The sequence below is a fragment of the Eulemur rufifrons genome, unplaced genomic scaffold (assembly GCF_041146395.1).
Source record: "Eulemur rufifrons isolate Redbay unplaced genomic scaffold, OSU_ERuf_1 scaffold_97, whole genome shotgun sequence".
NCBI classification, from domain to species: Eukaryota; Metazoa; Chordata; class Mammalia; order Primates; family Lemuridae; genus Eulemur; species Eulemur rufifrons.
Window position 1 is genome coordinate 435,762 of NW_027182879.1, and position 144,179 is coordinate 579,940.

A 144,179-nucleotide genomic window follows, 5' to 3' on the forward strand; every position below is an offset into this window, starting at 1 on the left:
CAAACTGCCTGTTAGTATCAAAATCCCGTTGCCCTTGGCAACCGGAGCCTGTATGTACCCTATATAATACCTGTGTGGAGTTTCAGTCGGGGAAATATTTGATGCGGGTAAAATATTTCCATCCGGATACCCTTCTTTATCTATTTTCATAAACTTTCACTTTATAAACTATATCTTTGGCTCTGTGTATTATTATTGCCATTACTTTATATTTTTATTTCTGTTTCCTACTATATTTTTCATCCTTTGTGATGACCCCTGCCTGAGAGACCTGATCGGAAGAAAAAACCTCTTTGCAGGGAGCGTAGCTAACTCCCTGCAAACTGGCGTAGTCAACTTAGAGATCTGATCAGAACAAAGAGAAAAGGACCTCTTTGCGGGGAGCGTAGCTAACTCCCCGCATTCAGGACCTCTGTCAGATCGCTGGTTTGTTTTTATTATCCCCAGAGAAGAGTAGTGGGCATGTGTTTGGCAGGTGAAAAGTGCGGATTCTGTTTCAGAGAATTAAACAGGATCCGCATGGTCATCTCATTCCTTTAAGAATCCTTTGCTTCATCAGCTGGGATTCCACCATGTTTCTATATACTCCTCTATGCGTGGGCACAGGTACCTGGCTTGTACCAAGAAGTATGCTGGAGAGTTTTCAAATTAACCAGTACGTTGAAAATTATTTGCTGGTTATCAGCGTTTCACCATAATTGTGATAACGTTTGTTTGTGCCTCCTGAAACCCAAGAATGCTGCGACGGACATAACTATGCTGAGGAGTAGCTGACTTGGTGTTGCCTATTTTTGTTAGTGGAGACAGACAAGAAGCCATTCTTCTAAGTATCATCCCACCACCATTTTTCCATTGTTTTAAAAGGCAGGGAAAATTTGCAAGTTAGCATTATAATTAGTAGCTGGAGGGTACGGTTTTTTTTTTGTGTGGTCGATGTGATGGGGGGGTCAGACCCTCTGTCAGTTCGCTGGTTAGTTTTTATTATAACCAGAGAGGAGAAGTGGGCATATGTTTGGCAGGAGAAAAGGGCGGATTCTGTTTCAGAGAATTAACGATGATCCCCATGGTCATCCCGTTCCTTTAATAATCCTTTACTTCATCAGCTGGAAATCCACCATGGTTCTATATACTCCTCTTTGCGTGGGAACAGGTAACTGGCTTGTTCCAAGAAGTATGTCGCAGAGCTTTACAATTAACCACTACGATGAAAATTATTTGCAGGTGTTCAGCATTTCACCATAATTGTGATAAGGTTTGTTTGTGCCTCCTGAAACCCAAGAAGGCTGCGACGGACATAACTTTGCTGAGGAGTAGCTGACTTGGTGTTGCCTATTTTTGTTAGTGGAGACTGACAAGAAGCCATTCTTCTAAGTATCATCCCACCGCCATTTTTCCATTGTTTTAAAATGCAGGGAAATTTTGCAAGTTAGCATTATAATTACTAGCTGGAGGGTACGGTTTTTTTTTGTGTGTGTGGTCGATGTGGAAGTGTTGGTCAGGCCCTCTGTCAGTTCGCTGGTTAGTTTTTATTATCCCCAGAGAGGAGAAGTGGGCATGTGTTTGGCAGGTGAAAAGGGCGGATTCTGTTTCAGAGAATTAACGATGATCCCCATGGTCATCCCATTCCTTTAATAATCCTTTATTACACCAGCTGGAAATCCACCATGGTTCTATATACTCCTCTTTGCGTGGGAACAGGTAAGTGGCTTGTTCCAAGAAGTATGCCGCAGAGATTTTCAATTAACCAGTACGTTGAAAATTATTTGCAGGTGTTCAGCGTTTCACCATAATTGTGATAACGTTTGTTTGTGCCTCCTGAAACCCAAGAAGGCTGCGACGGACATAACTATGCTGAGGAGTAGCTGACTTGGTGTTGCCTATTTTTGTTAGTGGAGACTGACAAGAAGCCATTCTTCTAAGTAGCATCCCACCACCATTTCTCCATTGTTTTAAAATGCAGGGAAATTTTGCAAGTTAGCATTATAATTAGTAGCTGGAGGGTATGGTTTTTTTTGTGTGTGGTCGATGTGGATGGGGGGGTCAGGCCCTCTGTCAGTTCGCTGGTTAGTTTTTATTATAACCAGAGAGGAGAAGTGGGCATGTGTTTGGCAGGAGAAAAGGGCGGATTCTGTTTCAGAGAATTAACGATGATCCCCATGGTCATCCCGTTCCTTTAATAATCCTTTACTTCATCAGCTGGAAATCCACCATGGTTCTATATACTCCTCTTTGCGTGGGAACAGGTAACTGGCTTGTTCCAAGAAGTATGCCGCAGTGCTTTTCAATTAACCAGTACGTTGAAAATTATTTGCAGGTGTTCAGCGTTTCACCATAATTGTGATAACGTTTGTTTGTGCCTCCTGAAACCCAAGATGGCTGCCACGAACATAACTATGCTGAGGCGTAGCTGACTTGGTTTTGCCTATTTTTGTTAGTGGAGAGTGACAAGAATCCATTGTTCTAAGTATCATCTCACCATCATTTTTCCATTGTTTAAAAATGCAGGATAATTTTGCAAGTTAGCATTATAATTAGTAGCTAGAGGCTACGGTGTTTTTTTTTTTTTTTCCTGTGGGGTCGGTGTGGATGTGTTGGTGAGGCCCTCTGTCAGTTCGCTGGTTTGTTTTTATTATCCCCAGAGAGGAGAAGTGGGTATTAGTATGGCAGGTGAAAACTGCGGATCTGTTTCAGAGAGTTAAACAGGATCCGCATGGTAATCCCGTTCCATTAAGAATCCTTTGCTTTATGAGCTGGGAATCCACCATGGTTCTATATACTTCTCTATGCGTGGGCACAGGAAACTGGCTTGCTCCAAGAAGTATGCCTCAGAGGTTTTCATTTAACCAGTATGTTGAAAATCCTTTGCAGGTTTTCAGTGTTTCACCATAATTGTGATAACGTGTGTATGTGTCTCCTGAAACCCAATATGGCTGCTAAGGACATAAGTATGTTGAGGAGTAGCTGACTTCGTGTTGCTTATTTTTGTTAGTGGAGACTGACAAGAAGCCATTCTTCTAAGTATCATCCCACCATCATTTCTCCATTGTTTAAAAATGCTGGGAAATTTTGCAAGTTAGCATTATAATTAGTAGCTGGAGGGTACTTTTTTTTTTTTTTGTGGGGTCAGTGTGGATGGGTTGGTAAGGCCATCTGTCAATTCACTGGTTTGTTTTTATTATCCCCAGAGAGGAGAAGTGGGCATGTGTTTGGCAGGTGAAAAGTGCGGATTCTGTTTCAGAGAATTAAACAGGATCCGCATGGTCATCTCATTCCTTTAACAATCCTTTGCTTCATCAGCTGGGATTCCACCATGTTTCTATATACTCCTCTATGCGTGGGGACAGGTACCTGGCTTGTTGCAAGAGGTATGCCGCAGAGCTTTTCAATTAACCAGTACGTTGAAAATTATTTGCAGGTGTTCAGCGTTTCACCATAATTGTGATAACGTTTGTTTGTGCCTCCTGAAACCCAAGAATGCTGCGACGGACATAACTATGCTGAGGAGTAGCTGACTTGGTGTTGCCTATTTTTGTTAGTGGAGACTGACAAGAAGCCATTCTTCTAAGTATCATCCCACCAACATTTTTCCATTGTTTTAAAATGCAGGGAAATTTTGCAAGTTAGCATTATAATTAGTAGCTGGAGGCTACGGTGTATTTTTTTTTTTTTTCTTGTGGGGTCGGTGTGGATGTGTTGGTCAGGCCCTCTGTCAGTTCGCTGGTTTGTTTTTATTATCCCCAGAGAGGAGAAGTGGGTATTAGTATGGCAGGTGAAAACTGCGGATCTGTTTCAGAGAATTAAACAGGATCCGCATGGTAATCCCGTTCCTTTAAGAATCCTTTGCTTCATCAGCTGGGAATCCACCATGGTTCTATATACTTCTCTATGCGTGGGCACAGGAAACTGGCTTGTTCCAAGAAGTATGCCTCAGAGCTTTTCAATTAACCAGTATGTTGAAAATCCTTTGCAGGTTTTCAGCGTTTCACCATAATTGTGATAACGTGTGTATGTGCCTACTGAAACCAAATATGGCTGCTACGGACATAACTATGCTGAGGCGTAGCTGACTTGGTTTTGCCTATTTTTGTTAGTGGAGACTGACAAGAAGCCATTCTTCTAAGTATCATCCAACCATCATTTCTCCATTGTTTAAAAATGCAGGGAAATTTTGCAAATTGGCATTATAATTAGTAGCTGGATGGTACTTTTTTTTTGTGGGGTCGGTCAGGATGGGTGTTCAGGCCCTCTGTCAGATCGCTGGTTTGTTTTTATTATCCCCAGAGAAGAGTAGTGGGCATGTGTTTGGCAGGTCAAAAGTGCGGATTCTGTTTCAGAGAATTAAACAGGATCCGCATGGTCATCTCATTCCTTTAAGAATCCTTTGCTTCATCAACTGGGATTCCACCATGTCTCTATATACTCCTCTATGCGTGGGCACAGGTGCCTGGCTTGTTCCAAGAAGTATGCTGGAGAGTTTTCAAATTAACCAGTACGTTGAAAATTATTTGCAGGTTTTCAGCGTTTCACCATAATTTTGATAACGTTTGTATGTGCCTCCTGAAACCCAAGAAGGCTGCGACGGACATAACTATGCTGAGGAGTAGCTGACTTGGTGTTGCCTATTTTTGTTAGTGGAGACAGACAAGAAGCCATTCTTCTAAGTATCATCCCACCACCATTTTTCCATTGTTTTAAAATGCAGGGAAATTTTGCAAGTTAGCATTATAATTAGTAGCTGGAGGGTACGGTTTTTTTTTGTGTGTGGGCGATGTGGATGGGGGGGTCAGGCCCTCTGTTAGTTGGCTGGTTAGTTTTTATTATAACCAGAGAGGAGAAGTGGGCATGTGTTTGGCAGGAGAAAAGGGCGGAGTCTGTTTCAGAGAATTAACGATGATCCCCATGGTCATCCCGTTCCTTTAATAATCCTTTACTTCATCAGCTGGAAATCCACCATGGTTCTATATACTCCTCTTTCCATGGGAACAGGTAACTGGCTTGTTCCAAGAAGTATGCCTCAGAGCTTTTCAATTAACCAGTACGATGAAAATCATTTGCAGGTGTTCAGCGTTTCACCATAATTGTGATAAGGTTTGTTTGTGCCTCCTGAAACCCAAGAAGGCTGCGACGGACATAACTATGCTGAGGAGTGGCTGACTTGGTGTTGCCTATTTTTGTTAGTGGAGACTGACAAGAAGCCATTCTTCTAAGTATCATCCCACCACCATTTTTCCATTGTTTTAAAATGCAGCGAAATTTTGCAAGTTAGCATTATAATTAGTAGCTGGAGGGTACGGTTTTTTTTGTGTGTGTGTGGTCGATGTGGATGGGGGGGTCAGGCCCTCTGTCAGTTCGCTGGTTAGTTTTTATTTTCCCCAGAGAGGAGAAGTGGGCATGTGTTTGGCAGGTGAAAAGGGCGGATTCTGTTTCAGAGAATTAACGAAGATCCCCATGGTCATCCCGTTCCTTTAATAATCCTTTACTTCATCAGCTGGAAATCCACCATGTTTCTATATACTCCTCTTTGCGTGGGAACAGGTAACTGGCTTGTTCCAAGAAGTATGCCGCAGAGCTTTTCAATTAACCACTACGTTGAAAATTATTTGCAGGTGTTCAGCGTTTAACCCTAACCAGAACCCCTAAAGCTAACCCTGAACCCTATCCCTAACCCCAGCAGTAAACTTTAACCCTAAACCTAAGCCCAACCCGTAACCCTAATCCTATCCTTTTACCCTAAAACTAACCCCTAAACCTAACCCCTATACCTCACCCTAACTCTAACCCCAATCCTAATTCTAACCATACCCCTTCGTAAAACACTAACTCCTAACCGCTAACCCTAATACTAACCAAAATCCCTAATCACTAATCCCTAACCCTAACGCTTAACATTTACCCTAACCTTTAAACCTTACCCTAAATCTTAACACTGACCCTAACCTTAACCTTTAACTCTAAGCTTAACCCTTAACCCTACAGTAAGGAAGACCCTTAATGCTAATGGGATCCCTTATCCCTAACCCTAACACTACAGCTAAAAATAACCCTAACCTTGGATCCTTAAACCTAACCCCTAACACTTACTTTAACCCCAAACCCTAACCCTAATCCTAAGCATTAAACCTAACCCTATCTCTTAACCCTAACGCTAGCCCTTACCCTAACGCCTAGATCTAACCCTAAATCTAACCTACCGCCTAATCCTAACCTTAAGCCCTAATGCTAACACTAACCCTGAACCCTAAACCTACCCGTAACCCTTAACACTAACCCTATCCGTGAACCTTAACCCTGACCCTAACCATTACCCGCACCCAAGCATTTAACCCTGACCCTAACCCTAATCCTTAATGCTAACCCTAACACTAAACCCTAACCCTAAGCCCAACACTTAACCCTAATCCTATCCCTTATCCCTAACCCTAACCCTAACCCTAATGCTAACCCCTAAACGTAACCCTAACCGTGACCAGTAAACCTAACCCTAACCTCTACACAAACCATAACACATAACTCTAACCCTAAAACTAACCCTAACCTTAACCCTAAACCCTAACTCTTAACCTTAACCCTAAGCGTTAACTCTCACGCTAACCTTTAATCCTAACCCTAATCCTAATCTTCAACCCTAAACCTAACACTTAACCCTAACCCTGTACCAAACCCTAACCCCTCATCTTAACCCTAACCGTAAACCTCAACCCGAAACCAAAGTGTAACCATTAAACCTAAGAGTAACCTTTAACCCTAACCCTAATCCCTAACCCTAAGCCCTCACCCTAACACTAAACTTCATCCTTAACCCTAACCATAATCCTGACCCTAAATCTCATTCTCAGACTTCTTGCTTTCTTAGAGTTTAGAAAGCCTGCAATCCTCCCATGCCATGCGTGAAAGGAGGCTCTACCACTGTGTCCTGCATGAAACCCACGGGCCCATACCCAGAGTATGATAGAGTGGGTTCCCGGGTACAATCCCAGCCCCCTAAACTCCCCCCGCCCGCCTAATGCAGACAGGGCCCGTGCGCTAAGCATAAACAATACCTTTAACAGATAACCCTAACCCTGAACATAACACCCAACCCTGTTCCTATTTCTCCCCTTAACACGTAAACCTCACCGTGCGCCTAACTTTAAACTCTTATCCTAACGTTAATGCATATCCCGTTTCCTGTGAACAACCCCTGTCCCATAATTCTAACCCTATCTCCTAGTCATCACTGTGACACCTAATCCCTAACCCTAATTCTAAACGGCTAACCATAACCGAAACCCTACCTACAACCCTAACACTGACAGTAACCCTTACTTCTAACCCCAACGCTATGCCTAACAAAAACCCTAACCCTTGACCCTAACCCTTCACCCTAACCCCTAAGCCTTACCCTAACCCTTAACCCTAATCCTAATCCTAACCATTAAACCTAACCCTAGCTCTTAAAGCTAACCCTAAACCTTACCCTCACGACTAGACCTAACCCTGCCACTAACCTAACACCTAACCCTAACCAGAACCCCTAAAGCTAACCCTGAACCCTATCCCTAACCCTAGCAGTAAACTTTAACCCTAAAGCTAAGCCCAACCCGTAGCCCTAATCCTATCCTTTTACCCTAAAACTAACCCCTAAACCTAACCCCTATACCTCACCCTAACTCTAACCCCAATCCTAATTCTAACCATACCCCTTCATAAAACACTAACTCCTAACCGCTAACCCTAACACTAACCAAAAACCCTAATCACTAATCCCTAACCCTAACGCTTAACCTTTACCCTAACCGTTAACCCTCACCCTAAATCTTAACACTGAGCCTAACCTTAACCTTTAACTCTAAGCCTAACCCTTAACCCTACAGTAAGGAAGACCCTTAATGCTAATGGGATCCCTTATCCCTAACCCTAACACTACAGCTAAAAATAACCCTAACCTTGGATCCTTAAACCTAACCCCTAACACTTACTTTAACCCCAAACCCTAATCCTAATCCTAAGCATTCAACCTAACCTATCTCTTAACCCTAACGCTAGCCCTTACCCTAATGCCCAGATCTAACCCTAAATCTAACCTACCGCCTAATCCTAACCTTAAGCCCTAATGCTAACTCTAACCCTGAACCCTAAACCTACCCGTAACCCTTAACACTAACCCTATCCCTAACCCCCTTACCCTGACTCTGTTAACCCTCACCCTAACCCTCAACCCTGACCCTAACCTTAAACCTTAATCCTAACCATGCGTGAGATGAGCCTCTGCCTTTGTCCTGCGTGACAGTTGATGCCCAATACCCAGGGTACGATGAAGTGGGGACACAGCCTTGCTCCACACCCACCGTGCCCCGTACGTTAGACAGGACCCGTGCCCTAACACACACCGTTAAACGTAAGCCCGAACCCTATCACTAAACCAAACCCTTCGTAAGCCCTGAATCTAACTCCTAATAGTAACCCTAATCCCTGACCCTTACACTTGCCTCTCATCCTAAACCTAAACCCAACCACTAAACATAATCCTAATCTCTAACCCTAACAGTAATCCTAACCCTAATTCTAACCTAAAACCCTAACCCCTAAACCTAATCCTAGTCCCTAACACCTAACCTTAACCTAAACCGAATTCCAATTCTCAGACTTTTGCAATTCAAAAACTTAAAAAAGCCTACAATCCACCAATGCAGTGTCTGAGATGAGCGTCCGCCCCTATGTCCTGCATGACAGGCAGGCGCCAATGCCCAGGGTACTATGGAGTGGAGTCCTGGGGTCTGTAGGCTTGCTAAACTCCAGTTTGGAAGAATTACTATAGTCATATATAGGGATGCTTACATTTACTTATAGAAAGCAACTATTGGTGTGTGATTTGTAGGCTTGCCTTACTCTAGTTTGGATGAAGAAGCTGAATCATATATAGGAATATTAGCTTTGAGTTAGAGGAAGCATCTATGGGGGGTGCTTTTTTGGCTTGTTAAACTCTGGTTTGGAAGAAGTTTGAGAGTCTTATATAGGAACGATATCATTCTTTCAGAGAAAGCAATTATAGGGAGTTGGTTTGTAGGCTTGCTAAGCTCTAGTTTGGAGGAAGGCGAGAGTCATATATAGGAATGCTTACGTTCACATAAAGTGTCTACGGGGGGACGGTTTCTAGGCTTCCTAAACTCTAGCTTGGAAAAAGAGGACAGTTATGTATAGGAACTCTCGGCGGGGGATTTGTAGCATTGCTAAAATCTTAGATTGGAAAAGTTGCGAGAGTCATACATAGGAATGTTAACATTCACTCAATGAAAGCAACTATAAGGGGTGCTTTCCAGGCTGGCTACACTCTAATTTGGAAAAAGTGCGACAGTCATGTATAGGAAGGCTTATATTCACTCAGACAAAGCAATTATGTGTAGGTGTATAGTAGGCATGCTAACTCTAGTTTGGAAAATTTCGAGAGCCATGTATAGGAAAGCTTACAGTAACTTAGAGAAAGCAACGAACAGGGGTGGAGTGTAGGCTTGCTAAACTCTAGTTTGGAGGAAGTGCCATAGTCATATATAAGGAACGCTTAAATTCGTTCAGAGAAAACAGCTGTCGGGGATTGGTTTGTAGACTTATTCAACTCTAGTTTGGAAGAAGTGCGAGAGACATATATAGGAATGTTTACATTGACTCAAAGAAAGCAACTATGGGGGAGTGTTATTTTGGCATGCCAGATGCTAGTTAGGAAGAAGTACAAGACTCATATATAGGAACGCTTAAATTCACACAGCAAGAGCAACTACGGAGTAGTGTCAGGTAGACATGTTAAAGTCTAGCTTGGGAGAAGTTCCAGAGTCCTATATAGGAAAGGTAACAGCCACTTTGAAAAAGCAAGTCTTGGCGGGTTGTTTGTAGGCCTGCAAAACCCTGTTTTAGTTGAAGTGTGAGAATCATATATGAGAACGCTTACATTCACTCAGAGAAAGCAACGATGGGGTTGTTTGTAGGCTTACTAAACTGCAGTTTGGAAGAAGCACGAGAATCACATATAGGAACACATACATTTTGACGCACTGAAAGTAACTATGGGGTGGTGTCTTATAGGCATGCTAAACTCTAGTTTGGACGAAGTTTGAGAATCACATATAAGAAAGCTTAGAGTCACTTAGAGAAAGCAAATCTCTGGGTGTGGAATGTAGGCCTGCTAAACTCTATTTTGGTTTAAGACGGCGTGGTGGTTTGTAGGCATACTAAACTCTAGTTTGGAAGAAGTAGGAGATTGATATATGGGAACGCTTACATTCACATAGAGAAAGCAATTATGGGGTGGCGTTTTTGTAGCCATGCTAATCTCTAGTTTGGAAGAAGTTAAGGAGTAATATATAGGAAAGGGTATAGTCATAGAAACTAACTCTCGGGGGATGTTTTGTACACCTGCAAAACTCCAGTTTGGAAGTGGGGGAGAGTCATATTGGGGACCGCGTGCATTCACTCAGAGAAATCAACGATGGGATTGTGATTTGTAGGCATAGTCAACTCTAGTTTGGAAGAAGTACGAGAATCGTATATAGGAACGCTTACCTTCACGCAGAGAAAGCAACTATGGAGTGATGTTTGTATGCCTACTAAAATATAGTTTGGAGGAAGTTCGAGAGCCATATCTGGGAAGCTTACAGTCACTTAGAGAAAGCAACTCTCGGGGGTGTTTCGTAGGCCTGCTAAACTCTATTTTCAATGAAGTGTTAGAATAATATATGGGAACTCAGTGAAAGCAACGTTGTGGTTGTGGTTCCTAGGCATACTAACCTGTAATTTGGAAGAAGCAAGAGAATCACATGTAGAACCGCTTACATTCCGGCACCGAATGCAACTATGGGGTGGTGTTTTGTAGGCTTGCAAAACTCTAGTTTGGACGAAGTTTGAGAGTCATATATAGGAAAGTTTACAGTCACGTAGAGAAAGCAACTCTCTGGGTGTGGAATGTAGAGTTATTTTGGTTGAAATAGAGTTATTTTGGTTGAAGTGTGAGAGTCATATATGGGAACGCTTACATTCACTCAGAGAAAACAACGTTTGGGTGGTGGTTTGTAGGGCATACTAAACTGTAGTTTGGAAGAAGTACGAGAGTCCTATATAGGAACATTTACATTCACGCAGAGAAAGCACTTATGGCGTCAGGTTTTGTAGGCATGCTAAACTGCAGTTTGGAAGAAGTTGGAGAACCTTATACAGGAAAGATTACCGTCACCTAGGGAAAGCAACTCTCGGGAGATTTTTTTGTACACATGCTAAACTCTAATTTGGATGAAGTGTGAGAGTCAAACATGGGACCGCTTACATTCCCTCAGAGAAACAACACTGGGGTGGTTTTTGTAGGCATACTAAATAGTTTGGAAGAAGTACGAGAATGATATTTGGGAACGCTTACATTCACACAGAGAAAGCAACTACGGGGTGGTGTTTTGTAAGCATGCTATAGTTTGGAAGAAGTTCTAAACCTGAACAGTCACTTAGAGAAAGCAACTCTTGGTGGGTGATTTTTAGGTCTGCTAAATTGTATTTTGAAAGAAGTACCAGAGTCATATATACTAATGCTTACATTCATGCAAAGAAAAAACCATGGGGTGATGTTTTGTGGGCATGTTAACCTGTAGTTTGGAAGAAGTTGGAGAGTCTTATTTAGGAAAGCTTACAGTCACCTAGAGAAAGCAACTCTCGGGAGAGCCTTTCTTGGCCTGCTAAACTCTACTTTGCATCAATTGTGAGAGTCAAACATGGGAATGCTTTCATTCATTCAGAGAACGCAACGTTTGGGTGGTGGTTTGTAGGCATTCTAAACTGTATTTTGGAGGAAGTACGAGAGTCATGTATATGAACGCTTACATTCAGGCAGAGAAAGCAACTCTGGGGTCGTATTTTGTTGGCATGCTAAACTGTGGTTTGGAAGAAGTTCGAGAGTCTTATATAGGAAAGATTACAGTGACACAGAGAAAACAACTCTCGGAAGTTTATTGGTAGGCCTGCTAAACTCTAACTTGGATGAAATGTGAGAACGCTTGCATTCATTCACTCAGAGAAGGAAACATCGTGATGGTTTGAAGGCATAATAACTGTAGTTGGGAAGAAGTAGGAGAGTCATATATATGAACCGTTACATTCACGCAGAGAACGCAACTGTGGGGTGGCGATGTATGCATGTTAATCTGTAGTTTGGAGGAAGTGCGAGAGTCATATCTGGGGAAAATTACAGTCACTTAGAGAAAGGAACCATCTTGGGCTGGTTTGTAGATCTGCTAAATTCTATTTGGGAAACAGAGTGTGAGTCATATATGGGAACGCTTATGTTCACTCAGAGAAAGCAACCACGGTGTGGTGTTTTGTTGGCATGGTGTAGTTTGAAAGAAGTTGGAGATTCTTATATAGGAAAGTTTACAGTCACCTAGAGAAAGCAACTCACGGGGTGTTGTTTGTAGGCCTGCTAAACTCTAATTTAGATGAAGTGAGAGAGGCATATATATGAACGCTTATATTGATGCAGAGAAAGCAACTATGGGGTGGTGTTTTGTAGGCATGCTAAAATATAATTTGGAAGAAGTTCGAAAACAGACAGTCACTTAGAGAAAGCAACTCTCGGCGGTTGATTTTTCGGTGTGCTAAATTGTATTTTGAAAGAAGTACCAGAGTCATATATACAAACGCTTACATTCATGCAGAGAAAGCAACTGTGGGGTGGTGTTTTCTAGGCAAGGTAAACTCTAGTTTGGACGAAGTTTGAGAATCACATATAAGAAAGCTTAGAGTCGCTAAAGCAAATCTCTGGGTGTGGAATGTAGGCGTGCCAAACTCTATTTTGGTTTCAGAGTGAGAGTCATATATGGGAAGGCTTACATTCACTCAGAGAAAGCAACGATGGTGTGGTGGTTTGTAGGCGTACTGAACTCTAGTTTGGAAGAAGTAGGAGAATGATATATGGGAACGCTTACATTCATGCAGAGAAAGCAATTATGGGGTGGCTTTTGTGTAGCCATGCAAATCTCTATTTTGCAAGAAGTTAAAGAGTAATATATAGGAAAGCGTACCGTCATTTATAGAAACCAACTTTTGGGGGATGGTTTGTAGGCCTGCAAAACTCTACTTTGGAAGAAGGGGGAGAGTCATATGGGGGACTGGGTACATTCACTCAGAGAAATCAACGATGGGGTTGTGGTTTGTAGGCATACTAAACTCTAGTTTGGAAGAAGGACGAGAATCATATATAGGAACGCTTACATTCATGCAGAGAAAGCAACTATGGAGTGATGTTTGTATGCCTACTAAACGATAGTTTGGAGGATGTTCGAGAGTCATATCTGGAAAGCTTACAGTCATTTAGAGAAAGCAACTCTCTGGGGATGGTTCGTAGGCCTGCTAAACTCTATTTTCAATGAAGTGTTAGAATCTTATGCAGGAACGCTTACATTCACTCAGAGAAAGCAACGTTGGGGTGGCCGTTTTTGAGCATACTAAACTCTACTTTGGAAGAGGTACGAGAGACATAAATACGAACGCTTACATTAACACAGAGAAAGCAAATACGGGGTGCTGTAGTGCAGGCATGCTAAACTATAGATTGGAAGAAGTTAGAAAGCTGACAGTCACTTAGAGAAAGCAACTCTTGGCGGGTGATTTTTAGGTCTGCTAAATTGTATTTTGAAAGACGTACCAGAGTCATATATACAAACGCTTACATTCATGCAGAGAAAGAAACTATGGGGTGACGTGTTGTTGGCATGCTAAACTGCAGTTTGAAAGGAGTTCCAGAGCATTATATAGGATAGCTTACAGTCACCTAGAGAAAACAACACTCGGGACAGCTTTTCAAGCCTCTAAACACTAATTAGCAACAATTGTGAGAGTCAAATATGGGAACGCTTACATTCACGGAGAGAACACAACGTTTGGGTGGTGGTTTGTAGGCATAATAACTGTAGGTCGGAAGAAGTAGGAGAGTCATATATATGAACAGTTACATTCACGCAGAGAAAGAAAGTGTTGGGTGGTGTATGTACGCATGTTAATCTATACTTTGGAGGAAGTTTGAGAGTCATATCTGGGGAAAATTACAGTCACATAGCTAAATCAACCATCGGGGACTGGTTTGTAGGTCTGCTAAATTCTATTTTGGAAAAAGTGATTCATATAAGGGAATTCTTATGTTCACTCAGAGAAAGCAACGATGCGGTGGTGTATTGTTGGCATGCTAAACTTTAGTTTGGAAGAAGTTCGAGAGTTTTACATAGGAAAGCTTACAATCACCTAGAGAAAGCAACTCTCAGGATGTGGTTTATAGGCCTGGTGAACTCTAATTTGGATCAAGTGTAGAGAGTCATACATACGAGTTCCAAAATACAGTTTAGTATGCCTACAAACCACCAGCCTAACATTGCTTTCTCTGAGTGGATATAGGCCTTCCCTTATATGAATCTCGGACTGCTTTCAAAATGCAATTTGCCTGACCTACAAAACACCACCCGAGAGTTGCTTTCTCTCACTATAAGCTTTCCTATATATGACTTTGGAACATAATTTAGCATGCCAACAAAAGGCCACCCCATAGTTTGCGTGAATGTAAGCGTTCCTATGCATCACGCTCGTACTTCTTCCAAAGTATAGTACACCTACCAACCACCTCCCCAACGTTGCTTTTTCTGAGTGAATGTAAGCATTCTTTTATTCTCGTACTTCCTCCAAACTCCAGTTTAGTGTGACTAAAAATCACCACCCCAACCCTGCTTTCTCTGAGTGAATGTTAGCGTTCCCGTTTATGATTCACACTTCATCCAAAATAGAATTTAGCAGAACTACAAACCGGCCCCCAAGGGTTGCTTTCTCTGTGAGACTGTAAGCTTTCCTATTACTCTTAACTTCTTCGCAACTAGAGATTTGCATGCCTACAAAACACCACCCCATAGTTGCCCTCTGCGTGAATGTAAGCACTCACATGTATGACTCTGCTACTTCTTCCAAAATACAGTTTAGTATGCTTACAAACAACCACCCAAAAGTTAAGTTCTCTGAGAGAATGTTAGCGTTCCCATGTATGACAGTCACAAATGGTGCAAGGTAGAGTTTAGCAGGCTTACAAACAATCTCTCGAAAGTTGCTTCCTCTAGCGGACAGTAAGCTTTCCTATAAAAGACTGTCGAACTTTTTCGAAACTACATTTCAGAACGCCAACAAAACATCACCACATAGTTTTTCTCAGCATAAATGTAACAGATTTTATATATGACTCTGGTACTTCTTTCAAAATACAATTTAGCACACCTCAAAATCAACCGCCGAGAGTTGCATTCTCTGTCACTGTCAGCTTTCGAACTTCTTCCAAATTATATTTTATCATGCCTACAAAACACCACCCCATAGTTGCTTTCTCTGCGTCCATATAAGCATTCATGTATATGACTCTCGTACTTCTTCCAAACTGGAGTTAGTATACCTACAAACCGGCACCCAAATTTACCTTTCTCTGAGTGAATGAAGCGTATCCATGTATGCCTCTTTCACTTCATCCAAATTAGAGTTTAGCGGCCCACAAACCAACTCCTGTGAGTTGCTTTCTCTAGGTGACTATAAACTTTCCTATATAAGACTCTCGAACTTCTTCCAAACTACAGTTTAGCATGCCAACAATACAGCGCCCCATCGTTGATTTCTCTGAGTGAACATAAGCGTTCCCATATATGACTCTCACTCTTCTTCCAAAATAGAATTTAGCAGACCTACACAACACCGATGGTTCCAATTCTCTAGGTGACTCTAATTTTTCCCACATATGACTCTCGAGCTTCCTCCAAACTAGATTATGATGATTACATAGGCCACCCCACAGTTGCTTTCTCTTCGTAAATGTAACCGTTCATATATGACTCTCCTACTTCTTTTGAACTACAGCATTTATTCCTACAAACCATCACGACAACGTTCTTTCTCTGAGTGAATGCAAGCGTTCCTGCATATGATTCTAACACTTCATTGAAAATAGAGTTTAGCAGGCCTACGAACCACCCCCAGAGAGTTGCTTTCTCTAAATGACTGTAAGCTTTCCAGATATGACTCTCGAGCATCCTCCAAACTATCGTTTAGTAGGCATACAAACATCACTCCATAGTTGCTTTCTCTGCATGAGTGTAAGCGTTCCTATATATGATTCTCGTCCTTCTTCCAAACTAGAGTTTAGTATGCCTACAAACCACAACCCCATCATTGATTTCTCCGAGTGAATGTACCCAGTCCCCCATATGATTCTCCCCCTTCTTCCAAAGTAGAGTTTTGCAGGCCTACAAACCATCCCCCAAAAGTTGGTTTCTATAAATGACGGTACGCTTTCCTATATATTTCTCTTTAACTTCTTGCAAAATAGAGATTTGCATGGTTACACAAAAGCCACCCCATAATTGCTTTCTCTGCATGAATGTAAGCGTTCCCATATATCATTCTCCTACTTCTTCCAAACTAGAGTTCAGTATGCCTGCAAACCACCACACCATCGTTGCTTTCTCTGAGTGAATGTAAGCCTTCCCATATATGGCTCTCACTCCGAAACCAAAATAGAGTTTAGCACGCCTACATTCCACACCCAGAGATTTGCTTTAAGCGACTCTAAGCTTTCTTATATGTGATTCTCAAACTTCGTCCAAACTAGAGTTTAGCACGCCTAGAAAACACCACCCCACAGTTCCTTTCTCTGCATGAATGTAAGCGTTTGAATATATGACACTGGTACTTCTTTCAAAATACAATTTAGCAGACCTAAAAATCCACCGCCAAGAGTTGCTTTCTCTAAGTGACTGTCTGCTTTCGAACTTCTTCCAAACTATATTTTAGCAGGCCTACAAAACACCACCCCATAGTTGCTTTCTCTGCGTCCATATAAGCGTTCATATATATCACTCTAGTACTTCTTCCAAACTGGAGTTAGTATACCTACAAACCGGCACCCCAATTTACCTTTCTCTGAGTGAATGAAGCGTATCCATGTATGCCTGTTTCACTTCATCCAAATTAGAGTTTAGCGGCCTACAAACCACCTCCTGTGAGTTGCTTTCTCTAGGTGACTGTAAACTTTCCTATATAAGACTCTCGAACTTCTTCCAAACTACAGTTTAGCATGCCAACAATACAGCGCCCCATCGTTGATTTCTGTGAGTCAACATAAGCGTTCCCATCTATGACTCTCACTCTTTTTCCAAAATAGAATTTAGCAGACCTACACACCAGCCCCCGATGGTTCCTTTCTCTAAATGACTCTAATTTTCCCCAGATATGACTCTCGAACTTCCTCCAAACTACAGATTATGATGATTACATACGCCACCCCACAGTTGCTTTCTCTGCGTGAGTGTAACCGTTCATATATGACTCTCCTACTTCTTCGAACTACAGTTGTTATTCCTACAAACCACCACGACAAAGTTCTTTCTCTGAGTGAATGCAAGCGTTCTCACACTTCATCCAAATTACAGTTTAGCAGACCTACCAACAAACTACAGAGAGTTGTTTTCTCTGTGTCACTGTAACTTTCCTATATAAGGCTCTCGAACTTCTTCCAAACCACAGTTTAGCATGCCAACAAAATACGAGCACAGAGTTGCTTTCTCTGCGTGGATGTAAGCATTCGTATATATGACTCTCCTACTTCCTCCAAAATACAGTTTAGAATGCTTACAAACCACCACCCAAACGTTGCGTTCTCTGAGTGAATGTAAGCATTCCCATGTTTGACTCTCACAATTGATGCAAATTAGAGTTTAGCACGCTTAGAAACAATCTGCCGAGAGTTACTTTCTCTAGGTGACTGTAAGCTTTCTTATATAAGACTCGCGAACTTCTTCCAAACTACAGTTTAGCATGCCAACGAAACACTGCCCCATCGTTGATTTCTCTGAGTGAACATAAGCGTTCCCACATATGACTTTCTCTCTTCTTCCAAAATAGAATTTAGCAGATCTACAAAACGGCCCCCGATGGTTGCTTTCTCTAAGTGACTGCAATTTTCCCCAGATATGACTCTCGAACTTCCTCCAAAGTATAGATTAACATGCGTACATACACCACCCAACAGTTTCTTTCTCTGCGTGAATGTAACCGTTCATATATATGACTCTCCTACTTCTTCCGAACTACAGTTATGATGCCTACAAACCACCACCCAAACGTTGTGTTCTCTCCGTGAATGTAAGCGTTCCCATGTTTGACTCTCACAATTGCTGCTAATTAGTGTTTAGAGGCTTGCAAAGCTGTCCCGAGTGTTGCTTTCTCTAGGTGACTGTAAGCTATCCTATATAACACTCTGGAACTCCTTTCAAACTGCAGTTTGGCATGCCAAAAACACATCACCCCATAGTTTCTTTCTCTGCATGAATGTAAGCCTTTGTATATGACTCTGGTACGTCTTTCAAAATACAATTTAGCAGACCTAAAAATCACCCGCCAAGAGTTGCTTTCTCTAAGTGACTGTCAGCTTTCTAACTTCTTCCAATCTATAGTTTAGCATGCCTGCACTACAGCACCCCGTATTTGCTTTCTCTGTGTTAATGTAAGCGTTTGTATTTATGTCTCTCGTACCTCTTCCAAAGTAGAGTTTAGTATGCTCAAAAACGGCCACCCCAACGTTGCTTTCTCTGAGTGAATGTAAGCGTTCCTGTATATGATTCTAACACTTCATTGAAAATAGAGTTTAGCAGGCCTACGAACCACCCCCAGAGAGTTGCTTTCTCTAAATGACTGTAAGCTTTCCAGATATGACTCTCGAGCATCCTCCAAACTATCGTTTAGTAGGCATACAAACATCACTCCATAGTTGCTTTCTCTGCATGAGTGTAAGCGTTCCTATATATGATTCTCGTCCTTCTTCCAAACTAGAGTTTAGTATGCCTACAAACCACAACCCCATCGTTGATTTCTCCGAGTGAATGTACCCAGTCCCCCATATGATTCTCCCCCTTCTTCCAAAGTAGAGTTTTGCAGGCCTACAAACCATCCCCCAAAAGTTGGTTTCTATAAATGACGGTACGCTTTCCTATATATTTCTCTTTAACTTCTTGCAAAATAGAGATTTGCATGGCTACACAAAAGCCACCCCATAATTGCTTTCTCTGCATGAATGTAAGCGTTCCCATATATCATTCTCCTACTTCTTCCAAACTAGAGTTCAGTATGCCTGCAAACCACCACACCATCGTTGCTTTCTCTGAGTGAATGTAAGCCTTCCCATATATGACTCTCACTCCGAAACCAAAATAGAGTTTAGCACGCCTACATTCCACACCCAGAGATTTGCTTTAAGCGACTCTAAGCTTTCTTATATGTGATTCTCAAACTTCGTCCAAACTAGAGTTTAGCACGCCTAGAAAACACCACCCCACAGTTCCTTTCTCTGCATGAATGTAAGCGTTTGAATATATGACACTGGTACTTCTTTCAAAATACAATTTAGCAGACCTAAAAATCCACCGCCAAGAGTTGCTTTCTCTAAGTGACTGTCTGCTTTCGAACTTCTTCCAAACTATATTTTAGCAGGCCTACAAAACACCACCCCATAGTTGCTTTCTCTGCGTCCATATAAGCGTTCATATATATCACTCTAGTACTTCTTCCAAACTGGAGTTAGTATACCTACAAACCGGCACCCCAATTTACCTTTCTCTGAGTGAATGAAGCGTATCCATGTATGCCTGTTTCACTTCATCCAAATTAGAGTTTAGCGGCCTACAAACCACCTCCTGTGAGTTGCTTTCTCTAGGTGACTGTAAACTTTCCTATATAAGACTCTCGAACTTCTTCCAAACTACAGTTTAGCATGCCAACAATACAGCGCCCCATCGTTGATTTCTGTGAGTCAACATAAGCGTTCCCATCTATGACTCTCACTCTTTTTCCAAAATAGAATTTAGCAGACCTACACACCAGCCCCCGATGGTTCCTTTCTCTAAATGACTCTAATTTTCCCCAGATATGACTCTCGAACTTCCTCCAAACTACAGATTATGATGATTACATACGCCACCCCACAGTTGCTTTCTCTGCGTGAATGTAACCGTTCATATATGACTCTCCTACTTCTTCGAACTACAGTTGTTATTCCTACAAACCACCACGACAAAGTTCTTTCTCTGAGTGAATGCAAGCCTTCTCACACTTCATCCAAATTACAGTTTAGCAGACCTACCAACAAACTACAGAGAGTTGTTTTCTCTGTGTCACTGTAATCTTTCCTATATAAGGCTCTCGAACTTCTTCCAAACCACAGTTTAGCATGCCAACAAAATACGATCACAGAGTTGCTTTCTCTGCGTGGATGTAAGCATTCGTATATATGACTCTCCTACTTCCTCCAAAATACAGTTTAGAATGCTTACAAACCACCACCCAAACGTTGCGTTCTCTGAGTGAATGTAAGCGTTCCCATGTTTGACTCTCACAATTGATGCAAATTAGAGTTTAGCACGCTTAGAAACAATCTGCCGAGAGTTAGTTTCTCTAGGTGACTGTAAGCTTTCTTATATAAGACTCGCGAACTTCTTCCAAACTACAGTTTAGCATGACAACGAAACACTGCCCCATCGTTGATTTCTCTGAGTGAACATAAGCGTTCCCACATATGACTTTCTCTCTTCTTCCAAAATAGAATTTAGCAGATCTACAAAACGGCCCCCGATGGTTGCTTTCTCTAAGTGACTGCAATTTTCCCCAGATATGACTCTCGAACTTCCTCCAAAGTATAGATTAACATGCGTACATACACCACCCAACAGTTTCTTTCTCTGCGTGAATGTAACCGTTCATATATATGACTCTCCTACTTCTTCCGAACTACAGTTATGATGCCTACAAACCACCACCCAAACGTTGTGTTCTCTCCGTGAATGTAAGCGTTCCCAAGTTTGACTCTCACAATTGCTGCTAATTAGTGTTTAGAGGCTTGCAAAGCTGTCCCGAGTGTTGCTTTCTCTAGGTGACTGTAAGCTATCCTATATAACACTCTGGAACTCCTTTCAAACTGCAGTTTAGCATGCCAAAAACACATCACCCCATAGTTTCTTTCTCTGCATGAATGTAAGCCTTTGTATATGACTCTGGTACGTCTTTCAAAATACAATTTAGCCGACCTAAAAATCACCCGCCAAGAGTTGCTTTCTCTAAGTGACTGTCAGCTTTCTAACTTCTTCCAATCTATAGTTTAGCATGCCTGCACTACAGCACCCCGTATTTGCTTTCTCTGTGTTAATGTAAGCGTTTGTATTTATGTCTCTCGTACCTCTTCCAAAGTAGAGTTTAGTATGCTCAAAAACGGCCACCCCAACGTTGCTTTCTCTGAGTGAATGTAAGCGTTCCTGTATATGATTCTAACACTTCATTGAAAATAGAGTTTAGCAGGCCTACAAACCATCCCCAGAGAGTTGCTTTCTCTAAATGACTGTAAGCTTTCCAGATATGACTCTCGAACATCCTCCAAACTATCGTTTAGTAGGCATACAAACATCACTCCATAGTTGCTTTCTCTGCATGAATGTAAGCGTTCCTATATATGATTCTCGTACTTCTTCCAAACTAGAGTTTAGTATGCCTACAAACCAGAACCCCATCGTTGATTTCTCCGAGTGAATGTACCCAGTCCCCCATATGACTCTCCCCCTTCTTCCAAAGTAGAGTTTTGCAGGCCTACAAACCATCCTCCGAAAGTTGGTTTCTATAAATGACGGTACGCCTTCCTATATATTACTCTTTAACTTCTTGCAAAATAGAGATTTGCATGGCTACAAAAAAGCCACCCCATAATTGCTTTCTCTGCATGAATGTAAGCGTTCCCATATATCATTCTCCTACTTCTTCCAAACTAGAGTTCAGTACGCCTACAAACCACCACACCATCGTTGCTTTCTCTGAGTGAATGTAAGCCTTCCCATATATGACTCTCACTCTGAAACCAAAATAGAGTTTGGCACGCCTACATTCCACACCCAGAGATTTGCTTTAGCGACTCTAAGCTTTCTTATATGTGATTCTCAAACTTCGTCCAAACTAGAGTTTACCTTGCCTAGAAAACACCACCCCACAGTTGCTTTCTCTGCATGAATGTAAGCGTTTGTATATATGACTCTGGTACTTCTTTCAAAATACAATTTAGCACACCGAAAAATCAACCGCCGAGAGTTGCTTTCTCTAAGTGACTGTCTGTTTTCGAACTTCTTCCAAATTATATTTTAGCATGCCTACAAAACACCACCCCATAGTTGCTTTCTCTGCATCAATATAAGCGTTCATATATATGCCTCTCTCACTTCATCTAAATTAGAGTTTAGCAGGCCTACAAACAACACCCCGTGAGTTGCTTTCTCTAGGTGACTGTAAACTTTCCTATATAAGAATCTCCAACTTCTTTCAAACTACACCATGCCAACAAAACACCACACCGTGGTTGCTTTCTCTGAGTGAACATAAGCGTTCCCATATATGACTCACACTCTGTTTCCCAAATAGAATTTAGCAGATCTACAAACCAGCCCAAGATGGTTCCTTTCTCTAAGTGACTGTAATTTTCCCCAGATATGACTCTCGCACTTCCTCCAAACTACAGATTAACATGCATACATCGCCACCCCACAGTTGCGTTCTCTGCGTGAATGTAACGGTTCATATATATGACTCTCCTACTTCTTCCCAACTACAGTTATTATGCCTTCAAACCATCACGATGTTTCCTTCTCTGAGTGAATGAATGCAAGCGTTCTCACATTTCATCCAAGTTAGAGTTTAGCAGGCCTACCAATAAACTTCCGAGAGTTGTTTTCTCTGTGTCACTGTAATCTTTCCTATATAAGACTCTCGAACTTCTTCCAAACCACAGTTTAGCATGCCAACAAAATACGACCCCAGAGTTGCTTTCTCTGCCTGAATGTAAGCGTTCATATACATGACTCTCGTACTTCCTCCAAAATACAGTTTAGAATGCCTACAAACCACCACCCAAACGTTGCGTTCTCTGAATGAATGAAAGCATTCCCATGTTTGACTCTCACAATTGATGCAAAGTAGAGTTTAGCAGGCCAAGAAAGGCTCTCCCGAGAGTTGCTTTCTCTAGGTGACTGTAAGCTTTCCTAAATAAGACTCTCCAACTTCTTCCAAACTACAGGTTAACATGCCCACAAAACATCACCCCATGGTTTTTTCTTTGCATGAATGTAAGCATTAGTATATATGACTCTGGTACTTCTTTCAAAATACAATTTAGCAGACCTAAAAATCACCCACCAAGAGTTGCTTTCTCTAAGTGACTGTTCAGGTTTAGAACTTCTTCCAAACTATAGCATGCTTACAAAACACCACCCCGTAGTTGCTTTCTCTGTGTGAATGTAAGCGTTCCCAAATATCATTCTCGTACTTCTTCCAAACTATTTAGTATGCCTACAAAAACCACCCCAGTGTTGTTTCTCTGAGGGAATGTAAGCGGTCCCATGTTTGACTCTCACACTTCATCCAAATTAGAGTTTAGCATGTGTACAAAAAAATCTCCCGAGAGTTGCTTTCCCTAGGTGACGGTAATCTTTCCTGTATAAGGTTCTCCAACTTCTTCCAAACTGCAGTTTAGCATGCCTACAAAACCTGACGCCATAAGTGCTTTCTCTGCGTGAATGTAAATGTTCCTATATAGGACTCTCGTACTTCTTCCAAACTACAGTTTAGTATGCCCTACAAACCACCACCCAAACGCTGTTTTCTCTGAGTGAATGTAAGCGTTCCCATATATGACTCTCACACTTCAACCAAAATAACTCTATTTCAACCAAAATAACTCTACATTCCACACCCAGAGAGTTGCTTTCTCTACGTGACTGTAAACTTTCCTATATATGACTCTCAAACTTCGTCCAAACTAGAGTTTTGCAAGCCTACAAAACACCACCCCATAGTTGCATTCGGTGCCGGAATGTAAGCGGTTCTACATGTGATTCTCTTGCTTCTTCCAAATTACAGGTTAGTATGCCTAGGAACCACAACCACAACGTTGCTTTCACTGAGTTCCCATATATTATTCTAACACTTCATTGAAAATAGAGTTTAGCAGGCCTACGAAACACCCCCGAGAGTTGCTTTCTCTAAGTGACTGTAAGCTTCCCAGATATGGCTCTCGAACTTCCTCCAAACTATATTTTAGTAGGCATACAAACATCACTCCATAGTTGCTTTCTCTGCGTGAAGGTAAGCGTTCCTATATACGATTCTCGTACTTCTTCCAAACTAGAGTTGACTATGCCTACAAATCACAATCCCATCGTTGATTTCTCTGAGTGAATGCACGCGGTCCCCAATATGACTCTCCCCCACTTCCAAACTGGAGTTTTGCAGGTGTACAAAACATCCCCCGAGAGTTGGTTTCTATGACTATACCCTTTCCTATATATTACTCCTTAACTTCTTCCAAACTAGAGATTAGCATGGCTACAAAAACGCCACCCCATAATTGCTTTCTCTACGTGAATGTAAGCGTTCCCATATATCATTCTCCCACTTCTTCCAAACTAGAGTTTAGTATGCCTACAAACCACCACGCCGTCTTAAACCAAAATAGAGTTTAGCAGGCCTACATTCCACACCCAGAGATTTGCTTTCTCTAAGTGACTCTAAGCTTTCTTATATGTGATTCTCAAACTTCGTCCAAACTAGAGTTTAGCATGCCTATAAAACACCACCCCATAGTTACTTTCAGTGCGTCAAAATGTATGTGCTCCTATATGTGATTCTCGTGCTTCTTCCAAACTGCAGTTTAGTAAGCCTACAAACAACCCCATCATTGCTTTCTCTGAGTGAATGTAAGCGTTCTCATATATGACTCTCACACTTCAACCAAAACAGGGTTTTGCAGGCCTACAAACCACCCGCCAAGACTTGCTTTTTCAAAGTGGCTGTTACCTTTCCTATATAGGACTCTGGAACTTCTCCCAAGCTAGACTTTAACATGTCTACCTGACACTACTCCGTAGTTGCTCTCGCTGTGTGAATGTAAGCGTTCCTATATATGAGTCTTGTACCTCTTCTTAACTAGCATCTGGCATGCCAAAATAACACTCCTAGATAGTTGCTTTCTTTGAGTCAATGTAAACATTCCTATATATGTCTCTCGCACTTCTTCCAAACTAGAGTTAAGTCTACAAACCAATCCCCGACAGCTGTTTTCTCTGAATGAATTTAAGCGTTCCTATATATGACTATGGCACTTCCTCCAAACTAGAGTTTAGCAAGCCTACACTCCACCCCTGTTCATTGCTTTCTCTAAGTTACTGTAAGCTTTCCTATACATGGCTCTCGAAATTTTCCAAACTAGAGTTAGCATGCCTACTATACACCTACACATAATTGCTTTGTCTGAGTGAATATAAGCCTTCCTATATATGACTGTCGCACTTTTTCCAAATTAGAGTGTAGCCAGCCTGGAAAGCACCCCTTATAGTTGCTTTCATTGAGTGAATGTTAACATTCCTATGTAAGACTCTCGCAACTTTTCCAATCTAAGATTTTAGCAATGCTACAAATCCCCCGCCGAGAGTTCCTATACATAACTGTCCTCTTTTTCCAAGCTAGAGTTTAGGAAGCCTAGAATCCGTCCCCCCGTAGACGCTTTATGTGAACGTAAACTTTCCTATATATGACTCTCGCCTTCCTCCAAACTAGAGCTTAGCAAGCCTACAAAACAACTCCCTATAATTGCTTTCTCTGAATGAATGATATCGTTCCTATATAAGACTCTCAAACTTCTTCCAAACCAGAGTTTAACAAGCCAAAAAAGCACCCCCCATAGATGCTTCCTCTAGCTCAAAGCTAATATTCCTACATATGATTCAGCTTCTTCATCCAAACTAGAGTAAGGCAAGCCTACAAATCACACACCAATAGTTGCTTTCTATAAGTAAATGTAAGCGTCCTTATATATGACTATAGCAATTCTTCCAAACTGGAGTTTAGCCAGCCTACAGACCCCAGGACTCCACTCCATAGTACCCTGGGCATTGGCGCCTGCCTGTCATGCAGGACATAGGGGCGGACCCTCATCTCAGACACGGCATTGGTGGATTGAAGGCCTTTTTTTAGTTTTTGAATTGAAGAACTCTGAGAATTGGAATTCGGTTTAGGTTAAGGTTAGGTGTTAGGGACTAGGATTAGGTTTATGGGTTAGGGTTTTAGGTTAGAATTAAGATTAGGATTACTGTTAGGGTTAGAGAATAGGATTATGTTTAGTGGTTGGGTTTAGGTTTACGGTGAGAGGCAAGAGTAAGGGTCAGGGATTAGGGTTACTGTTAGGAGTTAGATTCAGGGCTTACTAAGGGTTTGGTTTAGTGATAGGGTTAGGGCTTACGTTTAACAGTGTGTGTTAGGGCACGGGCCCCGTCTAATGTACGGGGCACTGTGGGTGTGGAGCAAGGCTGCAACCCCACTTCATCTTACCCTGGGTGTTGGGCTTCAACTGTCACGCAGGACAAAGGCAGAGGCTCATCAAACGCATGGTTAGGATTAAGGTTTAAGGTTAGGGTCAGGGTTGAGGGTTAGGGTGAGGGTTAACAGTTAGAGTTAGGGTAAGGGGGTTAGGGATAGGGTTAGGGTTAAGGGTCAGGTGTATAGTTCAGGTTTAAGGTTAGCATTAGAGGGTAGGGTTAGTGTAACTGTAGGTCAGTGTTGGGGTTAGATCTCTAGGCATTAGGGTAAAGGTTAGGGTTAAGGTTAAGAGTTAGGGTTAAGTTTAATGGTTAAGGATTGGGATTAGGGTTGAGGGTTAGGGTTAAGGTTATGGGTAATGACTAAGGATCAAAGGTTAGGGTTATTTTTAGGCGTAGGGTTAGGGTAAGGGGTTAGGGTTAGTGTTAGTGTTGTTGGTAGGGTTAAGGTTAGGGTTGGCGTTTCAGAATTAGGGATTAGGTGTTATGGTTATAGCTAGGAGTTAGGGTTAGAATTACACTATAGGGCTTGTTCTCAGGGTGTGATGCATTAACGTTAGGATAAGGGGTTAAAGTTAAGGTTACGGTGAGGTTTACGTGTTAAGGTGAGCAGTAGGATCAGGGTTAGGTGTTATGTTCTGGGTTAGGGTTATGGGTGAGGGGTAGGGTTTATCCTTAGGGCACGGGCCCTGTATGCACTAGGAGGTGAAGTTAGGGGTCTGTGATGGTCGCTGGGAACCCACTCTATCATACGCAGTGTATGGGCCTCTGGGTTTCATGCAGGACACTGTGGCAGAGCCGGCTTTCATGCATGGCTTAGTAGGATTGTAGGCTTTCAAAACTCTGAGAAAGCAAGAAGTCTGAGAATTAGATTTCGGGTTAGGATTACGGTATGGTTTAGGGATGAAGATTAGTGGTTAGGGTGAGGGCTTAGGGTTAGGGGTTAGGGTTAGGTTTAGGTTTGCTGGTAGGACGAAGGTTAGGGTTGACGTTTTAGAATTAGGGATGAGGTGTTACGGTTATGACTATGGTTTAGGATTAGAATTATGGGATAGGGCTTCTTCTCAAGGTTTTATGCATTCACATTAAGTTAAGGGGCTAAGTTAGGGTTACGGGGAGGTTTATGTTTTAAGGTGAGTAATAGGATCAGGGTTAGGTGTTATGTTCAGGGTGAGAGTTATCTGTTAGGGGTAGTGTTTATACTTAGCGTACAGACCCTGTCTGCACTGGGCGGGGGGCGGGGGTTAGGGGGATGGGATTGTCCCCGGGAACCCACTCTATCGTACGCTGGGTATGGGCTCCTGGGTTTCATGCAGGACACAGTGGCAGAGCCCCCTTTTACTCATGGCATGGGAGGATTGTAGGCTTTCTAAACTCTGAGAAAGCAAGAACTCTGAGAATTAGATTTAGGGGTAGGATTCTGGTAATGTTTAGGGATGATGATTAGTGTCAGGGTGGGGTCTTGGGTTAGGGGTTGGGGTTAAAAGTTAGTGTTACGTTTAACAGTTACAGTTAGGTTTACGGTTAAGTCTCAGGGATAGGGTTAAGGTTTGGGTTTAGCGTTTGGCACAGGGGTAGGCTTCAGTGTTAGCTTCATGGTTAAAGATTAGGAGTAGGGTTAGTGTGAGGGTTAAGGGTAAGGGTCAAGATTAAGGGTTCAGGTTGGGGTTAGGCTTAGGTTTCGGGTTAGGGGTGAGGGTTAGGCTTAGGGTCAAGGGTTAGGATTAGGGTTAAGTGTTGGGCTTAGGGTTGGGGTTTAGTGTTAAGTTTATCGTTAAGGATAAGGGTTAGGGTCAGGGTTAAATGTTTGGGTGCGGGTAATGGTTAGGGTCAGGGTTAAGGTTTATGGATAGGGTTAGTGTTAAGGGTTTACGGGTAGGTTTAGGGTTCAGGGTTAGAGTTAGCATTAGGGCTTAAGGTTAGGATTAGGTGGTAGGTTAGATTTAGGGTTAGATCTAGGCGTTAGAGTAAGGGTTAAGAGATAGGGTTAGGTTTAATGCTTAGGATTAGGGTTAGGGTTTGGGGTTAAAGCAAGTGTTAGGGGTTAGGTTTAAGGATCAAAGGTTAGTGTTATTTTTAGCTGTAGTGTTAGGGTTAGGGATAAGGGATAAGGATGGCGTGAAGGTTTTCCTTACGGTTAGGGTTAAGGGTCATGCTTAGATTAAAGGTTAAGGTTAGGGTCAGTGTTAAGGGTTAGGGTGAGGGTTAACGGTTACGGTAAAGGTTAAGCGTTAGTGTTAGGGATTAGTGATTAAGGTTTTTCATAAGTGTTAGGGTTAGGAGTTAGTGTTTTATGAAGGGGTATGGTTAGAATTAGGATTGGGGTTAGTGTTAGGGTTAGGTTTCGGGGTTAGGTTTAGGGTAAAAGGATAGGATTAGGGTTAAGGGTTGGGCTCAGGTTTAGGGTTAAAGTTTAGTGTTAGGGTTAATGTTTAGTGTTATGGTCCAGTTTAAGTGTTAGGGTGAGGGTTAACGGTTAGGATTAGGCTTACAGGTTGGGGATATAGTGAGGGTTCAGTGTTAGGGTTAGGTTTAGGGTTCAGGGTTAGGGTTAGCTGTAGGGGTTATGGTTAGGGTTAGGTGTTAGGTTAGTGTCAGGGTTAGGTCTAGTCGTGAGGGTAAGGTTTAGGGTTAGCTTTAAGAGCTAGGGTTATGTTGAATGGATAGGATTAGGATTAGGGTTAAGGGTTAGGGTAAGGCTTAGGGGTTAGGGTGAAGGGTTAAGGGTTTTTGTTAGGCATAGCATTGGGGTTAGAAGTAACTGTTACTGTCAGTGTTAGGGTTGTAGGCAGGGTTACGGTTAGAGTTAGTGGTTGAGAATTAGGGTTAGGGATTAGGTGTTACAGTGATGACTAGGAGACAGGGTTAGAATTATGGGATAGGGGTTGTTCTCAGGGAATGGGTTATGCACTAACGTTAGGATAAGAGGTTAAAGTTAGGCTCACGGTGAGGTTTCCGTGTTAAGGGGAGAAATAGGAACAGGGTTAGGTGTTATGTTCAGGGTGAGGGATATCTGTTACAGGTATTGTTTATGCTTAGCGCACGGGCCCTGTCTGCCTTAGGCGGGGGTGGGGGGAGGTTAGGGGACTGGGATTGTCACCAGGATCCCACTGTATCGGACTCTGGGTATGGGCCCGTGGATTTCATGCAGGACACAGTTGTAGAGCCTCCTTTCACGCATGGCATGGGAGGATTGCAGGCTTTCTAAACTCTAAGAAAGCAAGAAGTCTGAGAATTAGATTTAGGGTTAGGATTATGGTTAGGGTTAAGGATGAAGTTTAGTGTTAGGGTGAGGGCTTAGGGTTAGGGATTAGGGTTAGGGTTAAAGGTTACTCTTAGGTTTAACGGTTACAGTTCGGTTTAGGGTTGAGGTTTACGGTTAGGGTTAAGATGAGGGGTTAGGGTTTGGTATAGGGTTAGGGTTAGGTACAGGGTTAGGGTTAAGTGTTAGGTTTCGGGTTGAAGATTAGGATTAGGGTTAGGATTAAAGGTTAGCGTGAGAGTTAACGGTTAGGGTTAAGGTTAAGAGTTAGGGTTAGGGTTTAGGTTTAGGGTTAAGGGTTAGGGTTAGTTTTAGGGTTAGAGTTATGTGTTAGGGTTTGTGTTAGAGGTTAGGGTTAGGTTTACTGTCCACGGTTAGGGTTAAGTTTAGGGGTTAGCATTAGGGTTAAGGTTTAGGTATAGGGTAAGGGTGTAGAGTTAGTGTTGGGCTTTAGGCTCGGGTCTTAGGTTCAGGGTCAGGGGTTAGGGTTGGTGGTAGGGCTTAGATTTATCGGTCAGTTTAAGGGCACAGGACCTGGTTAATCTACGGTGAGAGGGGTGCGGTCGGAGTCATCACGAAAGCACAACATCATTCCCTGGGCCCTGGGACAAGACCTACATGCAGGACTCAGGCGGAGCCTCATCTCACACATGGCATGGCTGTATTGTAGGCTTGCTTCACTCGGGAATGGAAGTAGTGTGAGAATTAGGGTTAGGGTTGGGGTTAGGGGTTTCGAGTTAGGGGTTAGGTTTGGAGTCAGGGTTAGGTGCTAGGGATTAGTGGTTAGGGTTAGAGTTAGTGTTACGGGTTAGGTGTTAAGTCTGGTTTAGGGGGCCAGGGTAAGGTTTAGGTTTGGAGTTAGCATTAGGGTTAGGCGTTAGGGTTAAGGGATAGGGTTAGGGTTAAGGGTTAGCTTTAGGGTTAGGGTTCAGGTTTAGGGTTAGGGTCAGGGTTAAGGGTTAGGGTGAGGTTTAACAGTTAGGGTTAGGATTAGGGGGTTAGGGATAGGTTTAGGGTTAAGGGTCAGGTGTATGGTTCAGGTTTAAGGTTAGCGTTAGGGGCTTAGGGTTAGTCTTAACTGTAGGTCAGCGTGGGGGTTAGATCTCTAGGCATTAGGGTAAAGGTCAGGGTTAGTGTTAAGAGTTACGGTTATGTTTAATGGTTAGGATTGGGATTACGGTTAAGAGTTAGGGTTAAGGTTAGGGGTTATGACTAAGGATCAACGGTTAGGGTTATTTTTAGGCGTAGGGTTAGCGTAAGGGGTTAGGGTTAGTGTTAGTGTTGTTGGTAGGGTTAAGGTTAGGGTTGGCGTTTCAGAATTAGGGATTAGGTGTTATGGTTATGGCTAGGAGTTAGGGTTAGATTTACGGTATAGGTCTTGTTCTCAGGGTGTCATGCATTAACGTTAAGATAAGGGGTTAAAGTTAGGGTTACGGTGAGCTTTACCTGTTAAGGTGAGCAGTAGGATCAGGGTTAGGTGTTATGTTCTGGGTTAGGGTTATGGGTGAGGGGTAGCGTTTATCCTTAGGGCACGGGCCCTGTATGCACTAGGAGGCGAAGTTAGGGGTCTGTGATGGTCGCTGGGAACCCACTCTATCGTACGCAGTGTATGGGCCTCTGGGTTTCATGCAGGACACTGTGGCAGAGCCGGCTTTCATGCATGGCTTAGTAGGATTGTAGGCTTTCAAAACTCTGAGAAAGCAAGAAGTCTGAGAATTAGATTTCGGGTTAGGATTACGGCACGGTTTAGGGATGAAGATTAGTGGTTAGGGTGAGGGCTTAGGGTTAGGGGTTAGGGTTAGGGTTAGGGTTGCTGGTAGGGTGAAGGTTAGGGTTGACGTTTTAGAATTAGGGATGAGGTGTTACGGTTATGACTATGGTTTAGGATTAGAATTACGGGATAGGGCTTCTTCTCAAGGTGTTATGCATTCACGTTAAGTTAAGGGGCTAAGTTAGGGTTACGGGGAGGTTTATGTTTTAAGGTGAGCAATAGCATCAGGGTTAGGTGTTATGTCAGGGTGAGGGTTATCTGTTAGGGGTAGTGTTTATACTTAGCGTACGGGCCCTGTCTGCACTGGGCGGGGGGCGGGGGTTAGGGGGATGGGATTGTCCCCGGGAACCCACTCTATCGTACGCTGGGTATGGGCTCCTGGGTTTCATGCAGGACACAGTGGCAGAGCCCCCTTTTACTCATGGCATGGGAAGATTGTAGGCTTTCTAAACTCTGAGAAAGCAAGAACTCTGAGAATTAGATTTAGGGGTAGGATTCTGGTAATGTTTAGGGATGAAGATTAGTGTCAGGGTGGGGTCTTGGGTTAGGGGTTGGGGTTAAAGGTTAGTGTTAGGTTTAACAGTTACAGTTAGGTTTACGGTTAAGTCTCAGGGTTAGGGTTAAGGTTTGGGTTTAGCGTTTGGCACAGGGGTAGGCTTCAGTGTTAGCTTCATGGTTAAAGATTAGGAGTAGGGTTAGTGTGAGGGTTAAGGGTAAGGGTCAAGATTAAGGGTTCAGGTTGGGGTTAGGCTTAGGTTTCGGGTTAGGGGTTAGGGTTAGGCTTAGGGTCTAGGGTTAGGATTAGGGTTAAGTGTTGGGCTTAGGGTTGGGGTTTAGTGTTAAGTTTATCGTTAAGGATTAGGGTTAGGGTCAGGGTTAAATGTTTGGGTGCGGGTAATGGTTAGGGTCAGGGTTAAGGTTTATGGATAGGGTTAGTGTTAAGGGTTTACGGGTAGGTTTAGGGTTCAGGGTTAGAGTTAGCATTAGGGCTTAAGGTTAGGATTAGGTGGTAGGTTAGATTTAGGGTTAGATCTAGGCGTTAGAGTAAGGGTTAAGAGATAGGGTTAGGTTTAATGCTTAGGATTAGGGTTAGGGTTTGGGGTTAAAGTAAGTGTTAGGGGTTAGGTTTAAGGATCAAAGGTTAGTGTTATTTTTAGCTGTAGTGTTAGGGTTAGGGATAAGGGATAAGGTTGGCGTAAGGGTTTTCCTTACTGTTAAGGTTAAGGGTGAGGCTTAGATTAAAGGTTAAGGTTAGGGTCAGTGTTAAGGGTTAGGGTGAGGGTTAACGGTTACGGTAAAGGTTAAGTGTTAGTGTTAGGGATTAGCGATTAGGGTTTTTGGTAAGTGTTAGGGTTAGGAGTTAGTGTTTTATGAAGGGGTATGGTTAGAATTAGGATTGGGGTTAGTGTTAGGGTTAGGTTTCGGGGTTAGGTTTAGGGTAAAAGGATAGGATTAGGGTTAAGGTTTGGGCTCAGGTTTAGGGTTAAAGTTTAGTGTTAGGGTTAATGTTTAGTGTTATGGTCCAGTTTAAGTGTTAGGGTGAGGGTTAACGGTTAGGATTAGGCGTAGAGGTTGGGGATATAGTGAGGGTTCAGTGTTAGGGTTAGGTTTAGGGTTCAGGGTTAAGGTTAGCTGTAGGGGTTATGGTTAGGGTTAGGTGTTAGGTTAGTGTCAGGGTTAGGTCTAGTCGTGAGGGTAAGGTTTAGGGTTAGCTTTAAGACCTAGGGTTAGGTTGAATTTATAGGATTAGGATTAGGGTTAAGGGTTATGGTAAGGCTTAGGGGTTAGGGTGAAGGTTTAAGGGTTTTTGTTAGGCATAGCGTGGGGTTAGAAGTAACGGTTACTGTCAGTGTTAGGGTTGTAGGCAGGGTTACGGTTAGAGTTAGCGGTTTAGAATTAGGGTTAGGGATTTGGTGTTACAGTGATGACTAGGAGATAGGGTTAGAATTATGGGATAGGGGTTGTTCTCAGGGAATGGGTTATGCACTAACGTTAGGATAAGAGGTTAAAGTTAGGCTCACGGTGAGGTTTCCGTGTTAAGGGGAGAAATAGGAACAGGGTTAGGTGTTATGTTCAGGGTGAGGGATATCTGTTACAGGTATTGTTTATGCTTAGCGCACGGGCCCTGTCTGCCTTAAGCGGGGGTGGGGGGAGGTTAGGGGGCTGGGATTGTCACAAGGATCCCACTGTATCGTACTCTGGGTATGGGCCCGTGGGTTTGATGCAGGACACAGTGGTAGAGCCTCCTTTCACGCATGGCATGGGAGGATTGCAGGCTTTCTAAACTCTAAGAAAGCAAGAAGTCTGAGAATTAGATTTAGGGTTAGGATTCTGGTTAGGGTTAAGGATGAAGTTTAGTGTTAGGGTGAGGGCTTAGGGTTAGGGATTAGGGTTAGGGTTAAAGGTCACTCTTAGGTTTAACGGTTACAGTTCGGTTTAGGGTTGAGGTTTACGGTTAGGGTTAAGATGAGGGGTTAGGGTTTGGTATAGGGTTAGGGTTAGGTACAGGGTTAGGGTTAAGTGTTAGGTTTCGGGTTGAAGATTAGGATTAGGGTTAGGATTAAAGGTTAGCGTGAGAGTTAATGGTTAGGTTAAGGTTAAGAGTTAGGGTTAGGGTTTAGGTTTAGGGTTAAGGGTTAGGGTTAGTTTTAGGGTTAGAGTTATGTGTTAGGGTTTGTGTTAGACGTTAGGGTTAGGTTTACTCTCCACGGTTAGGGTTACGTTTAGGGGTTAGCATTAGGGTTAAGGATTAGGTTTAGGGTAAGGGTTTAGAGTTAGTGTTGGGCTTTAGGCTCGGGGCTTAGGTTCAGGGTCAGGGGTTAGGGTTGGTGGTAGGGCTTAGATTTATCGGTCAGTTTAAGGGCACAGGACCTGGTTAATCTACGGTGAGAGGGGTGCGGTCGGAGTCATCACGAAAGCACAACATCATTCCCTGGGCCCTGGGACAAGACCTACATGCAGGACTCAGGCGGAGCCTCATCTCACACATGGCATGGCTGTATTGTAGGCTTGCTTCACTCGGGAATGGAAGTAGTGTGAGAATTAGGGTTAGGGTTGGGGTTAGGGGTTTCGAGTTAGGGGTTAGGTTTGGAGTCAGGGTTAGGTGCTAGGGATTAGTGGTTAGGGTTAGAGTTAGTGTTACAGGTTAGGTGTTAAGTCTGGTTTAGGGGGCCAGGGTAAGGTTTAGGTTTGGAGTTAGCGTTAGGGTTAGGCATTAGGGTTAAGGGATAGGGTTAGGGTTAAGGGTTAGGCTTAGGGTTAGGGTTCAGGTTTAGGGTTATGGTCAGGGTTAAGGGTTAGGGTGAGGGTTAACAGTTAGGGTTAGGGTTAGGGGGTTAGGGATAGGATTAGGGTTAAGGGTTAGGTTTATGGTTCATGTTTAAGGTTAACATTGGGGGGTTAGGTTTAGTGTTAACTGTAAGTCAGTGTTAGGGTTAGATCTCTAGGCATTAAGGTAAAGGTTAGGTTTAGGGTTAAGTGTTAGGGTTATGTTTAATGGTTAGGCTTGGGATTAGGGTTAAGGGTTAGGGTTAAGGTTAGGGGTTATGACTAAGGATCAACGGTTAGGGTTATTTTTATGCGTAGGTTTAGGGTAAGGGCTTAGGGTTAGTGTTAGTGTTGTTGGTAGGGTTAAGGTTAGGGTTGGCGTTTCAGAATTAGGGATCAGGTGTTATGGTTATGGCTAGGTGTTAGCGTTAGAATTACAGTATAGTGCTTGTTCTCAGGGTGTCATGCATTAACGTTAATATAAGGTGTTAAAGTTAGGGTTATGGTGAGCTTTACCTCTTAAGGTGAGCAGTATGATCAGGGTTAGGTGTTATGTTCTGGGTTAGGCTTATGGGTGAGGGGTAGGGTTTATGCTTAGGGCACGGGCCCTGTATGCACTAGGAGGCAAAGATAGGGGCCTGTGATGGTCGCTGGTAACCTACTCTATCGTATGCAGTGTATGGGCCTCTGGTTTCCTGCAGGACACTGTGGCAGAGCGGGCTTTCATGCATGGCTTAGTAGGATTGTAGGCTTTCAAAACTCTGAGAAAGCAAGAAGTCTGAAAATTAGATTTAGGATTAGGATTACGGCACGGGTTAGGGATGAAGATTAGTGTTAGGGTGAGGGCTTAGGGTTAGGGGTTAGGGTTAGGGTTAGGGTTGATGGTAGGTTGAAGTTTAGGGTTGGCACTTTAGAATATGGATGAGGTGTTATGGTTATGGCTAGGGGTTAGGTTTAGAATTATGGGATAGGGCTTCTTCTTTGGGTGCTATGCATTAACGTTAAGATAAGGGGATAAATTAGGGTTATGGTTAGGTTTATGTTTTAAGGTGAGTAACAGGATCAGGGTTAGGTTTTATGTTTGGAATTAGGGTTATCTGTTAGGGATAGTGTTTTTGCTTAGCGCACGGGCCCTGTCTTCACCAGGAGGGGGGTGGGTTAGGGACTAGGATTGCCACTGGGAACCCACTCTATCATGCACTAGTTATGGGCCCCCGGGTTTCTTGCAGGACACAGTGGCAGAGCCTCCTTTTACTCATGACATGGGAGAATTGTAGGCTTTCTAAACTCTGAGAAAGCAAGAAGTCTGAGAATTAGATTTAGGGGTAGGTTTATGGTAATATTTAGGGATGAAGTTTAGTGTTAGGGTGCGTTCTTAAGGTCAGTGGTTAGGGTTAAAGGTTAGTGTTAGGTTTAACAGTTACAGTCAGGTTTATGGTTATGTTTTAGGGTTAGGGTTAAGGTTAAGGTTTAGCATTTGGTACTGTGTTAGGCTTAAGTTTTAGCTTTAGGGTTAAAGATTAGGATTAGGGTTAGGGTTAAGGGCTAGTGTGAGGGTTAATGGTAAGGATCAAGACTAAGGGCTAGGGTTTTTGTTAGTGTTAGGAATAAGTCTTCGTGTAGGCTTTAGGGTTAGCGTTAAGTGTTATGGTTAGGGTTAGGTTTAGGGTTCATGGTTAGTGTTATGTTTAGGGGTTAGTGTTAGGGTTAGGGCTTAGGTTTAGGGTAAGGTTTTAGAGTTCGTGTTCAGCGTTACGGTCGGAGCTTATGTTTACGGTTAGGGGTTAGTGTTAGTGTTAGGGCTGAGATTTAGCTGTTAGTTTAAGGGCACAGGACCTGTTTTATCTACGGTGAGAAGGGTGCTGTCGGAGTCTCCACGAAAGCACAAAATCGTTCCCTGATCCTTGGGAAAGGACCTACATGCAGGACTCAGGTGGAGCCTCATCTCACGCATAGTATAGCTGTATTGTAGGCTTGCTTCACTCTGAGAATGGAAGTAGTGTGAGAATCAGGGTTAGGGTTTGGGTTAGGGGTTTGGAGTTTGGGATTATGGTTCGAGTCAGGGTTAGGTCCTAGGGATTAGGAGTTAGGGTTAGTGTTAGGGATAGGGGTTAGTTGTTGGGTTTGGGTTAGGGTGCTAGGGTTAGGTTTAGGGTTGGGGTTAATATTAGGGTTAGCGTTTAAGGTTAAAGGATAGGATTATGGTTAAGGGTTTGGCTTAGGGTTAGGGTTAAGGGTTAGTGTTAAGGTTTAGGGTTAAGGTCAGGGTTACGTGTTAGGGTGAGGGTTAACAGTTAGGGTTATGGTTAGGGTCTTAGGGGTAGGGTTAGGGTTAGAGTTAGGGGTTAGGATTAAGGGTGAAGTGTTAGGGTTATTTTTAGGCATAGTTTTAAAGTTAGGGGCTAGGGTAATGTTTGGTTTGATGGTAGGTTTAAGGTTAGGGTTAGCGGTTTAGAATTCGCATTAGGGATTAGGTGTTATGGTTATGGCTTGGAGTTAGGGTTAGAATTCAGAGATAGGAGTTGTTCTCAGGGTAAGTGTTATGCATTAACGTTATGATAAGGGGTTAAATTTAGGGTTATGGTGAGATTTACATTTTAAGGTGAGCAATGGGATCAGGGTCAGGTGTTATGTTCAGGGTTATGGTTAGGGGTGAGGGGTAGGGTTTATGCTTACGACTCGGGCCCTGTCTGCACTAGGCAGGGGGGGAGGGGTTTGGGGTTGCGATTGTCATCGGGAACCCACTCTAGTGTATGCTGAGTATGGGCACTGGGGTTTCCGGCAGGACACAGTGGTAGAGCCTCCTTTTATTCATGGCATGGGAGGATTGTAGGCTTTCTAACGCTGAGAAAGCAAGAAGTCTGATAATTAGATTTAGGGTTAGGATTATAGTTAGGGTTAGGAATGAGGTTAGTGCTAGGGTGAGGGATTAGGGCTACGGATTATGGGTAGAGTAAAGGTTAAATGTTAGAGTTAGGTTTAACGGTTACAGTTAGGTTTAGGGTTACGTTTTAGGGTGAGGGTTATGGTTAGGGGTTAGGGTTTGGTACAGGGTTAGGGTTAAGTGTTAGGTTTAGGGTTAAAGATTAGAATTCGGATTAGGGTTGACGGTTAGTGTGAGTGTTAACGGTTAGGTTTGTGTTTAAGGGTTAGGGTTAGGGTTTAGGGCTAGTGTTAAGCGTTCGTGTTAGATTTAGGGTTAGAGTAAAGTGTTATGGTTAGGGTTATGGGTTAGCATTAGGGTTAAAGGTTAAGGGTTAGGTTTATTTTCAGGCACAGGGTTAGGATTAGGTGTTAGGGTTAGTGTTACCGTTAAGGTTTTTTGTAGGCTTAAGGTTAGGTTTAGCAGTTTAGAATTAGGGTTAGGGATTAGGTGTAATGGTTATGGTAAGGAGTTAGGGTTAGAATTATGGCATAGGGGTTGGTCTCAGGGTCAGTTTTATGCTTAAAGTTAGGGTAAGCAGTTAAAGTTACTGTTACGGTGAGCTTTACATGTTAAGGTGAGCAATAGGATCAGGGTTAGGTTTTATGTTCAGGGTTATGGTTATGGGTTAGGGGCAGTGTTTATGCTTAGGGCACAGGCCCTGTCTTCACTAGGTGGGGGGGGGGGGTTCGGAGGCTGGGATTGTCACCAGGAACCCACTCTATCGTATGCTGGGTATGGGCCTCTGGGTTTCATGCAGGGCACAGTGGCAGAGCCTCCTTTCATGCATGGCATGGGAGGATTGTAGGCTTTCAAAACTCTGAGAAAGCAAGAAGTCTGAGAATTAGATTTAGGGTTAGGATTACGGTTAGGGTTAGGGATGAAGTTTAGTGTTAGGGAGAGGGCTTAGTGTTAGGGATTAGGGTTTGGTACAGGGTTAGGGTTAAGTGTTCGGCTTAGGGGTACAGATTAGGATTAGTGTTAGGTTTAAGGGTTAGCTGAGGGTTAACGGTTAGGGTTAAGGTGAAGGGTTAGGGTTAGGGTTTAGGGTTAGGATTAGGGGTTCGTGTTAGGTTTAGGGTTACACTTAAGTGTTAGGGTTTAGGTTCAGGTTTAGGGTTCATGGTTAGGGTTATGTTTAGGGGTTAGGTTTAGGGGTTAGGTTTGGTGTAAGGGTATAGTGTTAGTGAAGGGAGTTTGGGTCAGGGTTTCTGTTTAGGGTAGGGATTAGTGTTAGTGTTAGGACTTAGATTTAGCGATTAGTTTAAGGTCAGAGGACCTGTTTAATCTATGGTGAGAAGGGTGTGGAATGGGTCGCTGAGACACCACAGCATTGTACCCTGGGCCTTGGGCTCAGACCTACATGCAGGAATCAGGGGGAGCCTGTTCTCATGCATGGCATGGTTGTATTATAGGCTTGGTTAACTCTTAGAATGGAAGTGTGAGAATTAGGGTTATGGTTAGGGTTAGGGATTTGGGTTTAGGAGAGAGTGTTCAAATGAGGATTAGGGGTTAGGCATTAGGGGTTAGGGTTAGTGTTAGGGTTAGGGGTTGGGGTGAGGGTTGGGTTAGGGGCTAGGGTTAGGTTTAGGGTTGGGGTTAGTGTTAGCATTCGAGTTAGGGATTAGAGTTAGGGTTAAGGGATAGGATTAGGGTTAAGAGTTTGGCTTAGGGTTCAGGTTAAGGGTTAGGGTTATGGTTAAAGATTAGTGTTAGTTTAAACAGTTACAGTTAGGTTTAGGGTTAAATTTTAGGGTGAGGGCTTTTTAAACTCTGAGAGAGGAAGACGTCTGAGATTAAGATTTAGGGTTAGGATTATGGTTAGGATTAGGGATGACGATTAGTGTTAGGGAGAGGGCTTAGGGTTAAGGGTTAGGGTTAGAGTTAGGGTTAAGGTTAGTGTTAGTTTTAACGGTTAAAGTTAGGTTTAGGGTTAAGGTTTATTGTCAGGGTTAAGGTCAGGGGTTAGGGTTTCGTACAGGGTAAGAGTTAAGTGTTAGGTTTAGGGTTAAAGATTAGCATTATGGTTAGTGTTAAAGGTTAGTGTGAGGGTAAAAGTTTAGGGTTAAGTTTAAGGGCTAGGGTTAGGGGTTAGTGTTAGGGTTAAGGGGTCTTGTTAGGTTTAGGGTTACAGTTAAGTGTTATGGTTAGTGTTAGGGGTTACGGTTAGGCTTAGGGTTCATGGTTAGTGTAACATTTAGGGGTTAGGGCTAGGGTTAAATGATAGTGTTAGAGTTAAGGCTTAGGCTTTGGGTAAAGGTTTAGGGATAGGTTTACGGGTTAGGGTTAGTGTCAGGGTTAAATGTTAGGGTGAGAGTTAACAGTTATGGTTAGGGTTATTGGTTAGGGGTTGTGTTTATGCTTAGGGCACGTGCCTTGTCTGCACTAGGCAGAGAGGTTAGGGGGCTAGCATATTCGCCGGGAAATCACTCTATCGTATGCTGGGTATTGGCCCTTGGGTTTCATGCTGGACACAGTGGCAGGGCCTCCTTTCACACATGGCATGGGAGGATTATAGGCTTTCTAAACTCTGAGAAAGAAAAAGTCTGAGAATTAGATTTAGGGTTAGGATTATGGTTAGAATTAGGGATGAAGTTTAGTGTTAAGGTGATGCCTTAGGGTTAGGGGTTAGGTTTAGGGTCAGAGTTAAAGGTTAGTGTTAGGTTTAACAGTTACAGTTAGGTGTAGCATTAAGGTTTAGTGTTAGGGTTCAGTTTAGGGGATAGGTTTTGGTACAGGTTAAGGTTTAAGTGTTAAGTTTAGAGTTAAAGATTACAATTAGGGTTAGGTTTAAAGGTAAGTGTGAGGATTAACGGTTAGGGTTAAGCATGAGGGTTAGGGATTAGGTTTAGTGTTAAGGGTTTATGTTAGTTTAGGGTTAGAGTTAAGTGTTATGGTTAGGGTTAGGGGTTAGGGTTAGATATAGGGTGCATGGTTAGGGTTACGTTTAGGGGTTAGGGTTACGGGTTAGGTTTAGGGTGAGTGTTTGGTGTTAGTGTTGGGCATTAGGATAAGGGCTTAGGTTTAGGGTTAGCGTTTAGGTTTAGTGTTAGGGCTTAGATTTAGCGGTTAGTTTAAGGGCACAGGACCTGTTTAATCTATGGTGAGAAGGGTGCAGAATTGGTCCCCTTGACACCACACCATCGTACCTGGGCCTTGGGCCCAGACCTACATGCAGGACTCAGGCGGAGCCTCTTCTCACTCATGGCATGGCTCTATTGTAGGCTTGGTGAACTCTGAAAATGGAGGAAATGTGAGAATTAGGGTTATGGTTATGGTTAATTGTTTGGGGTTAGGGGTTAGGGTTCGAGTGTGGTTCAGGGGTTAGAAATTAGGAGTTAGCGTTAGTGTTAGGGTTAGGGGTTAGGGGTTAGTGTTGGTTTAGGGGCTAGGGTTAGATTCAGAGTTAGGGTTAGTGTTAGGGTTAGGGTTAGGGATTATGGTTAGGGTTAGGAATTAGGGTTAGGGTTAGGCTTAAGGGATAGGATTAGGGTAAAGGGTTAAGGCTTAGGGTTAGCATTAGGGATTAGGGTTAGGGTTAAGTGTTAGGGTTTTGGTCTGATTTAAGGGTTAGGGTGAGCGTTAACAGTTAGGGTTAAGGTTAATTGTTAGGATTGGGGGTTAGGCTTAAGGATTCGTATTAGGGTTAGGGTATAATGGTGAGACTTAAGTCTTATGGTTAGGGACAGGGCTTTTGGTTAGGGATAAGGGTTAGGAGTTAGGGTTACTTTTAGCCATAGGGTAGGATTAGGGGTGAGGGTTAGGCTTAGGGTTAGTGTTAGGGTTGTTGGTAGTGTTAAGGTTAGGGTTAGCAGTTTAGAATTAGGGTTAGGGATTAGGTTGTATGGTTATGGCTAAGATTTAGGGTTAGAATTATGGGATAGGCATTGTTCTCAGTGTAAGTGTTATGCATTAACTTTAGGAGATGCGGTTAAAGTTAGGGTTACAGTGTGGCCTACATGATAAGGTGAGCAGTAGGATCAGGGTTAGGTGTTACGTTCAAGGTTAGGGTTATATGTTAGGCGTACTTTTTATGCTTAGGGCACGGGCCCTGTCTGCACTAGGCGGGAGGATTAGGGGTCTAGGATTGTGGCCGAGAACTTTCTCTATCGTACACTGGGTATGGGTCCCTGGGTTTCATGCAGGACACAGTGGCAGAGCCTCTTTTCACGCATGGCATGGGAGGATTGTAGGCTTTCTAAACTCTGAGAAAGCAAGAAGTCTGAGAATTAGATTTAGGGATAGGATTATGGTTAATGTTAAGGATAAAGTTTAGCATTAGGGTGAGGGCTTAGGGTTAGGGGTTAGAGTTACGGTCAGGGTTAAAGGTTAGTGTTAGGTTTAATGGTTACAGTTAGCTTTAGGGTCAAGTGTTAGGGTTAAGGTTAAGGTTAGGGGTCAGGTTTTGGTACAGGGAAAGGGTTAACTGTTAGGTTTAGGGTTAAAGATTACGATTAGGGTTAGGTTTAAGGGTTAGTGTGAGAGTTAACGGTTAGGGTTAAGGTTAAGTGTTAGGGTTAGTGGTTAAGTTTAGGTTTAAGTGTTCGTGTTAGGTTTAGGGTTAGAGTTAAGTGTTATGGTTAGGGTTTGGGGTTAGGGTTAGGTTTAGGGTTCATCGTTAGGGTTACGTTTAGGCATTAGGGTTATGGGTAAGGATTAGGGTAAGGGTTTAATGTTAGTGTTGGGCGTTAGGGTCAGGGCTTAAGTTTAGGGTTAAGGGTTAGTGTTAGAGTTAGCGTTAGGGCTTAGATTTAGAGGTTATTTTAAGGGCACAGGACCTGTGTAATCTATGGTGAGAAGTGTTCAGAATGGGTCATCGCCACACCACACCATCGTACCCGAGGCCTTGGGCCCAGACCTACATGCAGGTCTCAGGCAGAGCCTCTTCTCACGCATGGCATGGTTTTATTGTAGGCTTGGCTAACTCTGAGAATGGAGGATGTGTGAGAATTATGGTTATGATTAGGGTTAGGTGTTTGGGGTTAGGGGTTAGTGTTCGCGTGAGGGTTAGGTGTTAGGGATTAGGGGTTAGGGTTAATGTTAGCATTAGGGGTTAACGGTTAGGGTTGGGTTAGGGACTAGGGATAGATTTAGCGTTGGGGTTAGGGTTAGGGTTAGGGGTTAGGGTTTAGGGTTAAGGGATAGGATTAGGGTTAAGGGTTAAGGCTTAGGGTTAGCATTAAGGGATAGGGTTAGGGTTAAGGGTTAGGGTTATGGTCCGAGTTAAGGGTTAGGGTGAGGGTTAACAGTTAGGGTTAGGGTTATAAGTTAGGGATAGTGTTAGGTTTAAGGTCTAGGGTTAGGGTTAGAGGTAGCTTTACTGCTAAGATTAGGTCTCGGCATTAAGGTAAGGGTTAGTGTTAGGGTTAAGGGTTAGGGTTAGGTTTAATTGTTAGGATTAGGATCAGAATTAAGGGTTAGGCTTAGGGTTAGGGGATAGGGTTAGGGTTTAGGGTAAACTTTTAAGGTTATGTTTAGGGATAAGGTTAGGGTTAGCGTTTAAGGTTAGGGTTAGTATTAGGGTTGTTTGTAGGGTTAAGGTAATGTTTAGTGGTTAGAATTAGGGTTAGGGATTAGGGGTTACTGTTATGGCTAGGAGTTAGGGTTAGAATTAAGTGATAGGGGTTGTTCTTAGCATAAGTGTTATGCATTAATGTTAGGATAAGTGGTTAAAGTTAGGTTTACGGTGAGGTTTATGTGTTAAGGTGAGCAATAGGATCAGGGTTAGAATTATGAGTGAGGGGTAGGGTTTTGCTTAGGGTATGGGCCCTGTCTTCCCTAGGAGTGGGACTGAGGGGGATGCGATTGTCACCAGAAACCCACTCTATCGTATGCAGGGTATGGGCCCATGGGTTTCTTGTAGGACACTCTGGCAGAGCCTGATTTCACGCATGGTAAAGGAGGATTGTAAGCTTTCAAATCTCTAAGAAAGTAAGAAGTCTGAGAATTAGATTTAAGGTTAGGATTATCGTTATGGTTAGGGATGAAGTTTAATCTTAGGGTGAGGGCTTCGGGTAAGGGGATACGGTTAGTTTTAGGGTTAAAAGTTACTGTTAGGTTTAACAGTTACAGTTAGACTTAGGGTTTAGGTTTAGGGTTAGGGTTAAGCTTAGGGGTTATGGTTTGGTACAGGGTTAGGGTTAAGTGTTAGGGTTAGGGTTAAAGATCATGACAAGGGTTAGAGTTAAGGGTTAGTTTGAGTGTTAACAGTTAGGGTTAAGGATAACTTTTAGGGTTAGGGGTTAGGATTAGTGTTAGGGCTGAGATTTAGCGGTTAGTTTAAGGGCACAGGACCTGTTTAATCTATGGTGAGAGTGGTGCACAGGGTCGCTGCGACACAACACCACCGTACGCTGGGCCTTGGGCCAAGACCTACATACAGGACTCAGGTGGAGCCTCTTCTCACGCATGACATGGCCGTATTGTAGGCTTGGTTAACTCTGAGAATGGAAGAAGTGTCAGAAATCGGGTTAGGGCTGGCTGTAGGTGTTTTTAACCCCTAACCCTAACACTAACCCCCTAATCCTAACCCTAACACTAACCCCAAGGTTAAATCTAACCTTAACCCCTACGACAACCCTAACCCTAACCCTAACCCCTCTCACTGTAGAATAAACAGGTCCTGTGCCCTTAAACTAACCACTAAATCTAAGCCCTAACATCAACCCTAACCTCTGACCCTAAACCTAAGCCCTGAGCCTAAAGCCCAACACTAACTCTAAACTCTTACCCTAAAGCTAATCCCTAACCCTAATGCTAACCTCTAAACGTAACCCTAACTGTGAACCCTAAACCTAACCCTAACCTCGAGCGCTAACCATAGCACTTAACTCTAACCCTAAACCTAACATGAACCCTTAATCCTAACACTAACCCTAACCCTAACTCTTAACTTTAACCCTGACTGTTAACCCTCACACTAACCTTTAAACCTAACCTTAATCGTAGTCTTTAACCCTAAACCTAATATTTAACCCTAATCCTGTACCAAACCCTAAACCCTAACCTTAAACCTAACCATAAACCTTAACCCTGAACCTAACTGTAACGGTTAAAACTAAGAGTAACCTGTAACGTTACCCATAACCCCTAACTCTAAGCCTTCACCCTAACACTAACCTTGATCCTTAACCCGAACCCTAACCCTAACCCTAAATCTAATTCTCAGTCTTCTTGCTTTCTTAGAGTTTAGAAAGCCTACAATCCTCCCATGCCATGCGTGAAAGGAGGCTCTTCCACTGTGTCCTGAATGAACCGCTGGGGCCCATGGCCAGAGTACGATAGAGTGGGTTCCTGGTGACAATCCCAGCCCCCTAACCCCCCCCCCCCCGCCTAATGCAGACAAGGCCCGTGCCCTAAGCATAAACTCTACACCTCACCCAAAACTCTAACCCTGAAAATAACATTTAACCCTGATTCTATTGCTCACCTTAGAATGTAAACCTCACCGTAACCTGAACTTTAACCTCTTATCCTAACGTTAATGCATAACACTTACCCTGAGATTAACCCCTATCCCATAATTCTAACCCTATCTCCTAGTCATAACTGTGACAACTAATCCATAACCCTAATTCTAAACCACTAACACTAACTGTTACCCTACGTAGTTACAGTTACCGTAACCTACTGTTACCCTAACACTGAACCTAATCCTTACCCCTAACGCCAAAGCTATGGCTAAAAATAATGCTAACCCTTGACCCTTTACCCTAACTCCTAACCCTAATGCTAATCCTAACCACTAAACCCAACCTTAGCTCTTAACCCTAACCCTAAACCTTACCCTGACGCCTAGACCTAACCCTGACACTAACCTAACACCTAACCCTAATCATAACCCCTAAAGCTAACCCTAACCCTGAACCCTAAACCTAACCCTAACACTTAATACTAACTATATCTCTAACCCCTAACCCCAACCCTAACCCTAACCGTTAACCCTCACCCTAACCCTTAAACCGGACCCTAACACTAAATCTTAACCCTAAACCTACGCCCAACCCTTAACCATAATCCTATCCCTTAACCCTAAACCTAACCACTAACCCTAAACCTAACACTAACCCCAATCCTAATTCTAACCATAGCCCTTAATACATCACTACGCCTAACCCCTAACCCTAACCCTAACCCCTAATGCTAACCCTAACACTGAACCCTAAACCTAACCCTATCCCTAACCCTTAAACATAACTCTATCCCTAACCAATAATCCTAAGCCTAATCTTTAACCCTCACCCTAGAGCTTAACTCAAACCGTAACCCTAAGCCTAAACCCCAACCCTAACACTTAACACAAACCCTAAGCCTTAACACTTAACTCCAATCCTATCCTTTAACCCTAATACTAACCCTGATGCCTAATCCTAACCCTAACACTAACCCCAACCATAAATCTAACCCTAGCCCCTAACGCAAAACTAACCCCTAACCCTAACACTAACCCTAAATCCTAGTCCCTAACCACTAAACCTCACTTGAACCCTAACCCCTAACACCAAACCCTTAACCCTAACCATAACCCTATTTCTCACACTACTTCCATTCTCAGAGTTAACCAAGGCTAAAATACAACCATGCAATGCGTGAGTAGAGTTTCCGCATGAGTCCTGCAAGTAGGTCTGGGCCAAAGGCCCAGGATCCGATGGTGTGGTGTCGCATGGAAACATTCTGCACCCTTCTCACCATAGATTACACAGGTCCTGTACCCTTAAACTAACCGCCAAATCAAAGCCCAAACACTGACCCTAACCCCTAACCCTAAACCTAAGCCCTCACCCTAATGCCCAACACTAACACTAAACGCTTACCCTAAACCTAACCCCTAAATGTAACCTTAACCATGAACCCTAAACCTAACCCAAACCCCTAACCCTAACCATAACACTTAACTCTAACCCTAAACCTAACACGAACACTTAACCCTAACCCTAACCCATAAACCTAACACTTAACCTTAACCCTAACCGTTAACCCTCACACTAAACCTTAACCCTAACCCTAATCCTAATCTTTAAGCCTAAACCTAGCACTTAACCCTTACCCTGTACCAAAACCTAACCCCTAATCTTAACCCTAAGCTTAAACCTTAAAGCTTAACCCTAAACCTAACTGTAACTGTTAAACCTAACACTAACCTTTAACCCTGACCCTAACCGAAACCCCTAACCCTAAGCCCTCACCATAACAGTAACCTATATTGCTAACCCTAACCCTAATCCTAGCCCTAAATTTAATTCTCAGACTTCTTGCTTTCTCAGAGTTTACAAAGCCTACAATCCTCCCATGCCATGTGTAGAAGGAAGCTCGGCCACTGTGTCCAGCATGAAACCAAGGGGCCCATACCCAGCGTATGATAGAGTGGCTTCCGGCATCTATCCCAGCCCTCTAAGCCCCCTCCTAGAGCAGAGAGGGCTCGTGATATAAGCATAAACACTACCCCTCACCCATAACCCTAACCCTGAACATCACAGCTCACCCTGATACTTTTGCTCACCTTAACACATCAACCTCACCATAACTCTAACTTGAACCCGTTATCCTAACGTTAATGCATAAGACTTACCCTAAGAACAACCCCTATCCCTTAATTCTAACCCTAACTCCTAGCCACAATTGTAACACCTAATCCCTAAGGCTAATTCAAAACTGCTAAACACTACCTTATCTCTACAAACTAACCCTAACCCTAACTGCTAACCCTAACCGTACACCTAAAAATAACCGTAACACTTGACACTTAACCCTAACCCTTAACCCTGATCCTAATCCTAACAATTAAACCTAACCCTAACTCTTAAGCCTAACACTAACACGTACCCTAATGCCTAGACCTAACCCTAAGAGTAAACGTAACCCCTAACCCTAACGCTAATCCCTAATGCTAACCCTAACACTGAACCCTAATCCTAAGACTTAAACCTAACTCTATCCTTAACCCATAACCCTAGCCCTAACCGTTAACCCCACACTAACCCTTAACTCGAACTGTAACCCTAACCCTTAAAACTAAACCTAACACTTAACGCTAACCCTAAGCCTTAACGCTTAACCCTTATCCTATCCCTTAACCCTAACCCTAACCCCTAACGCTAACCCTAACCCCACTCTAAATCTAACCCTAGCCCCTAACCCAACCCTAACCGCTAAGCCCTAACCCTATCACTAAACCCAACACCTACTCCCTAACCCCTAATCCTCACTCGAAGCTTAAGCCCTAACCCTAAGCCCTCTCCCTGACTAATCTTCATCCCTAACCCTAACCATAATCCTAACCCTAAATCTAATTCTCAGACTTCTTGCTATCTCAGAGTTTTAAAAGCCTACAATTCTCCAAAGCCATGCGTGAAAGCTGGCTCTGCCACAGTGTCCTGCATGAAACCCAGGAGCCCATACACTGCGTACGATAGAGTGGGTTCCCGGGGACAATCACAGCCCCCTAACTCCCCCTGCTAGTGCTGACAGGGCCCATGCCCTAAGCAAAAACCCTGCACCTCACCCATAACCCTAACCCTGAACATAACACCTAACCCTGATGTTATTGTTCACCTTAACACGTAAACCTCACTGTAACCCTAACTTTAACCCCTATCCTAATGTTATTGCATAACACTTACCCTAAGAACAAACCCTATCCCTTAATTCTAAGCCTAACTCCTAGCATAACCGTAACACCTAATCCCTAACCTTAATTCTAAACTGCTAAACATTACCTTCACCCTACAAACAACCCTAACACTAACCCTAACTCTAACCGCTAACCCTAACCCTAACCATTACCCTGATCATAATCCTAACAATTAAACCTAACCCTAATTCTTAACCCTAACACGAACCATTACCATAATGCCTAGACCTAACCCTAACTGTAACCCTAACCCCTAACCCTAACCCTAACCGCTAATGCTAACCCTAACCCCGAACCCTAAACCTAACCCTAACCCTATCCCTTAAACCTATTACTATCCCTAAACCATTACCCTAATCGCAACTGTTAACCCTCACTCTCACCCTTAACTTGGACCGAAACCCTAACCCTTAACCCTAACCTTAACCCTTACTGCTAATCTTAAGCCTTCACCCTTTACCTTAATCCTATCTTGTAAGCCTAACCCTAACGCTGACCCCTAACCCACCTGAACATTAACCCTAAACCTAAATCTAACGCTAGCCCCTTACAAAAACCTAACACCTAACCCCTGACACACTAATCCTAACTTCTAATACCTAACCACTAAACTTCACTCAAACCTAAACCTCTAACCCCAAACACATAACCCTAACCATAACCCTAATTCTCACACTTCCTTCGTTCTCAGAGTTGACCAAGCCTACAATAGAGCCATGCCACGAGTGAGAAGAGGCTCTGCCTGAGTCCTGCATGTAGGTCTGGGCCCAAGGTACGATGGTGTGGTGTTGAGGCGACCCAGTCTGCACCCTTCCCACCATAGATTAAACAGAGCATGTGCCCTTAAACTAACCACTAAATCTAAGCCCTAATACTAAACCTAAATCCTAACCCTAAACCTCGGCCCTTATCCTAACGCCCAACAGTAACACTAAACACTCACCCTAAACTTAACCCATAACCCGAACCCCTAAATGTAACCCTAACCATGAACCCTAAACCTAACCCTAACCTCTAGCCATAACCATAACACTTAACTCTAAACCTAAACGTTACACGAAGCCTTATTCCTAACCCTAAGCCCAACCCTAACACTTAATCTTGACACTTACCATTAACCCTCACACTAACCCTTAACCCTAACCCTAATCCTAATCTTTAACCATAAAGCTAACACTGAAGCCTAACCCTGAGCCAAATGATAAAACCAAACCTTAACCCTAACCCTAACCCTTCAACTTAACCGAAAACGTAACTGTAACTGTTAAAAATAACACGAACCTTTAACCCTAACCCCTAACCCTAAGAGCCCACCCTAACACTAATCTTCCTCGCTAAACATTACCATAATCTTACCCCTAAATCTAATTCTCAGACTTCTTGCTATCTCAGAGTTTAGAAAGCTTACAATCCTCCCATGCCATGAGTAAAAGGGGGCTCTGCCACTGTGTCCTGCATGAAACCCAGGAGCCCATACCCAGCGTACGATACAGTGCGTTCCCGGGCACAATCCCATCCCCCTAACCCCCGCCCCCCGCCCCCCGCCCAGTGCAGACAGGGCCCGTACGCTAAGTATAAACACTACCCCTAACAGATAACCCTCACCCTGAATATAACACCTGACCCTGATCCTATTGCTCACCTTAAAACATAAACCTCCCCGTAACCCTAACTTATCCCCTTATCTTAACGTTAATGTATAACACCCTGAGAAGAAGCCCCATCCCATAATTCCAATCCTAATCCCCAGCCATAACCATAACACCTCATCCCTAATTCTAAAATGCCAACCCTACCTTCACCCTACCAACAACCCTAACCCTAACCCTAACCTCTAACCCTAAGCCCTCACCCTATCACTAATCTTCATCACTAAACCGTACCGTAATCCTAACCCTAAATCTAATTCTCAGACTTCTTGCTTTCTCAGAGTTTTGAAAGCCTACAATCCTACTAAGCCATGCATGAAAGCCCGCTCTGCCACAGTGTCCTGCATGAAACCCAGAGGCCCATACACAGCGTACGATAGAGTGGGTTCCCAGCGACCATCACAGACCCCTAACTTCGATTCCTAGGGCATACAGGGCCCATGCCCTAAGCATAAACACTAGCCCTCACCCATAACCCTAACCCAGAACATAATACCTTACCCTGATCCTACTGCTCACCTTAACACGTAAACCTCACCGTAACCCTAACTTTAACCCCATATCGTAACGTTAATGCATGACACCCTGAGAACAAGCCCTGTACTGTAATTCTAACCCTAACTCCTAGCCATAACCATAACACCTAATCTCTAATTCTGAAACGCCAACCCTAACCTTAACCCTACCAACAACACTAACACTAACCCTAACCCCTTACCCTAACCCTATGCCTAAAAATAACCCTAACCGTTGATCCTTAGTCATAACCCCTAACCTTTCCCCTAACCCTTAACCCTAATCCCAATCCTAACAATTAAACATAACCCTAACTCTGAACCCTAACTCTAACCTTTACATTAATGCCTAGAGTTCTAACCCCAACACTGACCTACAGTTACAAGTAACACAAACCCCTAATTATAACCTTAAACCTGAACAATAAACCTAATCCTTAACCCTAACCCCCTAACGATTAACCCTCACCCTAACCCTTAACCCTGACCCTAACCCTAAACCTGAACCCTAACCCTGAACCCTAACCCTAAGCCTAACCCTTAACCCTAACCCTATCCATTAACCTTAACCGCTAACCATAACACTAACCCCAACCCTAAACCTAACCCTGGCCCCCTAACCCAGAATTAACACCGAACCCGTAACACTAACTCTAACCCTAACCACTAGCACCTAACCCTGACTCGAAACTTAACCCCTAACTCGAAACCCCTAACCGCAAACCTAACCCTAATTCTCACACTACTTCCATTCCCAGAGTGAAGCAAGCCTACAATACAGACATGCCATGTGTGAGATGAGGCTCCACCTGAGTTCTGCATGTAAGTTTTGTCCCAAGGCCCAGGGAATGATGTTGTGCTTTCATGGTGACTCTGACCGCACCCCTCTCACCTTAGATTAACCAAGTCCTGTGCCCTTAAACTGACCGCTAAATCTGAGCTCTACCACCAACCCTAACCACTGACCCTGAACCTAAGCCCCGAGCCAAAAGCCCAACACTAACACTAAACCCTTACCCTAAACCTAATCCCTAACCCTAATGCTAACCCCTAAACGTAACCCTAACCGTGAACAGTAAACCTAACCCTAACCTCTAACACAAGCCCTAACACATAACTCTAACCCTAAAACTTACCCTAACCCTTAACCCTAAACCTAAACCCTACCGTAACTCTTAACCTTAACCCTAACCGTTAACTCTAACGCTAACCTTTAATCCTAACACTAATCCTAATCTTCAACCCTAAACCTAACACTTAACCCTAACCCTGTACCAAACCCTAACCCCTCATCTTAACCCTAACAGTAAACCTCAACCATAAACCAAACTGTAACCGTTAAACCTAAGTATAACCTTTAATCCTAACCCTAATCCCTAACCCTAAGCCCTCACCCTAACACTAAACTTCATCCTTAACCCTAACCATAATCCTAACCCTAAATCTAATTCTCAGACTTCTTGCTTTCTTAGAGTTTAGAAAGCCTGCAATCCTCCCATGCCATGCATGAAAGGAGGCTCTACCACTGTGTCCTGTATGAAACCCACGGGACCATATCCAGAGTATGATACAGTGGGTTCCTGGTGACAATCCCAGCCCCCTAACCTCCCACACCGCCTAATGCAGACAGGGCCCATGCGCTAAGCATAAACAATACCTTTAACAGGTAACCCTAACCCTGAACATAACACCTAACCCTGTTCCTATTTCTCCCCTTAACACGTAAACCTCACCGTGAGCCTAACTGTAACCTCTTATCGTAACGTTCATGCATAACCCATTCCCTGAGAACAACCCCTATCCCATAATTCTAACCCTATCTCCTAGTCATAACTGTAAAACCTGATCCCTAACCCTAATTCTAAACTGCTAACCCTAACCGTAACCCTAACTACAACCATAACACTGACAGTAACCCTTACTTCTAACCCCAACGCTATGCCTAACAAAAGCCCTAACCCTTCACCCTTCACCCTAACCCGTAAGCCTTACCCTAACCCTTAAACCTAATCCTAATCCTAACCATTAAACCTAACCGTAGCTCTTAAAGCTAACCCTAAACCTTACCCTCACGACTAGACCTAACCCTGACACTAACCTAACATCTAACCCTAACCATAACCCCTAAAGCTAACCCTAACCCTGAATCCTAAACCTAACCCTAACACTGAACCCTCACTATATCCCCAACCTCTAAGCCTAATCCTAACCGTTAACCTTCACCCTAACACTTAAACTGGACCATAACACTAAACATTAACCCTAACACTAAACTTTAACCCTAAACCTGAGCCCAACCCTTAACCCTAATCCTATCCTTTTACCCTAAAACTAACCCCTAAACCTAACCCTAACACTAACCCCAAACCTAACTCTAACCATACCTCTTCATAAAACACTAACTCCTAACCCCTAACCCTAACACTAATCATAAACCATAATTGCTAACCCTTAACCCTAAGACTTAAGCTTTACCCTAACCATTAACCCTCACCCTAACCCTTAACACTGACCCTAACATTAACCTTTAACTCTAAGCCTAACCCTTAACCCTAACAGTAAGGGAAACCCTTAACGCTAACCTTATCCCTTAACCCTAAACCTAACACTACGGCTAAAAATAACCCTAACCTTTGATCCTTAAACCTAACCCCTAACACTTACTTTAACGCCAAACCCTAACCCTAATCCTAAGCATTAAACCTAACCCTATCTCTTAATCCTAACCCTAGCCCTTACCCTAACGCCTAGATCTAACCCTAAATCTAACCTACAACCTAATCCTAACCTTAAGCCCTAATGCTAACTCTAACCCTGAACCCTAAACCTACCCGTAACCCTTAACACTAACCCTATCCGTAACCCTTAACCCTGACCCTAACCATTACCCGCACCCAAACATTTAACCCTGACCCTAACCCTAATCTTTAACGATAACCCTAACACTAAACCCTAACCCTAAGCCCAACACTTAACCCGAATCCTATCCCTTAACCCTAAGCCTAACCCTAACCCCTAACCCTAAACCTAACACTGAACCCAACCCTAAACCTAACCCTAGCTCCTATCCCAACCCTAAGACCTAACCTTTAATGCTAACAGTAACCCTAACTACTAATCCCTAACCCCTAACCCTCCCTCTAACCCTAAACCCCTAACCCCAAACCCGTAACCCTAAACTTAACCCTAATTCTCACACCTCTTCCATTCTCAGCCTTAAGCAAACCTACAATACAGCCATGCCATTCCTGAGATGAGGCTCTGCCTGTGTCCCACATGTAGGTCTGGGCCAAATACAAAGGGTACGATGGTGTGGTGTCACAGCGACCTGTCCACACCCTTCTCACCATAGATTAAACAAGTCCTGTGCCCTTATACTAACAGATAAATCTCAGCCCTAACACTAACACTAACCCCTAACCGTAAACATAAGCTCGGACTGTAACGCCGAACACTAACTCTAAAACCTTACCTTAAACCTGACCACTAACCCTAACACTAACCGCTAAACATAACCCTAACCATGAATCCTAAACCTAACCCTAAGCTCTACCCGTAACCACAACAATTAACTCTAACCCTAAAGGTTACATGAAGCCTTATTCCTAACCCTAACCCCACCCTAACCCATAATATTGACCCTTACCATTAACCATCACACTAAACCTTAACCGTGACTCTAATCCTAATCTTTAACCATAAAGCTAACACTGAAGCCTAACCCTGTGCCAAACACTAGACCCAAACATAAACCCTAACCCTCAAACTGAACCGTAAACCTAACTGTAACTGTTAAAACTAACATTAACCTTTAACCCTAACCCCTAACCCTAAGACGCCACCCTAACACGAATCTTGATCCCTAAACATTACCATAATCCTACCCCTAAATCTAATTCTCAGAGTTCTTGCTTTCTCAGAGTTAAGAAAGCCTACAATCCTCCCATGCCATGAGTAAAAGGGGGCTCTGCCACTGTGTCCTGCATGAAACCCAGGAGCCTATACCCAGCGTATGATAGAGTGGGTTCCCGGGGACAATCCCATCGCTATAATCCCCGCCCGCCGCCAAGTGCATACAGGGCCCGTGCCCTAAGTATAATCAATACCCCTAAGTGATAACCCTCACCCTGAACATAACACCTAACCCTGATCCTATTGCTCACCTGAAAACATAAATCTCCCCGTAACCCTAACTTATCCCCTTATCTTAACCTTAATGCATAACACCCTGAGAAGAAGCCCTATCCCATAATTCTAATCCTATCACCTGGTCATAACCGTAACACCTCATCCCTATTTCTAAAATGCCAACCCTAGCTTTCACCCTACCAAAAACCCTAACCCTAACCCAAACCCCTAACCCTAAGCCCTCACCCTATCACTAGTCTTCATCCCTAAACCGTACCGTAATCCTAACCCTAAATATAATTCTCAGACTTCTTGCTTTCTCAGAGTTTTGAAAGCCTACAATCCTATTAAGCCATGCATGAAAGCCGGCTCTACCACAGTGTCCTGCATGAAACCCAGAGGCCCATACACTGCGTACGATAGAGTGGGTTCCCAGCGACCATCACAGACCCCTAATTTCGCCTTCTAGTGCATACAGGGCCTGTGACCTAAGCATAAACCCTACCCCTCACCCATAACCCTAACCCAGAACATAACAACTATCCCTGATCCTACTGCTCACCTTAACACGTAAACCTCACTGTAACCCTAACTTTAACCCCTTATCTTAACGATAATGCACGACACCCTGAGAACAAGCCCTATACCGTAATTCTAACCCTAACTCCTAGCCATAACCATAACACCTAATCCCTAATTCTGAAACGCCAACCCTAACCTTAACCCTACCAACAACTCTAACACTAACCCTAAACCCTTACCCCAACCCTACGCCTAAAAATAACCCTAAGCATTGATCCTTAGTCATAACCCCTAAACTTTAACCCTAACCCTTAACGCTAATCCTAATCCTAACGATTAAACATAACCCTAACTCTTAACGCTAACCGTAACCTTTACCCTAATGCCTAGAGATCTAACCCCAACACTGACCTACAGTTAACACTAACCCTAACACCTAATGCTAACTTTAAACCTGAACCATAAACCTAACCCTTAACCCTGACCCTATCCCAACCCCCTAACCCTAACCCTAACTGTTAAGCCTCACCCTAACCCTTAACCCTGACTCTAACCCTAAACCTTAACCCTAACCCTGAACCCTAACCCTAAGCCTAACCCTTAACCCTAACCCTATCCCTTAACCCTGACACCTACAGCTAACACTAACCCCAACCCTAAACCTAACCCTGGCCCCCAAACCCACACTTAACACCTAACCCCTAACACTAACTCTAACCCTAACCACTAATCCCTAGCACCTGACCCTGACTCGAAACTAACCCCTAACTCGAAACCCCTAACCCCAACCCTAACCCTAATTCTCACACTACTTCCATTCCCGAGTGAAGCAAGCCTACAATACAGCCATGCCATGTGTGAGATGAGGCTCCGCCTGAGTCCTGCATGTAGGTCTTGTCCCAGGGCCCAGGGAATGATGTTGTACTTTCGTGATGACTCCGACCGCACCCCTCTCACCGTAGATTAACCAGGTCCTGTGCCCTTAAACTGACCGCTAAATCTAAGCCCTACCACCAACCCTAAACCTTTACCCTGAACTTAATCCCTGAGCCTAAAGCCGAACACTAACTCTAAACACTTACCCTTAACCTAATCCCTAACCCTAATGCGAACCCCTAAACGTAACCCCAACCATGAACAGTAAACCTAACCCTAACCTCTAACACAAACCCTAACACATAACTCTAACCCTAAAACTAACCCTAACCCTTAACCCTAAACCTAAACCCTAACCCTAACCCTTAACCTTAACCGTTAACTCTCATGCTAACCTTTAATCCTAACCCTAATCCTAATCTTGAACCCTAAACCTAACATTTAACCCTAACCCTGTACCAAACACTAATCCCTCATCTTAACCCTATCCGCAAACCTCAACCCTAAACGAACTGTAACCGTTAAACCTAACAGTAACCTTAAACCCTAACCCTAATCCGTAACCCTAAGCCCTCACTGTAACACTACACTTCATCCTGAACCCTAACCATAATCCTAACTCTAAATTTAATTCTGAGACTTCTTGCTTTCTTAGAGTTTAGAAAGCCTGCAATCCTCCCATGCCATGTGTGAAAGGAAGCTCTACCAATGTGTCCGGCATGAAACCCACGGGCCCATACCCAGCGTCTGATACAGTGGGTTCCCGGTGACAATGCCAGCCCCCTAAACTCCCCCTGGCTAACGCAGACAGGTCCCGTGCGCTAGGCATAAACAATACCTTTAACAGATAACCCTAACCCTGAACATAACACCTAACCCTGTTCCTATTTCTCCCCTTAACACGTACACCTGACCGTGAGCCTAACTTTAACCTCTTATTCTAATGTTAATGCATAACCTATTCCCCCAGAACATTCCCTATCCCATAATTCTAACCCTATCTCCTAGTGATAACTGTAGCACCTGACCCCTAACCGTAATTCTAAACTGCTAACCCCAACCGTAACGCTACCTACAACCCTAACACTGACAGTAACCCTTACTTCTAACCCCAACGCTATGCCTAACAAAAGCCCTAACCCTTCACCCTTCACCCTAACCCCTAAGCCTTACCCGAACACTTAACCCTAATCCCAATCCTAACCATTAAACATAACCCTGACTCTTAACCCTAACCCTAACCTTTGCCATAATGCCTAGAGATCCAACCCCAACAGGACCTACAGTTAACACTAACCCTAATCCCTAATGCTAACCTTAAACATGAACCATAAACCTAACCCTTAACCCTAACCCTATCCCTAACGCCCTAACCCTAACCGTACCTGTTAACCCTCACCCTAACCCTTAACCCTGACCCTAACCCTAAACCTTAACTCTAAACCTGAATCCTAACCCTAAGACTAACCCTTAACACTAACCCTAACGGTAACCCTAAACATTATCATAATCCTACCCCTAAATCTAATTCTCGGACTTCTTGCTTTCTTAGAGTTTAGAAAGCCTAAAATCCTCCCATGCCATGAGTAAAAGGGGGCTCTGCAGCTCTCTCTTGCATGAAACCAGGAGCCCATACCTAGCGTATGATAGAGTGGGTTCCCGGGGACAATTTCATCCCCCTAACCCCAGGCCCCCGCCCAGTGCAGACAGGGCCTGTACGCTAAGTATAAACACTACCCCTAACAGATAACCCTCACCATAAACATAGCACCTGACCCTGATCCTATTGCTCACCTTAAAACATAAACCTCCCCGTAACCCTAACTTATCCCCTATCTTAACCTTAATGCATAACACCCTGAGAAGAAGTCCTATCCCATAATTCCAATCCTAACCCGTAGCCATAACCGTAACACCTCATCCCTAATTCTAAAATGCCAACCCTAACCTTCACCCTACCAACAACCCTAACCCTAACCCTAACCCCTAACCCTAAGCCTCACCCTATCACTAATCTTCATCCCTAAACCGTACCGTAATCCTAACCCTAAATCTAATTCTCAGACTTGCTTTCTCAGAGTTTTGAAAGCCTACAATCCTACTAAGCCATGCATGAAAGCCCGCTCTGCCACAGTGTCCTGCATGAAACCCAGAGGCCCATACACTGCGTACGATAGAGTGGGTTCCCAGCGACCATCACAGACCCCTAACTTCGCCTCCTAGTGCATACAGGGCCCGTGCCCTAAGCATAAACCCTACCCCACACCCATAACCCTAACCCAGAACATAACACCTAACCCTGATCCTACTGCTCACCTTAACACGTAAACCTCACCCTAACCCTAACTTAACCCCTTATCTTAACGATAATGCATGACACCCTGAGAACAAGCCCTATACCGTAATTCTAACCCTAACTCCTAGCCATAACCATAACACCTAATCCCTAATTCTGAAACGCCAACCCTAACCTTAACCCTACCAACAACACTAACACTAACCCTAAAACCTTTACCCTAACCCTACGCCTAAAAATAACCCTAACCATTGATCCTTAGTCATAACCCCTAAAGCTTAACCCTAACCCTTAACGCTAATCCAAATCCTAACCATTAAACATAACCCTAATTAACCTTAACCCTCACCTATACGCTAATGCCTAGAGATCTAACCCCAACACTGACCTACAGTTAACACTAATCCTAACCCCTAATCCTAACCTTAAACCTGAACCATAAACCTAGCCCTTAACCCTAACTCTATCCCTAACCCCCTAACCTTAACCCTAACTGTTAAGCCTCACCCTAACACTTAACCCTGACTCTAACCCCAAACCTTAACCCTAACCCTGAACACTAACCCTAAGCCTAACCCTTAACGCTAACCCTATCCCTTAACCCGAACCCCTAACCCTAACGCTAACCCCAACCCTGGCCCCCTAACCCAGACTTAACACCTAACCCCTAACACTAACTCTAACCCTAACCACTAATCCCTAGCACCTGACCCTGACTCGAAACCTAACCCCTAACTCGAAACCCCTAACCCCAAACCTAACCCTAATTCTCACACTGCTTCCATTCCCAGAGTGATGCAGCGTACAATACAGCCATGCCATGTGTGAGATGATGCTCCGCCTGAGTCCTGCATGTAGGTTTTGTCCCAAGGCCCAGGGAATGATGTTGTGCTTTAGTGGTGACTCTGACCACACCCCTCTCACCGTAGATTAACCAGGTCCTGTGCCCTTAAACTGACCGCTAAATCTAAGCCCTACCACCAACCCTAACCCCTGACCCTGAACCTAAGCCCCGAGCCTAAAGCCCAACACTAACTCTAAACACTTACCCTAAACCTAATCCCTAACCCTAATGCTAACCCCTAAACCTAACCCTAACCGTGAACAGTAAACCTAACCGTAACCTCTAACACAAACCCTAACACATAACTCTAACCCTAAAGCTAACCCTAACCCTTAACCCTAAACCTAAACCCTAACCCTAACCCTTAACCTTAACCGTTAACTCTCATGCCAACCTTTAATCCTAACCCTAATCCTAATCTTCAACCCTAAACCTAACACAACCCTAACCCTGTACCAAACCCTAACCCCTCATCTTAACCCTATCCGCAAACCTCAACCCTAAAACGAACTGTAACCGTTAAACCTAACAGTAACCTTAAACCGTAACCCTAATCTGTAACCCTATCCCCTCACCATAACACTACACTTCATCCTGAACCCTAACCATAATCCTAACCCTAAATCTAATTCTCAGACTTCTTGGTTTCTTAGAGTTTAGAAAGCCTGCAATCCTCCCATGCTATGTGTGAAAGGAGGCTCTACTACTGTGTCCTGCATGAAACCCACGGGCCCATACCCAGAGTCCGATACAGTGGGTTCCCAGTGACAATCCCAGCCCCCTAACCTCCCCCCAGCTTAATGCCGACAGGGCCCGTGAGCTAAGCATAAATGGTACCTTTAAAAGATAACCCTAACCCTGAACATGGCACCTAACCCTGTTCCTATTTCTCCCCTTAACACGTAAACCTCACCGTGAGCCTAACTTTAACCTCTTATCGTAACGTTAATGCATAACCCATTCCCTGAGAACATCCCCTATCCCATAATTCTAACCCTATCTCCTAGTCATAACTGTAACACCTAATCCCTAACCCTAATTCTCAACCGCTAAGCCTAACCGTAACGCTGCCTACAACCCTAACACTGACAGGAACCCTTACTTCTAACCCCAACGCTATGCCTAACAAAAGCCCTAACCCTTCACCCTTCACCCTAACCCCTAAGCATTACCCTAACCCTTAACCCTAATCCTAATCCTAACCATTAAACCTAACCCTAGCTCTTAAAGCTAACCCTAAACCTTACCCTCACGACTAGACCTAACCCTGACACTAACCTAACACCTAACCCTAACCAGAACCCCTAAAGCTAACCCTGAACCCTATCCCTAACCCTAGCAGTAAACTTTAACCCTAAACCTAAGCCCAACCCGTAACCCTAATCCTATCCTTTTACCCTAAAACTAACCCCTAAACCTAACCCCTATACCTCACCCTAACTCTAACCCCAATCCTAATTCTAACCATACCCCTTCACAAAACACTAACTCCTAACCGCTAACCCTAACACTAACCAAAAACCCTAATCATTAATCCCTAATCCTAACGCTTAACCTTTACCCTAACCCTTAACCCTCACCCTAAATCTTAACACTGACCCTAACCTTAACCTTTAACTCTAAGCCTAACCCTTAACCCTACAGTAAGGAAGACCCTTAATGCTAATGGGATCCCTTATCCCTAACCCTAACACTACAGCTAAAAATAACCCTAACCTTGGATCCTTAAACCTAACCCCTAACACTTACTTTAACCCCAAAACCCTAACCCTAATCCTAAGCATTAAACCTAACCCTATCTCTTAACCCTAACGCTAGCCCTTACCCTAACGCCTAGATCTAACCCTAAATCTAACCTACCGCCTAATCTTAACCTTAAGCCCTAAAGCTAACTCTAACCCTGAACCCTAAACCTACCCGTAACCCTTAACACTAACCCTATCCGTGAACCTTAACCCTGACCCTAACCATTACCCGCACCCAAGCATTTAACCCTGACCCTAACCCTAATCCTTAATGCTAACCCTAACACTAAACCCTAACCCTAAGCCCAACACTTATCCCTAATCCTATCCCTTAACCCTAACCCTAACCCTAATGCTACCCCCTAAACATAACCCTAACCGTGACCAGTAAACCTAACCCTAACCTCTAACACAAACCATAGCACATAACTCTAACCCTAAAACTAACCCTAACCCTAACCCTAACCCTAAACCCTAACTCTTAACCTTAACCCTAAGCGTTAACTCTCACGCTAACCTTTAATCCTAACCCTAATCCTAATCTTCAACCCTAAACCTAACACTTAACCCTAACCCTGTACCAAACCCTAACCCCTCATCTTAACCCTAACCGTAAACCTCAACCCTAAACCAAAGTGTAACCGTTAAACCTAAGAGTAACCTTTAACCCTAACCCTAATCCCTAACCCTAAGCCCTCACCCTAACACTAAACTTCATCCTTAACCATAACCAGAATCCTAACCCTAAATCTAATTCTCAGACTTCTTGCTTTCTTAGAGTTTAGAAAGCCTGCAATCCTCCCATGCCATCCGTGAAAGGAGACTCTACCACTGTGTCCTGCATGAAACCCACGGGCCCATACCCAGAGTATGATAGAGTGGGTTCCCGGGTACAATCCCAGCCCCCTAAACTCCCCCCGCCCGCCTAATGCAGACAGGGCCCGTGCGCTAAGCATAAACAATACCTTTAACAGATAACCCTAACCCTGAACATAACACCCAACCCTGTTCCTATTTCTCCCCTTTACACGTAAACCTCACCGTGCGACTAACTTTAACCTCTTATCCTAACGTTAATGCATAACCCATTTCCTGAGAACAACCCCTATCCCATAATTCTAACCCTATCTCCTAGTAATCACTGTGACACCTAATCCCTAACCCTAATTCTAAACCACTAACCCTAACCGTAACCCTAACTACAACCCTAACACTGACAGTAACCCTTACTTCTAACCCCAACGCTATGCCTAACAAAAACCCTAACCCTTCACCCTAACCCTTCACCCTAACCCCTAAGCCTTACCCTAACCCTTAACCCGAATCCTAATCCTAACCATTAAACCTAACCCTAGCTCTTAAAGCTAACCCTAAACCTTACCCTCACGACTAGACCTAACCCTGACACTAACCTAACACCTAACCCTAACCAGAACCCCTAAAGCTAACCCTGAACCCTATCCCTAACCCCAGCAGTAAAATTTAACCCTAAACCTAAGCCCAACCCGTAACCCTAATCCTATCCTTTGACCCTAAAACTAACCCCTAAACCTAACCCCTATACCTCACCCTAACTCTAACCCCAATCCTAATTCTAACCATACCCCTTCATAAAACACTAACTCCTAACCGCTAACCCTAACACTAACCAAAAACCCTAATCACTAATCCCTAACCCTAACGCTTAACCTTTACCCTAACCGTTAACCCTCACCCTACATCTTAACACTGACCCTAACCTTAACCTTTAACTCTAAGCCTAACCCTTAACCCTACAGTAAGGAAGACCCTTAATGCTAATGGGATCCCTTATACCTAACCCTAACACTACAGCTAAAAATAACCCTAACCTTGGATCCTTAAACCTAACCCCTAACACTTACTTTAACCCCAAACCCTAACCCTAATCCTAAGCATTAAACCTAACCCTATCTCTTAACCCTAACGCTAGCCCTTACCCTAACGCCTAGATCTAACCCTAAATCTAACCTACCGCCTAATCCTAACCTTAAGCCCTAATGCTAACACTAACCCTGAACCCTAAACCTACCCGTAACCCTTAACACTAACCCTATCCGTGAACCTTAACCCTGACCCTAACCATTACCCGCGCCTAAGCATTTAACCCTGATTCTAACCCTAATCCTTAATGCTACCCCTAACACTAAACCCTAACCCTAAGCCCAACACTTAACCGTAATCCTATCCCTTAACCCTAACCCTAACCCTAACCCTAATGCTAACCCCTAAACGTAACCCTAACCGTGACCAGTAAACCTAACCCTAACTCTAACACAAACCATAGCACATAACTCTAACCCTAAAACTAACCCTAACCCTGACCCTAAAGCCTAACCCTTAACCTTAACCCTAAGCGTTAAGTCTCACGCTAACCTTTAATCCTAACCCTAATCCTAATCTTCAACCATAAACCTAACACAACCCTAACACTGTACCAAACCCTAACCCCTCATCTTAACCCTAACCGTAAACCTCAACCCTAAACCAAAGTGTAACCGTTAAACCTAAGAGGAACCTTTAACCCTAACCCTAATCCCTAACCCTAAGCCCTCACCCTAACACTAAACTTCATCCTTAACCCTAACCAGAATCCTAACCCTAAATCTAATTCTCAGACTTCTTGCTTTCTTAGAGTTTAGAAAGCCTGCAGTCCTCCCATGCCATGCGTGAAAGGAGGCTCTACCACTGTGTCCTGCATGAAACCCACGGGCCCATACCCAGAGTATGATAGAGTGGGTTCCCGGGTACAATGCCAGCCCCCTAAACTCTCCCCGCCCGCCTAATGCAGACAGGGCCCGTGTGCTAAGCATAAACAATACCTTAACAGATAACCCTAACCCTGAACATAACACCCAACCCTGTTCCTATTTCTCCCCTTAACACGTAAACCTCACCGTGCGCCTAACTTTAACCTCTTATCCTAACGTTAATGCATAACCCATTTCCTGAGAACAACCCCTATCCCATAATTCTAACCCTATCTCCTAGTCATCACTGTGACACCTAATCCCTAACCCTAATTCTAAACCGCTAACCCTAACCTTAACCCTACCTACAACCCTAACACTGACAGTAACCCTTACTTCTAACCCCAACGTTATGCCTAACAAAAACCCTAACCCTTGACACTAACCCTTCACCCTAACCCCTAAGCCTTACCCTAACCCTTAACCCGAATCCTAATCCTAACCATTAAACCTAACCCTAGCTCTTAAAGCTAACCCTAAACCTTACCCTCACGACTAGACCTAACCCTGACACTAACCTAACACCTAACCCTAACCAGAACCCCTAAAGCTAACCCTGAACCCTAACCCTAACCCTAGCAGTAAACTTTAACCCTAAACCTAAGCCCAACCCGTAACCCTAATCCTGTCCTTTTACCCTAAAACTAACCCCTAAACCTAACCCCTATACCTCACCCTAACTCTAACCCCAATCCTAATTCTAACCATACCCCTTCATAAAACACTAACTCCTAACCACTAACCCTAACACTAACCAAAAACCCTAATCACTAATCCCTAACCCTAACGCTTAACCTTTACCCTAACCGTTAACCCTCACCCTAAATCTTAACACTGACCCTAACCTTAACCTTTAACTCTAAGCCTAACCCTTAACCCTACAGTAAGGAAGACCCTTAATGCTAATGGGATCCCTTATCCCTAACCCTAACACTACAGCTAAAAATAACCCTAACCTTGGATCCTTAAACCTAACCCCTAACACTTACTTTAACCCCAAACCCTAACCCTAATCCTAAGCATTAAACCTAACCCTATCTCTTAACCCTAACGCTAGCCCTTACCCTAACGCCTAGATCTAACCCTAAATCTAACCTATGCCTAATCCTAAACTTAAGCCCTAATACTAACACTAACCCTGAACCCTAAACCTACCCGTAACCCTTAACACTAACCCTATCCGTGTACCTAAACCCTGACCCTAACCATTACCCGCACCCAAGCATTTAACCCTGACCCTAACCCTAATCCTTAATGCTAACCTTAACACTAAACCCTAACCCTAAGCCCAACACTTATCCGTAATCCTATCCCTTAACCCTAACCCTAACCCTAACCCTAATGCTAACCCCTAAACGTAACCCTAACCGTGACCAGTAAACCTAACCCTAACCTCTAACACAAACCATAGCACATAACTCTAACCCTAAAACTAACCCTAACCCTAACCCTAAACCCTAACTCTTAACCTTAACCCTAAGCGTTAACTCTCACGCTAACCTTTAATCCTAACCCTAATCCTAATCTTCAACCCTAAACCTAACACTTAACCCTAACCCTGTACCAAACCCTAACCCCTCATCTTAACCCTAACCGTAAACCTCAACCCTAAACCAAAGTGTAACCGTTAAACCTAAGAGTAACCTTTAACCCTAACCCTAATCCCTAACCCTAAGCCCTCACCCTAACACTAAACTTCATCCTTAACCCTAACCAGAATCCTAACCCTATATCTAATTCTCAGACTTCTTGCTTTCTTAGAGTTTAGAAAGCCTGCAATCCTCCCATGCCATGCGTGAAAGGAGGCTCTACCACTGTGTCCTGCATGAAACCCACGGGCCCATACCCAGAGTATGATAGAGTGGGTTCCCGGGTACAATCCCAGCCCCCTAAACTCCCCCCGCCCGCCTAATGCAGACAGGGCCCGTGCGCTAAGCATAAACAATACCTTTAACAGATAACCCTAACCCTGAACATAACACCCAACCCTGTTCCTATTTCTCCCCTTAACACGTAAACCTCACCGTGTGCCTAACTTTAACCTCTTATCCTAACGTTAATGCATAACCCATTTCCTGAGAACAACCCCTATCCCATAATTCTAACCCTATCTCCTAGTCATCACTGTGACACCTAATCCCTAACCCTAATTCTAAACCGCTAACCCTAACCTTAACCCTACCTACAACCCTAACACTGACAGTAACCCTTACTTCTAACCCGAACGCTATGCCTAACAAAAACCCTAACCCTTGACACTAACCCTTCACCCTAACCGTTAAGCCTTACCCTAACCTTAACCGTAATCCTAATCCTAACCATTAAACCTAACCCTAGCTCTTAAAGCTAACCCTAAACCCTACCCTCACGACTAGACCTAACCCTGACACTAACCTAACACCTAACACTAACCAGAACCCCTAAAGCTAACCCTGAACCGTATCCCTAACCCCAGCAGTAAACTTTAACCCTAAACCTAAGCCCAACCCGTAACCCTAATCCTATCCTTTGACCCTAAAACTAACCCCTAAACCTAACCCCTATACCTCACCCTAACTCTAACCCCAATCCTAATTCTAACCATACCCCTTCATAAAACACTAACTCCTAACCGCTAACCCTAACACTAACCAAAAACCCTAATCACTAATCCCTAACCCTAACGCTTTACCTTTACCCTAACCGTTAACCCTCACCCTAAATCTTAACACTGACCCTAACCTTATCCTTTAACTCTAAGCCTAACCCTTAAGCCTACAGTAAGGAAGATCCTTAATGCTAATGGGATCCCTTATCCCTAACCGTGACACTACAGCTAAAAATAACCCTAACCTTTGATCCTTAAACCTAACCCCTAACACTTACTTTAACCCCAAACCCTAACCCTAATCCTAAGCATTAAACCTAACCCTATCTCTTAACCCTAACGCTAGCCCTTACCCTAACGCCTAGATCTAACCCTAAATCTAACCTACCGCCTCATCCTAACCTTAAGCCCTAATGCTAACACTAACCTTGAACCCTAAACCTACCCGTAACCCTTAACACTAACCCTATCTGTGAACCTAAACCCTGACCCTAACCATTACCCAAGCATTTAACCCTGATCCTAACCCTAATTCTTAATGCTAACCCTAACACTAAACCCTAAACCTAAGCCCAACACTTAACCCTAATCCTATCCCTTAACCCTAACCCTAACCCAATGCTAACCCCTAAACGTAACCCTAACCGTGACCAGTAAACCTAACCCTAACCTCTAACACAAACCATAGCACATAACTCTAACCCTAAAACTAACCCTAACCCTAACCCTAAACCCTAACACTTAACCTTAACCCTAAGCGTTAACTCTCACGCTAACCTTTAATCCTAACCCTAATCCTAATCTTCAACCCTAAACCTAACACAACCCTAACACTGTACCAAACCCTAACCCCTCATCTTAACCCTAACCGTAAACCTCAACCCTAAACCAAAGTGTAACCGTTAAACCTAAGAGTAACCTTTAACCCTAACCCTAATCCCTAACCCTAAGCCCTCACCCTAACACTAAACTTCATCCTTAACCCTAACCAGAATCCTAACCCTAAATCTAATTCTCAGACTTCTTGCTTTCTTAGAGTTTAGAAAGCCTGCAATCCTCCCATGCCATGCGTGAAAGGAGGCTCTACCACTGTGTCCTGCATGAAACCCACGGGCCCATACCCAGAGTATGATAGAGTGGGTTCCCGGGTACAATGCCAGCCCCCTAAACTCCCCCCGCCTGCCTAATGCAGACAGGGCCCGTGTGCTAAGCATAAACAATACCTTAACAGATAACCCTAACCCTGAACATAACACCCAACCCTGTTCCTATTTCTCCCCTTAACACGTAAACCTCACCGTGCGCCTAACTTTAACCTCTTATCCTAACGTTAATGCATAACCCATTTCCTGAGAACAACCCCTATCCCATAATTCTAACCCTATCTCCTAGTCATCACTGTGACACCTAATCCCTAACCCTAATTCTAAACCGCTAACCCTAACCTTAACCCTACCTACAACCCTAACACTGACAGTAACCCTTACTTCTAACCCCAACGCTATGCCTAACAAAAACCCTAACCCTTGACCCTAACCCTTGACCCTAACCCCTAAGCCTTACCCTAACCCTTAACCCAAATCCTAATCCTAACCATTAAACCTAACCCTCGCTCTTAAAGCTCACCCTAAAACTTACGCTCACGACTGGACCTAACCCTGACACTAACCTAACACCTAACCCTAACCAGAACCCCTAAAGCTAACCCTGAACCCTATCCCTAACCCTAGCAGTAAACTTTAACCCTAAACCTAAGCCCAACCCGTAACCCTAATCCTGTCCTTTTACCCTAAAACTAACCCCTAAACCTAACCCCTATACCTCACCCTAACTCTAACCCCAATCCTAATTCTAACCATACCCCTTCATAAAACACTAACTCCTAACCGCTAACCCTAACACTAACCAAAAACCCTAATCACTAATCCCTAACCCTAACGCTTAACCTTTACCCTAACCGTTAACCCTCACCCTAAATCTTAACACTGACCCTAACCTTAACCTTTAACTCTAAGCCTAACCCTTAACCCTACAGTAAGGAAGACCCTTAATGCTAATGGGATCCCTTATCCCTAACCCTAACACTACAGCTAAAAATAACCCTAACCTTGGATCCTTAAACCTAACCCCTAACACTTACTTTAACCCCAAACCCTAACCCTAATCCTAAGCATTAAACCTAACCCTATCTCTTAACCCTAACGCTAGCCCTTACCCTAACGCCTAGATCTAACCCTAAATCTAACCTACCGCCTAATCCTAACCTTAAGCCCTAATGCTAACACTAACCCTGAACCCTAAACCTACCCGTAACCCTTAACACTAACCCTATCCGTGAACCTTAACCCTGACCCTAACCATTACCCGCACCCAAGCATTTAACCCTGACCCTAACCCTAATCCTTAATGCTAACCCTAACACTAAACCCTAACCCTAAGCCCAACACTTATCCCTAATCCTATCCCTTAACCCTAACCCTAACCCTAATGCTACCCCCTAAACGTAACCCTAACCGTGACCAGTAAACCTAACCCTAACCTCTAACACAAACCATAGCACATAACTCTAACCCTAAAACTAACCCTAACCCTAACCCTTAACCCTAACTCTTAACTTTAACCCTAAGCGTTAACTCTCACGCTAACCTTTAATCCTAACCCTAATCCTAATCTTCAACCCTAAACCTAACACTTAACCCTAACCCTGTACCAAACCCTAACCCCTCATCTTAACCCTAACCGTAAACCTCAACCCTAAACCAAAGTGTAACCGTTAAACCTAAGAGTAACCTTTAACCCTAACCCTAATCCCTAACCCTAAGCCCTCACCCTAACACTAAACTTCATCCTTAACCCTAACCAGAATCCTAACCCTAAATCTAATTCTCAGACTTCTTGCTTTCTTAGAGTTTAGAAAGCCTGCAATCCTCCCATGGCATGCGTGAAAGGAGGCTCTACCACTGTGTCCTGCATGAAACCCACGGGCCCATACCCAGAGTATGATAGAGTGGGTTCCCGGGTACAATCCCAGCGCCCTAAACTCCCCCCGCCCGCCTAATGCAGACAGGGCCCGTGCGCTAAGCATAAACAATACCTTTAACAGATAACCCTAACCCTGAACATAACACCCAACCCTGTTCCTATTTCTCCCCTTTACACGTAAACCTCACCGTGCGCCTAACTTTAACCTCTTATCCTAACGTTAATGCATAACCCATTTCCTGAGAACAACCCCTATCCTATAATTCTAACCCTATCTCCTAGTCATCACTGTGACACCTAATCCCTAACCCTAATTCTAAACCGCTAACCATAACCCTACCTACAACCCTAACACTGACAGTAACCCTTACTTCTAACCCCAACGCTATGCCTAACAAAAACCCTAACCCTTGACCCTAACCCTTGACCCTAACCCCTAAGCCTTACCCTAACCCTTAACCCTAATCCTAATCCTAACCATTAAACCTAACCCTAGCTCTTAAAGCTAACCCTAAACCCTACCCTCACGACTAGACCTAACCCTGACACTAACTTAACACCTAACCCTAACCAGAACCCCTAAAGCTAACCTTGAACCCTATCCCTAACCCTAGCAGTAAACTTTAACCCTAAACCTAAGCCCAACCCGTAACCCTAATCCTATCCTTTTACCCTAAAACTAACCCCTAAACCTAACCCCTATACCTCACCCTAACTCTAACCCCAATCCTAATTCTAACCATACCCCTTCATAAAACACTAACTCCTAACCGCTAACCCTAACACTAACCAAAAACCCTAATCACTAATCCCTAACCCTAACGCTTAACCTTTACCCTAACCGTTAACCCTCACCCTACATCTTAACACTGACCCTAACCTTAACCTTTAACTCTAAGCCTAACCCTTAACCCTACAGTAAGGAAGACCCTTAATGCTAATGGTATCCCTTATCCCTAACCCTAACCCTACAGCTAAAAATAACCCTAACCTTGGATCCTTAAACCTAACCCCTAACACTTACTTTAACCCCAAACCCTAATCCTAATCCTAAGCATTCAACCTAACCTATCTCTTAACCCTAACGCTAGCCCTTACCCTAACGCCTAGATCTAACCCTAAATCTAACCTACCGCCTAATCCTAACCTTAAGCCCTAATGCTAACTCTAACCCTGAACCCTATACCTACCCGTATCCCTTAACACTAACCCTATCCCTAACCCCCTTACCCTGACTCTGTTAACCCTCACCCTAACCCTCAACCCTGACACTAACCTTAAACCTTAATCCTAACCATGCATGAGATGAGCCTCTGCCTTTGTCCTGCGTGACAGTTGATGCCCAACACCCAGGGTACGATGAAGTGGGGACGCAGCCTTGCTCCACACCCACAGTGCCCCGTACGTTAGACAGGACCCGTGCCCTAACACACACCGTTAAACGTAAGCCCTAACCCTATCACTAAACCAAACCCTTAGTAAGCCCTGAATCTAACTCCTAATAGTAACCGTAATCCCTGACCCTTACTCTTTCCTCTCATCCTAAAGCTAAACCCAACCACTAAACATAATCCTAATCTCTAACCCTAACAGTAATCCTAACCCTAATTCTAACCTAAAACCCTAACCCCTAAACCCAATCCTAGTCCCTAACATCTAACCTTACCCTAAACCGAATTCCAATTCTCAGACTTTTGCAATTCAAAAACTTAAAAAAGCCTACAATCCACCAATGCAGTGTCTGAGATGAGCGTCCGCCCCTATGTCCTGCATGACAGGCAGGCGCCAATGCCCAGGGTACTATGGAGTGGAGTCCTGGGGTCTGTAGGCTTGCTAAACTCCAGTTTGGAAGAATTACTATAGTCATATATAGGCATGCTTACATTTACTTATAGAAAGCAACTATTGGTGTGTGATTTGTAGGCTTGCCTTACTCTAGTTTGGATGAAGAAGCTGAATATATATAGGAATATTAGCTTTGAGTTAGAGGAAGCATCTATGGGGGGTGCTTTTTTGGCTTGTTAAACTCTGGTTTGGAAGAAGTTTGAGAGTCTTATATAGGAACGATATCATTCTTTCAGAGAAAGCAATTATAGGGAGTTGGTTTGTAGGCTTGCTAAGCTCTAGTTTGGAGGAAGGCGAGAGTCATATATAGGAACGCTTACGTTCACATAAAGCGTCTACGGGGGGACGGTTTCTAGGCTTCCTAAACTCTAGCTTGGAAAAAGAGGACAGTTATGTATAGGAACTCTCGGCGGGGGATTTGTAGCATTGCTAAAATCTTAGATTGGAAAAGTTGCGAGAGTCATACATAGGAATGTTAACATTCACTCAATGAAAGCAACTATAAGGGGTGCTTTCCAGGCTGGCTACACTCTAATTTGGAAAAAGTGCGACAGTCATATATAGGAAGGCTTATATTCACTCAGACAAAGCAATTATGTGTAGGTGTATAGTAGGCATGCTAACTCTAGTTTGGAAAATTTCGAGAGCCATGTATAGGAAAGCTTACAGTAACTTAGAGAAAGCAACGAACAGGGGTGGAGTGTAGGCTTGCTAAACTCTAGTTTGGAGGAAGTGCCATAGTCATATATAAGGAACGCTTAAATTCGTTCAGAGAAAACAGCTGTCGGGGATTGGTTTGTAGACTTATTCAAATCTAGTTTGGAAGAAGTGCGAGAGACATATATAGGAATGTTTACATTGACTCAAAGAAAGCAACTATGGGGGAGTGTTATTTTGGCATGCCAGATGCTAGTTAGGAAGAAGTACAAGACTCATATATAGGAACGCTTAAATTCACACAGCGAGAGCAACTACGGAGTAGTGTCAGGTAGACATGTTAAAGTCTAGCTTGGGAGAAGTTCCAGAGTCCTATATAGGAAAGGTAACAGCCACTTTGAAAAAGCAAGTCTTGGCGGGTTGTTTGTAGGCCTGCAAAACCCTGTTTTAGTTGAAGTGTGAGAATCATATATGAGAACGCTTACATTCACTCAGAGAAAGCAACGATGGGGTTGTTTGTAGGCTTACTAAACTGCAGTTTGGAAGAAGCACGAGAATCACATATAGGAACACATACATTTTGACGCACTGAAAGTAACTATGGGGTGGTGTCTTATAGGCATGCTAAACTCTAGTTTGGACGAAGTTTGAGAATCACATATAAGAAAGCTTAGAGTCACTTAGAGAAAGCAAATCTCTGGGTGTGGAATGTAGGCCTGCTAAACTCTATTTTGGTTTAAGACGGCGTGGTGGTTTGTAGGCATACTAAACTCTAGTTTGGAAGAAGTAGGAGAATGATATATGGGAACGCTTACATTCACGTAGAGAAAGCAATTATGGGGTGGCGTTTTTGTAGCCATGCTAATCTCTAGTTTGGAAGAAGTTAAGGAGTAATATATAGGAAAGGGTATAGTCATAGAAACCAACTCTCGGGGGATGTTTTGTACACCTGCAAAACTCCAGTTTGGAAGTGGGGGAGAGTCATATTGGGGACCGCGTGCATTCACTCAGAGAAATCAACGATGGGATTGTGATTTGTAGGCATAGTCAACTCTAGTTTGGAAGAAGTACGAGAATCGTATATAGGAACGCTTACCTTCACGCAGAGAAAGCAACTATGGAGTGATGTTTGTATGCCTACTGAAATATAGTTTGGAGGAAGTTCGAGAGCCATATCTGGGAAGCTTACAGTCACTTAGAGAAAGCAACTCTCGGGGGTGTTTCGTAGGCCTGCTAAACTCTATTTTCAATGAAGTGTTAGAATAATATATGGGAACTCAGTGAAAGCAACGTTGTGGTTGTGGTTCCTAGGCATACTAACCTGTAATTTGGAAGAAGCAAGAGAATCACATGTAGAACCGCTTACATTCCGGCACCGAATGCAACTATGGGGTGGTGTTTTGTAGGCTTGCAAAACTCTAGTTTGGACGAAGTTTGAGAGTCATATATAGGAAAGTTTACAGTCACGTAGAGAAAGCAACTCTCTGGGTGTGGAATGTAGAGTTATTTTGGTTGAAATAGAGTTATTTTGGTTGAAGTGTGAGAGTCATATATGGGAACGCTTACATTCACTCAGAGAAAACAACGTTTGGGTGGTGGTTTGTAGGGCATACTAAACTGTAGTTTGGAAGAAGTACGAGAGTCCTATATAGGAACACTTACATTCACGCAGAGAAAGCACTTATGGCGTCAGGTTTTGTAGGCATGCTAAACTGCAGTTTGGAAGAAGTTGGAGAACCTTATACAGGAAAGATTACCGTCACCTAGGGAAAGCAACTCTCGGGAGATTTTTTTGTACACATGCTAAACTCTAATTTGGATGAAGTGTGAGAGTCAAACATGGGACCGCTTACATTCCCTCAGAGAAACAACACTGGGGTGGTTTTTGTAGGCATACTAAATAGTTTGGAAGAAGTACGAGAATGATATTTGGGAACGCTTACATTCACACAGAGAAAGCAACTACGGGGTGGTGTTTTGTAAGCATGCTATAGTTTGGAAGAAGTTCTAAACCTGAACAGTCACTTAGAGAAAGCAACTCTTGGTGGGTGATTTTTAGGTCTGCTAAATTGTATTTTGAAAGAAGTACCAGAGTCATATATACTAATGCTTACATTCATGCAAAGAAAAAACCATGGGGTGATGTTTTGTGGGCATGTTAACCTGTAGTTTGGAAGAAGTTGGAGAGTCTTATTTAGGAAAGCTTACAGTCACCTAGAGAAAGCAACTCTCGGGTGAGCCTTTCTTGGCCTGCTAAACTCTACTTTGCATCAATTGTGAGAGTCAAACATGGGAATGCTTTCATTCATTCAGAGAACGCAACGTTTGGGTGGTGGTTTGTAGGCATTCTAAACTGTATTTTGGAGGAAGTACGAGAGTCATGTATATGAACGCTTACATTCAGGCAGAGAAAGCAACTCTGGGGTCGTATTTTGTTGGCATGCTAAACTGTGGTTTGGAAGAAGTTCGAGAGTCTTATATAGGAAAGATTACAGTGACACAGAGAAAACAACTCTCGGAAGTTTATTGGTAGGCCTGCTAAACTCTAACTTGGATGAAATGTGAGAACGCTTGCATTCATTCACTCAGAGAAAGAATCATCGTGATGGTTTGAAGGCATAATAACTGTAGTTGGGAAGAAGTAGGAGAGTCATATATATGAACCGTTACATTCACGCAGAGAACGCAACTGTGGGGTGGCGATGTATGCATGTTAATCTGTAGTTTGGAGGAAGTGCGAGAGTCATATCTGGGGAAAATTACAGTCACTTAGAGAAAGGAACCATCTTGGGCTGGTTTGTAGATCTGCTAAATTCTATTTGGGAAACAGAGTGTGAGTCATATATGGGAACGCTTATGTTCACTCAGAGAAAGCAACCACGGTGTGGTGTTTTGTTGGCATGGTGTAGTTTGAAAGAAGTTGGAGATTCTTATATAGGAAAGTTTACAGTCACCTAGAGAAAGCAACTCACGGGGTGTTGTTTGTAGGCCTGCTAAACTCTAATTTAGATGAAGTGAGAGAGGCATATATATGAACGCTTATATTGATGCAGAGAAAGCAACTATGGGGTGGTGTTTTGTAGGCATGCTAAAATATAATTTGGAAGAAGTTCGAAAACAGACAGTCACTTAGAGAAAGCAACTCTCGGCGGTTGATTTTTCGGTGTGCTAAATTGTATTTTGAAAGAAGTACCAGAGTCATATATACAAACGCTTACATTCATGCAGAGAAAGCAACTGTGGGGTGGTGTTTTCTAGGCATGCTAAACTCTAGTTTGGACGAAGTTTGAGAATCACATATAAGAAAGCTTAGAGTCGCTAAAGCAAATCTCTGGGTGTGGAATGTAGGCGTGCCAAACTCTATTTTGGTTTCAGAGTGAGAGTCATATATGGGAAGGCTTACATTCACTCAGAGAAAGCAACGATGGTGTGGTGGTTTGTAGGCATACTGAACTCTAGTTTGGAAGAAGTAGGAGAATGATATATGGGAACGCTTACATTCATGCAGAGAAAGCAATTATGGGGTGGCTTTTTTGTAGCCATGCAAATCTCTATTTTGCAAGAAGTTAAAGAGTAATATATAGGAAAGCGTACCGTCATTTATAGAAACCAACTTTCGGGGGATGGTTTGTAGGCCTGCAAAACTCTACTTTGGAAGAAGGGGGAGAGTCATATGGGGGACTGGGTACATTCACTCGGAGAAATCAACGATGGGGTTGTGGTTTGTAGGCATACTAAACTCTAGTTTGGAAGAAGTACGAGAATCATATATAGGAACGCTTACATTCATGCAGAGAAAGCAACTATGGAGTGATGTTTGTATGCCTACTAAACGATAGTTTGGAGGATGTTCGAGAGTCATATCTGGAAAGCTTACAGTCATTTAGAGAAAGCAACTCTCTGGGGATGGTTCGTAGGCCTGCTAAACTCTATTTTCAATGAAGTGTTAGAATCATATGCAGGAACGCTTACATTCACTCAGAGAAAGCAACGTTGGGGAGGTGGTTGGTAGGTGTACTATACTTTGGAAGAAGTACGAGCGTGATGCATAGGAACGCTTACATTCACGCAAACTATGGGGTGGCCTTTTGTTGGCATGCTAAATTATGTTCCAAAGTCATATATAGGAAAGCTTATAGTGAGAGAAAGCAACTCTCGGGTGGGGTTTTGTAGGTCCGGCAAATTGCATTTTGAAAGCAGTCCGAGATTCATATAAGGGAAGGCCTATATCCACTCAGAGAAAGCAATGTTAGGCTGGTGGTTTGTAGGCATACTAAACTGTATTTTGGAACTCGTATGTATGACTCTCACACTTGATCCAAATTAGAGTTCACCAGGCCTATAAACCACATCCTGAGAGTTGCTTTCTCTAGGTGAATGTAAGCTTTCCTATGTAAAACTCTCGAACTTCTTCCAAACTAAAGTTTAGCATGCCAACAATACACCACCGCATCGTTGCTTTCTCTGAGTGAACATGAGAATTCCCTTATATGAATCACTTTTTCCAAAATAGAATTTAGCAGACCTACAAACCAGTCCCCGATGGTTGATTTAGCTATGTGACTGTAATTTTCCCCAGATATGACTCTCAAACTTCCTCCAAAGTATAGATTAACATGCGTACATACACCACCCAACAGTTTCTTTCTCTGCGTGAATGTAACTGTTCATATATATGACTCTCCTACTTCTTCCGACCTACAGTTATTATGCCTACAAACCACCACCCAAACGTTGTGTTCTCTCCGTGAATGTAAGCGTTCCCATATTTGACTCTCACAATTGCTGCTAATTAGTGTTTAGAGGCTTGCAAAGCTGTCCCGAGTGTTGTTTTCTCTAGGTGACTGTAAGCTATCCTATATAATGCTCTGGAACTCCTTTCAAACTGCAGTTTAGCATGCCAACAACACGTCACCCCATAGTTTCTTTCTCTGCATGAATGTAAGCGTTCGTATATATGACTCTGGTACGTCTTTCAAAATACAATTTAGCCGACCTAAAAATCACCCGCCAAGAGTTGCTTTCTCTAAGTGACTGTCAGCTTTCTAACTTCTTCCAATCTATAGTTTAGCATGCCTGCACTACAGCACCCCGTATTTGCTTTCTCTGTGTTAATGTAAGCGTTCGTATTTATGTCTCTCGTACCTCTTCCAAAGTAGAGTTTAGTATGCTCAAAAACGGCCACCCCAACGTTGCTTTCTCTGAGTGAATGTAAGCGTTCCTGCATATGATTCTAACACTTCATTGAAAATAGAGTTTAGCAGGCCTACGAACCATCCCCAGAGAGTTGCTTTCTCTAAATGACTGTAAGCTTTCCAGATATGACTCTCGAACATCCTCCAAACTATCGTTTAGTAGGCATACAAACATCACTCCATAGTTGCTTTCTCTGCATGAATGTAAGCGTTCCTATATATGATTCTCGTACTTCTTCCAAACTAGAGTTTAGTATGCCTACAAACCACAACCCCATCGTTGATTTCTCCGAGTGAATGTACCCAGTCCCCCATATGACTCTCCCCCTTCTTCCAAAGTAGAGTTTTGCAGGCCTACAAACCATCCCCCGAAAGTTGGTTTCTATAAATGACGGTACGCTTTCCTATATATTACTCTTTAACTTCTTGCAAAATAGAGATTTGCATGGCTACAAAAAAGCCACCCCATAATTGCTTTCTCTGCATGAATGTAAGCGTTCCCATATATCATTCTCCTACTTCTTCCAAACTAGAGTTCAGTATGCCTACAAACCACCACACCATCGTTGCTTTCTCTGAGTGAATGTAAGCCTTCCCATATATGACTCTCACTCTGAAACCAAAATAGAGTTTGGCACGCCTACATTCCACACCCAGAGATTTGCTTTAGCGACTCTAAGCTTTCTTATATGTGATTCTCAAACTTCGTCCAAACTAGAGTTTAGCATGCCTAGAAAACACCACCCCACAGTTGCTTTCTCTGCATGAATGTAAGCGTTTGTATATATGACTCTGGTACTTCTTTCAAAATACAATTTAGCACACCGAAAAATCAACCGCCGAGAGTTGCTTTCTCTAAGTGACTGTCTGTTTTCGAACTTCTTCCAAATTATATTTTAGCATGCCTACAAAACACCACCCCATAGTTGCTTTCTCTGCATCAATATAAGCGTTCATATATATGCCTCTCTCACTTCATCTAAATTAGAGTTTAGCAGGCCTACAAACAACACCCCGTGAGTTGCTTTCTCTAGGTGACTGTAAACTTTCCTATATAAGAATCTCCAACTTCTTTCAAACTACACCATGCCAACAAAACACCACACCGTGGTTGCTTTCTCTGAGTGAACATAAGCGTTCCCATATATGACTCACACTCTGTTTCCCAAATAGAATTTAGCAGATCTACAAACCAGCCCAAGATGGTTCCTTTCTCTAAGTGACTGTAATTTTCCCCAGATATGACTCTCGCACTTCCTCCAAACTACAGATTAACATGCATACATCGCCACCCCACAGTTGCGTTCTCTGCGTGAATGTAACGGTTCATATATATGACTCTCCTACTTCTTCCCAACTACAGTTATTATGCCTTCAAACCATCACGATGATTCTTTCTCTGAGTGAATGAATGCAAGCGTTCTCACATTTCATCCAAGTTAGAGTTTAGCAGGCCTACCAATAAACTTCCGAGAGTTGTTTTCTCTGTGTCACTGTAATCTTTCCTATATAAGACTCTCGAACTTCTTCCAAACCACAGTTTAGCATGCCAACAAAATACGACCCCAGAGTTGCTTTCTCTGCCTGAATGTAAGCGTTCATATACATGACTCTCGTACTTCCTCCAAAATACAGTTTAGAATGCCTACAAACCACCACCCAAACGTTGCGTTCTCTGAATGAATGAAAGCATTCCCATGTTTGACTCTCACAATTGATGCAAAGTAGAGTTTAGCAGGCCAAGAAAGGCTCACCCGAGAGTTGCTTTCTCTAGGTGACTGTAAGCTTTCCTAAATAAGACTCTCCAACTTCTTCCAAACTACAGGTTAACATGCCCACAAAACATCACCCCATGGTTTTTTCTTTGCATGAATGTAAGCATTAGTATATATGACTCTGGTACTTCTTTCAAAATACAATTTAGCAGACCTAAAAATCACCCACCAAGAGTTGCTTTCTCTAAGTGACTGTTCAGGTTTAGAACTTCTTCCAAACTATAGCATGCTTACAAAACACCACCCCGTAGTTGCTTTCTCTGTGTGAATGTAAGCGTTCCCAAATATCATTCTCGTACTTCTTCCAAACTATTTAGTATGCCTACAAAAACCACCCCAGTGTTGTTTCTCTGAGGGAATGTAAGCGGTCCCATGTTTGACTCTCACACTTCATCCAAATTAGAGTTTAGCATGTGTACAAAAAAATCTCCCGAGAGTTGCTTTCCCTAGGTGACGGTAATCTTTCCTGTATAAGGTTCTCCAACTTCTTCCAAACTGCAGTTTAGCATGCCTACAAAACCTGACGCCATAAGTGCTTTCTCTGCGTGAATGTAAGTGTTCCTATATAGGACTCTCGTACTTCTTCCAAACTACAGTTTAGTATGCCCTACAAACCACCACCCAAACGTTGTTTTCTCTGAGTGAATGTAAGCGTTCCCATATATGACTCTCACACTTCAACCAAAATAACTCTATTTCAACCAAAATAACTCTACATTCCACACCCAGAGAGTTGCTTTCTCTACGTGACTGTAAACTTTCCTATATATGACTCTCAAACTTCGTCCAAACTAGAGTTTTGCAAGCCTACAAAACACCACCCCATAGTTGCATTCGGTGCCGGAATGTAAGCGGTTCTACATGTGATTCTCTTGCTTCTTCCAAATTACAGGTTAGTATGCCTAGGAACCACAACCACAACGTTGCTTTCACTGAGTTCCCATATATTATTCTAACACTTCATTGAAAATAGAGTTTAGCAGGCCTACGAAACACCCCCGAGAGTTGCTTTCTCTAAGTGACTGTAAGCTTCCCAGATATGGCTCTCGAACTTCCTCCAAACTATATTTCAGTAGGCATACAAACATCACTCCATAGTTGCTTTCTCTGCGTGAAGGTAAGCGTTCCTATATACGATTCTCGTACTTCTTCCAAACTAGAGTTGACTATGCCTACAAATCACAATCCCATCGTTGATTTCTCTGAGTGAATGCACGCGGTCCCCAATATGACTCTCCCCCACTTCCAAACTGGAGTTTTGCAGGTGTACAAAACATCCCCCGAGAGTTGGTTTCTATGACTATACCCTTTCCTATATATTACTCCTTAACTTCTTCCAAACTAGAGATTAGCATGGCTACAAAAACGCCACCCCATAATTGCTTTCTCTACGTGAATGTAAGCGTTCCCATATATCATTCTCCTACTTCTTCCAAACTAGAGTTTAGTATGCCTACAAACCACCACGCCGTCGTTGCTTTCTCTGAGGGAATGTAAGCCTTCCCATATATGACTCTCACTCTTAAACCAAAATAGAGTTTAGCAGGCCTACATTCCACACCCGGAGATTTGCTTTCTCTAAGTGACTCTAAGCTTTCTTATATGTGATTCTCAAACTTCGTCCAAACTAGAGTTTAGCATGCCTATAAAACACCACCCCATAGTTACTTTCAGTGCGTCAGAATGTATGTGTTCCTATATGTGATTCTCGTGCTTCTTCCAAACTGCAGTTTAGTAAGCCTACAAACAACCCCATCATTGCTTTCTCTGAGTGAATGTAAGCGTTCTCATATATGATTCTCACACTTCAACCAAAACAGGGTTTTGCAGGCCTACAAACAACCCGCCAAGACTTGCTTTTTCAAAGTGGCTGTTACCTTTCCTATATAGGACTCTGGAACTTCTCCCAAGCTAGACTTTAACATGTCTACCTGACACTACTCCGTAGTTGCTCTCGCTGTGTGAATTTAAGCGTTCCTATATATGAGTCTTGTACCTCTTCTTAACTAGCATCTGGCATGCCAAAATAACACTCCTCCATAGTTGCTTTCTTTGAGTCAATGTAAACATTCCTATATATGTCTCTCGCACTTCTTCCAAACTAGAGTTAAGTCTACAAACCAATCCCCGACAGCTGTTTTCTCTGAATGAATTTAAGCGTTCCTATATATGACTATGGCACTTCCTCCAAACTAGAGTTTAGCAAGCCTACACTCCACCCCTGTTCGTTGCTTTCTCTAAGTTACTGTAAGCTTTCCTATACATGGCTCTCGAAATTTTCCAAACTAGAGTTAGCATGCCTACTATACACCTACACATAATTGCTTTGTCTGAGTGAATATAAGCCTTCCTATATATGACTGTCGCACTTTTTCCAAATTAGAGTGTAGCCAGCCTGGAAAGCACCCCTTATAGTTGCTTTCATTGAGTGAATGTTAACATTCCTATGTATGACTCTCGCAACTTTTCCAATCTAAGATTTTAGCAATGCTACAAATCCCCTGCCGAGAGTTCCTATAGATAACTGTCCTCTTTTTCCAAGCTAGAGTTTAGGAAGCCTAGAAACCGTCCCCCCGTAGACGCTTTATGTGAACGTAAGCGTTCCTATATATGACTCTCGCCTTCCTCCAAACTAGAGCTTAGCAAGCCTACAAACCAACTCCCTATAATTGCTTTCTCTGAAAGAATGATATCGTTCCTATATAAGACTCTCGAACTTCTTCCAAACCAGAGTTTAACAAGCCAAAAAAGCACCCCCCATAGATGCTTCCTCTAACTCAAAGCTAATATTCCTATATATGATTCAGCTTCTTCATCCAAACTAGAGTAAGGCAAGCCTACAAATAACACACCAATAGTTGCTTTCTATAAGTAAATGTAAGCGTCCTTATATATGACTATAGCAATTCTTCCAAACTGGAGTTTAGCAAGCCTACAGACCCCAGGACTCCACTCCATAGTACCCTGGGCATTGGCGCCTGCCTGTCATGCAGGACATAGGGGCGGACCCTCATCTCAGACACGGCATTGGTGGATTGTAGGCTTTTTTTAAGTTTTTGAATTGAAGAACTCTGAGAATTGGAATTCGGTTTAGGTTAAGGTTAGGTGTTAGGGACTAGGATTAGGTTTAGGGGTTAGGGTTTTAGGTTAGAATTAAGATTAGGATTACTGTTAGGGTTAGAGAATAGGATTATGTTTAGTGGTTGGGTTTAGGTTTACGGTGAGAGGCAAGAGGAAGGGTCAGGGATTAGGGTTACTGTTAGGAGTTAGATTCAGGGCTTACTAAGGGTTTGGTTTAGTGATAGGGTTAGGGCTTACGTTTAACGGTGTGTGTTAGGGCACGGGCCCCGTCTAATGTACGGGGCACTGTGGGTGTGGAGCAAGGCTGCGTCCCCACTTCATCTTACCCTGGGTGTTGTGCTTCAACTGTCACGCAGGACAAAGGCAGAGGCTCATCAAACGCATGGTTAGGATTAAGGTTTAAGGTTAGGGTCAGGGTTGAGGGTTAGGGTGAGGGTTAACAGTTAGAGTTAGGGTAAGGGGGTTAGGGATAGGGTTAGGGTTAAGGGTCAGGTGTATAGTTCAGGTTTAAGGTTAGCATTAGAGGGTAGGGTTAGTGTAACTGTAGGTCAGTGTTGGGGTTAGATCTCTAGGCATTAGGGTAAAGGTTAGGGTTAGGGTTAAGAGTTAGGGTTAAGTTTAATGGTTAAGGATTGGGATTAGGGTTGAGGGTTAGGGTTAAGGTTATGGGTAATGACTAAGGATCAAATGTTAGGGTTATTTTTAGGCGTAGGGTTAGGGTAAGGGGTTAGGGTTAGTGTTAGTGTTGTTGGTAGGGTTAAGGTTAGGGTTGGCGTTTCAGAATTAGGGATTAGGTCTTATGGTTATAGCTAGGAGTTAGGGTTAGAATTACACTATAGGGCTTGTTCTCAGGGTGTGATGCATTAACGTTAGGATAAGGGGTTAAAGTTAAGGTTACGGTGAGGTTTACGTGTTAAGGTGAGCAGTAGGATCAGGGTTAGGTGTTATGTTCTGGGTTAGGGTTATGGGTGAGGGGTAGGGTTTATCCTTAGGGCACGGACCCTGTATGCACTAGGAGGCGAAGTTAGGGGTCTGTGATGGTCGCTGGGAACCCACTCTATCGTACGCAGTGTATGGGCCTCTGGGTTTCATGCAGGACACTGTGGCAGAGCCGGCTTTCATGCATGGCTTAGTAGGATTGTAGGCTTTCAAAACTCTGAGAAAGCAAGAAGTCTGAGAATTAGATTTCAGGTTAGGATTACGGCATGGTTTAGGGATGAAGATTAGTGGTTAGGGTGAGGGCTTAGGGTTAGGGGTTAGGGTTAGGTTTATGTTTGCTGGTAGGGTGAAGGTTAGGGTTGACGTTTTAGAATTAGGGATGAGGTGTTACGGTTATGACTATGGTTTAGGATTAGAATTACGGGATAGGACTTCTTCTCAAGGTTTTATGCATTCACATTAAGTTAAGGGGCTAAGTTAGGGTTACGGGGAGGTTTATGTTTTAAGGTGAGCAATAGGATCAGGGTTAGGTGTTATGTTCAGGGTGAGAGTTATCTGTTAGGGGTAGTGTTTATACTTAGCGTACGGGCCCTGTCTGCACTGGGCGGGGGGCGGGGGTTAGGGGGATGGGATTGTCCCCGGGAACCCACTCTATCGTACGCTGGGTATGGGCTCCTGGGTTTCATGCAGGACACAGTGGCAGAGCCCCCTTTTACTCATGGCATGGGAGGATTGTAGGCTTTCTAAACTCTGAGAAAGCAAGAACTCTGAGAATTAGATTTAGGGGTAGGATTCTGGTAATGTTTAGGGATGAAGATTAGTGTCAGGGTGGGGTCTTGGGTTAGGGGTTGGGGTTAAAGGTTAGTGTTAGGTTTAACAGTTACAGTTAGGTTTACAGTTAAGTCTCAGGGATAGGGTTAAGGTTTGGGTTTAGCATTTGGCACAGGGGTAGGCTTCAGTGTTAGCTTCATGGTTAAAGATTAGGAGTAGGGTTAGTGTGAGGGTTAAGGGTAAGGGTCAAGATTAAGGGTTCAGGCTGGGGTTAGGCTTAGGTTTCGGGTTAGGGGTTAGGGTTAGGCTTAGGGTCAAGGGTTAGGATTAGGGTTAAGTGTTGGGCTTAGGGTTGGGGTTTAGTGTTAAGTTTATCGTTAAGGATTAGGGTTAGGGTCAGGGTAAATGTTTGGGTGCGGGTAATGGTTAGGGTCAGGGTTAAGGTTTATGGATAGGGTTAGTGTTAAGGGTTTACGGGTAGGTTTAGGGTTCAGGGTTAGAGTTAGCATTAGGGCTTCAGGTTAGGATTAGGTGGTAGGTTAGATTTAGGGTTAGATCTAGGCGTTAGAGTAAGGGTTAAGAGATAGGGTTAGGTTTAATGCTTAGGATTAGGGTTAGGGTTTGGGGTTAAAGCAAGTGTTAGGGTTTAGGTTTAAGGATCAAAGGTTAGTGTTATTTTTAGCTGTAGTGTTAGGGTTAGGGATAAGGGATAAGGTTGGCGTGAGGGTTTTCCTTACTGTTAGGGTTAAGGGTGAGGCTTAGATTAAAGGTTAAGGTTAGGGTCAGTGTTAAGGGTTAGGGTGAGGGTTAACGGTTACGGTAAAGGTTAAGCGTTAGTGTTAGGGATTAGCGATTAGGTTTTTTGGTAAGTGTTAGGGTTAGGAGTTAGTGTTTTATGAAGGGGTATGGTTAGAATTAGGATTGGGGTTAGTGTTAGGGTTAGGTTTCGGGGTTAGGTTTAGGGTAAAAGGAAAGATTAGGGTTAAGGGTTGGGCTCAGGTTTAGGGTTAAAGTTTAGTGTTAGGGTTAATGTTTAGTGTTATGGTCCAGTTTAAGTGTTAGGGTGAGGGTTAACGGTTAGGATTAGGCTTACAGGTTGGGGATATAGTGAGGGTTCAGTGTTAGGGTTAGGTTTAGGGTTCAGGGTTAGGGTTAGCTGTAGGGGTTATGGTTAGGGTTAGGTGTTAGGTTAGTGTCAGGGTTAGCTCTAGTCGTGAGGGTAAGGTTTAGGGTTAGCTTTAAGAGTAGGGTTAGGTTGAATGGATAGGATTAGGATTCGGGTTAAGGGTTAGGGTAAGGCTTAGGGGTTAGGGTGAAGGGTTAAGGGTTTTTGTTAGGCATAGCGTTGGGGTTAGAAGTAAGGGTTATTGTCAGTGTTAGGGTTGTAGGCAGGGTTACGGTTAGAGTTAGCGGTTGAGAATTAGGGTTAGGGATTAGGTGTTACAGTGATGACTAGGAGACAGGGTTAGAATTATGGGATAGGGGTTGTTCTCAGGGAATGGGTTATGCACTAACGTTAGGATAAGAGGTTAAAGTTAGGCTCACGGTGAGGTTTCCGTGTTAAGGGGAGAAATAGGAACAGTGTTAGGTGTTATGTTCAGGGTGAGGGATATCTGTTACAGGTATTGTTTATGCTTAGCGCACGGGCCCTGTCTGCCTTAGGCGGGGGTGGGGGGAGGTTAGGGGACTGGGATTCTCACCGGGATCCCACTGTATCGGACTCTGGGTATGGGCCCGTGGATTTCATGCAGGAAACAGTGGTAGAGCCTCCTTTCACGCATGGCATGGGAGGATTGCAGGCTTTCTAAACTCTAAGAAAGCAAGAAGTCTGAGAATTAGATTTAGGGTTAGGATTATGGTTAGGGTTAAGGATGAAGTTTAATGTTAGGGTGAGGGCTTAGGGTTAGGGATTAGGGTTAGAGTTAAAGGTTACTCTTAGGTTTAACGGTTACAGTTCGGTTTAGGGTTTAGGTTTACAGTTAGGGTTAAGATGAGGGGTTAGAGTTTGGTATAGGGTTAGGGTTAGGTACAGGGTTAGGGTTAAGTGTTAGGTTTCGGGTTGAAGATTAGGATTAGGGTTAGGATTAAAGGTTAGCGTGAGAGTTAACGGTTAGGGTTAAGGTTAAGAGTTAGGGTTAGGGTTTAGGTTTAGGGTTAAGGGTTAGGGTTAGTTTTAGGGTTCGAGTTATGTGTTAGGGTTTGTGTTAGAGGTTAGGGTTAGGTTTACTGTCCACGGTTAGGGTTACGTTTAGGGGTTAGCATTAGGGTTAAGGTTTAGGTATAGGGTAAGGGTGTAGAGTTAGTGTTGGGCTTTAGGCTCGGGGCTGAGGTTCAGGGTCAGCGGTTAGGTTTGGTGGTAAGGCTTAGATTTATCGGTCAGTTTAAGGGCACAGGACCTGGTTAATCTATGGTGAGAGGGGTGCGGTCGGAGTCATCACGAAAGCACAACATCATTCCCTGGGCCCTGGGAGAAGACCTACATGCAGGACTCAGGCGGAGCCTCATCTCACACATGGCATGGCTGTATTGTAGGCTTGCTTCACTCTGGGAATGGAAGTAGTGTGAGAATTAGGGTTAGGGTTGGGGTTAGGGGTTTCGAGTTAGGGGTTAGGTTTGGAGTCAGGGTTAGGTGCTAGGGATTAGTGGTTAGGGTTAGAGTTAGTGTTACGGGTTAGGTGTTAAGTCTGGTTTAGGGGGCCAGGGTAAGATTTAGGTTTGGAGTTAGCGTTAGGGTTAGGCGTTAGGGTTAAGGGATAGGGTTAGGGTTAAGCGTTAGCTTTAGGGTTAGGGTTCAGGTTTAGGGTTAGGGTCAGGGTTAAGGGTTAGGGTGAGGTTTAACAGTTAGGGTTAGGGTTAGGGGGTTAGGGATAGGTTTAGGGTTAAGGGTCAGGTGTATGGTTCAGGTTTAAGGTTAGCGTTAGGGGCTTAGGGTTAGTCTTAACTGTAGGTCAGCGTGGAGGTTAGATCTCTAGGCATTAGGGTAAACGTCAGGGTTAGGGTTAAGAGTAAGGGTTATGTTTAATGGTTAGGATTGTGATTAGGGTTAAGAGTTAGGGTTAAGGTTAGGGGTTATGACTAAGGATCAACGGTTGGGGTTATTTTTAGGCGTAGGGTTAGCGTAAGGGGTTAGGGTTAGTGTTAGTGTTGTTGGTAGGGTTAAGGTTAGGGTTGGCGTTTCAGAATTAGGGATTAGGCGTTATGGTTATGGCTAGGAGTTAGGGTTAGAATTACGGTATAGGTCTTGTTCTCAGGGTGTCATGCATTAACGTTAAGATAAGGGGTTAAAGTTAGGGTGACGGTGAGGTTTACGTGTTAAGGTGAGCAGTAGGATCAGGGTTAGGTGTTATGTTCTGGGTTAGGGTTATGGGTGAGGGGTAGGGTTTATCCTTAGGGCACGGGCCCTGTATGCACTAGGAGGCGAAGTTAGGGGTCTGTGATGGTCGCTGGGAACCCACTCTATCGTACGCAGTGTATGGGCCTCTGGGTTTCATGCAGGACACTGTGGCAGAGCTGGCTTTCATGCATGACTTAGTAGGATTGTAGGCTTTCAAAACTCTGAGAAAGCAAGAAGTCTGAGAATTAGATTTCGGGTTAGGATTACGGCACGGTTTAGGGATGAAGATTAGTGGTTAGGGTGAGGGCTTAGGGTTAGGCGTTAGGGTTAGGGTTAGGGTTGCTGGTAGGGTGAAGGTTAGGGTTGACGTTTTAGAATTAGGGATGAGGTGTTACGGTTATGACGATGGTTTAGGATTAGAATTACGGGATAGGGCTTCTTCTCAAGGTGTTATGCATTCACGTTAAGTTAAGGGGCTAAGTTAGGGTTATGGGGAGGTTTATGTTTTAAGGTGAGCAATAGGATCAGGGTTAGGTGTTATGTCAGGGTGAGGGTTATCTGTTAGGGGTAGTGTTTATACTTAGCGTACGGGCCCTGTCTGCACTGGGCGGGGGGCGGGGGTTAGGGGGATGGGATTGTCCCCGGGAACCCACTCTATCGTACGCTGGGTATGGGCTCCTGGGTTTCATGCAGGACACAGTGGCAGAGCCCCCTTTTACTCATGGCATGGGAAGATTGTAGGCTTTCTAAACTCTAAGAAAGCAAGAACTCTGAGAATTAGATTTAGGGGTAGGATTCTGGTAATGTTTAGGGATGAAGATTAGTGTCAGGGTGGGGTCTTGGGTTAGGGGTTGGGGTTAAAGGTTAGTGTTAGGTTTAACAGTTACAGTTAGGTTTATGGTTAAGTCTCAGGGTTAGGGTTAAGGTTTGGGTTTAGCGTTTGGCACAGGGGTAGGCTTCAGTGTTAGCTTCATGGTTAAAGATTAGAAGTAGGGTTAGTGTGAGGGTTAAGGGTAAGGGTCAAGATTAAGGGTTCAGGTTGGGGTTAGGCTTAGGTTTCGGGTTAGGGGTTAGGGTTAGGCTTAGGGTCTAGGGTTAGGATTAGGGTTAAGTGTTGGGCTTAGGGTTGGGGTTTAGTGTTAAGTTTATCGTTAAGGATTAGGGTTAGGGACAGGGTTAAATGTTTGGGTGCGGGTAATGGTTAGGGTCAGGGTTAAGGTTTATGGATAGGGTTAGTGTTAAGGGTTTACGGGTAGGTTTAGGGTTCAGGGTTAGAGTTAGCATTAGGGCTTAAGGTTAGGATTAGGTAGTAGGTTAGATTTAGGGTTAGATCTAGGCGTTAGAGTAAGGGTTAAGAGATAGGGTTAGGTTTAATGCTTAGGATTAGGGTTAGGGTTTGGGGTTAAAGTAAGTGTTAGGGGTTAGGTTTAAGGATCAAAGGTTAGTGTTATTTTTAGCTGTAGTGTTAGGGTTAGGGATAAGGGATAAGGTTGGCGTAAGGGTTTTCCTTACTGTTAGGGTTAAGGGTGAGGCTTAGATTAAAGGTTAAGGTTAGGGTCAGCGTTAAGGGTTAGGGTGAGGGTTAACGGTTACGGTAAAGGTTAAGCGTTAGTGTTAGGGATTAGCGATTAGGGTTTTTGGTAAGTGTTAGGGTTAGGAGTTAGTGTTTTATGAAGGGGTATGGTTAGAATTAGGATTGGGGTTAGTGTTAGGGTTAGGTTTCGGGGTTAGGTTTAGGGTAAAAGGATAGGATTAGGGTTAAGGGTTGGGCTCAGGTTTAGGGTTAAAGTTTAGTGTTAGGGTTAATGTTTAGTGTTATGGTCCAGTTTAAGTGTTAGGGTGAGGGTTAACGGTTAGGATTAGGCTTACAGGTTGGGGATATAGTGAGGGTTCAGTGTTAGGGTTAGGTTTAGGGTTCAGGGTTAAGTTTAGCTGTAGGGGTTATGGTTAGGGTTAGGTGTTAGGTTAGTGTCAGGGTTAGGTCTAGTCGTGAGGGTAAGGTTTAGGGTTAGCTTTAAGAGCTAGGGTTAGGTTGAATGGATAGGATTAGGATTCGGGTTAAGGGTTAGGGTAAGGCTTAGGGGTTAGGGTGAAGGGTTAAGGGTTTTTGTTAGGCATAGCGTTGGGGTTAGAAGTAAGGGTTACTGTCAGTGTTAGGGTTGTAGGCAGAGTTACGGTTAGAGTTAGCGGTTTAGAATTAGGGTTAGGGATTAGGTGTTACAGTGATGAGTAGGAGATAGGGTTAGAATTATGGGATAGGGGTTGTTCTCAGGGAATGGGTTATGCACTAACGTTAGGATAAGATGTTAAAGTTAGGCTCACGGTGAGGTTTACGTGTTAAGGGGAGAAATAGGAACAGGGTTAGGTGTTATGTTCAGGGTGAGGGATATCTGTTACAGGTATTGTTTTTGCTTAGCGCACGGGCCCTGTCTGCCCTAGGCGGGGGTGGGGGGAGGTTAGGGGGCTGGGATTGTCACCGGGATCCCACTGTATCGTACTCTGGGTATGGGCCCGTGGGTTTCATGCAGGACACAGTGGTAGAGCCTCCTTTCACGCATGGCATGGGAGGATTGCAGGCTTTCTAAACTCTAAGAAAGCAAGAAGTCTGAGAATTAGATTTAGGGTTAGGATTATGGTTAGGGTTAAGGATGAAGTTTAGTGTTAGGGTCAGGGCTTAGGGTTAGGGATTAGGGTTAGGGTTAAAGGTTACTCTTAGGTTTAACGGTTACAGTTCGGTTTAGGGTTGAGGTTTACGGTTAGGGTTAAGATGAGGGGTTAGGGTTTGGTATAGGGTTAGGGTTAGGTACAGGGTTAGGGTTAAGTGTTAGGTTTATGGTTGAAGATTAGGATTAGGGTTAGGATTAAAGGTTAGCGTGAGAGTTAACGGTTAGGGTTAAGGTTAAGTGTTAGGGTTAGGGTTTAGGTTTAGGGTTAAGGGTTAGGGTTAGTTTTAGGGTTCGAGTTATGTGTTAGGGTTTGTGTTAGAGGTTAGGGTTAGGTTTACTGTCCACGGTTAGGGTTACAGTTAGGGGTTAGCATTAGGGTTAACGATTAGGTTTAGGGTAAGGGTTTAGAGTTAGTGTTGGGCTTTAGGCTCGGGGCTTAGGTTCAGCGTCAGGGGTTAGGGTTGGTGGTAGGGCTTAGATTTATCGGTCAGTTTAAGGGCACAGGACCTGGTTAATCTACGGTGAGAGGGGTGCGGTCGGAGTCATCACGAAAGCACAACATCATTCCCTGGGCCCTGGGACAAGACCTACTTGCAGGACTCAGGCAGAGCCTCATCTGACACATGGCATGGCTGTATTGTAGGCTTGCTTCACTCTGGGAATGGAAGTAGTGTGAGAATTAGGGTTAGGGTTGGGGTTAGGGGTTTCGAGTTAGGGGTTAGGTTTGGAGTCAGGGTTAGGTGCTAGGGATTAGTGGTTAGGGTTAGAGTTAGTGTTACGGGTTAGGTGTTAAGTCTGGTTTAGGGGGCCAGGGTAAGGTTTAGGTTTGGAGTTAGCGTTAGGTTTAGGCATTAGGGTTAAGGGATAGGGTTAGGGTTAAGGGTTAGGCTTAGGGTTAGGGTTCAGGTTTAGGGTTAGGGTCAGGGTTAAGGGTTAGGGTGAGGGTTAACAGTTAGGGATAGGGTTAGGGGGTTAGGGATAGGATTAGGGTTAAGGGTTAGGTTTATGGTTCAGGTTTAAGGTTAACATTAGGGGGTTAGGGTTAGTGTTAACTGTAAGTCAGTGTTAGGGTTAGATCTCTAGGCATTAAGGTAAAGGTTAGATTTAGGGTTAAGTGTTAGGGTTATGTTTAATGGTTAGAATTGGGATTAGGGTTAAGTGTTAGGGTTAAGGTTAGGGGTTATGACTAAGGATCAACGGTTAGGGTTATTTTTAGGCATAGGGTTAGGGTAAGGGGTTAGGGTTAGTGTTAGTGTTGTTGGTAGGGTTAAGGTTCGGGTTGGCGTTTCAGAATTCGGGATCAGGTGTTATGGTTATGGCTAGGAGTTAGCGTTAGAATTACAGTATAGTGCTTGTTCTCAGGGTGTCATGCATTAACGTTAAGATAAGGTGTTAAAGTTAGGGTTATGGTGAGCTTTACCTCTTAAGGTGAGCAGTATGATCAGGGTTAGGTGTTATGTTCTGGGTTAGGCTTATGGGTGAGGGGTAGGGTTTATGCTTAGGGCACGGGCCCTGTATGCACTAGGAGGCAAAGATAGGGGTCTGTGATGGTCGCTGGTAACCTACTCTATCGTATGCAGTGTATGGGCCTCTGGTTTACTGCAGGACACTGTGGCAGAGCGGGCTTTCATGCATGGCTTAGTAGAATTGTAGGCTTTCAAAACTCTGAGAAAGCAAGAAGTCTGAGAATTAGATTTCGGGTTAGGATTACGGCACGGTTTATGGATGAAGATTAGTGTTAGGGTGAGGGCTTAGGGTTAAGGGTTAGGGTAGGGTTAGGGTTGATGGTAGGTTGAAGTTTAGGGTTGGCACTTTAGTATATGGATGAGGTGTTATGGTTATGGCTAGGGGTTAGGTTTAGAATTATGGGATAGGGCTTCTTCTTTGGGTGCTATGCATTAACGTTAAGATAAGGGGATAAATTAGGGTTATGGTTAGGTTTATGTTTTAAGGTGAGCAACAGGATCAGGGTTAGGTTTTATGTTTGGAGTTAGGGTTATCTGTTAGGGATAGTGTTTTTGCTTAGCGCACGGGCCCTGTCTTCACCAGGAGGGGGGGGGTTAGGGACTAGGATTGCAACTGGGAACCCGCTCTATCATGCACTAGTTATGGGCCCCCGGGTTTCTTTCAGGACACAGTGGCAGAGCCTCCTTTTACTCATGACATGGGAGAATTGTAGGCTTTCTAAACTCTGAGAAAGCAAGAAGTCTGAGAATTAGATTTTGGGGTAGGTTTATGGTAATGTTTAGGGATGAAGGTTAGTGTTAGGGTGCGTTCTTAAGGTCAGTGGTTAGGGTTAAAGGTTAGTGTTAGGTTTAACCGTTACAGTCAGGTTTATGGTTATGTTTTAGGGTTAGGGTTAAGGTTAAGGTTTAGCATTTGGTACAGTGTTAGGCTTAAGTTTTAGCTTTAGGGTTAAAGATTAGGATTAGGGTTAGGGTTAAGGGCTAGTGTGAGGGTTAATGGTAAGGATCAAGACTAAGGGCTAGGGTTTTTGTTAGTGTTAGGAATAAGTCTTCGTGTAGGCTTTAGGGTTAGCATTAAGTGTTATGGTTAGGGTTAGGTTTAGGGTTCATCGTTAGTGTTATGTTTAGGGGTTAGTGTTAGGGTTAGGGCTTAGGTTTAGGGTAAGGTTTTAGAGTTCGTGTTCAGCATTATGGTCGGAGCTTATGTTTATGGTTAGGGGTTAGTGTTAGTGTTAGGGCTGAGATTTAGCTGTTAGTTTAAGGGCACAGGACCTGTTTTATCTACGGTGAGAAGGGTGCTGTCGGAGTCTCCACGAAAGCACAAAATCGTTCCCTGATCCTTGGGAAAGGACCTACATGCAGGACTCAGGTGGAGCCTCATCTCACGCATAGTATAGCTGTATTGTAGGCTTGCTTCACTCTGAGAATGGAAGTAGTGTGAGAATCAGGGTTAGGGTTTGGGTTAGGGGTTTGGAGTTTGGGATTATGGTTCGAGTCAGGGTTAGGTCCTAGGGATTAGGAGTTAGGGTTAGTGTTAGGGATAGGGGTTAGTTGTTGGGTTTGGGTTAGGGTGCTAGGGTTAGGTTTAGGGTTGGGGTTAATATTAGGGTTAGCGTTTAGGGTTAAAGGATAGGATTATGGTTAAGGGTTTGGCTTAGGGTTAGGGTTAAGGGTTAGTGTTAAGGTTTAGGGTTAAGGTCAGGGTTACGTGTTAGGGTGAGGGTTAACAGTTAGGGTTATGGTTAGCGTCTTAGGGATAGGGTTAGGGTTAGAGTTAGGGGTTAGGATTAAGGGTGAAGTGTTAGGGTTATTTTTAGGCATAGTTTTAAAGTTAGGGGCTAGGGTAATGTTTGGTTTGATGGTAGGTTTAAGGTTAGGGTTAGCGGTTTAGAATTCGCATTAGGGATTAGGTGTTATGGTTATGGCTTGGAGTTAGGGTTAGAATTCAGAGATAGGAGTTGTTCTCAGGGTAAGTGTTATGCATTAACGTTATGATAAGGGGTTAAATTTAGGGTTATGGTGAGATTTACATTTTAAGGTGAGCAATGGGATCAGGGTCAGGTGTTATGTTCAGGGTTATGGTTAGGGGTGAGGGGTAGGGTTTATGCTTACGACTCGGGCCCTGTCTGCACTAGGCAGGGGGGGAGGGGTTTGGGGTTGCGATTGTCATCGGGAACCCACTCTAGTGTATGCTGAGTATGGGCACTGGGGTTTCCGGCAGGACACAGTGGTAGAGCCTCCTTTTATTCATGGCATGGGAAGATTGTAGGCTTTCTAACGCTGAGAAAGCAAGAAGTCTGATAATTAGATTTAGGGTTAGGATTATAGTTAGGGTTAGGAATGAGGTTAGTGCTAGGGTGAGGGATTAGGGCTAAGGATTATGGGTAGAGTTAAGGTTAAATGTTAGAGTTAGGTTTAACGGTTACAGTTAGGTTTAGGGTTACGTTTTAGGGTGAGGGTTATGGTTAGGGGTTAGGGTTTGGTACAGGGTTAGGGTTAAGTGTTAGGTTTAGGGTTAAAGATTAGAATTCGGATTAGGGTTGACGGTTAGTGTGAGTGTTAACGGTTAGGTTTGTGTTTAAGGGTTAGGGTTAGGGTTTAGGGCTAGTGTTAAGCGTTCGTGTTAGATTTAGGGTTAGAGTAAAGTGTTATGGTTAGGGTTATGGGTTAGCATTAGGGTTAAAGGTTAAGGGTTAGGTTTATTTTCAGGCACAGGGTTAGGATTAGGTGTTAGGGTTAGTGTTACCGTTAAGGTTTTTTGTAGGCTTAAGGTTAGGTTTAGCAGTTTAGAATTAGGGTTAGGGATTAGGTGTTATGGTTATGGTAAGGAGTTAGGGTTAGAATTATGGCATGGGGTTGGTCTCAGGGTCAGTTTTATGCTTAAAGTTAGGGTAAGCGTTTAAAGTTAGTGTTACGGTGAGCTTTCCGTGTTAAGGTGAGCAATAGGATCAGGGTTAGGTTTTATGTTCAGGGTTAGGGTTATGGGTGAGGGGTAGAGTTTATACTTAGGGTTAGGGTTAGGGTTAGGGTTTAGGGTTAAGGATCAAGCGTTAGGGTTAGGGTTAGTGTTAGGGCTGTTGGTAGGGTTAAATTTAGGGTTAGCAGCTTACAATTAGGTATTAGGTTTTACAGTTATGAATAAGAGTTAGGGTTAGAATTATGGGATAGGTGTTGTCCTCAGGGTAAGTATTATTCATTAACGTTAGGATAAGGGGTTAGGGTTAGGGTTATGGTGAGTTTTACATGTTAAGGTGAACAATAGGATCAGGGTCAGATGTTATGATCAGGGTTATGGTTATGGGTTAGGGGCAGTGTTTATGCTTAGGGCACAGGCCCTGTCTTCACTAGGTGGGGGGGCTCGGAGGCTGGGATTGTCACCAGGAACCCACTCTATCGTATGCTGGGTATGGGCCTCTGGGTTTCATGCAGGGCACAGTGGCAGAGCCTCCTTTCATGCATGGCATGGGAGGATTGTAGGCTTTCTAAACTCTGAGAAAGCAAGAAGTCTGAGAATTAGATTTAGGGTTAGGATTACGGTTAGGGTTAAGGATGAAGTTTAGTGTTAGGGAGAGGGCTTAGTGTTAGGGATTAGGGTTTGGTACAGGGTTAGGGTTAAGTGTTCGGCTTAGGGGTACAGATTAGGATTAGTGTTAGGTTTAAGGGTTAGCTGAGGGTTAACGGTTAGGGTTAAGGTGAAGGGTTAGGATTAGGGTTTAGGGTTAGGATTAGGGGTTTGTGTTAGGTTTAGGGTTACACTTAAGTGTTAGGTTTTAGGTTCAGGTTTAGGGTTCATGGTTAAGGTTATGTTTAGGGGTTAGGTTTAGGGGTTAGGTTTGGTGTAAGGGTATAGTGTTAGTGAAGGGAGTTTGGGTCAGGGTTTCTGTTTAGGGTAGGGATTAGTGTTAGTGTTAGGACTTAGATTTAGCAATTAGTTTAAGGTCAGAGGACCTGTTTAATCTATGGTGAGAAGGGTGTGGAATCGGTCGCTGAGACACCACAGCATTGTACCCTGGGCCTTGGGCTCAGACCTACATGCAGGAATCAGGGGGAGCCTGTTCTCATGCATGGCATGGTTGTATTATAGGCTTGGTTAACTCTTAGAATGGAAGTGTGAGAATTAGGGTTATGGTTAGGGTTAGGGATTTGGGTTTAGGAGAGAGTGTTCAAATGACGGTTAGGGGTTAGGCATTAGGGGTTAGGGTTAGTGTTAGGGTTAGGGGTTGGGGTGAGGGTTGGGTTAGGGGCTAGGGTTAGGTTTAGGGTTGGGGTTAGTGTTAGCATTCGAGTTAGGGATTAGAGTTAGGGTTAAGGGATAGGATTAGGGTTAAGAGTTTGGCTTAGGGTTCAGGTTAAGGGTTAGGGTTATGGTTAAAGATTAGTGTTAGTTTAAACAGTTACAGTTAGGTTTAGGGTTAAATTTTAGGGTGAGGGCTTTTTAAACTCTGAGAGAGGAAGACGTCTGAGATTAAGATTTAGGGTTAGGATTATGGTTAGGATTAGGGATGACGATTAGTGTTAGGGTGAGGGCTTAGGGTTAAGGGTTAGGGTTAGAGTTAGGGTTAAGGTTAGTGTTAGTTTTAACGGTTAAAGTTAGGTTTAGGGTTAAGGTTTATTGTCAGGGTTAAGGTCAGGGGTTAGGGTTTCGTACAGGGTAAGAGTTAAGTGTTAGGTTTAGGGTTAAAGATTAGCATTATGGTTAGTGTTAAAGGTTAGTGTGAGGGTAAAAGTTTAGGGTTAAGTTTAAGGGCTAGGGTTAGGGGTTAGTGTTAGGGTTAAGGGGTCTTGTTAGGTTTAGGGTTACAGTTAAGTGTTATGGTTAGTGTTAGGGGTTACGGTTAGGCTTAGGGTTCATGGTTAGTGTAACATTTAGGGGTTAGGGCTAGGGTTAAATGATAGTGTTAGAGTTAAGGCTTAGGCTTTGGGTAAAGGTTTAGGGATAGGTTTACGGGTTAGGGTTAGTGTCAGGGTTAAATGTTAGGGTGAGAGTTAACAGTTATGGTTAGGGTTATTGGTTAGGGGTTGTGTTTATGCTTAGGGCACGTGCCTTGTCTGCACTAGGCGGAGAGGTTAGGGGGCTAGCATATTCGCCGGGAAATCACTCTATCGTATGCTGGGTATTGGCCCCTGGGTTTCATGCTGGACACAGTGGCAGGGCCTCCTTTCACACATGGCATGGGAGGATTATAGGCTTTCTAAACTCTGAGAAAGAAAAAGTCTGAGAATTAGATTTAGGGTTAGGATTATGGTTAGAATTAGGGATGAAGTTTAGTGTTAAGGTGATGCCTTAGGGTTAGGGGTTAGGTTTAGGGTCAGAGTTAAAGGTTAGTGTTAGGTTTAACAGTTACAGTTAGGTGTAGCGTTAAGGTTTAGTATTAGGGTTCAGTTTAGGGGATAGGTTTTGGTACAGGTTAAGATTTAAGTGTTAAGTTTAGAGTTAAAGATTACAATTAGGGTTAGGTTTAAGGGTAAGTGTGAGGATTAACGGTTAGGGTTAAGCATGAGGGTTAGGGATTAGGTTTAGTGTTAAGGGTTTATGTTAGTTTAGGGTTACAGTTAAGTGTTATGGTTAGGGTTAGGGGTTAGGGTTAGATATAGGGTGCATGGTTAGGGTTACGTTTAGGGGTTAGGGTTACGGGTTAGGTTTAGGGTGAGTGTTTGGTGTTAGTGTTGGGCATTAGGATAAGGGCTTAGGTTTAGGGTTAGCGTTTAGGTTTAGTGTTAGGGCTTAGATTTAGCGGTTAGTTTAAGGGCACAGGACCTGTTTAATCTATGGTGAGAAGGGTGCAGAATTGGTCCCCTTGACACCACACCATCGTACCTGGGCCTTGGGCCCAGACCTACATGCAGGACTCAGGCGGAGCCTCTTCTCACTCATGGCATGGCTCTATTGTAGGCTTGGTGAACTCTGAAAATGGAGGAAATGTGAGAATTAGGGTTATGGTTATGGTTAATTGTTTGGGGTTAGGGGTTAGGGTTCGAGTGTGGTTCAGGGGTTAGAAATTAGGAGTTAGTGTTAGTGTTAGGGTTAGGGGTTAGGGGTTAGTGTTGGTTTAGGGGCTAGGGTTAGATTCAGAGTTAGGGTTAGTGTTAGGGTTAGGGTTAGGGATTATGGTTAGGGTTAGGAATTAGGGTTAGGGTTAGGCTTAAGGGATAGGATTAGGGTAAAGAGTTAAGGCTTAGGGTTAGCATTAGGGATTAGGGTTAGGGTTAAGTGTTAGGGTTTTGGTCTGATTTAAGGGTTAGGGTGAGCGTTAACAGTTAGGGTTAAGGTTAATTGTTAGGATTGGGGGTTAGGCTTAAGGATTCCTATTAGGGTTAGGGTATAAGGGTGAGACTTAAGTCTTATGGTTAGGGACAGGGCTTTTGGTTAGGGATAAGGGTTAGGAGTTAGGGTTACTTTTAGCCATAGGGTAGGATTAGGGGTGAGGGTTAGGCTTAGGGTTAGTGTTAGGGTTGTTGGTAGTGTTAAGGTTAGGGTTAGCAGTTTAGAATTAGGGTTAGGGATTAGGTTGTATGGTTATGGCTAAGATTTAGGGTTAGAATTATGGGATAGGCGTTGTTCTCAGGAAATGGGTTATGCATTAACTTTAGGAGATGCGGTTAAAGTTAGGGTTACAGTGTGGTCTACATGATAAGGTGAACAGTAGGATCAGGGTTAGGTGTTACGTTCAAGGTTAGGGTTATATGTTAGGCGTACTTTTTATGCTTAGGACACGGGCTCTGTCTGCACTAGGCGGGAGGATTAGGGGTCTAGGATTGTGGCCGAGAACTTTCTCTATCGTACGCTGGGTATGGGTCCCTGGGTTTCATGCAGGACACAGTGGCAGAGCCTCTTTTCACGCATGGCATGGGAGGATTGTAGGCTTTCTAAACTCTGAGAAAGCAAGAAGTCTGAGAATTAGATTTAGGGATAGGATTATGGTTAGTGTTAAGGATAAAGTTTAGCATTAGGGTGAGGGCTTAGGGTTAGGGGTTAGAGTTACGGTCAGGGTTAAAGGTTAGTGTTAGGTTTAATGGTTACAGTTACCTTTAGGGTCAAGTGTTAGGGTTAAGGTTAAGGTTAGGGGTTAGGTTTTGGTACAGGGTAAGGGTTAACTGTTAGGTTTAGGGTTAAAGATTACGATTAGGGTTAGGTTTAAGGGTTAGTGTGAGAGTTAACGGTTAGGGTTAAGGTTAAGTGTTAGGGTTAGTGGTTAAGTTTAGGTTTAAGTGTTCGTGTTAGGTTTAGGGTTAGAGTTAAGTGTTATGGTTAGGGTTTGGGGTTAGGATTAGGTTTAGGGTTCATCGTTAGGGTTACGTTTAGGCATTAGGGTTATGGGTAAGGATTAGGGTAAGGGTTTAATGTTAATGTTGGGCGTTAGGGTCAGGGCTTAAGTTTAGGGTTAAGGGTTAGTGTTAGAGTTAGCGTTACGGCTTAGATTTAGAGGTTATTTTAAGGGCACAGGACCTGTGTAATCTATGGTGAGAAGTGTGCAGAATGGGTCATCGCCACACCACACCATCGTACCCGAGGCCTTGGGCCCAGACCTACATGCAGGTCTCAGGCAGAGCCTCTTCTCACGCATGGCATGGTTTTATTGTAGGCTTGGCTAACTCTGAGAATGGAGGAAGTGTGAGAATTATGGTTATGATTAGGGTTAGGTGTTTGGGGTTAGGGGTTAGTGTTCGCGTGAGGGTTAGGTGTTAGGGATTAGGGGTTAGGGTTAATGTTAGCATTAGGGGTTAACGGTTAGGGTTGGGTTAGGGACTAGGGATAAATTTAGCATTGGGGTTAGGTTTACGGTTAGGGTTAGGGGTTAGGGTTAGGGTTAAGGGATAGGATTAGGGTTAAGGGTTAAGGCTTAGGGTTAGCATTAAGGGATAGGGTTAGGGTTAAGGGTTAGGGTTATGGTCCGAGTTAAGGGTTAGGGTGAGGGTTAACAGTTAGGGTTAGGGTTATAAGTTAGGGATAGTGTTAGGTTTAAGGTCTAGGGTTAGGGTTAGAGGTAGCTTTACTGCTAAGATTAGGTCTCGGCATTAAGGTAAGGGTTAGTGTTAGGGTTAAGGGTTAGGGTTAGGTTTAATTGTTAGGATTAGGATCAGAATTAAGGGTTAGGCTTAGGGTTAGTGGATAGGGTTAGGGTTTAGGGTAAACTTTTAAGGTTATGTTTAGGGATAAGGTTAGGGTTAGCGTTTAAGGTTAGGGTTAGTATTAGGGTTGTTTGTAGGGTTAAGGTAATGTTTAGTGGTTAGAATTAGGGTTAGGGATTAGGGGTTACTGTTATGGCTAGGAGTTAGGGTTAGAATTAAGTGATAGGGGTTGTTCTTAGCATAAGTGTTATGCATTAATGTTAGGATAAGTGGTTAAAGTTAGGTTTACGGTGAGGTTTATGTGTTAAGGTGAGCAATAGGATCAGGGTTAGAATTATGAGTGAGGGGTAGGGTTTTGCTTAGGGTATGGGCCCTGTCTTCCCTAGGAGTGGGACTGAGGGGGATGCGATTGTCACCAGAAACCCACTCTATCGTATGCAGGGTATGGGCCCATGGGTTTCTTGTAGGACGCTCTGGCAGAGCCTGATTTCACGCATGGTAAAGGAGGATTGTAAGCTTTCAAATCTCTAAGAAAGTAAGAAGTCTGAGAATTAGATTTAAGGTTAGGATTATCGTTATGGTTAGGGATGAAGTTTAATCTTAGGGTGAGGGCTTCGGGTAAGGGGATACGGTTAGTTTTAGGGTTAAAAGTTACTGTTAGGTTTAACAGTTACAGTTAGACTTAGGGTTTAGGTTTAGGGTTAGGGTTAAGCTTAGGGGTTATGGTTTGGTACAGGGTTAGGGTTAAGTGTTAGGGTTAGGGTTAAAGATCATGACAAGGGTTAGAGTTAAGGGTTAGTTTGAGTGTTAACAGTTAGGGTTAAGGATAACTTTTAGGGTTAGGGGTTAGGATTAGTGTTAGGGCTGAGATTTAGCGGTTAGTTTAAGGGCACAGGACCTGTTTAATCTATGGTGAGAGTGGTGCACAGGGTCGCTGCGACACAACACCACCGTACGCTGGGCCTTGGGCCAAGACCTACATACAGGACTCAGGTGGAGCCTCTTCTCACGCATGACATGGCTGTATTGTAGGTTTGGTTAACTCTGAGAATGGAAGAAGTGTCAGAAATCGGGTTAGGGCTGGCTGTAGGTGTTTTTAACCCCTAACCCTAACACTAACCCCCTAATCCTAACCCTAACACTAACCCCAAGGTTAAATCTAACCTTAACCCCTACGACAACGCTAACCCTAACCCTAACCCCTCTCACTGTAGAATAAACAGGTCCTGTGCCCTTAAACTAACCACTAAATCTAAGCCCTAACATCAACCCTAACCTCTGACCCTAAACCTAAGCCCTGAGCCTAAAGCCCAACACTAACTCTAAACTCTTACCCTAAAGCTAATCCCTAACCCTAATGCTAACCTCTAAACATAACCCTAACTGTGAACCCTAAACCTAACCCTAACCTCGAGCGCTAACCATAGCACTTAACTCTAACCCTAAACCTAACATGAACCCTTAATCCTAACACTAACCCTAACCCTAACTCTTAACTTTAACCCTGACTGTTAACCCTCACACTAACCTTTAAACCTAACCTTAATCGTAATCTTTAACCCTAAACCTAATATTTAACCCTAATCCTGTACCAAACCCTAAACCCTAACCTTAAACCTAACCATAAACCTTAACCCTGAACCTAACTGTAATGGTTAAAACTAAGAGTAACCTGTAACGCTACCCGTAACCCCTAACTCTAAGCCTTCACCCTAACACTAACCTTGATCCTTAACCCGAACCCTAACCCTAACCCTAAATCTAATTCTCAGTCTTCTTGCTTTCTTAGAGTTTAGAAAGCCTACAATCTTCCCATGCCATGCGTGAAAGGAGGCTCTTCCACTGTGTCCTGAATGAACCGCTGGGGCCCATAACCACAGTATGATAGAGTGGGTTCCTGGTGACAATCCCAGCCCCCTAACCGCCCCCCCAGCCTAATGCAGACAAGGTCCGTGCCCTAAGCATAAACTCTACACCTCACCCAAAACTCTAACCGTGAAAATAACATTTAACCCTGATTCTATTGCTCACCTTAGAATGTAAACCTCACCGTAACCTGAACTTTAACCTCTTATCCTAACGTTAATGCATAACACTTACCCTGAGATTAACCCCTATCCCATAATTCTAACCCTATCTCCTAGTCATAACTGTGACAACTAATCCCTAACCCTAATTCTAAACCACTAACACTAACTGTTACCCTACGTAGTTACTGTTACCGTAACCTACTGTTACCCTAACACTGAACCTAACCCTTACTCCTAACGCCAAAGCTATGGCTAAAAATAATGCTAACCCTTGACCCTTTACCCTAACTCCTAACCCTAATCCTAATCCTAACCACTAAACCCAACCTTAGCTCTTAACCCTAACCCTAAACCTTACCCTGACGCCTAGACCTAACACTAACACTAAACTAACACCTAACCCTAATCATAACCGCTAAAGCTAACCCTAACCCTGAACCCTAAACCTAACCCTAACACTTAATACTAACTATATCCCTAACCCCTAACCCCAACCCTAACCCTAACCGTTAACCCTCACCCTAACCCTTAAACCGGACCCTAACACTAAATCTTAACCCTAAACCTACGCCCAACCCTTAACCATAATCCTATCCCTTAACCCTAAACCTAACCACTAACCCTAAACCTAACACTAACCCCAATCCTAATTCTAACCATAGCCCTTAATACATCACTACGCCTAACCCCTAACCCTAACCCTAACCCCTAATGCTAACCCTAACACTGAACCCTAAACCTAACCCTATCCCTAACCCTTAACATAACTCTATCACTAACCAATAATCCTAAGCCTAATCTTTAACCCTCACCCTAGAGCTTAACTCAAACCGTAACCCTAAGCCTAAACCCCAACCCTAACACTTAACACAAACCCTAAGCCTTAACACTTAACCCCAATCCTATCCTTTAACCCTAACACTAACCCTGATGCCTAATCCTAACCCTAACACTAACCCCAACCATAAATCTAACCCTAGCCCCTAACGCAAAACTAACCCCTAACCCTAACACTAACCCTAAATCCTAGTCCCTAACCACTAAACCTCACTTGAACCCTAACCCCTAACACCAAACCCTTAACCCTAACCATAACCCTATTTCTCACACTACTTCCATTCTCAGAGTTAACCAAGCCTAAAATACAACCATGCAATGCGTGAGTAGAGTTTCCGCATGAGTCCTGCAAGTAGGTCTGGGCCAAAGGCCCAGGATCCGATGGTGTGGTGTCACATGGAAACATTCTGCACCCTTCTCACCATAGATTACACAGGTCCTGTACCCTTAAACTAACCACCAAATCAAAGCCCAAACACTGACCCTAACCCCTAACCCTAAACCTAAGCCCTCACCCTAATGCCCAACACTAACACTAAACGCTTACCCTAAACCTAACCCCTAAATGTAACCTTAACCATGAACCCTAAACCTAACCCAAACCCCTAACCCTAACCATAACACTTAACTCTAACCCTAAACCTAACACGAACACTTAACCCTAACCCTAACCCATAAACCTAACACTTAACCTTAACCCTAACCGTTAACCCTCACACTAAACCTTAACCCTAACCCTAATCCTAATCTTTAAGCCTAAACCTAGCACTTAATCCTTACCCTGTACCAAAACCTAAACCCTAATCTTAACCCTAAGCTTAAACCTTAAAGCTTAACCCTAAACCTAACTGTAACTGTTAAACCTAACACTAACCTTTAACCCTGACCCTAACCGAAACCCCTAACCCTAAGCCCTCACCATAACAGTAACCTATATTGCTAACCCTAACCCTAATCCTAGCCCTAAATTTAATTCTCAGACTTCTTGCTTTCTCAGAGTTTACAAAGCCTACAATCCTCCCATGCCATGTGTAGAAGGAGGCTCGGCCACTGTGTCCGGCATGAAACCAAGGGGCCCATACCCAGTGTATGATAGAGTGGCTTCCGGCATCTATCCCAACACACTAAGCCCCCTCCTAGAGCAGAGAGGGCTCGTGATATAAGCATAAACACTACCCCTCACCCATAACCCTAACCCTGAACATCACAGCTCACCCTGATACTATTGCTCACCTTAACACATCAACCTCACCATAACTCTAACTTGAACCCGTTATCCTAACGTTAATGCATAAGACTTACCCTAAGAACAACCCCTATCCCTTAATTCTAACCCTAACTCCTAGCCACAATTGTAACACCTAATCCCTAAGGCTAATTCAAAACTGCTAAACATTACCTTATCCCTACAAACTAACCCTAACCCTAACCGCTAACCCTAACCGTACACCTAAAAATAACCGTAACACTTGACACTTAACCCTAACCCTTAACCCTGATCCTAATCCTAACAATTAAACCTAACCCTAACTCTTAAGCCTAACACTAACACGTACCCTAATGCCTAGACCTAACCCTAAGAGTAAACGTAACCCCTAACCCTAACCCTAATCCCTAATTCTAACCCTAACACTGAACCCTAATCCTAAGCCTTAAACCTAACTCTATCCTTAACCCATAACCCTAGCCCTAACCGTTAACCCCACACTAACCCTTAACTCGAACTGTAACCCTAACCCTTAAAACTAAACCTAACACTTAACGCTAACCCTAAGCCTTAACGCTTAACCCTTATCCTATCCCTTAACCCTAACCCTAACCCCTAACGCTAACCCTAACCCCACTTTAAATCTAACCCTAGCCCCTAACCCAACCCTAACCCCTAAGCCCTAACCCTATCACTAAACCCAACACCTACTCCCTAACCCCTAATCCTCACTCGAAGCTTAAGCCCTAACCCTAAGCCCTCTCCCTGACTAATCTTCATCCCTAACCCTAACCATAATCCTAACCCTAAATCTAATTCTCAGACTTCTTGCTATCTCAGAGTTTTAAAAGCCTACAATTCTCCAAAGCCATGCGTGAAAGCTGGCTCTGCCACAGTGTCCTGCATGAAACCCAGAAGCCCATACTCTGTGTACAATAGAGTGGATTCCCGGGGACAATCACAGCCCCCTAACTGCCCCTGCTAGTGCTGACAGGGCCCATGCCCTAAGCAAAAACCCTGCACCTCACCCATAACCCTAATCCTGAACATAACACCTAACCCTGATGTTATTGTTCACCTTAACACGTAAACCTCACTGTAACCCTAACTTTAACCCCTATCCTAATGTTATTGCATAACACTTACCCTAAGAACAAACCCTATCCCTTAATTCTAAGCCTAACTCCTAGCATAACCATAACACCTAATCCCTAACCTTAATTCTAAACTGCTAAACATTACCTTCACCCTACAAACAACCCTAACACTAACCCTAACTCTAACCGCTAACCCTAACCCTAACCATTACCCTGATCATAATCCTAACAATTAAACCTAACCCTAATTCTTAACCCTAACACGAACCATTACCATAATGCCTAGACCTAACCCTAACTGTAACCCTAACCCCTAACCCTAACCCTAACCGCTAATGCTAACCCTAACCCCGAACCCTAAACCTAACCCTAACCCTATCCCTTAAACCTATTACTATCCCTAAACCATTACCCTAATCGCAACTGTTAACCCTCACTCTCACCCTTAACTTGGAACGAAACCCTAACCCTTAACCCTAACCTTAACCCTTACTGCTAATCTTAAGCCTTCACCCTTTACCTTAATCCTATCTTGTAAGCCTAACCCTAACGCTGACCCCTAACCCACCTGAACATTAACCCTAAACCTAAATCTAACGCTAGCCCCTTACAAAAACCTAACACCTAACCCCTGACACACTAATCCTAACTTCTAATTCCTAACCACTAAACTTCACTCAAACCCAAACCTCTAACCCCAAACACATAACCCTAACCATAACCCTAATTCTCACACTTCCTTCGTTCTCAGAGTTGACCAAGCCTACAATAGAGCCATGCCACAAGTGAGAAGAGGCTCTGCCTGAGTCCTGCATGTAGGTCTGGGCCCAAGGCCCAAGTACGATGGTGTGGTGTTGAGGCGACCCAGTCTGCACCCTTCCCACCATAGATTAAACAGAGCATGTGCCCTTAAACTAACCACTAAATCTAAGCCCTAACACTTAACCTAAATCCTAACCCTAAACCTCGGTCCTTATCCTAACGCCCAACAGTAACACTAAACACTCATCCTAAACTTAACCCGTAACGCGAACCCCTAAATGTAACCCTAACCATTAACCCTAAGCCTAACCCTAACCTCTAGCCATAACCATAACACTTAACTCTAAACCTAAATGTTACACGAAGCCTTATTCCTAACCCTAAGCCCAACCCTAACCCTTAATCTTAACCCTTACCATTAACCCTCACACTAACCCTTAACCCTAACCCTAATCCTAATCTTTAACCATAAAGCTAACACTGAAGCCTAACCCTGTGCCAAACGATAAAACCAAACCTTAACCCTAACCCTGAAACTTAACCGGAAACGTAACTGTAACTGTTAAAAATAACACAAACCTTTAACCCTAACCCTAACCCTAAGAGCCCACCCTAACACTAATCTTCCTCGCTAAACATTACCATAATCCTACCCCTAAATCTAATTGTCAGACTTCTTGCTTTCTCAGAGTTTAGAAAGCCTACAATCCTCCCATGACATGAGTAAAAGGGGGCTCTGCCACTGTGTCCTGCATGAAACCCAGGAGCCCATATCCAGCGTACGATAGAGTGGGTTCCCGGGGACAATCCCATCCCTCTAACCCCCACCCCCCTACGCTAAGTATAAACACTACCCCTAACAGATAACCCTCACCCTGAATATAACACCTGACCCTGATCCTATTGCTCACCTTAAAACATAAACCTCCCCGTAACCCTAACTTATCCCCTTATCTTAACCTTAATGCATAACACCCTGAGAAGAAGCCCCATCCCATAATTCTAATCCTAATCCCCAGCCATAACCATAAGACCTCATCCCTAATTCTAAAATGCCAACCCTAACCTTCACCCTACCAACAACCCTAACCCTAACCCTAACCCCTAACCCTAAGCCCTCACCCTATCACTAATCTTCAGCCCTAAACCGTACCGTAATCCTAACCCGAAATCTAATTCTCAGACTTCTTGCTTTCTCAGAGTTTTGAAAGCCTACAATCCTACTAAGCCATGCATGAAAGCCCGCTCTGCCACAGTGTCCTGGAAGAAACCCAGAGGCCCATACACAGCGTACGATAGAGTGGGTTCCCAGCGACCACAACCGACCCCTAACTTCGATTCCTAGGGCATACAGGGCCCATGCCCTAAGCATAAACACTACCCCTGACCCATAACCCTAACCCAGAACATAACACCTAACCCTGATCCTACTGCTCACCTTAACACGTAAACCTCACCTTAACCCTAAATTTAACCCCATATCGTAACGTTAATGCATGACACCCTGAGAACAAGCACTATACTGTAATTCTAACCCTAACTCCTAGCCATAACCATAACACCTAATCTATAATTCTGAAACACCAACCCTAACCTTAACCCTACCAACAACACTAACACTAACCCTAACCCCTTACCCTAAACCTACGCCTAAAAATAACCGTAACCGTTGATCCTTAGTCATAACCCCTAACTTTAACCCTAACCCTTAACCCTAATCCCAATCCTAACCATTAAACATAACCCCAACTCTTAACCCTAACTCTAACCTGTACCTTAATGCCTAGAGTTCTAACCGCAACACTGACCTACAGTTAGAAGTAACACAAACCCCTAATACTAACTTTAAACCTGAACAATAAACCTAATCCTTAACCATAACACCCTAACCCTAACCCTTAACCCTGACACTAACCCTAAACCTTAACCCTAACCCTGAACCCTAACCCTAAGCCTACCCTTAACCCTAACCCTATCCATTAACCCTAACCGATAACGATAACACTAACCCCAACCCTAAACCTACCCATGGCCCCCTAACCCAGAATTAACACCGAACCCGTAACACTAACTCTACCCCTAACCTCTAGCACCTAACCCTGACTCCAAACCTAACCCCTAACTCGAAACCCCTAACCCCAACCCTAACCTTAATTCTCACACTACTTCCATTCCCGAGTGAAGCAAGCCTACAATACAGCCATGCCATGTGTGAGATGAGGCTCCGCCTGAGTCCTGCATGTAGGTCTTGTCCCAGGGCCCAGAGAATGATGTTGTGCTTTCGTGGTGACTCCGACCACACCCCTCTCACCGTAGATTAACCAGGTCCTGTGCCCTTAAACTGACCGCTAAATCAAAGCCCTACCACCAACCCTAACCCCTAACCCTAAACCAAAGCCCCGAACCTAAAGCCCAACACTAACTCTAAACACTTACCCTAAACCTAATCCCTAACCCTAATGCTAACCCCTAAACGTAACCCTAACCGTGAACAGTAAACCTAACCCTAACCTCTAACACAAACCCTAACACATAACTCTAACCCTAAAACGAATCCTAACCCTTAACCCTAAGCCTAAACCCTAACTCTAACCCTTAACCTTAATATTAACCGTTAACTCTCATGCTAACCTTTAATCCTAACCCTAATCCTAATCTTCAACCCTAAACCTAACACAACCCTAACACTGTACCAAACCCTAACCCCTCATCTTAACCCTATCCGCAAACCTCAACCCTAAAACGAACTGTAACCGTTAAACCTAACAGTAACCTTAAACCGTAACACTAATCTGTAACCCTATACCCTCACCATAACACTACACTTCATCCTGAACCCTAACCATAATCCTACCCTAAATCTAATTCTCAGACTTCTTGCTTTCTTAGAGTTTAGAAAGCCTGCAATCCTCCCATGCCATGTGTGAAAGGAGGCTCTACCACTGTGTCCTGCATGAAATAAACGGGCCCATACCCAGAGTCCGATACAGTGGGTTCCCGGTGACAATTCCAGCCCCCTAACCTCCCCCCAGCTTAATGCCGACAGGGCCCGTGCGCTAAGCATAAATGATACCTTTAAAAGATAACCCTAACCCTGAACATGGCACCTAACCCTGTTCCTATTTCTCCCCTTAACACGTAAACCTCACCGTGAGCCTAACTTTAACCTCTTAACGTAACGTTAATGCATAACCCATTCCCTGAGAACATCCCCTATCCCATAATTCTAACCCTATCTCCTAGTCATAACTGTAACACCTAATCCCTAACCGTAATTCTCAACCGCTAAGCCTAACCGTAACGCTGCCTACAACCCTAACACTGACAGGAACTCTTAGTTCTAACCCCAACGCTATGCCTAACAAAAGCCCTAACCCTTCACCCTTCACCCTAACCCCTAAGCCTTACCCTAACCCTTAACCGTAATCCTAATCCTAACCATTAAATCTAACCCTAGCTCTTAAAGCTAACCCTAAACCTTACCCTCACGACTAGACCTAACCCTGACACTAACCTAACACCTAACCCTAACCATAACCCCTAAAGCTAACCCTAACCCTGAACCCTAAACCTAACCCTAACACTGAACCTTCACTATATCCCTAACCCCTAAGCCTAATCCTGTTAACCCTCACCCTAACACTTAAACTGGACCATAGCACTAAACATTAACCCTAGCACTAAACTTTAACCCTAACCATAAGCCCAACACTTAACCCTAATCCTATCCCTTAAGCCTAAGCCCTAACCCTAAACCTAACCCTAACCCTAACCCTAACCCTTAATCTTGACCCTTACCATTAACCCTCACACTAACCCTAATCCTAATCTTTAACCATAAAGCTAACACTGAAGCCTAACCCTGTGCCAAACGCTAAACCCAAACCTTAACCCTAACCCTGAAACTTAACCATAAACCTAACTGTAACTGTTACACCTAACACTAACCTCTAACCCTAACCCCTAACCCTAAGACCCCACCTTAACACTAACCCTAACCCTAAACATTATCATAATCCTACCCCTAAATCTAATTCTCGGACTTCTTGCTTTCTTAGCGTTTAGAAAGCCTAAAATCCTCCCATGCCATGAGTAAAAGGGGGCTCTGCAGCTCTCTCTTGCGTGAAACCAGGAGCCCATACCTAGCGTATGATAGAGTGGGTTCCCAGGGACAATCCCATCCCCCTAACCCCAGCCCCCCGCCCAGTGCAGACAGGGCCTGTACGCTAAGTATAAACACTACCCCTAACAGATAACCCTCACCCTGAACATAGCACCTGACCCTGATCCTATTGCTCACCTTAAAACATAAACCTCCCCGTAACCCTAACTTATCCCCTTATCTTAACCTTAATGCATAACACCCTGAGAAGAAGCCCTATCCCATAATTCTAATCCTAACACCTAGCCATAACCGTTACACTTCATCCCTAATTCTAAAATGCCAACCCTAACCTTCACCCTACCAACAACCCTAACCCTAACCCTAACCCCTAACCCTAAGCCCTCACCCTATCACTAATCTTCATCCCTAAACCGTACCGTAATCCTAACCCTAAATCTAATTCTCAGACTTGCTTTCTCAGAGTTTTGAAAGCCTACAATCCTACTAAGCCATGCATGAAAGCCCGCTCTGCCACAGTGTCCTGCATGAAACCCAGAGGCCCATACACTGCGTACGATAGAGTGGGTTCCCAGCGACCATCACAGACCCCTAACTTCGCCTCCTAGTGCATACAGGGCCCGTGCCCTAAGCATAAACCCTACCCCACACCCATAACCCTAACCCAGAACATAACACCTAACCCTGATCCTACTGCTCACCTTAACACGTAAACCTCACCCTAACCCTAACTTAACCCCTTATCTTAAAGATAATGCATGACACCCTGAGAACAAGCCCTATACCGTAATTCTAACCCTAACTCCTAGCCATAACCATAACACCTAATCCCTAATTCTGAAACGCCAACCCTAACCTTAACCCTACCAACAACACTAACACTAACCCTAAAACCCTTACCCTAACCCTACGCCTAAAAATAACCCTAACCATTGATCCTTAGTCATAACCCCTAAAGCTTAACCCTAACCCTTAACGCTAATCCCAATCCTAACCATTAAACATAACCCTACTTAACCCTAACCCTAACCTATACGCTAATGCCTAGAGATCTAACCCCAACACTGACCTACAGTTAACACTAACGCTAACCCCTAATCCTAACCTTAAACCTGAACCATAAACCTAACCCTTAACCCTAACCCTATTCCTAACCCCCTAACCCTAACCCTAACCGTTAAGCCTCACCCTAACACTTAACCCTGACTCTAACCCTAAACCTTAACCCTAACCCTGAACCCTAACCCTAAGCCTAACCCTTAACCCTAACCCTATCCCTTAACCCTAACCCCTAACCCTAATGCTAACCCCAACCCTAAACCTAACCCTGGCCCCCAACCCAGACTTAACACCTAACCCCTAACACTAACTCTAAACCTAACCACTAATCCCTAGCACCTGACCCTGACTCGAAACCTAACCCCTAACTCGAAACCCCTAACCCCAAACCTAACCCTAATTCTCACACTACTTCCATTCCCAGAGTGAAGCAAGCCTACAATACAGCCATGCCATGTGTGAGATGAGGCTCTGCCTGAGTCCTGCATGTAGGTTTTGTCCCAAGGCCCAGGGAATGATGTTGTGCTTTTGTGGTGACTCCGACCACACCCCCTCACCGTAGATTAACCAGGTCCTGTGCCCTTAAACTGACCGCTAAATCTAAGCCCTACCACCAACCCTAACCTCTGACCCTGAACCTAAGCCCCGAGCCTAAAGCCCAACACTAACTCTAAACACTTACCCTAAACCTAATCCCTAACCCTAATGCTAACCCCTAAACGTAACTCTAACCACGAACAGTAAACCTAACCCTAACCTCTAACACAAACCCTAACACATAACTCGAACCCTAAAACTAACCCTAACCCTTAACCCTAAACCTAAACCCTAACCCTAACCCTTAACCTTAATCTTAACCGTTAACTCTCATGCTAACCTTTAATCCTAACCCTAATCCTAATCTTCAACCCTAAACCTAACACAACCCTAACCCTGTACCAAAGCCTGACCCCTCATCTTAACCCTATCCGAAAACCTCAACCCCAAAACGAACTGTAACCGTTAAACCTAACAGTAACCTTAAACCGTAACCCTAATCTGTAACCCTATCCCCTCACCATAACACTACACTTCATCCTGAACCCTAACCATAATCCTAACCCTAAATCTAATTCTCAGACTTCTTGCTTTCTTAGAGTTTAGAAAGCCTGCAATCCTCCCATGCCATGTGTGAAAGGAGGCTCTACCACTGTGTCCTGCATGAAATCCACGGGCCCATACCCAGAGTCCGATACAGTGGGTTCCCGGTGACAATCCCAGCCCCCTAACCTCCCCCCAGCTTAATGCCGACAGGGCCCGTGCGCTAAGCATAAATGATACCTTTAACAGATAACCCTAACCCTGAACATGGCACCTAACCCTGTTCCTATTTCTCCCCTTAACACGGAAACCTCACCGTGAGCCTAACTTTAACCTCTTAACGTAACGTTAATGCATAACCCATTCCCTGAGAACATCCCCTATCCCATAATTCTAACCCTATCTCCTAGTCATAACTGTAACACCTAATCCCTAACCCTAATTCTCAACCGCTAAGCCTAACCGTAACGCTGCCTACAACCCTAACACTGACAGGAACCCTTAGTTCTAACCCCAACGCTATGCCTAACAAAAGCCCTAACCCTTCACCCTTCACCCTAACCCCTAAGCCTTACCCTAACCTTTAACCGTAATCCTAATCCTAACCATTAAACCTAACCCTAGCTCTTAAAGCTAACCCTAAACCTTACCCTCACGACTAGACCTAACCCTGACACTAACCTAACACCTAACCCTAACCATAACCCCTAAAGCTAACCCTAACCCTGAACCCTAAACCTAACCCTAACACTGAACCTTCACTATATCCCTAACCCCTAAGCCTAATCCTAACTGTTAACCCTCACCCTAACACTTAAACTGGACCATAGCACTAAACATTAACCCTAACACTAAACTTTAACCCTAACCATAAGCCCAACACTTAACCCTAATCCTATCCCTTAACCCTAAGCCTAACCCTAAGCCCTAACCCTAAACCTAACCCTAACCCCAACCCTAACCCTTAATCTTGACCCTTACCATTAACCCTCACACTAACCCTAATCCTAATCTTTAACCATAAAGCTAACACTGAAGCCTAACCCTGTGCCAAACGCTAAACCCAAACCTTAACCCTAACCCTGAAACTTAACCATAAACCTAACTGTAACTGTTACACCTAACACTAACCTCTAACCCTAACCCCTAACCCTAAGACTCCACCTTAACAGTAACCCTAACCCTAAACATTATCATAATCCTACCCCTAAATCTAATTCTCGGACTTCTTGCTTTCTTAGCGTTTAGAAAGCCTAAAATCCTCCCATGCCATGAGTAAAAGGGGGCTCTGCAGCTCTCTCTTGCATGAAACCAGGAGCCCATACCTAGCGTATGATAGAGTGAGTTCCTGGGGACAATCCCATCCCCCTAACCCCAGCCCCCCGCCCAGTGCAGACAGGGCCTGTACGCTAAGTATAAACACTACCCCTAACAGATAACCCTCACCCTGAACATAGCACCTGACCCTGATCCTATTGCTCACCTTAAAACATAAACCTCCCTGTAACCCTAACTTATCCCCTTATCTTAACCTTAATGCATAACACCCTGAGAAGAAGCCCTATCCCATAATTCTAATCCTAACCCCTAGCCATAACCGTAACACCTCATCCCTAATTCTAAAATGCCAACCCTAACCTTCACCCTACCAACAACCCTAACCCTAACCCTAACCCCTAACCCTAAGCCCTCACCCTATCACTAATCTTCATCCCTAAACCGTACCGTAATCCTAACCCTAAATCTAATTCTCAGACTTGCTTTCTCAGAGTTTTGAAAGCCTACAATCCTACTAAGCCATGCATGAAAGCCCGCTCTGCCACAGTGTCCTGCATGAAACCCAGAGGCCCATACACTGCGTACGATAGAGTGGGTTCCCAGCGACCATCACAGACCCCTAACTTCGCCTCCTAGTGCATACAGGGCCCGTGCCCTAAGCATAAACCCTACCCCACACCCATAACCCTAACCCAGAACATAACACCTAACCCTGATCCTACTGCTCACCTTAACACGTAAACCTCACCCTAACCCTAACTTAACCCCTTATCTTAACGATAATGCATGACACCCTGAGAACAAGCCCTATACCGTAATTCTAACCCTAACTCCTAGCCATAACCATAACACCTAATCCCTAATTCTGAAATGCCAACCCTAACCTTAACCCTACCAACAACACTAACACTAACCCTAAAACCCTTACCCTAAACCTACGCCTAAAAATAACCCAACCATTGATCCTTAGTCATAACCCCTAAAGCTTAACCCTAACCCTTAACGCTAATCCCAATCCTAACCATTAAACATAACCCTACTTAACCCTAACCCTAACCTCTACGCTAATGCCTAGAGATCTAACCCCAACACTGACCTACAGTTAACACTAACCCTAACCCCTAATCCTAACCTTAAACCTGAACCATAAACCTAACCCTTAACCCTAACCCTATTCCTAACCCCTAACCCTAACCCTAACCGTTAAGCCTCACCCTAACACTTAACCCTGACTCTAACCCTAAACCTTAACCCTAACCCTGAACCCTAACCCTAAGCCTAACCCTTAACCCTAACCCTATCCCTTAACCCTAACCCCTAACCCTAACGCTAACCCCAACCCTAAACCTAACCCTGGCCCCCAACCCAGACTTAACACCTAACCCCTAACACTAACTCTAAACCTAACCACTAATCCCTAGCACCTGACCCTGACTCGAAACCTAACCCCTAACTCGAAACCCCTAACCCCAAACCTAACCCTAATTCTCACACTACTTCCATTCCCAGAGTGAAGCAAGCCTACAATACAGCCATGCCATGTGTGAGATGAGGCTCTGCCTGAGTCCTGCATGTAGGTTTTGTCCCAAGGCCCAGGGAATGATGTTGTGTTTTTGTGGTGACTCCGACCACACCCCCTCACCGTAGATTAACCAGGTCCTGTGCCCTTAAACTGACCGCTAAATCTAAGCCCTACCACCAACCCTAACCTCTGACCCTGAACCTAAGCCCCGAGCCTAAAGCCCAACACTAACTCTAAACACTTACCCTAAACCTAATCCCTAACCCTAATGCTAACCCCTAAACGTAACTCTAACCACGAACAGTAAACCTAACCCTAACCTCTAACACAAACCCTAACACATAACTCGAACCCTAAAACTAACCCTAACCCTTAACCCTAAACCTAAACCCTAACCCTAACCCTTAACCTTAATCTTAACCGTTAACTCTCATGCTAACCTTTAATCCTAACCCTAATCCTAATCTTCAACCCTAAACCTAACACAACCCTAACCCTGTACCAAAGCCTGACCCCTCATCTTAACCCTATCCGAAAACCTCAACCCCAAAACGAACTGTAACCGTTAAACCTAACAGTAACCTTAAACCGTAACCCTAATCTGTAACCCTATCCCCTCACCATAACACTACACTTCATCCTGAACCCTAACCATAATCCTAACCCTAAATCTAATTCTCAGACTTCTTGCTTTCTTAGAGTTTAGAAAGCCTGCAATCCTCCCATGCCATGTGTGAAAGGAGGCTCTACCACTGTGTCCTGCATGAAATCCACGGGCCCATACCCAGAGTCCGATACAGTGGGTTCCCGGTGACAATCCCAGCCCCCTAACCTCCCCCCAGCTTAATGCCGACAGGGCCCGTGCGCTAAGCATAAATGATACCTTTAACAGATAACCCTAACCCTGAACATGGCACCTAACCCTGTTCCTATTTCTCCCCTTAACACGGAAACCTCACCGTGAGCCTAACTTTAACCTCTTAACGTAACGTTAATGCATAACCCATTCCCTGAGAACATCCCCTATCCCATAATTCTAACCCTATCTCCTAGTCATAACTGTAACACCTAATCCCTAACCCTAATTCTCAACCGCTAAGCCTAACCGTAACGCTGCCTACAACCCTAACACTGACAGGAACCCTTAGTTCTAACCCCAACGCTATGCCTAACAAAAGCCCTAACCCTTCACCCTTCACCCTAACCCCTAAGCCTTACCCTAACCTTTAACCGTAATCCTAATCCTAACCATTAAACCTAACCCTAGCTCTTAAAGCTAACCCTAAACCTTACCCTCACGACTAGACCTAACCCTGACACTAACCTAACACCTAACCCTAACCATAACCCCTAAAGCTAACCCTAACCCTGAACCCTAAACCTAACCCTAACACTGAACCTTCACTATATCCCTAACCCCTAAGCCTAATCCTAACTGTTAACCCTCACCCTAACACTTAAACTGGACCATAGCACTAAACATTAACCCTAACACTAAACTTTAACCCTAACCATAAGCCCAACACTTAACCCTAATCCTATCCCTTAACCCTAAGCCTAACCCTAAGCCCTAACCCTAAACCTAACCCTAACCCCAACCCTAACCCTTAATCTTGACCCTTACCATTAACCCTCACACTAACCCTAATCCTAATCTTTAACCATAAAGCTAACACTGAAGCCTAACCCTGTGCCAAAGGCTAAACCCAAACCTTAACCCTATCCCTGAAACTTAACCATAAACCTAACTGTAACTGTTACACCTAACACTAACCTCTAACCCTAACCCCTAACCCTAAGACCCCACCTTAACACTAACCCTAACCCTAAACATTATCATAATCCTACCCCTAAATCTAATTCTCGGACTTCTTGCTTTCTTAGCGTTTAGAAAGCCTAAAATCCTCCCATGCCATGAGTAAAAGGGGGCTCTGCAGCTCTCTCTTGCATGAAACCAGGAGCCCATACCTAGCGTATGATAGAGTGAGTTCCCGGGGACAATCCCATCCCCCTAACCCCAGCCCCCCGCCCAGTGCAGACAGGGCCTGTACGCTAAGTATAAACACTACCCCTAACAGATAACCCTCACCCTGAACATAGCACCTGACCCTGATCCTATTGCTCACCTTAAAACATAAACCTCCCCGTAACCCTAACTTATCCCCTTATCTTAACCTTAATGCATAACACCCTGAGAAGAAGCCCTATCCCATAATTCTAATCCTAACCCCTAGCCATAACCGTAACACCTCATCCCTAATTCTAAAATGCCAACCCTAACCTTCACCCTACCAACAACCCTAACCCTAACCCTAACCCCTAACCCTAAGCCCTCACCCTATCACTAATCTTCATCCCTAAACCGTACCGTAATCCTAACCCTAAATCTAATTCTCAGACTTGCTTTCTCAGAGTTTTGAAAGCCTACAATCCTACTAAGCCATGCATGAAAGCCCGCTCTGCCACAGTGTCCTGCATGAAACCCAGAGGCCCATACACTGCGTACGATAGAGTGGGTTCCCAGCGACCATCACAGACCCCTAACTTCGCCTCCTAGTGCATACAGGGCCCGTGCCCTAAGCATAAACCCTACCCCACACCCATAACCCTAACCCAGAACATAACACCTAACCCTGATCCTACTGCTCACCTTAACACGTAAACCTCACCCTAACCCTAACTTAACCCCTTATCTTAACGATAATGCATGACACCCTGAGAACAAGCCCTATACCGTAATTCTAACCCTAACTCCTAGCCATAACCATAACACCTAATCCCTAATTCTGAAACGCCAACCCTAACCTTAACCCTACCAACAACACTAACACTAACCCTAAAACCCTTACCCTAACCCTACGCCTAAAAATAACCCTAACCATTGATCCTTAGTCATAACCCCTAAAGCTTAACCCTAACCCTTAACGCTAATCCCAATCCTAACCATTAAACATAACCCTACTTAACCCTAACCCTAACCTATACGCTAATGCCTAGAGATCTAACCCCAACACTGACCTACAGTTAACACTAACGCTAACCCCTAATCCTAACCTTAAACCTGAACCATAAACCTAACCCTTAACCCTAACCCTATTCCTAACCCCCTAACCCTAACCCTAACCGTTAAGCCTCACCCTAACACTTAACCCTGACTCTAACCCTAAACCTTAACCCTAACCCTGAACCCTAACCCTAAGCCTAACCCTTAACCCTAACCCTATCCCTTAACCCTAACCCCTAACCCTAACGCTAACCCCAACCCTAAACCTAACCCTGGCCCCCAACCCAGACTTAACACCTAACCCCTAACACTAACTCTAAACCTAACCACTAATCCCTAGCACCTGACCCTGACTCGAAACCTAACCCCTAACTCGAAACCCCTAACCCCAAACCTAACCCTAATTCTCACACTACTTCCATTCCCAGAGTGAAGCAAGCCTACAATACAGCCATGCCATGTGTGAGATGAGGCTCTGCCTGAGTCCTGCATGTAGGTTTTGTCCCAAGGCCCAGGGAATGATGTTGTGCTTTTGTGGTGACTCCGACCACACCCCTCTCACCGTAGATTAACCAGGTCCTGTGCCCTTAAACTGACCGCTAAATCTAAGCCCTACCACCAACCCTAACCTCTGACCCTGAACCTAAGCCCCGAGCCTAAAGCCCAACACTAACTCTAAACACTTACCCTAAACCTAATCCCTAACCCTAATGCTAACCCCTAAACGTAACTCTAACCACGAACAGTAAACCTAACCCTAACCTCTAACACAAACCCTAACACATAACTCGAACCCTAAAACTAACCCTAACCCTTAACCCTAAACCTAAACCCTAACCCTAACCCTTAACCTTAATCTTAACCGTTAACTCTCATGCTAACCTTTAATCCTAACCCTAATCCTAATCTTCAACCCTAAACCTAACACAACCCTAACCCTGTACCAAAGCTTGACCCCTCATCTTAACCCTATCCGAAAACCTCAACCCCAAAACGAACTGTAACCGTTAAACCTAACAGTAACCTTAAACCGTAACCCTAATCTGTAACCCTATCCCCTCACCATAACACTACACTTCATCCTGAACCCTAACCATAATCCTAACCCTAAATCTAATTCTCAGACTTCTTGCTTTCTTAGAGTTTAGAAAGCCTGCAATCCTCCCATGCCATGTGTGAAAGGAGGCTCTACCACTGTGTCCTGCATGAAATCCACGGGCCCATACCCAGAGTCCGCTACAGTGGGTTCCCGGTGACAATCCCAGCCCCCTAACCTCCCCCCAGCTTAATGCCGACAGGGCCCGTGCGCTAAGCATAAATGATACCTTTAACAGATAACCCTAACCCTGAACATGGCACCTAACCCTGTTCCTATTTCTCCCCTTAACACGTAAACCTCATCGTGAGCCTAACTTTAACCTCTTAACGTAACGTTAATGCATAACCCTTTTCCTGAGAACATCCCCTATCCCATAATTCTAACCCTATCTCCTAGTCATAACTGTAACACCTAATCCCTAACCGTAATTCTCAACCGCTAAGCCTAACCGTAACGCTGCCTACAACCCTAACACTGACAGGAACCCTTAGTTCTAACCCCAACGCTATGCCTAACAAAAGCCCTAACCCTTCACCCTTCACCCTAACCCCTAAGCATTACCCTAACCTTTAACCGTAATCCTAATCCTAACCATTAAACCTAACCCTAGCTCTTAAGGCTAACTCTAAACCTTACCCTCACGACTAGACCTAACCCTGACACTAACCTAACACCTAACCCTAACCATAACCCCTAAAGCTAACCCTAACCCTGAACCCTAAACCTAACCCTAACACTGAACCTTCACTATATCCCTAACCCCTAAGCCTAATCCTAACTGTTAACCCTCACCCTAACACTTAAACTGGACCATAGCACTAAACATTAACCCTAACACTAAACTTTAACCCTAACCATAAGCCCAACACTTAACCCTAATCCTATCCCTTAACCCTAAGCCTAACCCTAAGCCCTAACCCTAAACCTAACCCTAACCCCAACCCTAACCCTTAATCTTGACCCTTACCATTAACCCTCACACTAACCCTAATCCTAATCTTTAACCATAAAGCTAACACTGAAGCCTAACCCTGTGCCAAACGCTAAACCCAAACCTTAACCCTAACCCTGAAACTTAACCATAAACCTAACTGTAACTGTTACACCTAACACTAACCTCTAACCCTAACCCCTAACCCTAAGACCCCACCTTAACACTAACCCTAACCCTAAACATTATCATAATCCTACCCCTAAATCTAATTCTCGGACTTCTTGCTTTCTTAGCGTTTAGAAAGCCTAAAATCCTCCCATGCCATGAGTAAAAGGGGGCTCTGCAGCTCTCTCTTGCATGAAACCAGGAGCCCATACCTAGCGTATGATAGAGTGGGTTCCCGGGGACAATCCCATCCCCCTAACCCCAGCCCCCCCGCCCAGTGCAGACAGGGCCTGTACGCTAAGTATAAACACTACCCCTAACAGATAACCCTCACCCTGAACATAGCACCTGACCCTGATCCTATTGCTCACCTTAAAACATAAACCTCCCCGTAACCCTAACTTATCCCCTTATCTTAACCTTAATGCATAACACCCTGAGAAGAAGCCCTATCCCTTAATTCTAATCCTAACCCCTAGCCATAACCGTAACACCTCATCCCTAATTCTAAAATGCCAACCCTAATCTTCACCCTACCAACAACCCTAACCCTAACCCTAACCCCTAACCCTAAGCCCTCACCCTATCACTAATCTTCATCCCTAAACCGTACCGTAATCCTAACCCTAAATCTAATTCTCAGACTTGCTTTCTCAGAGTTTTGAAAGCCTACAATCCTACTAAGCCATGCATGAAAGCCCGCTCTGCCACAGTGTCCTGCATGAAACCCAGAGGCCCATACACTGCGTACGATAGAGTGGGTTCCCAGCGACCATCACAGACCCCTAACTTCGCCTCCTAGTGCATACAGGGCCCGTGCCCTAAGCATAAACCCTACCCCACACCCATAACCCTAACCCAGAACATAACACCTAACCCTGATCCTACTGCTCACCTTAACACGTAAACCTCACCCTAACCCTAACTTAACCCCTTATCTTAAAGATAATGCATGACACCCTGAGAACAAGCCCTATACCGTAATTCTAACCCTAACTCCTAGCCATAACCATAACACCTAATCCCTAATTCTGAAATGCCAACCCTAACCTTAACCCTACCAACAACACTAACACTAACCCTAAAACCCTTACCCTAACCCTACGCCTAAAAATAACCCTAACCATTGATCCTTAGTCATAACCCCTAAAGCTTAACCCTAACCCTTAACGCTAATCCCAATCCTAACCATTAAACATAACCCTACTTAACCCTAACCCTAACCTATACGCTAATGCCTAGAGATCTAACCCCAACACTGACCTACAGTTAACACTAACCCTAACCCCTAATCCTAACCTTAAACCTGAACCATAAACCTAACCCTTAACCCTAACCCTATTCCTAACCCCCTAACCCTGACCCTAACTGTTAAGCTTCACCCTAACACTTAACCCTGACTCTAACCCTAAACCTTAACCCTAACCCTGAACCCTAACCCTAAGCCTAACCCTTAACCCTAACCCTATCCCTTAACCCTAACCCCTAACCCTAACGCTAACCCCAACCCTAAACCTAACCCTGGCCCCCAACCCAGACTTAACACCTAACCCCTAACACTAACTCTAAACCTAACCACTAATCCCTAGCACCTGACCCTGACTCGAAACCTAACCCCTAACTCGAAACCCCTAACCCCAAACCTAACCCTAATTCTCACACTACTTCCATTCCCAGAGTGAAGCAAGCCTACAATACAGCCATGCCATGTGTGAGATGAGGCTCTGCCTGAGTCCTGCATGTAGGTTTTTTCCCAAGGCCCAGGGAATGATGTTGTGCTTTTGTGGTGACTCCGACCACACCCCTCTCACCGTAGATTAACCAGGTCCTGTGCCCTTAAACTGACCGCTAAATCTAAGCCCTACCACCAACCCTAACCTCTGACCCTGAACCTAAGCCCCGAGCCTAAAGCCAAACACTAACTCTAAACACTTACCCTAAACCTAATCCCTAACCCTAATGCTAACCCCTAAACGTAACTCTAACCACGAACAGTAAACCTAACCCTAACCTCTAACACAAACCCTAACACATAACTCGAACCCTAAAACTAACCCTAACCCTTAACCCTAAACCTAAACCCTAACCCTAACCCTTTACCTTAATCTTAACCGTTAACTCTCATGCTAACCTTTAATCCTAACCCTAATCCTAATCTTCAACCCTAAACCTAACACAACCCTAACCCTGTACCAAAGCTTGACCCCTCATCTTAACCCTATCCGAAAACCTCAACCCCAAAACGAACTGTAACCGTTAAACCTAACAGTAACCTTAAACCGTAACCCTAATCTGTAACCCTATCCCCTCACCATAACACTACACTTCATCCTGAACCCTAACCATAATCCTAACCCTAAATCTAATTCTCAGACTTCTTGCTTTCTTAGAGTTTAGAAAGCCTGCAATCCTCCCATGCCATGTGTGAAAGGAGGCTCTACCACTGTGTCCTGCATGAAATCCACGGGCCCATACCCAGAGTCCGATACAGTGGGTTCCCGGTGACAATCCCAGCCCCCTAACCTCCCCCCAGCTTAATGCCGACAGGGCCCGTGCGCTAAGCATAAATGATACCTTTAACAGATAACCCTAACCCTGAACATGGCACCTAACCCTGTTCCTATTTCTCCCCTTAACACGTAAACCTCACTGTGAGCCTAACTTTAACCTCTTAACGTAACGTTAATGCATAACCCATTCCCTGAGAACATCCCCTATCCCATAATTCTAACCCTATCTCCTAGTCATAACTGTAACACCTAATCCCTAACCCTAATTCTCAACCGCTAAGCCTAACCGTAACGCTGCCTACAACCCTAACACTGACAGGAACCCTTAGTTCTAACCCCAACGCTATGCCTAACAAAAGCCCTAACCCTTCACCCTTCACCCTAACCCCTAAGCATTACCCTAACCTTTAACTGTAATCCTAATCCTAACCAATAAACCTAACCCTAGCTCTTAAAGCTAACCCTAAACCTTACCCTCACGACTAGACCTAACCCTGACACTAACCTAACACCTAACCCTAACCATAACCCCTAAAGCTAACCCTAACCCTGAACCCTAAACCTAACCCTAACACTGAACCTTCACTATATCCCTAACCCCTAAGCCTAATCCTAACTGTTAACCCTCACCCTAACACTTAAACTGGACCATAGCACTAAACATTAACCCTAACACTAAACTTTAACCCTAACCATAAGCCCAACACTTAACCCTAATCCTATCCCTTAACCCTAAGCCTAACCCTAAGCCCTAACCCTAAACCTAACCCTAACCCCAACCCTAACCCTTAATCTTGACCCTTACCGTTAACCCTCACACTAACCCTAATCCTAATCTTTAACCATAAAGCTAACACTGAAGCCTAACCCTGTGCCAAAGGCTAAACCCAAACCTTAACCCTAACCCTGAAACTTAACCATAAACCTAACTGTAACTGTTACACCTAACACTAACCTCTAACCCTAACCCCTAACCCTAAGACCCCACCTTAACACTAACCCTAACCCTAAACATTATCATAATCCTACCCCTAAATCTAATTCTCGGACTTCTTGCTTTCTTAGCGTTTAGAAAGCCTAAAATCCTCCCATGCCATGAGTAAAACGGGGCTCTGCAGCTCTCTCTTGCATGAAACCAGGAGCCCATACCTAGCGTATGATAGAGTGGGTTCCCGGGGACAATCCCATCCCCCTAACCCCAGCCCCCCGCCCAGTGCAGACAGGGCCTGTACGCTAAGTATAAACACTACCCCTAACAGATAACCCTCACCCTGAACATAGCACCTGACCCTGATCCTATTGCTCACCTTAAAACATAAACCTCCCCATAACCCTAACTTATCCCCTTATCTTAACCTTAATGCATAACACCCTGAGAAGAAGCCCTATCCCTTAATTCTAATCCTAACCCCTAGCCATAACCGTAACACCTCATCCCTAATTCTAAAATGCCAACCCTAACCTTCACCCTACCAACAACCCTAACCCTAACCCTAACCCCTAACCCTAAGCCCTCACCCTATCACTAATCTTCATCCCTAAACCGTACCGTAATCCTAACCCTAAATCTAATTCTCAGACTTGCTTTCTCAGAGTTTTGAAAGCCTACAATCCTACTAAGCCATGCATGAAAGCCCGCTCTGCCACAGTGTCCTGCATGAAACCCAGAGGCCCATACACTGCGTACGATAGAGTGGGTTCCCAGCGACCATCACAGACCCCTAACTTCGCCTCCTAGTGCATACAGGGTCCTTGCCCTAAGCATAAACCCTACCCCAAACCCATAACCCTAACCCAGAACATAACACCTAACCCTGATCCTACTGCTCACCTTAACACGTAAACCTCACCGTAACCCTAACTTTAACCCCTTATCTTAACGATAATGCATGACACCCTGAGAACAAGCCCTATACCGTAATTCTAACCCTAACTCCTAGCCATAACCATAACACCTAATTACTAATTCTGAAACGACAACCCTAACCTTAACCCTTCCAACAACACTAACACTAACCCTAAAACCCTTACCCTAACCCTACGCCTAAAAATAACCCTAACCATTGATCCTTAGTCATAACCCCTAAAGCTTAATCCTAACCCTTAACTCTAATCCCAATCCTAACCATTAAACATAACCCTACTTAACCGTAACCCTAACCTATACCCTAATGTCTAGAGATCTAACCCCAACAGTGACCTACAGTTAACACTAACCCTAACCCCTTATGCTCACCTTAAACCTGAACCATAAACCTAATCCTTAACCCTAACCCTGTCCCTAACACCCTAACCCTAACCCTAACTGTTAACCCTCACCCTAACCCTTAATCCTGACCCTAACCGTAAACCTTAATTCTAACCTTGCATGAGATGAGCCTCTGCCTGTGTCCTGCGTGACAGTTGAAGTCCAGGACCCAGGGTATGATCAAGTGAGGACGCAGCCATGCTCCACACCCACAGTGACCCGTACATTAGACAGGGCCCGTGCCGTAACACACACCATTAAACGTAAGCCTTAACCCTATCACTAAACCAAACCCCTAGTCCTACCCGTAAGCACTGACTCTAACTCCTAACTGTAATCCTAATCCTTAACCCTTACTCTTCCCTCTCACCCTAAACCTAAACCTAACCACTAAACATAATCCTAATCTCTAACCCTAACAGTAATCCTAACGCTAATTCTCACCTAAAACCCTAACCCCTAAAACTAATCCTAGTCCCTAACACCTAACCTTACCCTAACTCTAATTCTAATTCTCACATTTCTTCAATTCAAAAATTTAAGAAAGCCTATATAGTCCACCAATGCCATGTCTGAGATGAGGCTCTGCCCCTGTGTCCTGCCTGGCAGGGTGGCACCAGTGCCCAGGATAGTATGGGGTGGGGTCCTGGGGTCTGTAGGCTTGCTAAACTCCAGTTCGGAAGAATTGCTATAGTCATATATAGGGATGCTTACATTTACTTATAGAAAGCAACTATTGGTGTGGGCTTTGTAGGCTTGCCTTACTCTAGTTTGTATGAAGAGGCTGAATAATATATAGGAATATTAGCTTTGAGTTAGAGGAATCATCTATGGGGGGTGCATTTTGACTTGCTAAACTCTGGTTTGGAAGAAGTTTGAGAGTCATATATAGAAATGATATCATTCATTCAGAGAAAGCAATTATAGGGAGTTGGTTTGTAGGCTTGCTAAGCTCTAGTTTGGAGGAAGGCGAGAGTCATATATAGGAACGCTTACATTCACATAAAGCGTCTACGGGGGGACGGTTTCTAGGCTTCCTAAACTCTGGCTTGGAAAAAGGGGACAGTTATGTATAGGAACTCTCTGCGGGGGATTTGTAGCATTGCTAAAATCTTAGATTGGAAAAGTTGCGAGAGTCATACATAGGAATGTTAACATTCACTCAATGAAAGCAACTATAAGGGGGTGCTTTCCAGGCTGGCTAAACTCTAGTTTGGAAAAAGTGCGACAGTCATATATATAGGAAGGCTTGTATTCACTCAGACAAAGCAATTATGTGTAGGTGTATAGTAGGCATGCTAACTCTAGTTTCAGAAAATTTCGAGAGCCATGTATACGAAAGCTTACAGTAACAGAGAAAGCAACGAACGGGGGTGGAGTGTAGGCTTGCTGAACTGTAGTTTGGAAGAAGTCCATAGTCATATATAGGAATGCTTAAATTTGTTCAAAGAAAACAGCTCTCAGGGATTGGTTTGTAGGCTTACTAAACTCTACTTTGGAAGAACTGCGAGAGACATATATAGGAATGTTTACATTGACTCACAGAAAGCAACTATGGGGGAGTGTTATTTTGGCATGCAAATGCTAGTTAGGAAGAAGTACAAGACTCATATATAAGAACGCTTATATTCTCACACTGCGAGCAACTACGGAGTAGTGTCAGGTAGACATGTTAAAGTCTAGCTTGGGAGAAGTTCCAGAGTCCTATATAGGAAAGGTAACAGCCACTTTGAAAAAGCAAGTCTTGGCGGGTGGTTTGTAGGCCTGCAAAACCCTGTTTTGGTTGAAGTGTGAGAGTCATATATGAGAACGCTTACATTCACTCAGAGAAAGCAACGATGGGGTTGTTTGTAGGCCTACTAAATTGCAGTTTGGAAGAAGCACGAGAATCACATATAGGAACACATACATTTTGATGCACTGAAAGCAACTATGGGGTGGTGTTTTGTAGGCATGCTAAAATATACTTCGGAAGACGTTCGAAAGCAGACGGTCACTTAGAGAAAGCAACTCTAGGGGGTTGATTTTTTGGTCTGCTAAATTGTATTTTGAAAAAAGTACCAGAGTCATATATAGAAAGGCTTACATTCATGCAGAGAAAGCAACTATGGGGTGGTGTTTTGTACGCATGCTAAACTCTAGTTTGGACGAAGTGTGAGAATCACATATAAGAAAGCTTAGAGTCACTTAAAGCAAATCTCTGGGTGTGGAATGTAGGTGTGCTAAACTCTATTTTGGTTTGAGTGAGAGTCATATATGGGAAGGCTTACATTCCCTCAGAGAAAGCAACGACGGCGTGGTGGTTTTTAGGCATACTAAACTCTAGTTTGGAAGAAGTAGGAGAATTATATATGGGAACGTTTACATTCACGCAGAGAAAGCAATTATGGGGTGGCGTTTTTGTAGCCATGCTAATCTCTAGTTTGGAAAAAGTTAAGGAGTAATATATAGGAAAGGGTATAGTCACTTATAGAAACCAACTCTCGGTGGATTGTTTGTAGGCCTGCAAAACTCTACTTTGGAAGAAGGGCGATAGTCATATTGGGGAATGCATACATTCACTCAGAGAAATCAACGATGGGATTGTGGTTTGTTGGCATACTAAACTCTAGTTTGGAAGAAGTACGAGAATCATATATAGGGACGCTTACATTCATGCAGAGAAAGCAACTATGGAGTGATGTTTGTATGCCTACTAAACTATAGTTTGGAGGAAGTTCGAGAGTCATCTCTGGGAAGCTTACAGTCACTTAGAGAAAGCAACTCTCGGAGGGTGGTTCGTAGGCCTGCTAAACTCTATTTTCAATGAAGTGTTAGGAAACGCTTACATTCACTCAGAGAAGGCATCTTTGGGGTGGCCGTTTGTAGGCATACCCAAACTCTCCTTTAGAAGAGGTACTATAGACATATATACAAACGCTTCCATTAACACAGAGAAAGCAAATATGGGGTGCTGTAGTGCAGTAATGCTAAACTATAGAGTGGAAGAAGTTCGAAAGCTGACAGTCACTTAGAGAAAGCATCTCTTGGCGGGTGATTTTTAGGTCTGCTAAATTGTATTTTGAAAGACGTACCCGAGTCATATATACAAACGCTTACATTCATGCAGAGAAAGAAACTATGGGGTGATGTGTTGTGGGCATGCTAAACTGCAGTTTGGAAGAAGTTCGAGAGTCTTATATAGGATAGCTTACAGTCACCTAGAGAAAGCAACACTCGGGAGAGCTTTGCAAGCCTGCTAAACTCTAATTAGCAGCAATTGTGAGAGTCATACATGGGAACGCCTACGTTCACTCAGAAAACACAACGTTTGTGTGGTTGTTTGAAGGCATAATAACTGTAGTTCAGAAGAAATAGGAGAGTCATTCACACAGAGAAAGCAACTGTTGGGTGGCGTATGTACGCATGTTAATCTATAGTTTGGAGGAAGTTCGAGTCATATCTGGGGAAAATTACAGTCACTTAGAGAAAGCCAGCATTTGGGCCATTTTGTAGATCTGCTAAATTCTATTTTGGAAGAAGAGTGAGAGTCATATATGGGAACGCTTATGTTCACTCAGAGAAATCAACGATGGGGTGGTGTTGTGTTGGCATGCTAAACTGTAGTTTGGAAGAAGTTCGCGAGTCTTATATAGGAAAGCTTACAGTCACCTAGAGAAAGCAACTCCCGGCAGATTATTTCTAAGCATGTTAAACTCTAATTTGCATCAATTGTGAGTGCCAAACATGGGAACGTTTTCATTCACTCAGAGAACGCAACGTTTGCGTGGTGGTTTGTAAGCATTCTAAACTGTATTTGGAGGAAGTAGGGGAGGGTCATATATATGAATGCTTACATTCACGCAGAGAAAGCACTTATGGCGTCATGTTTTGTAGGCATGCTAAACTGCAGTTTGGAAGAAGTTCAAGAGCCTTATACAGGAAAGATTACAGTCACCTAGGGAAAGCAACTCTCGGGAGATTGTTTGTACACATGCTAAACTCTAATTTGGATGAAGTGTGAGAGTCAAACATGGGACCGCTTACATTCCCTCAGAGAAACAACATTGGGGTGGTTTTTGTACGCATACTAAATAGTTTGGAAGAAGTACGACAATGACATATGGGAACGCTTACATTCACACAGACAAAGCAAGCATGGGATTGTGTTTTGTAAGCATGCTAAACTATAGTTTGGAAGAAGTTCTAAACCTGAACAGTCACTTAGAGAAAGCAACTCTTGGTGGGTGATTTTTAGGTCTGCTAAATTGTATTTTGAAAGAAGTACCAGAGTCATATATACTAATGCTTACATTCATGCAGAGAAAGAAACCATGGGGTGATGTTTTGTGTGCATGTTAACCTGTAGTTTGGAAGAAGTTGGAGGGTCTTACAAATAGGAAAGCTTACAGTCACCGAGAGAAAGCAACTCTCGGGAGATAGTTTCTTGGCCTGCTAAACTCTACTTTGCATCAATTGTGAGAGTCAAACATGGGAACACTTTCATTCAGAGAACGCCACGTTTGGGTGGTGGTTTCTAGGCATTCTAAACTGTATTTTGGAGGAAGTACGAGAGTCATATATACGAACGCTTACATTCAGGCAGAGAAAGCAACTCTGGGGTGGTATTTTGTTGACATGCTAAACTGTGGTTTGGAAGAAGTTCGAGAGTCTTATATAGGAAAGATTACAGTGACACAGAGAAAACAACTCTCGGTAGTTTATCGGTAGGCCTGCTAAACTCTAATTTGGATGAAATGTGAGAACACTTGCATTCATTCACTCAGAGAAAGAAACCTTATCGTGATGGTTTGAAGGCATAATAACTGTAGTTCAGAAGAAGTAGGAGAGTCATATGTATGAACGGTTACATTCACGCAGAGAAAGCAACTGTGGGAAGGCGTATGTAGGCATGCTAATCTGTAGTTTGGAGGAAGTTCGAGAGTCACATCTGGAGAAAATTACAGTCACTAAGACAAAGCAACCATCTTGGGCTGGTTTGTAGATCTGCTAAATTCTATTTTGGAAAAAGAGTGTGAGTCATATATGGGAACGCTTATGTTCACTCAGAGAAAGCAACCATGGTGTGGTGTTCTGTTAGCATGCTATAGTTTGAAAGAAGTTGGAGACTCTTATATAGGAAAGTTTACAGTCACCTAGAGAAAGCAACTCACGGGGTATGGTTTGTAGGCCTGCTAAAATCTAATTTGGATTAAGTGAGAGAGGCATATATATGAACGCTTATATTGACGCAGAGAAAGTAACCATGGGGTGGTGTTTTGTAGGCATGCTAAAATATACTTTGGAAGAAGTTCGAAAGCAGACAGTCACTTAGAGAAAGCAACTCTCGGTGGTTGATTTTTCGGTCTGCTAAATTGTATTTTGAAAGAAGTATCAGAGACATATAAACAAACGCTTACATTCATGCAGAGAAAGCAACTATGGGGTGGTGTTTTGTAGGCATGCTAAACTCTAGTTTGGACGAAGTTTGAGAATCACATATAAGAAAGCTTAGAGTCACTTAAAGCAAATCTCTGGGTGTGGAATGTAGGCGTGCTAAACTCTATTTTGGTTTGAGTGAGAGTCATATATGGGAAGTCTTACATTCACTCAGAGAAAGCAACGATGGTGTGGTGGTTTGTAGGCATACTAATCTCTAGTTTGGAAGAAGTAGGAGAATGATATATGGGAACGCTTACATTCATGCAGAGAAAGCAATTATGGGGTGGCTTTTTTGTAGCCATGTTAATCTCTAGTTTGTAAGAAGTTAAGGAGTAATATATAGGAAAGTGTACAGTCATTTATAGAAACAAACTTTTGGGGGATGGTTTGTAGGCCTGCAAAACTCTACTTTGGAAGAAGGGGGAGAGCCATATTGGGGACCACGTACATTCACTCAGAGAAATCAACGATGGGGTTGTGGTTCGTAGGCATACTAAACTCTAGTTTGGAAGAAGTACGAGAATCATATATAGGGACGCTTACATTCATGCAGAGAAAGCAACTATGGAGTGATGTTTATATGCCTACTAAACTATAGTTTGGAGGAAGTTCGAGAGTCATCTCTGGGAAGCTTACAGTCACTTAGAGAAAGCAACTCTTTGGGGGTGGTTCGTAGGCCTGCTAATCTCTATTTTCAATGTAGTGTTAGAATCATATACGGGAACGCTTACATTCACTCAGTGAAAGCAACGTTCGGGTGGTGGTTTGTAGGTATACTAACCTGTAATTTGGAAGAAGCAAGAGAATCACATATAGGACCGCTTAAATTCAGGCACTGAAAGCAACTATGGGGTGGTGTTTTGTAGACATGCTAAACTGTAGTTTGGAAGAAGTTCGAAAGCTGACAGTCACTTACAGAAAGAAACTGTCAGCGGGTGATTTTTAGGTCTGCTAAATTGTATTTTGAAACAAGTACCAGAGTCATAGATACAAACGGTTACATTCATGCAGAGAAAGAAACTATGGGGTGATGTTTTGTGGGTATGCTACACTGCCCACAAAACTTGGAAGAATTTCGAGAGTCGTATACAGGAAAGCTTACATTCCCCTAGAGAAAGCAACTCTCAGGAAGTGGTTTATAGGCCTGGTACACTCTAATTTGGATCAAGTGTGAGAGTCATACATACGAGTTCCCAAATACAGTTTAGTATGCCTACAAATTACCAGCCCAACATTGCTTTCTCTGAGTGGATGTAGGCGTTCCCGTATATGAATCTCGGACGGCTTTCAAAATGCAATCTGCCGGACCTACAAAACACCGCCTGAGAGTTGCTTTCTCTCACTGTAAGCTTTCCTATATATGACTTTGGAACTTCTTCCGAACCATAATTTATCATGCCAACAAAAGGCCACCCCATAGTTGTGAATATAAGCGTTCCTATGCATCACGCTCGTACTTCTTCCAAAGTATAGTACGCCTACAAACCACCTCCCCAACTTTGCTTTTTCTGAGTGAATGTAAGCATTCTTTTATTCTAGTACTGCCTGCAAACTCCAGTTTAGTATGAATAAAAACCACCACCGCAACCCTGCTTTCTCTGGGTGAATGTTAGCGTTCCCATTTATGATTCACACTTCATCCAAAATAGAATTTAGCAGAACTACAAACCGGGACCCAAGGGTTGCTTTCTCTATGAGACTGTAAGCTTTCCTATTACTCTTAACTTCTTCGCAACTAGAGATTTGTTTGCCTACAAAACACCACCCCATAGTTGCCCTCTCTGCATGAATGTAAGCGCTCATATATGTGACTCTGCTACTTCTTCCTAAATACAGTTTAGTATGCTTACAAACAACCACCCAAACGTTGCGTTCTCTGAGAGAATGTTAGCGTTCTCATGTATGACTGTCACGAATAAGTAGAGTTTAGCAAGCTTACAAACCATCTCTCGAAAGTTGCTTCCTCTAGGGGACTGCAAGCTTTCCTATAAAAGACTGTCGAACTTCTTCCAAACTACATTTCAGCATGCCAACCAAACATCACCACATAGTTTCTTTCTCAGCATAAATGTAAGCGATTTTATATAAGAATCTGGTACTTCTTTCTAAATACAATTTAGCAGACCTCAAAATCAACCGCCGAGAGTTGCTTTCTCTAAGTGACTGTCAGCTTTTGAACTTCTTCCAAATTATATTTTAGCATGCCTACAAAACACCACCCCATAGTTGCTTTCTCTGCATGAATGTAAGCGTTTGTATATATGTCTCTGATACTTCTTTCAAAATACAATTTAGCAGACCGAAAAATCAGCCGCCGAGAGTTGCTTTCTCTAAGTGACTGTCTGCTTTCGAACTTCTTCCAAAGTATATTTTAGCATGCCTACAAAACACCACCCCATGGTTACTTTCTCTGCGTCAATATAAGCGTTCATATATATGCCTCTCTCACTTAATCCAAATTAGATTTTAGCAGGCCTACAAACCATACCCCGTGAGTTGCTTTCTCTAGGTGACTGTAAACTTTCCTATATAAGAGTCTCCAACTTCTTTCAAACTATAGCATGCTAACAGAACACCACACCATGGTTGCTTTCTCTGAGTGAACATAAGCGTTCCCATATATGACTCACACTCTTTTTCCAAAATGGAATTTAGCAGATCTACAAACCACCCCAAGATGGTTGCTTTGTCTTAGTGACTGTAATTTTCTCCAGATGTGACTCTCGAACTTCCTCCAAACTACAGATTAGCATGCCTACATACGCCGTCCCACAGTTGCTTTCTCTGCGTGAATGTAACCGTTCATACATATGACTCTCCTACTTCTTCTGAACTACAGTTATTATGCCTTCAAACCATCACGATAAGGTTTCTTTCTCTGAGTGAATGAATGCAAGTGTTCTCACATTTCATCCAAATTAGAGTTTAGCAGGCCTACCGATAAACTACCGAGAGTTGTTTTCTCTGTGTCACTGTAATCTTTCCTATATAAGACTCTCGAACTTCTTCCAAACCACAGTTTAGCATGTCAACAAAATACCACCCCAGAGTTGCTTTCTCTGCCTGAATGTAAGCGTTCGTATATATGACTCTCGTACTTCCTCCAAAATACAGTTTAGAATGCCTAGAAACCACCACCCAAACGTGGCGTTCTCTGAATGAAAGTGTTCCCATGTTTGACTCTCACAATTGATGCAAAGTAGAGTTTAGCAGGCCAAGAAACTATCTCCCGAGAGTTGCTTTCTCTCGGTGACTGTAAGCTTTCCTATTTGTAAGACCCTCCAACTTCTTCCAAACTACAGGTTAACATGCACACAAAACATCACCCCATGGTTTCTTTCTCTGCATGAATGTAAGCATTAGTATATATGACTCTGGTACTTCTTTCAAAATACAATTTAGCAGACCTAAAAATCACCCACCAAGAGTTGCTTTCTCTAAGTGACTGTTCAGGTTTAGAACTTCTTCCAAACTATAGTTTAGCATGCTTACAAAACACAATCCCATGCTTGCTTTGTCTGTGTGAATGTAAGCGTTCCCATATGTCATTGTCGTACTTCTTCCAAACTATTTAGTATGCCTACAAAAACCACCCCAATGTTGTTTCTCTGAGGGAATGTAAGCGGTCCCATGTTTGACTCTCACACTTCATCCAAATTAGAGTTTAGCATGTGTACAAACAATCTCCCGAGAGTTGCTTTCCCTAGGTGACTGTAATCTTTCCTGTATAAGGCTCTTGAACTTCTTCCAAACTGCAGTTTAGCATGCCTACAAAACATGACGCCATAAGTGCTTTCTTTGTGTGAATGCAAGTGTTCCTATATAGGACTCTTGTACTTCCAAACTACAGTTTAGTATGCCCTACAAACCACCACCCAAACGTTGTTTTCTCTGAGTCAATGTAAGCCTTCCCATATATGACTCTCACACTTCAACCAAAATCGAGTTTAGCAGGCCTACATTCCATACACAGAGAGTTGCTTTCTCTACGTGACTGTAAACTTTCCTATATATGACTCTCAAACTTCGTCCAAACTAGAGTTTTGCAAGCCTACGAACACCACCCTACAGTTGCTTTCAGTGCCTGAATTTAAGCGGTTCTATATGTGATTCTCTTGCTTCTTCCAAATTACAGTTAGTATGCCTACGAACCACAACCCCAACATTGCTTTCTGGAGTTCCCATATATTATTCTAACACTTCATTGAAAATAGCGTTTAGCAGGCCTACGAACCACCCCCCGAGAGTTGCTTTCTCTAAGTGACTGTAATTTTCCCCGGATATGACTCTCGAACTTCCTCCAAACTATATTTTAGTAGGCATACAAACATCACTCCATAGTTGCTTTCTCTGTGTGAATGTAAGCGTTCCTATATACTATTCTCGTACTTCTTCCAAACTAGAGTTTACTATGCCTACAAACCTCAATCCCATCATTGATTTCTCTGAGTGAATGTACGCGGTCCCCAATATGACTCTCCCCCTTCTTCCAACCTGGAGTTTTGCAGGTCAACAAAACATCCTTCGAGAGTTGGTTTCTATGACTGTACCCTTTCCTATATATTACTCCTTAACTTCTTCCAAACTAGAGATTAGCATGGCTACAAAAACACCACCCCATAATTGCTTTCTCTGCGTGAATGTAAGCATTCCCATATATCATTCTCCTACTTCTTCCAAACTAGAGTTTAGTATGCCTAAAAACCACCACGCCGTCACTGGTTTCTCTGAGGGAATGTAAGCCTTCCCATATACGACTTTCACTCTTAAAGGAAAATAGAGTTTAGCAGGCCTACATTCCACACCCAGAGGTTTGTTTTCTCTAAGTGACTCTAAGCTTTCTTATATGTGATTCTCAAACTTCGTCCAAACTAGAGTTTAGCATGCCTACAAAGCACCACCCCATAGTTACTTTCAGGGCGTCAAAATGTAAGCGTTCCTATATGTACTTGTGCTTCATCCAAACTGCAGTTCAGTAAGCCTACAAACAACCCCATCGTTCCTTTCTCTGAGTGAATGTAAGCGTTCTCATATATGACTCTCACACTTCAACCAAAACAGGGTTTTGCAGGCCTACAAACCACCCGCCAAGACTTGCTTTTTCAAAGTGGCTGTTACCTTTCCTATATAGGACTCTGGAACTTCTCCCAAGCTAGACTTTAACATGTCTACCTGACACTACTCCGTAGTTGCTCTCGGTGTGTGAATGTAAGCGTTCCTATATATGAGTCTTGTACTTCTTCTTAACTAGCGTTTGGCATGCCAAAATTACACTCCCCCATAGTTGCTTTCTGTGAGTCAATATAAACATTCCTATATGTCTCTCGCACTTCTTCCAAACTAGAGTTTAGCAAGCCTACACACCACCCCCCGTTCGTTGCTTTCTCTGACTGTAAGCTCTCCTATACATAGCTTTGGAAAATTTTCCAAACTAGAGTTTAGCATGCCTACTAGACACCCACACATAATTGCTTTGCCTGAGTGAATGTAAGCCTTCCTATACATGACTGTCGCACTTCTTTCATACTAGAGTTTAGCAAGCCTGAAAATCACCCCCTCCCCAATAGTTGCTTTCTGTAAGTGAAAGGGAGCGGGTTTCTATATGACTCTCACACTTCCAAACTAGAGGTGAGTAAGCCTACACACAATCCCCGACAGCTGCTTTCTCTGAATGAATTTAAGCGTTCCTATATATGACTATGGCACTTCCTCCAAACTACAGTTCAGCAAGCCTACACTCCACCCCCGTTCGTTGTTTTCTCTAAGTTACTGTAAGCTTTCCTATACATGGCTCTCGAAATTTTCTGAAACTAGAGTTAGCATGCCTACGATACACCTACACATAGTTACTTTGTCTGAGTGAATGTAAGCTTTCCTATATATGACTGTCGCACTTTTTCCAAACTAGAGTTTAGCCAGCCTGGAAAGCACCCCTTATAGTTGCTTTCATTGAGTGAATGTTAACATTCCTATGTATGACTCTCGCAACTTTTCCAATCTAAGATTTTAGCAATGCTACAAATCCCCCGCCGAGAGTTCCTATACATAACTGTCCTCTTTTTCCAAGCTAGAGTTTAGGAAGCCTAGAAACCGTCCCCCTGTAGACGCTTTATGTGAACGTAAGCGTTCCTATATATGACTCTCGCCTTCCTCCAAACTAGAGCTTAGCAAGCCTACAAACCAACTCCCTATAATTGCTTTCTCTGAATGAATGATATCATTTCTATATATGACTCTCGAACTTCTTCCAAACCAGAGTTTAGCAAGTCAAAATGCACCCCCCATAGATGATTCCTCTAACTCAAAGCTAATATTCCTATATATGATTCAGCCTCTTCATCCAAACTAGAGTAAGGCAAACCTACAAAGCACACACCAAGTTGCTTTCTATAAGTAAATGTAAGCATCCCTATATATGACTACAGTAATTCTTCCAAACTGGAGTTAAACAAGCCTACAGACCCCAGGACCCCACTCCATAGTACCCTGTGTGTTGGCGCCTGCCTGTCATGCAGGACACAGGGGCAGAGCCTCATCTCAGACACGGCATTGATGGATTGTAGGCTTTCTTAACTTTTCGAATTGAAGAAGTCTGAGAATTAGAATTCGGTTTAGGGTAAGATTAGGTGTTAGGGACTAGGATTAGGTTTAGGGGTTAGGGTTTTAGGTCAGAATTAGCGTTAGGATTACTGTTAGGGTTAGAGATTATGATTATGTTTAGTGGTTAGGTTTAGGTTTAGGGTGACAGGCAAGAGTAAGGGTTAAGGATTAGGGTTACTGTTAGGAGTTATATTAAGGGCTTACGGTTAGGACTAGTGCTTTGGGTTAGTGTTAGGGTTAGGCCTTAGGTTTAATGGTGTGCGTTACGACACGGGCCCTGTCTAATGTACGGGGCACTGTGGGTGTGGAGCATGGCTGCGTCCCAACTTCATTGTAACCTGGATCTTGGGCTTCAACTCTCACGCAAGACTCAGGCAGAGGCTCATCTCACGCATGGTTAAGGTTAAGGTTTAGGGTTAGGGTCAGCGTTAAGGGATAGGGTCAGGGTTAACAGTTAGGGTTAGGGTTAGGGGGTTAGGGATAGGGTTAGGTATATGGTTCAGGTTTCAGGTTATCAGGGGTTAGGGTTAGTGTTAACTGTAGGTCAGTGTTAGGGTTAGATCTCTAGGCATTAGGGTAAAGGTTAGGGTTAGGGTTAGGGTGAGGGTTAACAGGGTTAGGGTTAGGGTGAGGGTGAGGGTTAGGGTTAGGTCTTGGGTTAGGGGTTAGGTTTAGGCTTAGGGGTTAGGGTTTGTGTTAGGGGTAGGGTTAGGGTTTAAGGTTAGGGTTAGGGTTTGGTTAGGGTTAGGGCTAGTGTTAGGGTTAGGGCTAGGGTTAGGGGTTAGGGTTAGGGGTTAGGGCTTGGGTTGGAGTTGGGTTTAGTGTTTGAGTTAGGGTTAGGGTTAGGGGTTATGGTGAGGGTGTGGGTTATGGGTTAGGGTTAGAGTTAGGCGTTAGGGCTAGGGTTAGGGTTTAGGGTTAGGGTTACGGGTTAGGGGTTAGGTTTTAGCATTGTGGTTGGGGTTGGGGTTAGGGTTAGAGGTTAGGGTTAGGGTTTATGGTTAGGGTTAAGGGTTAGGGTTAGAGTTTCGGTTAGGGTTAGGGGTTAGGTTTAGGTTTAGGGGTTGGGGTTAGGGTTACGGTTAGGGTTAAGGGTTAGGTGTTACGGTTAGTGTTAGGTTATGGTTAGGGTTAGGGGTTAGGGGTTTGGGTTAGGGTTAGCAGTTAGGGTTAGGGTTTAGGGTTAGTGTTAGGGGTTAGGGTTCGGGTTATGTGTTATGGTTTGTGTTAGAGGTTAGGGTTAGATTAGTGTTAGGGTTAGGTGTTAGGGTTAGGGGTTACGGTTAGTGTTAGTGTAGGGTTGGGTTCATTAGGGTGGTGGTTGGGGTTAGGATTTAGGGTTAGGGTTAGGGTTGGGTTAGGGTTAGGGTTAAGGGTTAGGCTTACGGGTTAGAGTTAGGGTTAGGGTTTCAGTTAGGGTTAGGTGTTATGTTTAGGGTTAGGGATTGGGGTTCGGGTTAGGCTTAGGGGTTAGGGTTAGGGTTAGGGTTTAGGGTTAGGGGTTAGGGTTAGGTGTTAGGGTTCGGGTTTGGTTATGGTTATAGTTAGGGGTTAGGGGTTGGGGTTAGGGTTAGGGTTAGGGATTTGGGTTAGGTTTCGGGGTTAGGGTTCGGGTTTAGGGTTAGGGTTAGCTTTAAGGTTGGATTAGGGTTAGAGTTAGCGTTGTGTTAGGGTTAGACGTTAGGGTTAGGGGTTAGGGTAGGAGTTAGTGTTAGGGTTGGGATTAGGGGTTAGGGTTAGGATTAGGGTTGTGTTAGGGTTAGGGTTAAAGGTTAGGGGTAGGTATAGGGGTAGGGTTAGGTTTAGGGGTTAGGGTTAGGGTTTAGGGTTAGGGGTTAGGGTTAGTGTTAGGGGTTAGTGTTAGGCGTTAGGATTAGGGTTAGGGGTTAGGGTTAGGGGTTAGTGTTAGGGTTATCGATAAGGGATAGGATTAAGGTTAAGTGTTGCGCTTAGGGTTAGGGTTTAGTGTTAGTGTTATCGTTAAGGATTAGGGTTAGGGTCAGGGTTAAAAGTTTGGGTTAGTGTTTGGGTTAGGGGTTAGGGTTAGGATTTAGGTTTGTGGTTGGGGTTGGAGTTAGGGTTAGAGCTAGGGGTTAAGGTTAGGGTTAGGGCTTATGGTTAGGGTTGGGGTTAGGGGTTAGGATTTGGGTTAGGGGTTAGGGTTAGGGGTTAGGGGTTAGGGTTAGCGTTAGGGGTTAGCGTTAGGGTTAGGGATTCGGGTTATGGTTAGGGGTTGGTGTTAGGGTTAGGGTTAGGGTAGGGGTTAGGGGTTAGGTTTAGGGGTTAGGGTTATGGTTAGGGGTTAGGGTTAGGGGTCAGGGTCAGTGTCATGGTTAGGAGGGTTAGGGATAGGGTTATGGGTTAGGGTTAGGGGTTAGGATTAAGAGTTAGGGTTAGGGTTAGTGATTAGGGTTAGTATTAGGGGTTAGGGTTAGGGTTAGGGGTGAGGGTTAGGGGTTATGGTTATGGTTGGGGTTAGGTGTTAGGATTAGGGTTAGGGGTTAGGGTTAAGGGTTAGGGGTTATGGTTAGCGCTAGGGGTTAGGGTTAGGGTTAGGAATTAAGGTTAGGGTTACGGGTTGGTGTTTAGGGTTAGGGTAGGGGTTAGGGGTTAGGTTTAGGGGTTAGGGTTAGGGGTCAGGGTCAGCGTCATAGTTAGGGGGGTTAGGGTTAGGGTTAGTGGTTAGGGTTAGTATTAGGGGGTTAGGGTTAGGGTTAGGGGTTAGGGTTAGGGTTTAGGGTTAGGGTTGGGGTTGGGGGTAGGGTTAGGGTATGGTTAGGGGTTAGGGTTAGGGTAGGGTAGGGGTAGCGGTAGGGTTAGGGTTAAGGGATAGGATTAGGGTTAAGCATTAAGGCTTAGGGTTAGCGTTAAGGGATAGGGTTAGGGTTAAGGTTTAGGGTTATGGTCCAAGGTATGTGTAAGGATGAGGGTTAATGTTTAGGGTTAGGGTTACATGTTAAGGATAGTGTTGGGTTTAAGGGTTAGGGTTAGGGTTAGAGCTAGGGTTACTGCTAGGGTTAGGGCTAGGCATTAGTTTAAGGGTTAGTGTTAGGGTTAGGTTTAATTGTTAGGATTAGGATCAAGATTAAGGATTAAGCTTAGGGTTAGGGATTAGGGTTAGGGTTAACTGTAAAGTGTTAAGGTTATATTTAGGGGTAGGATTAGGGTTAGCGTTTAGTGTTAGGGTTAGTGTTAGTGTTGTTTGTAGGGTTAAGGTAAGGTTTAGCTGTTTAGAATTAGGGTTAGGGATTAGGTGTTACGGTTATTGTAAGGAGTTAGGGTTAGAATTATGGAATAGGGGTTGTTCTCAGGGGTAAGTTTTATGCTTAAAGTTAGGGTAAGTGGTTAAAGTTAGTGTTATGGTGAGCTTTACCTGTTAAGGTGAGCATTCGGATCAGGGTTAGGTGTTATGTTCAGGGTTAGGTTTATGGGTGAGGGGTAGAGTTTATGCTTAAGGCACGGGCACTGTCTGCACTAGGACTGGGGGTTGTGGGCTCAGATTGTCTCCGGGAACCCACTCTAGCATACACTGAGTATGGGCCCTCGGGTTTCATGAAGGACACAGTGGCAGAGCCTCCTTTCACACATGGCATGAGAGGATTGTAGGCTTTCTAAATGCTCAGAGAGCAAGAAGTCTGAGAATTAGATTTATGGTTAGGATTATGATTATGATTCGGGATGAAGGTTGGTGTTAGGGTGAGTGCTTAGGGTTAGGGTTTAGGGTTAGGGTTAAGGGATAGGATTAGGGTTAAGGGTTGGGCTTAGGTTTAGGATTCAGTTACGGTTAAGGTTTAGCGTTCGGGTCAGGGATAAGGGTCAGGTTGAGGGTTAACGGTTAGGGTTAGGTTTAGGGGTTAGGCAATGTGTTAGGCTTTAGTGTTAGGGTTAGGTTTAGTGTTCAGGGTTAGGGTTAGCATTAGGGGTGAGGGTTAGGGCTAGGCTTAGGTGTTAGGTTAGTGTTAGGGTTAGGTCTAGGCGTTTGGGTAAATGTTAGTATTAGGGTTAAGAGATAGAGTTAGGTTTAAGGCTTAGAATTAGGATAACGGTTAAGGGTTAGGGTGAGGGTTTAGGGTTAAGGATCAAAGGTTAAGGTTAGCATTAGTGTTAGGGCTGCTGGTAGGGTTAAGTTTAGGGTTAGGGGCTTACAATTAAGTATTAGGTTTTACAGTTATGACTAGGAGTTAGGGTAAGAATTATGGGATAGGGGTTGTCCTCAGGGTAAGTATTATTCATTAACGTTATGATAAGGTGTTAAAGTTAGTGTTTCAGTGAGTTTTACGTGTTAAGGTGAGCAATAGGATCAGGGTCATGTGTTATGATCAGGGTTAGGGGTAGGGTTTATGCTTAGGGCACAGGCCCTGTCTTCCCTAGGTGCGGGGTTCGGAGGCTGGGATTGTCACCGGGAACCCACTCTATCATATGTTGGATGTGGGCCTCTGGATTTCATGCAGGACACAGTGGCAGAGCCTCCTTTCACGCATGGCATAGGAAGATTGTAGGCTTTCTAAATTCTGAGAAAGCAAGAAGTCTGAGAATTAGATTTAGGGTTAGAATTATGGTTATGGTTAGGGATGAAGGTTAGTGTTATGGAGAGTGCTTAGGGTTAGGGGTTAGGGTTAGGGTTAAAGGTTAGTGTTAGGTTGAACAGTTACAGTTAGGTTTAGGGTTAAGGTTTAGGGTTAGCATTAAGGTTAGGGGTTAGGGTTTGGTACAGGGCCAGGGTTAAGCGTTTGGCTTAGGGTTCAAGATTAGGATTAATGTTAGGTGTAAGGGTTAGTGTGAGGGTTAACGGTCAGGGTTTAGGTGAAGGGTTAGGGTTTGGGTTTAGGGTTAGGGTTTAGGGTCAGGGTTAAGAGTTCATGTTAGGTTTAGTGTTACAGTTAAGTGTTTGGATTTAGGTTTAGGTTTAGGGTTCATGGTTAGGGATATGTTTAGGGGTTATGTTTAGGGGTTAGGTTTAGTGTAAGGGTTTAGAGTTAGTGTAGGGCGTTTGGGTCAGGGTTTCTGTTTAGGGTTAGGTGTTAGCATTAGTGTTAGGGCTTAGATTTAGCGGTTAGTTTAAGGTCAGAGGACCTGTTTAATCTATGGTGAGAAGGGTGGGGAATGGGTCGCTGTGACACCAAAGCATTGTACCCTGGGCCTTGGGCTCAGACCTACATGCAGGAATCAGGGGGAGCCTGTTTTCACGCATGCCATAGTTGTATTGTAGGCTTGGTTAACTCTGAGAATGGAAGAATTGTGAGAATTAGGGTTATGATTATGGTTAGGGATTTGGGTTTAGGGGATAGTGTTCTAATGAGGGATAGGGTTTAGGCATTAGGGGTTAGGGTTAGTGTTAGGGTTAGGGGTTAGAGGTGAGGGTTGTGTTAGGGGCTAGGTTAGGTTTAGGGTTGGGGTTAGTGTTAGAGTTCAGGTTTGGGGTTAGGGTAGGGTTAAGGGATAGGATTAGGGTTAAGAGTTAGGCTTAGGGTTCGGGTTAAGGGTTAGGGTTATGGTTAAAGGTTAGTGTTAGTTTAAACGGTTACACTTATATTTACACTTAAGTTTTAGGGTGAGGGCTTTCTAAACTCTGAGAGAGGAAGACGTCTGAGATTAAGATTTAGGGTTAGGATTATGGTTAGGATTAGGGATGAAGATTAGTGTTAAGGTGAGGGCTTAGGGTAAAGTGTTAAGGTTAAGGTTAGTGTTAGTTTTAACGGTTACAGTTAGGTTTAGGGTTAAGGTTTAGTGTGAGGGTTAAGGTCAGGGGTTAGGTTTTCATACAGGGTAAGTGTTAAGTGTTAGATTTAGGGTTAAAGATTAGCATTATGGTTAGTGTTAAAGGTTACTGTGAGGGTAAAAGTTTAGGGTTCAGGTTAAGGGCCAGGGTTAGGGGTTAGGTTTAGGGTTAAAGGGTCGTGTTAGGTTAGGGTTACAGTTAAGTGTTATGGTTAGGGTTAGGGGTTACGGTTAAGTTTAGGGTTCATGGTTAGTGAAACATTTAGGGGTTTAGGCTAGGGTTAAATGATAGGGTTAGAGGTAACGCTAAGGCTTAGGCTCAGTGTTAGGGTAAAGGTTTAGGGATAGGGTTACGGGTTAGGGCTAGGGTCAGGGTTAAATGTTAGGGTGAGAGTTAATGGTTATGGTTAGGGTTATTGGTTAAGGTTTGTGTTTATGCTTAGGGCATGTGCCTTGTCTGCACTAGGCGGAGGAGTTAGGGGGCTAGCATATTCGCCAGGAACCCACTCTATCGTACGCTGGGTATTGGCCCCTGGGTTTCATGCTGGACACAGTGGCAGAGCCTCCTTTCACACATGGCATGGGAGCATTATAGGCTTTCTAAACTCTGAGAAAGCAAGAAGTCTGAGAATTAGATTTAGGGTTAGGATTACGGTTAGGATTAGGGATGAAGGTTAGTGTTAAGGTGAGGCCTTAGGGTTAGGGGTTAGGGTTAGCGTTAGGGTTAAAGGTTAGTGTTAAGTTTAACTGTTACAGTTAGGTTTAGGGTTAAGGTTTAGTGTTAGGGTTAAGTTTAGGGGTTAGGTTTTGGTACAGGGTAAGGGTTAAGTGTTAGGTTTAGGGTTAAAGATTATGATTAGGGTTAGGTTTCAGGGTGAATGTTAGGGTTAACGGTTAGTGTTAAGTGTTAGGGTCAGGAGTTAGGTTTAGGGTTAAGGGTCCATGTTAGGTTTAGGGTTAGAGTTAAGTGTTATGGTTAGGGTTAGAGTTTAGGGTTAGTTTTAGGGTTCATGGTTAGGGTTACGTTTAGGGGTTAGTGTTACGGTTTGGTTTAGGGTGACTGTTTAGTGTTAGTGTTTGGCATTAGGATAAGGGCTTAGGTTTAGGGTTAGGGTTTAGGTTTAGTGTTGGGGCTTAGATTTAATGGTTAGTTTAAGGGCACAGGACCTGTTTAATCTATGGTGAGAAGGGTGCAGAATGGGTCAGCTCCACACCACACCATTGTTCCTGGTCCTTGGGCCCAGACCTACATGCAGGACTCAGGTGGAGCCTCTTCTCACTCATGGCATGGCTTTATTGAAGGCTTGGTGAACTCTGAGAATGGAGGAAGTGTGAGAATTAGGGTTATAATTATGGTTAGGTGTTTAGGGTTAGGGGTTAGGGTTCGAGTGTCATTTAGGGGTTAGGAATTAGGAGTTGAGGTTAGTGTTAGGGTTAGGGGTTACGGGTTAGGGTTGGTTTAGGGGCCAGGGTTAGATTCAGAGTTAGGGTTACTGTTAGGGTTAGGGTTAGGGATTAGGGTTAGGCTTAAGGGATAGGATTGGGGTAAAGTGTTAAGGCTTAGGGTTAGCGTTAAGGGATAGGGTTAGGGTTAAGTGTTAGGGTTTTGGTCCGAGTTAAGGGTTAGGGTGAGTGTTAACGGTTAGGACTAGGGTTATGGGTTAGGGATAGTGTTAGGTTTAAGGGACAGGATTAGTGTTAGGTTTAGAGTTCAGGGTTAGGGTTAGCATTAGGGGTTAGGGTTTAGGTATACTGTTAGAGTTTCTTCCAGGCGTTAGAGTAATGGTTAGTGTTAGAGTTAAGAGTTAAGATTAGGTTTAATTGTTAGGATTAGGATCAGGGATAAGGGTTAGGGTTAGGGTTAGGGTTAGTGTTAGGGTTGTTTGTAGGATTAAGGTAATGTTTAGTAGTTTATAATTAAGTTTTAGGAGTGTTATGGTTATGCTAGGAGTTAGGCTTAGAATTAAGGGATAGGGGATGTTCTTAGGGTAAGTGTTACGCATTAACTTTAGGATGGGGGTTAAAGTTAGGGTTATGGTCCGGTTTACATGTTAAGATGAGCAATAACATAAAGGTTAGGTGTTATGTTCAGGGTTATGGTTATGGGTGAGGGGCAGGGTTTTTGCTTAGGGCACGGGCCCTGTCTGCACTAGGAGGGGGAGGTAGGGGGCTGTGATTGTCGCTGGGAACCCACTCTATTGTACGCAGAGTATGGGCCCCTGGGTTTCATGCAGGACACTGTGGCAGAGCTGGCCTTCTTGCATGGCTTTGGAGGATTGTAGGGTTTTTAAACTCCGAGAAAACAAGAAGTCTACAAATTAGATTTAGGACTAAGATTATGGTTAGGGTTAGGGATGAAGTTTAGTCTTAGGGTGAGGGCTTAGGGTTAGGGTTAGGGTTAGGTTTACCAGTTACAGTTAGGTGCAGGGTTAAGGTTTACAGTTAGGGTTAAGGTTAGGGGTTAGGGTTTGGTACAGGGTTAGCGTTAAGTGTTATGGTTA